We start from the raw sequence: 121,291 nt of genomic DNA on the forward strand, positions 1-121,291 counted from the left end.
CAGTGTGAGCTGTGTTAAGGGAACGCAGGGCAGTGTGAACTGTGTTATAAGGACACAGGGCAGTCAGTGCTGTGTTATGGGGACACAGGACAGAGTGGGCTGTGTAATGGGGATGCCGGGCAGTGTGAGCTGTATTATGGAGACACAGGGCAGTGTGAGCTGTGTTATGGGGACGCAGGGCAGTGTGAGCTGTGTTGTTGGGACACAGGGCATTGTGTGCTGTGTTATGGAGATGCAGGGCCATGTGAGCTGTGTGATGGAGACACAGGGCAGTGTGAGCTGTGTTATGGAGAAAAAGGGCAGTGTGAGCTGTGTTATAGGAACACAGGGCAGTGTGAGCTGTGTTATGGGAATGCAGTGCAATGTGAGCTGTGTTATGTGGACACAGGGCAGTGTGAGCTGTGTTATGGGAATGCAGTGCAATGTGAGCTGTGTTATGTGGACACAGGGCAGTGTGAGCTGTGTTATGGGAATGCAGTGCAATGTGAGCTGTGTTATGTGGACACAGGGCAGTGTGAGCTGTGTTATGGGGTCGCAGGGCAATGTGAGCTGTGTTATGGTGACACAGGTCATGTGAGCTGTGTTATGGGGACACAGGGCATGTGAGCTGTGTTATGGAGACACAGACAGTGTGAGCTGTGTTATGGGGACGCAGGGCAATGTGAGCTGTGTTATGGAGACACGGGACAGTGTGAGCTGTGCTACGGGGACGCAGGGCCGTATGAGCTGTGTTAGGGGGACACAGGGCAGTATGTGCTGTGTTATGGAGACGCAGGGCCGTGTGAGCTGTGTTATGGGGACACAGGGCAGTGAGTGCTGTGTTATGGGGACACAGGGCAGTGAGTGCTGTGTTATGGGGACACCGGGCAGTGTGAGCTGTGTTTTGGGAACGCAAGGGAGTGTGAGCTGTGTTATGTGAACTCAGGGCAGTGTGAGCTGTGATATGAGAATGCAGGGCAGTGTGAGATGTGTGATGGGGACACAGGGCAGTGTGAGCTATATTATGCGGACGCAGGGCACTGTGAGCTGTGTGATGGGGACACAGGGCAGTCAGTGCTGTGTTATGGGGACACAGGGCAGTATAAGCTGTGTGATGGGGACACAGGGCAGTATGAGCTGTGTTATGGAGATGCAGGGCAGTGTGAGCTGTTTTATGAGGACACAGGGCAGTATGAGCTGAGTTATGGGGACACAGGGCATGTGAGCTGTGTTATGGAGACACAGGGCAGTGTGAGCTGTGTTATGGGGACACAGGGCAGTGTGAGCTGTGTTATGGGGACATAGGGCAGTGTGAGCTGTGTTATGGGGACACAGGGCAGTGTGAGCTGTGTTATGGGGACACAGGGCAGTGTGAGCTGTGTTATGGGGATGCAGGACAGTGTGTGCTGTGTTGTGGAGATGCAGGGCAGTGTGAGCTGTGTTATGGGAACGCAGGTCAGTGTGAGCTGTGCGATGGGAACATAGGGCAGTGTATGCTGTGTCATGGAGACCCAGGGCAGTGTGTGCTGTGTTATGGAGATGCAGGGCAGTGTATGCTGTGTTATGGGGACACAGGGCAGTATAAGCTGTGTTATGGGGACACAGGGCATGTGAGCTGTGTTATGGAGACACAGGGCAGTGTGTGCTGTGTTGTGGGGACACAGGGCAGTATAAGCTGTGTTATGGGGACACACGGCATGTGAGCTGTGTTATGGAGACATAGGGCCGTGTGAGCTGTGTTATGGTGACGCAGGGCATTGTGAGTTATGTTATGGGGACACAGAGCAGTGTGAGCTGTGTTATGGGGATGCAGGGCAGTGTGTGATGTGTTGTGGAGATGCAGGACAGTGTGAGCTGTGTTATGGGAACGCAGGTCTGTGTGAGCTGTGTGATGGGAACATAGGGCAGTGTATGCTGTGTCATGGAGATACGAGGCACTGTGTGCTGTGTTATGGAGATGTAGGGCAGTTTGAGCTATGTTATGGGGACACAGGGCAGTGTGAGCATTGGTATGGGGTCACAGGGCATGTGAGCTGTGTTATGGAGACACAGGACAGTCTGAGCTGTGTTGTGGGGACACTGGGCAGTATAAGCTGTGTTATGGGGACACAGGGCATGTGAGCTGTGTTATGGAGATGCAGGGCAGTGTGAGCTATGTTATTGGGACAGAAGGCAGTGTGAGCTGTGTTGTGGGGGCGCAGGGAAGTGTGAGCTGTGTTACAGGAATGAAAGGCAGTGTGAGCTGTGTTTTGGGGACACAGGGCAGTGTGAGCTGTGTTATGGAGATGCAGGGCCATGTGAGCTGTGTTATGGGGACACAGGGCAGTGTGAGCTGTGTTATGGGGACACAGGGCAGTGTGAGCTGTGTTATGGGGACACAGGGCAGTGTGAGCTGTGTTATGTGGACACAGGGCAGAGTGAGCTGTGTTATGGGGACACAGGGCCGTATGAGCTGTGTTATGGAGACACAGGTCAGTGGGAGCTGTGCTATAGGGACGCAGGACAGTGTGACCTGTGTTATGGGGACGCAGGACAGTGTGAGCTGTGTTATGGGGACGCAGGACAGTGTGAGCTGTGTTATTGGCACACAGGGCAGTGTGTACTGTGTGATGGAGTACACAGGGCAGTGTGAGCTGTGTTATGGGGACACAGGGCAGAGTGGGCTGTGTAATGGGGAGGCCGGGCCTGTGAGCCGTGATATGGGGACATAGGGCCGTGTGAGCTGTGTTATGGGGACGCAGGGCAGTTTGAGCTGTATTATGGAGACACAGGGCAGTGTGAGCTGTGTTATGTGGATGCAGGGCAGTGTGAGCTGTATTATGGAGACACAGGGCAGTGTGAGCTGTGTTATGGGGACGCAGGGCAGTGTGAGCTGTATTATGGAGACACAGGGCAGTGTGAGCTGTGTTATGGGAACACAGATCAGTTTGAGCTGTGTGATTGGGACACAGGGCAGTGTGAGCTCTGTTATGGGAACACAGGGCAGTGTGAGCTGTGTTATGGAGATGCAGGACAGTGTGTGCTGTGTTATGGAGATGCAGGGCAGTGCGAGCTGTATTATGGGAACGCAGGTCAGTGTGAGCTGTGTTATGGAGACATAGGGCAGTGTCTGCTGTGTTATGGAGATGCTGGGCAGTGTGAGCCATGTTATCGGGACATAGGGCCGTGTGAGCTGTGTTATGGGGGCACAGGGCAGTGAGAGCTGTGTTATGGAGGCACTGGGCAGTATGAGCTGTATTATGGGGACGCAGGGCAGTGTGAGCTGGGTTATTGGGATACAGGGCTGTGTGAGCTGTGTTATGGGGATGCCGGGCAGTGTATGCTGTGTGATGGGAACACAGGGCAGTGTGTGCTGTGCTATGGAGATGCAGGGCCATGTGAGCTGTGTCAAGGAGACACTGGGCAGTGTGAGCTGTGTTATGGGGACACAGGACAGTGTGATCGGTGTTATGGGGACACAGGGCAGTGTGAGCTGTATTATGGGGACACAGGGCAGACTGGGCTGTGTAATGGGGACACGGGATAGTGTGAGCTGTGTTATGGGGACACAGGGCAGTGTGAGCTGTGTTATGGGGACATAGGGCAGTGTGAGCTGTGTTATGGGGACACAGGGCAGTGTGAGCTGTGTTATGGGGACACAGGGCAGTGTGAGCTGTGTTATGGGGATGCAGGACAGTGTGTGCTGTGTTGTGGAGATGCAGGGCAGTGTGAGCTGTGTTATGGGAACGCAGGTCAGTGTGAGCTGTGCGATGGGAACATAGGGCAGTGTATGCTGTGTCATGGAGACCCAGGGCAGTGTGTGCTGTGTTATGGAGATGCAGGGCAGTGTATGCTGTGTTATGGGGACACAGGGCAGTATAAGCTGTGTTATGGGGACACAGGGCATGTGAGCTGTGTTATGGAGACACATGGCAGTGTGTGCTGTGTTGTGGGGACACAGGGCAGTATAAGCTGTGTTATGGGGACACACGGCATGTGAGCTCTGTTATGGAGACATAGGGCCGTGTGAGCTGTGTTATGGAGACGCAGGGCATTGTGAGTTATGTTATGGGGACACAGAGCAGTGTGAGCTGTGTTATGGGGACACAGAGCAGTGTGAGCTGTGTTATGGGGATGCAGGGCAGTGTGTGATGTGTTGTGGAGATGCAGGACAGTGTGAGCTGTGTTATGGGAACGCAGGTCTGTGTGAGCTGTGTGATGGGAACATAGGGCAGTGTATGCTGTGTCATGGAGATACGAGGCACTGTGTGCTGTGTTATGGAGATGTAGGGCAGTTTGAGCTATATTATGGGGACACAGGGCAGTGTGAGCATTGGTATGGGGTCACAGGGCATGTGAGCTGTGTTATGGAGACACAGGACAGTCTGAGCTGTGTTGTGGGGACACTGGGCAGTATAAGCTGTGTTATGGGGACACAGGGCATGTGAGCTGTGTTATGGAGATGCAGGGCAGTGTGAGCTATGTTATTGGGACAGAAGGCAGTGTGAGCTGTGTTGTGGGGGCGCAGGGAAGTGTGAGCTGTGTTACAGTAATGAAAGGCAGTGTGAGCTGTGCGATGGGAACATAGGGCAGTGTGAGCTGTGTTATGGGGATGCAGGACAGTGTGTGCTGTGTTGTGGAGATGCAGGGCAGTGTGAGCTGTGTTATGGGGACACAGGGCAGTGTGAGCTGTGTTATGGGGACATAGGGCAGTGTGAGCTGTGTTATGGGGACGCAGGGCAGTGTGAGCTGTGTTATGGGGACATAGGGCAGTGTGAGCTGTGTTATGGGGACGCAGGGCAGTGTGAGCTGTGTTATAGGGACACAGGGCAGTGTGAGCTGTGTTATGGGGATGCAGGACAGTGTGTGCTGTGTTGTGGAGATGCAGGGCAGTGTGAGCTGTGTTATGGGAACGCAGGTCAGTGTGAGCTGTGCGATGGGAACATAGGGCAGTGTATGCTGTGTCATGGAGACCCAGGGCAGTGTGTGCTGTGTTATGGAGATGCAGGGCAGTGTATGCTGTGTTATGGGGACACAGGGCAGTATAAGCTGTGTTATGGGGACACAGGGCATGTGAGCTGTGTTATGGAGACACATGGCAGTGTGTGCTGTGTTGTGGGGACACAGGGCAGTATAAGCTGTGTTATGGGGACACACGGCATGTGAGCTGTGTTATGGAGATGCAGGGCAGTGTGAGCTGTGTTATGAGGACACTGGGCAGTATGAGCTGTGTTATGGGGACACAGGGCATGTGAGCTGTGTTATGGAGATACAGGACAGTGTGAGCTGTGTTGTGGGGACACAGGGCAGTGTGAGCTGTGTAATGGGAATGCAAGGCAGTGTGAGCTGTGTTGTGTAGACATAGGGCCGTGTGAGCTGTGTTATGGAGACGCAGGGCATTGTGACTTATCTTATGGGGACACAGGGCAGTGTGAGCTGTGTTATGGGGATGCAGGGCAGTGTGTGATGTGTTGTGGAGATGCAGGACAGTGTGAGCTGTGTTATGGGAATGCAGGTCTGTGTGAGCTGTGTGATGGGAACATAGGGCAGTGTATGCTGTGTCATGGAGATACGAGGCACTGTGTGCTGTGTTATGGAAATGTAGGGCAGTTTGAGCTATGTTATGGGGACACAGGGCAGTGTGAGCATTGGTATGGGGTCACAGGGCATGTGAGCTGTGTTATGGAGACACAGGACAGTGTGAGCTGTGTTGTGGGGACACTGGGCAGTATAAGCTGTGTTATGGGGACACAGGGCATGTGAGCTGTGTTATGGTGACGCAGGGCAATGTGAGCTGTGGTATGGAGACACAGGGCAGTGTGAGCTGTGTTATGGGGTCGCAGGGCAGTGTGAGCTGTGTTATGGTGACACAGGTCATGTGAGCTATGTTATGGGGACACAGGGCATGTGAGCTGTGTTGTGGAGACACAGACAGTGTGAGCTGTGTTATGGGGACGCAGGGCAATGTGAGCTGTGGTATTGAGACACAGGACAGTGTGAGCTGTGCTATGGGGACGCAGGGCCGTATGAGCTGTGTTAGGGGGACACAGGGCAGTATGTGCTGTGTTATGGAGACGCAGGGCCGTGTGAGCTGTGTTATGGGGACACAGGGCAGTGAGTGCTGTGTTATGGGGACACAGGGCAGTGAGTGCTGTGTTATGGGGACACCGGGCAGTGTGAGCTGTGTTATGGGGACATAGGGCAGTGTGAGCTGTGTTATGGGGACAGACGGCAGTGTGAGCTGTGTTATGGGGACATAGGGCAGTGTGAGCTGTGTTATGCGCACGCAGGGCAGTGTGAGATGTGTGATGGGGACACAGGGCAGTGTGAGCTATGTTATGCGGACGCAGGGTACTGTGAGCTGTGTGATGGGAACACAGGGCAGTCAGTGCTGTGTTATGGGGACACAGGGCAGTGTGAGCTGTGTTATGGGGACACAGGGCAGTGTGAGCTGTGTTATGGGGACACAGGGCTGTGTGAGCTGTGTTATGGGGACACAGGGCAGTGTGAGCTGTGTTACGGGAACGAAGGGCAGTGGGAGCTGTGTTATGATAAAGCAGGGCAGTGTGAGCTGTGTTATGGGGACACAGGGCAGTGTGAGCTATGTGATGGGGACACAGGGCAGTGTGAGCTGTGTTATGGAGGCACAGGTCAGTGGGAGCTGTGTTATCGGGACAAAGGGCCGTGTGAGCTGTGTTATGGGGACGCAGGGCAGTGTGAGCTGCGTTATTGAGATACAGGGCCGTGTGAGCTGTGTTATGGGAACACACGGCAGTGTGAGCTGTGTTATGGGGACGCAGGGCAGTGTGAGCTGTGTTATGGAGATGCAGGGCAGTGTGAGCTGTGTTATGGGGACACAGGGCAGTGTGAGCTGTGTTATGGGGACACAGGGCAGTGTGAGCTGTGTTGTTGGGACACAGGGCATTGTGTGCTGTGTTATGGAGATGCAGGGCCATGTGAGCTGTGTGATGGAGACACAGGGCACTGTGGGCTGTGTTATGGAGAAAAAGGGCAGTGTGAGCTGTGTGATGGGGACACAGGGCAGTGTGAGCTGTGTTATGGAGATGCAGGGCCATGTGAGCTGTGTTATGTGGACACAGGGCAGTGTGAGCTGTGTTATGGGGTCGCAGGGCAGTGTGAGCTGTGTTATGGTGACACAGGTCATGTGAGCTGTGTTATGGGGACACAGGGCATGTGAGCTGTGTTGTGGAGACACAGACAGTGTGAGCTGTGTTATGGGGACGCAGGGCAATGTGAGCTGTGTTATGGAGACACAGGACAGTGTGAGCTGTGCTATGGGGACGCAGGGCCGTATGAGCTGTGTTAGGGGGACACAGGGCAGTATGTGCTGTGTTATGGAGACGCAGGGCCGTGTGAGCTGTGTTATGGGGACACAGGGCAGTGAGTGCTGTGTATGGGGACACAGGGCAGTGAGTGCTGTGTTATGGGGACACTGGGCAGTGTGAGCTGTGTTATGGGGACATAGGGCAGTGTGAGCTGTGTTATGGGGACATAGGGCAGTGTGAGCTGTGTTATGGGGACATAGGGCAGTGTGAGCTGTGTTATGGGGTCATAGGGCAGTGTGAGCTGTGTTATGGGGACACAGGGCAGTGTGAGCTGTGTTATGGGGACACAGGGCAGTGTGAGCTGTGTTATGGGGACACAGGGCAGTGTGAGCTGTGTTATGGGGTCATAGGGCAGTGTGAGCTGTGTTATGGGGACACAGGGCAGTGTGAGCTATATTATGCGGACGCAGGGCACTGTGAGCTGTGTGATGGGGACACAGGGCAGTCAGTGCTGTATTATGGGGACACAGGGCAGTATAAGCTGTGTGATGGGGACACAGGGCAGTATGAGCTGTGTTATGGAGATGCAGGGCAGTGTGAGCTGTTTTATGAGGACACAGGGCAGTATGAGCTGAGTTATGGGGACACAGGGCATGTGAGCTGTGTTATGGAGACACAGGGCAGTGTGAGCTGTGTTATGGGGACACAGGGCAGTGTGAGCTGTGTTATGGGGACATAGGGCAGTGTGAGCTGTGTTATGGGGACACAGGGCAGTGTGAGCTGTGTAATGGTGACACAGGGCAGTGTGAGCTGTGCGATGGGAACATAGGGCAGTGTATGCTGTGTCATGGAGACCCAGGGCAGTGTGTGCTGTGTTATGGAGATGCAGGGCAGTGTATGCTGTGTTATGGGGACACAGGGCAGTATAAGCTGTGTTATGGGGACACAGGGCATGTGAGCTGTGTTATGGAGACACAGGGCAGTGTGTGCTGTGTTGTGGGGACACAGGGCAGTATAAGCTGTGTTATGGGGACACACGGCATGTGAGCTGTGTTATGGAGACATAGGGCCGTGTGAGCTGTGTTATGGAGACGCAGGGCATTGTGAGTTATGTTATGGGGACACAGAGCAGTGTGAGCTGTGTTATGGGGATGCAGGGCAGTGTGTGATGTGTTGTGGAGATGCAGGACAGTGTGAGCTGTGTTATGGGAACGCAGGTCTGTGTGAGCTGTGTGATGGGAACATAGGGCAGTGTATGCTGTGTCATGGAGATACGAGGCACTGTGTGCTGTGTTATGGAGATGTAGGGCAGTTTGAGCTATATTATGGGGACACAGGGCAGTGTGAGCATTGGTATGGGGTCACAGGGCATGTGAGCTGTGTTATGGAGACACAGGACAGTCTGAGCTGTGTTGTGGGGACACTGGGCAGTATAAGCTGTGTTATGGGGACACAGGGCATGTGAGCTGTGTTATGGAGATGCAGGGCAGTGTGAGCTATGTTATTGGGACAGAAGGCGGTGTGAGCTGTGTTGTGGGGGCGCAGGGAAGTGTGAGCTGTGTTACAGGAATGAAAGGCAGTGTGAGCTGTGTTTTGGGGACACAGGGCAGTGTGAGCAGTGTTATGGGGACACAGGGCAGTGTGAGCAGTGTTATGGGGACACAGGGCAGTGTGAGCTGTGTTGTTGGGACACAGGGCATTGTGTGCTGTGTTATGGAGATGCAGGGCCATGTGAGCTGTGTTATGGGGACACAGGGCAGTGTGAGCTGTGTTATGTGGACACAGGGCAGTGTGAGCTGTGTTATGGTGACACAGGTCATGTGAGCTGTGTTATGGAGACACAGGACAGTGTGAGCTGTGCTATGGGGACACAGGGCCGTATGAGCTGTGTTATGGAGACACAGGTCAGTGGGAGCTGTGTTATAGGGACGCAGGACAGTGTGACCTGTGTTATGGGGACGCAGGACAGTGTGAGCTGTGTTATGGGGACGCAGGACAGTGTGAGCTGTGTTATTGGCACACAGGGCAGTGTGTACTGTGTGATGGAGACACAGGGCAGTGTGAGCTGTGTTATGGGGACACAGGGCAGAGTGGGCTGTGTAATGGGGAGGCCGGGCCTGTGAGCCGTGATATGGGGACATAGGGCCGTGTGAGCTGTGTTATGGGGACGCAGGGCAGTTTGAGCTGTATTATGGAGACACAGGGCAGTGTGAGCTGTGTTATGGAGATGCAGGGCAGTGTATGCTGTGTTATGGGGACACAGGGCAGTATAAGCTGTGTTATGGGGACACAGGGCATGTGAGCTGTGTTATGGAGACACATGGCAGTGTGTGCTGTGTTGTGGGGACACAGGGCAGTATAAGCTGTGTTATGGGGACACACGGCATGTGAGCTGTGTTATGGAGATGCAGGGCAGTGTGAGCTGTGTTATGAGGACACTGGGCAGTATGAGCTGTGTTATGGGGACACAGGGCATGTGAGCTGTGTTATGGAGATACAGGACAGTGTGAGCTGTGTTGTGGGGACACAGGGCAGTGTGAGCTGTGTAATGGGAATGCAAGGCAGTGTGAGCTGTGTTGTGTAGACATAGGGCCGTGTGAGCTGTGTTATGGAGACGCAGGGCATTGTGACTTATCTTATGGGGACACAGGGCAGTGTGAGCTGTGTTATGGGGATGCAGGGCAGTGTGTGATGTGTTGTGGAGATGCAGGACAGTGTGAGCTGTGTTATGGGAATGCAGGTCTGTGTGAGCTGTGTGATGGGAACATAGGGCAGTGTATGCTGTGTCATGGAGATACGAGGCACTGTGTGCTGTGTTATGGAAATGTAGGGCAGTTTGAGCTATGTTATGGGGACACAGGGCAGTGTGAGCATTGGTATGGGGTCACAGGGCATGTGAGCTGTGTTATGGAGACACAGGACAGTGTGAGCTGTGTTGTGGGGACACTGGGCAGTATAAGCTGTGTTATGGGGACACAGGGCATGTGAGCTGTGTTATGGTGACGCAGGGCAATGTGAGCTGTGGTATGGAGACACAGGGCAGTGTGAGCTGTGTTATGGGGTCGCAGGGCAGTGTGAGCTGTGTTATGGTGACACAGGTCATGTGAGCTATGTTATGGGGACACAGGGCATGTGAGCTGTGTTGTGGAGACACAGACAGTGTGAGCTGTGTTATGGGGACGCAGGGCAATGTGAGCTGTGGTATTGAGACACAGGACAGTGTGAGCTGTGCTATGGGGACGCAGGGCCGTATGAGCTGTGTTAGGGGGACACAGGGCAGTATGTGCTGTGTTATGGAGACGCAGGGCCGTGTGAGCTGTGTTATGGGGACACAGGGCAGTGAGTGCTGTGTTATGGGGACACAGGGCAGTGAGTGCTGTGTTATGGGGACACCGGGCAGTGTGAGCTGTGTTATGGGGACATAGGGCAGTGTGAGCTGTGTTATGGGGACAGACGGCAGTGTGAGCTGTGTTATGGGGACATAGGGCAGTGTGAGCTGTGTTATGCGCACGCAGGGCAGTGTGAGATGTGTGATGGGGACACAGGGCAGTGTGAGCTATGTTATGCGGACGCAGGGTACTGTGAGCTGTGTGATGGGAACACAGGGCAGTCAGTGCTGTGTTATGGGGACACAGGGCAGTGTGAGCTGTGTTATGGGGACACAGGGCAGTGTGAGCTGTGTTATGGGGACACAGGGCTGTGTGAGCTGTGTTATGGGGACACAGGGCAGTGTGAGCTGTGTTACGGGAACGAAGGGCAGTGGGAGCTGTGTTATGATAAAGCAGGGCAGTGTGAGCTGTGTTATGGGGACACAGGGCAGTGTGAGCTATGTGATGGGGACACAGGGCAGTGTGAGCTGTGTTATGGAGACACAGGTCAGTGGGAGCTGTGTTATCGGGACAAAGGGCCGTGTGAGCTGTGTTATGGGGACGCAGGGCAGTGTGAGCTGCGTTATTGAGATACAGGGCCGTGTGAGCTGTGTTATGGGAACACACGGCAGTGTGAGCTGTGTTATGGGGACGCAGGGCAGTGTGAGCTGTGTTATGGAGATGCAGGGCAGTGTGAGCTGTGTTATGGGGACACAGGGCAGTGTGAGCTGTGTTATGGGGACACAGGGCAGTGTGAGCTGTGTTGTTGGGACACAGGGCATTGTGTGCTGTGTTATGGAGATGCAGGGCCATGTGAGCTGTGTGATGGAGACACAGGGCACTGTGGGCTGTGTTATGGAGAAAAAGGGCAGTGTGAGCTGTGTGATGGGGACACAGGGCAGTGTGAGCTGTGTTATGGAGATGCAGGGCCATGTGAGCTGTGTTATGTGGACACAGGGCAGTGTGAGCTGTGTTATGGGGTCGCAGGGCAGTGTGAGCTGTGTTATGGTGACACAGGTCATGTGAGCTGTGTTATGGGGACACAGGGCATGTGAGCTGTGTTGTGGAGACACAGACAGTGTGAGCTGTGTTATGGGGACGCAGGGCAATGTGAGCTGTGTTATGGAGACACAGGACAGTGTGAGCTGTGCTATGGGGACGCAGGGCCGTATGAGCTGTGTTAGGGGGACACAGGGCAGTATGTGCTGTGTTATGGAGACGCAGGGCCGTGTGAGCTGTGTTATGGGGACACAGGGCAGTGAGTGCTGTGTTATGGGGACACAGGGCAGTGAGTGCTGTGTTATGGGGACACTGGGCAGTGTGAGCTGTGTTATGGGGACATAGGGCAGTGTGAGCTGTGCTATGGGGACACTGGGCAGTGTGAGCTGTGTTATGGGGACATAGGGCAGTGAGTGCTGTGTTATGGGGACATAGGGCAGTGTGAGCTGTGTTATGGGGACACAGGGCAGTGTGAGCTGTGTTATGGGGTCATAGGGCAGTGTGAGCTGTGTTATGGGGACACAGGGCAGTGTGAGCTATATTATGCGGACGCAGGGCACTGTGAGCTGTGTGATGGGGACACAGGGCAGTCAGTGCTGTGTTATGGGGACACAGGGCAGTATAAGCTGTGTGATGGGGACACAGGGCAGTATGAGCTGTGTTATGGAGATGCAGGGCAGTGTGAGCTGTTTTATGAGGACACAGGGCAGTATGAGCTGAGTTATGGGGACACAGGGCATGTGAGCTGTGTTATGGAGACACAGGGCAGTGTGAGCTGTGTTATGGGGACACAGGGCAGTGTGAGCTGTGTTATGGGGACATAGGGCAGTGTGAGCTGTGTTATGGGGACACAGGGCAGTGTGAGCTGTGTTATGGGGACGCAGGGCAGTGTGAGCTGTGTAATGGTGACACAGGGCAGTGTGAGCTGTGCGATGGGAACATAGGGCAGTGTATGCTGTGTCATGGAGACCCAGGGCAGTGTGTGCTGTGTTATGGAGATGCAGGGCAGTGTATGCTGTGTTATGGGGACACAGGGCAGTATAAGCTGTGTTATGGGGACACAGGGCATGTGAGCTGTGTTATGGAGACACAGGGCAGTGTGTGCTGTGTTGTGGGGACACAGGGCAGTATAAGCTGTGTTATGGGGACACACGGCATGTGAGCTGTGTTATGGAGACATAGGGCCGTGTGAGCTGTGTTATGAGGACACTGGGCAGTATGAGCTGTGTTATGGGGACACAGGGCATGTGAGCTGTGTTATGGAGATACAGGACAGTGTGAGCTGTGTAATGGGGACACAGGGCACTGTGAGCTGTGTTATGTAGACATAGGGCCGTGTGAGCTGTGTTCTGGAGACGCAGGGCATTGTGAGTTATGTTATGGGGACACAGAGCAGTGTGAGCTGTGTTATGGGGATGCAGGGCAGTGTGTGATGTGTTGTGGAGATGCAGGACAGTGTGAGCTGTGTTATGGGAACGCAGGTCTGTGTGAGCTGTGTGATGGGAACATAGGGCAGTGTATGCTGTGTCATGGAGATACGAGGCACTGTGTGCTGTGTTATGGAGATGTAGGGCAGTTTGAGCTATGTTATGGGGACACAGGGCAGTGTGAGCATTGGTATGGGGTCACAGGGCATGTGAGCTGTGTTATGGAGACACAGGACAGTCTGAGCTGTGTTGTGGGGACACTGGGCAGTATAAGCTGTGTTATGGGGACACAGGGCATGTGAGCTGTGTTATGGAGATGCAGGGCAGTGTGAGCTATGTTATTGGGACAGAAGGCAGTGTGAGCTGTGTTGTGGGGGCGCAGGGAAGTGTGAGCTGTGTTACAGGAATGAAAGGCAGTGTGAGCTGTGTTTTGGGGACACAGGGCAGTGTGAGCAGTGTTATGGGGACACAGGGCAGTGTGAGCAGAGTTATGGGGACACAGGGCAGTGTGAGCTGTGTTGTTGGGACACAGGGCATTGTGTGCTGTGTTATGGAGATGCAGGGCCATGTGAGCTGTGTTATGGGGACACAGGGCAGTGTGAGCTGTGTTATGTGGACACAGGGCAGTGTGAGCTGTGTTATGGTGACACAGGTCATGTGAGCTGTGTTATGGAGACACAGGAGAGTGTGAGCTGTGCTATGGGGACACAGGGCCGTATGAGCTGTGTTATGGAGACACAGGTCAGTGGGAGCTGTGTTATAGGGACGCAGGACAGTGTGACCTGTGTTATGGGGACGCAGGACAGTGTGAGCTGTGTTATGGGGACGCAGGACAGTGTGAGCTGTGTTATTGGCACACAGGGCAGTGTGTACTGTGTGATGGAGACACAGGGCAGTGTGAGCTGTGTTATGGGGACACAGGGCAGAGTGGGCTGTGTAATGGGGAGGCCGGGCCTGTGAGCCGTGATATGGGGACATAGGGCCGTGTGAGCTGTGTTATGGGGACGCAGGGCAGTTTGAGCTGTATTATGGAGACACAGGGCAGTTTGAGCTGTGTTATGTGGATGCAGGGCAGTGTGAGCTGTATTATGGAGACACAGGGCAGTGTGAGCTGTGTTATGGGGACGCAGGGCAGTGTGAGCTGTATTATGGAGACACAGGGCAGTGTGAGCTGTGTTATGGGAACACAGATCAGTTTGAGCTGTGTGATTGGGACACAGGGCAGTGTGAGCTCTGTTATGGGAACACAGGGCAGTGTGAGCTGTGTTATGGAGATGCAGGACAGTGTGTGCTGTGTTATGGAGATGCAGGGCAGTGCGAGCTGTATTATGGGAACGCAGGTCAGTGTGAGCTGTGTTATGGAGACATAGGGCAGTGTCTGCTGTGTTATGGAGATGCTGGGCAGTGTGAGCCATGTTATCGGGACATAGGGCCGTGTGAGCTGTGTTATGGGGGCACAGGGCAGTGAGAGCTGTGTTATGGAGGCACTGGGCAGTATGAGCTGTATTATGGGGACGCAGGGCAGTGTGAGCTGGGTTATTGGGATACAGGGCTGTGTGAGCTGTGTTATGGGGATGCCGGGCAGTGTATGCTGTGTGATGGGAACACAGGGCAGTGTGTGCTGTGCTATGGAGATGCAGGGCCATGTGAGCTGTGTCAAGGAGACACTGGGCAGTGTGAGCTGTGTTATGGGGACACAGGACAGTGTGATCGGTGTTATGGGGACACAGGGCAGTGTGAGCTGTATTATGGGGACACAGGGCAGACTGGGCTGTGTAATGGGGACACGGGATAGTGAGAGCTGTGTTATGGGGACACAGGGCAGTGTGAGCTGTGTTATGGGGACATAGGGCAGTGTGAGCTGTGTTATGGGGACACAGGGTAGTGTGAGCTGTGTTATGGGGACACAGGGCAGTGTGAGCTGTGTTATGGGGATGCAGGACAGTGTGTGCTGTGTTGTGGAGATGCAGGGCAGTGTGAGCTGTGTTATGGGAACACAGGTCAGTGTGAGCTGTGCGATGGGAACATAGGGCAGTGTGAGCTGTGTTATGGGGATGCAGGACAGTGTGTGCTGTGTTGTGGAGATGCAGGGCAGTGTGAGCTGTGTTATGGGGACACAGGGCAGTGTGAGCTGTGTTATGGGGACATAGGGCAGTGTGAGCTGTGTTATGGGGACGCAGGGCAGTGTGAGCTGTGTTATGGGGACATAGGGCAGTGTGAGCTGTGTTATGGGGATGCAGGACAGTGTGTGCTGTGTTGTGGAGATGCAGGGCAGTGTGAGCTGTGTTATGGGAACGCAGGTCAGTGTGAGCTGTGCGATGGGAACATAGGGCAGTGTATGCTGTGTCATGGAGACCCAGGGCAGTGTGTGCTGTGTTATGGAGATGCAGGGCAGTGTATGCTGTGTTATGGGGACACAGGGCAGTATAAGCTGTGTTATGGGGACACAGGGCATGTGAGCTGTGTTATGGAGACACATGGCAGTGTGTGCTGTGTTGTGGGGACACAGGGCAGTATAAGCTGTGTTATGGGGACACACGGCATGTGAGCTGTGTTATGGAGATGCAGGGCAGTGTGAGCTGTGTTATGAGGACACTGGGCAGTATGAGCTGTGTTATGGGGACACAGGGCATGTGAGCTGTGTTATGGAGATACAGGACAGTGTGAGCTGTGTTGTGGGGACACAGGGCAGTGTGAGCTGTGTAATGGGAATGCAAGGCAGTGTGAGCTGTGTTGTGTAGACATAGGGCCGTGTGAGCTGTGTTATGGAGACGCAGGGCATTGTGACTTATCTTATGGGGACACAGGGCAGTGTGAGCTGTGTTATGGGGATGCAGGGCAGTGTGTGATGTGTTGTGGAGATGCAGGACAGTGTGAGCTGTGTGATGGGAACATAGGGCAGTGTATGCTGTGTCATGGAGATACGAGGCACTGTGTGCTGTGTTATGGAAATGTAGGGCAGTTTGAGCTATGTTATGGGGACACAGGGCAGTGTGAGCATTGGTATGGGGTCACAGGGCATGTGAGCTGTGTTATGGAGACACAGGACAGTGTGAGCTGTGTTGTGGGGACACTGGGCAGTATAAGCTGTGTTATGGGGACACAGGGCATGTGAGCTGTGTTATGGTGACGCAGGGCAATGTGAGCTGTGGTATGGAGACACAGGGCAGTGTGAGCTGTGTTATGGGGTCGCAGGGCAGTGTGAGCTGTGTTATGGTGACACAGGTCATGTGAGCTATGTTATGGGGACACAGGGCATGTGAGCTGTGTTGTGGAGACACAGACAGTGTGAGCTGTGTTATGGGGACGCAGGGCAATGTGAGCTGTGGTATTGAGACACAGGACAGTGTGAGCTGTGCTATGGGGACGCAGGGCCGTATGAGCTGTGTTAGGGGGACACAGGGCAGTATGTGCTGTGTTATGGAGACGCAGGGCCGTGTGAGCTGTGTTATGGGGACACAGGGCAGTGAGTGCTGTGTTATGGGGACACAGGGCAGTGAGTGCTGTGTTATGGGGACACCGGGCAGTGTGAGCTGTGTTATGGGGACATAGGGCAGTGTGAGCTGTGTTATGGGGACAGACGGCAGTGTGAGCTGTGTTATGGGGACATAGGGCAGTGTGAGCTGTGTTATGCGCACGCAGGGCAGTGTGAGATGTGTGATGGGGACACAGGGCAGTGTGAGCTATGTTATGCGGACGCAGGGTACTGTGAGCTGTGTGATGGGAACACAGGGCAGTCAGTGCTGTGTTATGGGGACACAGGGCAGTGTGAGCTGTGTTATGGGGACACAGGGCAGTGTGAGCTGTGTTATGGGGACACAGGGCTGTGTGAGCTGTGTTATGGGGACACAGGGCAGTGTGAGCTGTGTTACGGGAACGAAGGGCAGTGGGAGCTGTGTTATGATAAAGCAGGGCAGTGTGAGCTGTGTTATGGGGACACAGGGCAGTGTGAGCTATGTGATGGGGACACAGGGCAGTGTGAGCTGTGTTATGGAGGCACAGGTCAGTGGGAGCTGTGTTATCGGGACAAAGGGCCGTGTGAGCTGTGTTATGGGGACGCAGGGCAGTGTGAGCTGCGTTATTGAGATACAGGGCCGTGTGAGCTGTGTTATGGGAACACACGGCAGTGTGAGCTGTGTTATGGGGACGCAGGGCAGTGTGAGCTGTGTTATGGAGATGCAGGGCAGTGTGAGCTGTGTTATGGGGACACAGGGCAGTGTGAGCTGTGTTATGGGGACACAGGGCAGTGTGAGCTGTGTTGTTGGGACACAGGGCATTGTGTGCTGTGTTATGGAGATGCAGGGCCATGTGAGCTGTGTGATGGAGACACATGGCACTGTGGGCTGTGTTATGGAGAAAAAGGGCAGTGTGAGCTGTGTGATGGGAACACAGGGCAGTGTGAGCTGTGTTATGGAGATGCAGGGCCATGTGAGCTGTGTTATGTGGACACAGGGCAGTGTGAGCTGTGTTATGGGGTCGCAGGGCAGTGTGAGCTGTGTTATGGTGACACAGGTCATGTGAGCTGTGTTATGGGGACACAGGGCATGTGAGCTGTGTTGTGGAGACACAGACAGTGTGAGCTGTGTTATGGGGACGCAGGGCAATGTGAGCTGTGTTATGGAGACACAGGACAGTGTGAGCTGTGCTATGGGGACGCAGGGCCGTATGAGCTGTGTTAGGGGGACACAGGGCAGTATGTGCTGTGTTATGGAGACGCAGGGCCGTGTGAGCTGTGTTATGGGGACACAGGGCAGTGAGTGCTGTGTTATGGGGACACAGGGCAGTGAGTGCTGTGTTATGGGGACACTGGGCAGTGTGAGCTGTGTTATGGGGACATAGGGCAGTGTGAGCTGTGCTATGGGGACATAGGGCAGTGTGAGCTGTGTTATGGGCCAGAGGGCAGTGTGAGCTGTGTTATGGGGTCATAGGGCAGTGTGAGCTGTGTTATGGGGACACAGGGCAGTGTGAGCTGTGTTATGGGGACACAGGGCAGTGTGAGCTGTGTTATGGGGACACAGGGCAGTGTGAGCTGTGTTATGGGGTCATAGGGCAGTGTGAGCTGTGTTATGGGGACATAGGGCAGTGTGAGCTGTGTTATGGGGACACAGGGCAGTGTGAGCTGTGTTATGCGCACGCAGGGCAGTGTGAGATGTGTGATGGGGACACAGGGCAGTGTGAGCTATGTTATGCGGACGCAGGGCACTGTGAGCTGTGTGATGGGAACACAGGGCAGTCTGTGCTGTGTTATGGGGACACAGGGCAGTGTGAACTGTGTTTTGGGGACACAGGGCCGTGTGAGCTGTGTTACGGGGACACAGGGCTGTGTGAGCTGTGTTATGGGGACACAGGGCAGTGTGAGCTGTGTTACGGGAACGAAGTGCAGTGGGAGCTGTGTTATGATAAAGCAGGGCAGTGTGAGCTGTGTTATGGGGACACAGGCCAGTGTGAGCTATGTGATGGGGACACAGGGCAGTGTGAGCTGTGTTATGGAGACACAGGTCAGTGGGAGCTGTGTTATCGGGACAAAGGGCCGTGTGAGCTGTGTTATGGGGACGCAGGGCAGTGTGAGCTGGGTTATTGAGATACAGGGCCGTGTGAGCTGTGTTATGGGAACACACGGCAGTGTGAGCTGTGTTATGGGGACACAGGGCAGTGTGAGCTGTGTTATGGGAACACACGGCAGTGTGAGCTGTGTTATGGGGACGCAGGGCAGTGTGAGCTGTGTTATGGAGACGCAGGGCAGTGTGAGCTGTGTTATCGGGACATAGGGCCGTGTGAGCTGTGTTATGGGGACGCAGGGCAGTGTGAGTTGGTTTATTGAGATACAGGGCCGTGTGAGCTGTGTTATGGGGATGCCGGGCAGTGTATGCTGTGTGATGGGAACACAGGGAAGTGTGAGCTGCGTTATAGGAACGTAGGGCAGTGTGAGCTCTGTTATGGGGACTCAGGGCAGTGTGAGCTGTGTTGTTGGGACACAGGGCAGTGTGTGCTGTGCTATGGAGATGCAGTGCCATGTGAGCTGTGTCAAGGAGACACAGGGCAGTGTGAGCTGTGTTATGGGGACACAGGACAGTGTGATCGGTGTTATGGGGACGCAGGGCAGTGTGAGCTGTATTATGGGGACACAGGGCAGACTGGGCTGTGTAATGGGGACACGGGGTAGTGAGAGCTGTGTTATGGGGACACAGGGCAGTGTGAGCTTTGTGATGGGAACGCAAGACAGTGTGAGCTGTGTTATGGGGACACAGGGCATTGTGAGCTGTGTTATGGGAACGCAGGGCAGTGTGAGCTTTGTTATGGAGGCACAGGGCAGTATGAGCTGTGGTATGGGGACACAGGGCAGTGTGAGCTGTGTTATGGAGTCACAGGGCAGTGTGAGCTGTGTTATGGGGACACAGGGCAGTGTGAGCTGTGTTATGGAGGCACAGGGCAGTGTGAGCTGTGTTATGGAGATGCAGGGCAGTGTGAGCTGTGTTATGGGGACACAGGGCAATGTGAGCTGTGTTATGGGGACGCAGGGCAGTGTGTGCTGTGTTGTTGGGACCCAGCGAAGTGTGTGCTGTGTTATGGAGAAAAAGGGCAGTGTGTGCTGTGTTATGGAGACGCAGGGCAGTGTGAGCTGTATTATGGAGATGCAGGGCAGTGTGAGCTGTGTTATGGGGACACAGGGCAATGTGAGCTGTGTTATGGGGACGCAGGGCAGTGCGTGCTGTGTTGTTGGGACCCAGCGAAGTGTGTGCTGTGTTATGGAGAAAAAGGGCAGTGTGTGCTGTGTTATGGAGACGCAGGGCATTGTGAGCTGTGTTATGGGAACGCAGGACAGTGTCAGCTGTGTTAAGGAGATGCTGGGCATTTTGAGCTGTGTCATGAGGACAGAGGGCAGTGTGAGATGTGTTATGGAGATGCAGGGCAGTGTGAGCTGTGTTATGGGGACGCAGGGAAGTGTGAGCTGTGTTACAGGAATGAAGGGCAGTGTGAGCTGTGTTATGGGGACACAGGGCAGTGTGAGCTGTGTTGTGGAGATGCAGGGCAGTGTGAGCTGTGTTACAGGAATGAAGGGCAGTGTGAGCTGTGTTATGGGGACACAGGGCAGTGTGAGCTGTGTTATGGGGACATAGGGCAGTGTGAGCTGTGTTATGGGGACACAGGGCAGTGAGAGCTGTGTTATGGGGATGCAGGACAGTGTGTGCTGTGTTGTGGAGATGCAGGGCAGTGTGAGCTGTGTTATGGGAACGCAGGTCAGTGTGAGCTGTGCGATGGGAACATAGGGCAGTGTATGCTGTGTCATGGAGATGCAGGGCAGTGTATGCTGTATTATGGGGACACAGGGCAGTATAAGCTGTGTTATGGGGACACAGGGCATGTGAGCTGTGTTATGGAGATGCAGGGCAGTGTGAGCTGTGTTATGAGGACACTGGGCAGTATGAGCTGTGTTATGGGGACACAGGGCATGTGAGCTGTGTTATGGAGATACAGGACAGTGTGAGCTGTGTAATGGGGACACAGGGCACTGTGAGCTGTGTTATGTAGACATAGGGCCGTGTGAGCTGTGTTCTGGAGACGCAGGGCATTGTGAGTTATGTTATGGGGACACAGGGCAGTGTAAGCTGTGTTATGGGGATGCAGGGCAGTGTGTGCTGTGTTGTGGAGATGCAGGACAGTGTGAGCTGTGTTTTGGGAACGCAGGTCTGTGTGAGCTGTGTGATGGGAACATAGGGCAGTGTATGCTGTGTCATGGAGATACGAGGCACTGTGTGCTGTGTTATGGAGATGTAGGGCAGTTTGAGCTATGTTATGGGGACACAGGGCAGTGTGAGCTGTGGTATGGGGACACAGCGCACTGTGAGCTGTGGTATGGGGTCACAGGGCATGTGAGCTGTGTTATGGAGACACAGGACAGTGTGAGCTGTGTTGTGGGGACACTGGGCAGTATAAGCTGTGTTATGGGGACACAGGGCATGTGAGGTGTGTTATGGAGATGCTGGGCAGTGTGAGCTGTGTTATGGGGACACAGGGCAGTGTGAGCTGTGTTATGGTGACGCAGGGCAGTGTGAGCTGTGTTATCGGGACATAGGGCCGTGTGAGCTGTGTTATGGGGGCACAGGGCAGTGAGAGCTGTGTTATGGGGACGCAGGGCAGTGTGAGCTGTGTTATGGAGACGCAGGGCAGTGTGAGCTGTGTTATCGGGACATAGGGCCGTGTGAGCTGTGTTATGGGGGCACAGGACAGTGAGAGCTGTGTTATGGGGACACAGGGCAATGTGAGCTGTGTGATGGGGACATAGGGCAGTGTGAGCTGTGTTATGGGGACACTGTGCAGTGTGAGTTGTGTTATGGGGACACAGGGCAGTGTGAGCTGTGTTATGGGGATGCAGGGCAGTGTATGCTTTGTCATAGAGACACAGGGCCGTGTTAGCTGTGTTATGGGGACACAGGGCAGTGGGAGCTGTGTTTTGGGGACACAGGGCAGTGTGTGCCGTATGATGGTGACGCAGGGCAGTGTCAGCTGTGTTATGCGAACGCAGATCAGTGTGTCTGTGTGATGGGGACACAGTGCAGTGTGAGCTGTGTTATGGGGACACAGGGCAGAGTGGGCTGTGTAATGGGATTGCAGGGCAGTGTGAGCTGTGTTATGGAGATGCAGTGCAGTGTGAGCTGTGCTATGGGAACGCAGGGCAGTGTGAGCTGTGTTAAGGGGACACAAGGCACTGTGTGCTGTGTTATGGAGACACAGGGCAGTGTGAGCTGTGTCATGGAGACACACAGCCGTGTATGCTGTGTTATGGGGAACAGGACAGTGTATGCTGTATTATGGGGACACAGGGCAGTGTGTGCTGTGTTATGGAGACACAGGGCAGTGTGAGCTCTGCTATTGGAACGCAGGGCAGTGTGAGCTGTGTGATGGAGACACAGGGCAGTGTGAGCTGTGTTATGGAGACACAGGGCAGTGTGAGCTGTGTGATGGAGACACAGGGCAGTGTGAGCTGTGTTAAGGGGACACAAGGCACTGTGTGCTGTGTTATGGAGACACAGGGCAGTGTGAGCTGTGTCATGGAGACACACAGCCGTGTATGCTGTGTTATGGGGAACAGGACAGTGTATGCTGTATTATGGGGACACAGGGCAGTGTGTGCTGTGTTATGGGGAACAGGACAGTGTATGCTGTGTTATGGAGACACAGGGCAGTGTGAGCTCTGCTATTGGAACGCAGGGCAGTGTGAGCTGTCTGATGCAGACACAGGGCAGTGTGAGCTTTCTAATGGAGACACAGGGCAGTGTGAGCTGTGTTATGGAGACACAGGTCAGTGTGAGCTGTGTGATGGAGACACAGGGCAGTGTGAGCTGTGTTATGGGAATGCAGGGCAGTGTGAGCTGTGGTATGGGGACACAGGGCAGACTGGGCTGTGTAATGGAGACGCCAGGCATATGAGCTGTGTTATGGGGACATAGGGCCATGTGAGCTGTGTTATGGAGACCTAGTGCAGTGTGAGTTGTGTTATGGGGACACAGGGCAGTGCGAGCTGTGTTATGGGGATGCAGGGCAGTGTGTGATGTGTTGTGGAGATGCAGGACAGTGTGAGCTGTATTATGGAGACATAGTGCAGTGTGTGCTGTGTTATGGGAACGCAGGTCTGTGTGAGCTGTGTTATGGGAACGCAGATCAGTGTGAGCTGTATTATGGAGACATAGTGCAGTGTGTGCTGTGTTATGGAGACACAGGGCATTGCGAGCTGTGTTATGGGAACGCAGATCAGTGTGAGCTGTGTGATGGGGACACAGGGCAGTGTGAGCTCCGTGATGGTGACACAGGGCAGAGTGGGCTGTTTAATGGGAATGCAGGGCAGTGTGAGCTGTGTTATGGGGACACAGGGCAGTGTGAGCTGTGTTATGGGAATGCAGGGCAGTGTGAGCTGTGTTATGGGGACACAGGGCAGTGTGAGCTCTGTGATGGTGACACAGGGCAGAGTGGGCTGTTTCATGGGAACGCAGGGCAGTGTGAGCTGTGTTATGGGGACACAGGGCAGTGTGAGCTGTGCTATGGGAATGCAGGGCAGTGTGAGCTGTGTTATGCGGACGCAGGGCAGCGTGAGCTGTATGATGGGGACACAGGGCAGTGTGAGTTGTGTTATGGGAATGCAGTGTAGTATGAGCTGTGTTATGTGGACACAGGGCAGTGTGAGCTGTGTAATGCGGACGCCGGGCATTTGAGCTGTGTTCTGGAGATGCAGGGCAGTGTGAGCTGTGTTATGAGAATGCAGGGCAGTGTTAGCTGTGTTATGGAGACACAGGGCAGTGTGAGCTGTGTTATGGGGATGCAGAGCAGTCTGAGATGTGTTATGGAGACACAGGCAGTGTGAGCTGTGTTATGGGGATGCAGGGCATTGTGAGCTGTTTTTTTTGGACACATGGCAGTGTGAGCTGTGTGATTGGGACACAGGGCAGTGTGAGCTGTGTTATGGAGATGCAGGGCAGTGTGAGCTGTGTTATGGAGACACAGGGCAGTGTGAGCTGTGTGATTGGGACACAGGGCAGTGTGAGCTGTGTTATGGAGATGCAGGGCAGTGTCAGCTGTGTTATGCGAACGCAGATCAGTGTGAGCTGTGTTGTGGGGATGCAGGGCAGTATGAGATGTGTTATGGAGACACAGGCAGTTTGAGCTGTGTTATGGGGCTGCAGGGCAGTGTGAGCTGTGTTATGGGGATGCAGGGCAGTGTGAGCTGTTTTTTGGGGACACATGGCAGTGTGAGCTATGTTATGGAGACATAGGGCCGTGTGAGCTGTGTTATGGAGACGCAGGGTAGTGTGAGTTGTAGTATGGAGATACAGGGCAGTGTGAGCTGTGTTATGGAGATGCAGGGCAGTGTGAGCTATGTTATGGAGACATAGAGCCGTGTGAGCTGTGTTATGGAGACGCAGGGCAGTGTGAGCTGTGTTATAGGAACTCAGGTCAGTGTGAGCTGTGTTATGGAGACATAGGGCAGTGTGTGCTGTGCTACGGAGATGCAGTGTAGTGTGAGCTGTGTTATGGGAACGCAGATCAGTGTGATCTGTGTGATGGGGACACAAGGGCAGTGTGAGCTGTGTTATGTGGACACAGTGCAGAGTGGGCTGTGTAATGGGGACGCTGGGTATGTGAGCTGTGTTATGGGAACGCAGGGCAGTGTATGCTGTGTTATGGGGACACAGGGCAGTGGGAGCTGTGTTATGGGGACACAGGGCAGTGTGTGCCGTATGATGGTGACGCAGGGCAGTGTGAGCTGTGTTATGGTGATGTTGGGCAGTGTGTGCTGTGTTACGGAGATGCAGTGCAGTGTGAGCTGTGTTATGGGAACGCAGGTCCGTGTGAGCTGATTTATGGAGACATAGGGCAGTGTGAGCTGTGTTATGGAGATGCAGGGCAGTGTCAGCTGTGTTATGCGAACGCAGATCAGTGTGAGCTGTGTGATGGGGACACAGTGCAGTGTGAGCTGTGTGATGGGGACACAGGGCAGTGTGAGCTGTGTTATGGGGACACAGGACAGAGTGAGCTGTGTAATGGGGATGCAGGGCAGTGTGTGCAGTGTTATGGAGATGCAGTGCAGTGTGAGCTGTGTTATGGGAACGCAGGTCAGTGTGAGCTGTGTGATGGGGACATAGGACAGTGTATGCAGTGTCATGGAGATACAGGGCAGTGTGTGCTGTGTTATGGAGATGCGGGGCAGTGTGAGCTGTGTTATGGGAATGCAGGGCAGTGTGAGCTGTGTTAAGGGGACACAAGGCTGTGTATGCTGTGTTATGGGGAACAGGACAGTGTATGCTGTATTATGGGGACCCAGGGCAGTGCGTGCTGTGTTATGGAGACACAGGGCAGTGTGAGCTGTGTTATGGAGACACACGGCAGTGTATGCTGTGTTATGGGGAACAGGACAGTGTATGCTGTATTATGGGGACCCAGGGCAGTGTGAGCTGTCAGATGCAGACACAGGGCAGTGTGAGCTGTGTAAAGGAGACATAGGGCAGTGTGAGCTGTGTTATGCGGACACGGCAGTGTGAGCTGTGTTATGTGAATGCAGGGTTGTGTGAGCTGTGTGATGGGAACGTGGGGCAGTGCGAGCTGTGATATGGGGACGCAGGGCAGTGTGAGCTGTGCTATGGTGACACGGCAGTGTGAGCTGTGTTGTTGTGACACAGGGAAGTGTGAGCTGTGTTATGCGAACGCAGGGCAGTGTGAGCTGTGTTTTGAGGACACAGGGCAGTGTGTGCTGTATTATGGAGACACAGGGCAGTGTGAGCTGTGTTATGGCGACACAGGGCAGTGAGAGCTGTGTGATGCCAATGCAGGGCAGTGTGAGCTGTGTTTTGCAGATACAGGTCAGTGTGAGCTGTGTGATGGAGAAAAAGTGCAGTGTGAGCTGTGTTAAGGGGACACAGGGCACTGTGTGCTGTGTTATGGGGACACAGGGCAGTGTGAGCTGTGTTATGGAGGCAGAGGGCAGTGTCTGCTGTGTTATGGAGATGCAGGTCAGTGTGAGCTGTGGTATGGGTACGCAGATCAGTGTGAGCTGTATGATGGGGACACAGGGCAGTGTTAGCTGTGTTATGGAGGCAGAGGGCAGTGTCTGCTGTGTTATGGAGATGCAGGTCAGTGTGAGCTGTGGTATGGGTACGCAGATCAGTGTGAGCTGTATGATGGGGACACAGGGCAGTGTGAGCTGTGTTATAGGGACACAGGGCAGAGTGGGGTGTATTATGGAGACACAGGGCAGTGTGAGCTGTATTATGGGGACACAGGGCAGAGTGGGCTGTATTATGGCGACACAGGGCAGTGAGAGCTGTGTGATGCCAATGCAGGGCAGTGTGAGCTGTGTTTTGCAGATACAGGTCAGTGTGAGCTGTGTGATGGAGAAAAAATGCAGTGTGAGCTGTGTTAAGGGGACACAGGGCACTGTGTGCTGTGTTATGGGGACACAGGGCAGTGTTAGCTGTGTTATGGAGGCAGAGGGCAGTGTCTGCTGTGTTATGGAGATGCAGGTCAGTGTGAGCTGTGTTATAGGAACTCAGGTCAGTGTGAGCTGTGTTATGGAGACATAGGGCAGTGTGTGCTGTGCTACGGAGATGCAGTGTAGTGTGAGCTGTGTTATGGGAACGCAGATCAGTGTGATCTGTGTGATGGGGACACAAGGGCAGTGTGAGCTGTGTTATGTGGACACAGTGCAGAGTGGGCTGTGTAATGGGGACGCTGGGTATGTGAGCTGTGTTATGGGAACGCAGGGCAGTGTATGCTGTGTTATGGGGACACAGGGCAGTGGGAGCTGTGTTATGGGGACACAGGGCAGTGTGTGCCGTATGATGGTGACGCAGGGCAGTGTGAGCTGTGTTATGGTGATGTTGGGCAGTGTGTGCTGTGTTACGGAGATGCAGTGCAGTGTGAGCTGTGTTATGGGAACGCAGGTCCGTGTGAGCTGATTTATGGAGACATAGGGCAGTGTGTGCTGTGTTATGGAGATGCAGGGCAGTGTCAGCTGTGTTATGCGAACGCAGATCAGTGTGAGCTGTGTGATGGGGACACAGTGCAGTGTGAGCTGTGTGATGGGGACACAGGGCAGTGTGAGCTGTGTTATGGGGACACAGGACAGAGTGAGCTGTGTAATGGGGATGCAGGGCAGTGTGTGCAGTGTTATGGAGATGCAGTGCAGTGTGAGCTGTGTTATGGGAATGCAGGTCAGTGTGAGCTGTGTGATGGGGACATAGGACAGTGTATGCAGTGTCATGGAGATACAGGGCAGTGTGTGCTGTGTTATGGAGATGCGGGGCAGTGTGAGCTGTGTTATGGGAATGCAGGGCAGTGTGAGCTGTGTTAAGGGGACACAAGGCAGTGTATGCTGTGTTATGGGGAACAGGACAGTGTATGCTGTATTATGGGGACCCAGGGCAGTGCGTGCTGTGTTATGGAGACACAGGGCAGTGTGAGCTGTGTTATGGAGACACACGGCAGTGTATGCTGTGTTATGGGGAACAGGACAGTGTATGCTGTATTATGGGGACCCAGGGCAGTGTGAGCTGTCAGATGCAGACACAGGGCAGTGTGAGCTGTGTAAAGGAGACATAGGGCAGTGTGAGCTGTGTTATGCGGACACGGCAGTGTGAGCTGTGTTATGTGAATGCAGGGTTGTGTGAGCTGTGTGATGGGAACGTGGGGCAGTGCGAGCTGTGATATGGGGACGCAGGGCAGTGTGAGCTGTGCTATGGTGACACGGCAGTGTGAGCTGTGTTGTTGTGACACAGGGAAGTGTGAGCTGTGTTATGCGAACGCAGGGCAGTGTGAGCTGTGTTTTGAGGACACAGGGCAGTGTGTGCTGTATTATGGAGACACAGGGCAGTGTGAGCTGTGTTATGGCGACACAGGGCAGTGAGAGCTGTGTGATGCCAATGCAGGGCAGTGTGAGCTGTGTTTTGCAGATACAGGTCAGTGTGAGCTGTGTGATGGAGAAAAAGTGCAGTGTGAGCTGTGTTAAGGGGACACAGGGCACTGTGTGCTGTGTTATGGGGACACAGGGCAGTGTGAGCTGTGTTATGGAGGCAGAGGGCAGTGTCTGCTGTGTTATGGAGATGCAGGTCAGTGTGAGCTGTGGTATGGGTACGCAGATCAGTGTGAGCTGTATGATGGGGACACAGGGCAGTGTTAGCTGTGTTATGGAGGCAGAGGGCAGTGTCTGCTGTGTTATGGAGATGCAGGTCAGTGTGAGCTGTGGTATGGGTACGCAGATCAGTGTGAGCTGTATGATGGGGACACAGGGCAGTGTGAGCTGTGTTATAGGGACACAGGGCAGAGTGGGGTGTATTATGGAGACACAGGGCAGTGTGAGCTGTATTATGGGGACACAGGGCAGAGTGGGCTGTATTATGGCGACACAGGGCAGTGAGAGCTGTGTGATGCCAATGCAGGGCAGTGTGAGCTGTGTTTTGCAGATACAGGTCAGTGTGAGCTGTGTGATGGAGAAAAAATGCAGTGTGAGCTGTGTTAAGGGGACACAGGGCACTGTGTGCTGTGTTATGGGGACACAGGGCAGTGTTAGCTGTGTTATGGAGGCAGAGGGCAGTGTCTGCTGTGTTATGGAGATGCAGGTCAGTGTGAGCTGTGTTATGGGGACACAGGGCAGAGTGGGCTGTGAAATGGGGATGCAGGGCAGTGTGAGCTGTGTTATGGGGACACAGGGCAGTGTGAGCTGTGTTATGGGGACACAGGGCAGAGTGGGCTGTGAAATGGGGATGCAGGGCAGTGTGAGCTGTGTTATGGGGACACAGGGCAGTGTGAGCTGTGTTTTGCAGATACAGGTCAGTGTGAGCTGTGTGATGGAGAAAAAGTGCAGTGTGAGCTGTGTTATGGGGACACAGGGCAGAGTGAGCTGTGTGATGGGGATGCTGGGCAGTGTGTGCAGTGTTATGGGTACACAGGGCAGTGTGAGCTGTGTTATGGGGACACAGGGCAGAGTGGGCTGTGTGATGGGGACACAGGGCAGTGTGATCTGTGTTATGGAGGCAGAGGGCAGTGTGAGCTGTGTTATGGGGACACAGGGCAGAGTGGGCTGTGTGATGGGGATGCTGGGCAGTGTGAGCTGTGTTATGGGAATGCAGGGCAGTGTGAGCTGTGTTATGGAGACATAGGGCAGTGTCTGCTGTGTTATGGAGATGCAGGGCAGTGTGAGCTGTGTTATGGGAACGCAGATCAGTGTGAGCTGTATGATGGGGACACAGCGCAGTGTGAGCTGTGTTATGGGGACACAGGGCTGTGTGAGCTGTGTTATGGAGGCAGAGGGCAGTGTGAGCTGTGTTATGGGGACACAGGGCAGAGTGAGCTGTGTTATGGGAATGCAGGGCAGTGTGAGCTGTGTTATGGGGATGCAGGGCAGTGAGAGCTGTTTTTTGGGGACACAGTGCAGTGTGAGCTGTGTTATGGAGACATAGGGCTGTGTGAGCTGTGTTATGGGGACACAGGACAGAGTGAGCTGTGTAATGGGGATGCAGGGCAGTGTGTGCAGTGTTATGGAGATGCAGTGCAGTGTGAGCTGTGTTATGGGAACGCAGGTCAGTGTGAGCTGTGTGATGGGGACATAGGACAGTGTATGCAGTGTCATGGAGATACAGGGCAGTGTGTGCTGTGTTATGGAGATGCGGGGCAGTGTGAGCTGTGTTATGGGAATGCAGGGCAGTGTGAGCTGTGTTAAGGGGACACAAGGCAGTGTATGCTGTGTTATGGGGAACAGGACAGTGTATGCTGTATTATGGGGACCCAGGGCAGTGCGTGCTGTGTTATGGAGACACAGGGCAGTGTGAGCTGTGTTATGGAGACACACGGCAGTGTATGCTGTGTTATGGGGAACAGGACAGTGTATGCTGTATTATGGGGACCCAGGGCAGTGTGAGCTGTCAGATGCAGACACAGGGCAGTGTGAGCTGTGTAAAGGAGACATAGGGCAGTGTGAGCTGTGTTATGCGGACACGGCAGTGTGAGCTGTGTTATGTGAATGCAGGGTTGTGTGAGCTGTGTGATGGGAACGTGGGGCAGTGCGAGCTGTGATATGGGGACGCAGGGCAGTGTGAGCTGTGCTATGGTGACACGGCAGTGTGAGCTGTGTTGTTGTGACACAGGGAAGTGTGAGCTGTGTTATGCGAACGCAGGGCAGTGTGAGCTGTGTTTTGAGGACACAGGGCAGTGTGTGCTGTATTATGGAGACACAGGGCAGTGTGAGCTGTGTTATGGCGACACAGGGCAGTGAGAGCTGTGTGATGCCAATGCAGGGCAGTGTGAGCTGTGTTTTGCAGATACAGGTCAGTGTGAGCTGTGTGATGGAGAAAAAGTGCAGTGTGAGCTGTGTTAAGGGGACACAGGGCACTGTGTGCTGTGTTATGGGGACACAGGGCAGTGTGAGCTGTGTTATGGAGGCAGAGGGCAGTGTCTGCTGTGTTATGGAGATGCAGGTCAGTGTGAGCTGTGGTATGGGTACGCAGATCAGTGTGAGCTGTATGATGGGGACACAGGGCAGTGTTAGCTGTGTTATGGAGGCAGAGGGCAGTGTCTGCTGTGTTATGGAGATGCAGGTCAGTGTGAGCTGTGGTATGGGTACGCAGATCAGTGTGAGCTGTATGATGGGGACACAGGGCAGTGTGAGCTGTGTTATAGGGACACAGGGCAGAGTGGGGTGTATTATGGAGACACAGGGCAGTGTGAGCTGTATTATGGGGACACAGGGCAGAGTGGGCTGTATTATGGCGACACAGGGCAGTGAGAGCTGTGTGATGCCAATGCAGGGCAGTGTGAGCTGTGTTTTGCAGATACAGGTCAGTGTGAGCTGTGTGATGGAGAAAAAATGCAGTGTGAGCTGTGTTAAGGGGACACAGGGCACTGTGTGCTGTGTTATGGGGACACAGGGCAGTGTTAGCTGTGTTATGGAGGCAGAGGGCAGTGTCTGCTGTGTTATGGAGATGCAGGTCAGTGTGAGCTGTGTTATGGGGACACAGGGCAGAGTGGGCTGTGAAATGGGGATGCAGGGCAGTGTGAGCTGTGTTATGGGGACACAGGGCAGTGTGAGCTGTGTTATGGGGACACAGGGCAGAGTGGGCTGTGAAATGGGGATGCAGGGCAGTGTGAGCTGTGTTATGGGGACACAGGGCAGTGTGAGCTGTGTTTTGCAGATACAGGTCAGTGTGAGCTGTGTGATGGAGAAAAAGTGCAGTGTGAGCTGTGTTATGGGGACACAGGGCAGAGTGAGCTGTGTGATGGGGATGCTGGGCAGTGTGTGCAGTGTTATGGGTACACAGGGCAGTGTGAGCTGTGTTATGGGGACACAGGGCAGAGTGGGCTGTGTGATGGGGACACAGGGCAGTGTGATCTGTGTTATGGAGGCAGAGGGCAGTGTGAGCTGTGTTATGGGGACACAGGGCAGAGTGGGCTGTGTGATGGGGATGCTGGGCAGTGTGAGCTGTGTTATGGGAATGCAGGGCAGTGTGAGCTGTGTTATGGAGACATAGGGCAGTGTCTGCTGTGTTATGGAGATGCAGGGCAGTGTGAGCTGTGTTATGGGAACGCAGATCAGTGTGAGCTGTATGATGGGGACACAGCGCAGTGTGAGCTGTGTTATGGGGACACAGGGCTGTGTGAGCTGTGTTATGGAGGCAGAGGGCAGTGTGAGCTGTGTTATGGGGACACAGGGCAGAGTGAGCTGTGTTATGGGAATGCAGGGCAGTGTGAGCTGTGTTATGGGGATGCAGGGCAGTGAGAGCTGTTTTTTGGGGACACAGTGCAGTGTGAGCTGTGTTATGGAGACATAGGGCTGTGTGAGCTGTGCTATGGAGATGCAGGTTCAGTGTGAGCTGTGTAATGGGGATGCAGGGCAGTGTGTGCAGTGTTATGGAGATGCAGTGCAGTGTGAGCTGTGTTATGGGAACGCAGGTCAGTGTGAGCTGTGTGATGGGGACATACGGCAGTGTATGCTGTGTCATGGAGATACAGGGCAGTGTGTGCTGTGTTATGGAGATGCAGGGCAGTGTGAGCTGTGTTATGGGAATGCAGGGCAGTGTGAGCTGTGTTAAGGGGACACAAGGCAGTGTATGCTGTGTTATGGGGAACAGGACAGTGTATGCTGTATTATGGGGACCCAGGGCAGTGCGTGCTGTGTTATGGAGACACAGGGCAGTGTGAGCTGTGTTATGGAGACACACGGCAGTGTATGCTGTGTTATGGGGAACAGGACAGTGTATGCTGTATTATGGGGACCCAGGGCAGTGTGAGCTGTCAGATGCAGACACAGGGCAGTGTGAGCTGCGTAATGGAGACATAGGGCAGTGTGAGCTGTGTTATGCGGACACGGCAGTGTGAGCTGTGTTATGTGAATGCAGGGTTGTGTGAGCTGTGTGATGGGAACGTGGGGCAGTGTGAGCTGTGATATGGTGACGCAGGGCAGTGTGAGCTGTGTTATGGGGACACAGGGCAGTGTGAGCTGTGTTATGGGGACGCAGGGCAGTGCGAGCTGTGTTATGGGGACACAGGGCAGTGTGAGCTGTGCTATGGTGACACGGCAGTGTGAGCTGTGTTGTTGTGACACAGGGAAGTGTGAGCTGTGTTATGGGGACACAGGGCAGTGTGAGCTGTGTTATGCGAACGCAGGGCAGTGTGAGCTGTGTTTTGAGGACACAGGGCAGTGTGAGCTGTGTTATGGGGACGCAGGGCAGTGTGAGCTGTGCTATGGTGACACGGCAGTGTGAGCTGTGTTGTTGTGACACAGGGAAGTGTGAGCTGTGTTATGGGGACGCAGGGCAGTGTGAGCTGTGCTATGGTGACACGGCAGTGTGAGCTGTGTTGTTGTGACACATGGCAGTGTAAGCTGTGTTGTGGGGACACAGGGCAGTGTGAGCTGTGTTATGGGGACACAGGGCAGTGTGAGCTGTGTTATGGGAACGTGGGGCAGTGCGAGCTGTGTTGTGGGGACACAGGGCATTGTAAGCTGTGTTATGGGGACACAGGGCAGTGTGAGCTGTGTTATGCGAACGCAGGGCAGTGTGAGCTGTGTTTTGAGGACACAGGGCAGTGTGAGCTGTGTTATGGCGACACAGGGCAGTGAGAGCTGTGTGATGCCAATGCAGGGCAGTGTGAGCTGTGTTTTGCAGATACAGGTCAGTGTGAGCTGTGTGATGGAGAAAACGTGCAGTGTGAGCTGTGTTAAGGGGACACAGGGCACTGTGTGCTGTGTTATGGGGACACAGGGCAGAGTGGGCTGTGTAATGGGGATGCTGGGCAGTGTGTGCAGTGTTATGGGTACGCAGGGCATTGTGAGCTGTGTTATGGGGACACAGGGCAGTGTGAGCTGTGTTATGGAGGCAGAGGGCAGTGTGAGCTGTGTTATGGGGACACAGGGCAGAGTGGGCTGTGTGATGGGGATGCTGGGCAGTGTGAGCTGTGTTATGGGAATGCAGGGCAGTGTGAGCTGTGTTATGGAGACATAGGGCAGTGTCTGCTGTGTTATGGAGATGCAGGGCAGTGTGAGCTGTGTTATGGGAACGCAGATCAGTGTGAGCTGTATGATGGGGACACAGCGCAGTGTGAGCTGTGTTATGGGGACAGGGCAGAGTGGGCTGTGAAATGGGGATGCAGGGCAGTGTGAGCTGTGTTATGGAGGCAGAGGGCAGTGTGAGCTGTGTTATGGGGACACAGGGCAGAGTGAGCTGTGTTATGGGAATGCAGGGCAGTGTGAGCTGTGTTATGGAGACACAGTGCAGTGTGAGCTGTGTTATGTGGTTGCAGGGCAGTGTGAGCTGTGTTATGGGGATGCAGGGCAGTGAGAGCTGTTTTTTGGGGACACATGGCAGTGTGAGCTGTGTTATGGAGACATAGGGCTGTGTGAGCTGTGTTATGGAGATGCAGGTTCAGTGTGAGCTGTGTAATGGGGATGCAGGTCAGTGTGAGCTGTGTTATGGAGACATAGGGCAGTGTGTGCTGTATTATGGAGATGCAGTGTAGTGTGAGCTGTGTTATGGGAACGCAGATCAGCGTGAGCTGTGTTATGTGGACATAGGTCAGAGTGGGCTGTGTCATGGGGATGCAGGGCAGTGTGTGCAGTGTTCTGGGAACGCAGGTCAGTGTGAGCTGTGTGATGGGGACATAGGGCAGTGTATGCTGTGTCATGGAGGTACAGGGCAGTGTGTGCTGTGTTTGGAGACACACGGCAGTGTATGCTGTGTTATGGGGAACAGGACAGTGTATGCTGTATTATGGGTACCCAGGGCAGTGTGTGCTGTGTTATGGAGACACAGGGCAGTGTGAGCTCTGCTATTGGAACGCAGGGCAGTGTGAGCTGTCTGATGCAGACACAGGGCAGTGTGAGCTGTGTAATGGAGACACAGGACAGTGTGAGCTGTGTTATGGGGATGCAGGGCAGTGTATGCAGTGCCATGGAGACACAGGGTAGTGTGAGCTGTGTTATGGGGAGACAGGGCAGAGTGGGCTGTGTAATGGGGACGACAGGCATGTGAGGTGTGTTATGGGGACACGGCAGTGTGAGCTGTGTTATGTGAATGCAGGGCAGTGTGAGCTGTGTGATGGGAACGTGGGGCAGTGCGAACTGTGTTGTGGGGACACAGGGCAGTGTAAGCTGTGTTGTGGGGACACAGGACAGTGTGAGCTGTGTTGTGGGGACACAGGGCAGTGTGAGCTGTGTTATGGGGACACAGGGCAGTGTGAGCTGTGTTATGGGAACGTGGGGCAGTGCGAGCTGTGTTGTGGGGACACATGGCAGTGTAAGCTGTGTTGTGGGGACACAGGGCAGTGTGAGCTGTGTTATGGGGACACAGGGCAGTGTGAGCTGTGTTATGGGAACGTGGGGCAGTGCGAGCTGTGTTGTGGGGACACAGGGCATTGTAAGCTGTGTTGTGGGGACACAGGGCAGTGTGAGCTGTGTTATGGGGACACAGGGCAGTGTGAGCTGTGTTATGGGAACGTGGGGCAGTGCGAGCTGTGTTGTGGGGACACAGGGCAGTGTAAGCTGTGTTGTGGGGACACAGGGCAGTGTGAGCTGTGTTGTGGGGACACAGGGCAGTGTGAGCTGTGTTATGGGGACACAGGGCAGTGTGAGCTGTGTTATGGGAACGTGGGGCAGTGCGAGCTGTGTTGTGGGGACACAGGGCAGTGTAAGCTGTGTTGTGGGGACACAGGGCAGTGTGAGCTGTGTTATGGGGACACAGGGCAGTGTGAGCTGTGTTATGGGAACGTGGGGCAGTGCGAGCTGTGTTGTGGGGACACAGGGCAGTGTAAGCTTTGTTGTGGGGACACAGGGCAGTGTGAGCTGTGTTGTGGGGACACAGGGCAGTGTGAGCTGTGTTGTGGGGACACAGGGCAGTGTGAGCTGTGTTATGGGGACACAGGGCAGTGTAAGCTGTGTTATGGGGACACAGGTCACAATTGCTGATAACGTGTATTAGCTCTCTTCGGATAACGGGAGCGTCCATAACAGCTGCAGGCTGCGCCCACCTCCCTGCTAGCGGTGGGAAACCCCACCTCAGACCTCCCTCGGACCTGGGTGAATGTCCGGGGATCTTGTGGGCGGGGGGATGTGGGGAATCGCAGAGAATCTGTGCGACCAATCGCTGGTGAAAGCAGCCGCTCAGTGGATCCCTGGAGCTTTCCAAACTGTCAGCAGTCACTCAGGGCTCCCGGAAACCTCGGTCCTGATGTGTTCACCAGCTGCTAGTGCCTTCTGCCTTTAACCATTCAGAAACCACACATCGCTCCAAGCAGTCACCGCCCCTCTGACTCTCGACAGTTTGGAGGTGGGAAGCGCGCTGTCTTGTTCGCTCTCTGATCTCGATGCTTTTCAAACATCATTCCTTTCTGTGTGTGTGTGTTTTTTTGGTTTCTGCAGAAACAGCTGAAAAGGCCATTCTCTGAGCGGAGCCTCCCCCTTCCCTTTTGCTTGTTCCAGTGTTTCCCAGCGCCAGCAGCTATGGAGAGCTCAGTGTGGAGCTGGAGCTGCAGCCGGCAGCAGCAGCAGTGAGCTAGCAGGGGCTGAATGAGTGAACGGCCTCAGCATGTGGGGCTGGGAGCGGCGGGCACTGCAGAGTGCACCGAGCAGCCAATGCAGTAAGTGGCAAGCCGGGTTTTAACTGAGTTACTGAAAGCGGGTAGATCCACCAGGGGAGGAGTTACACCCTTGTCACTGCTGTCCTTCTGCTGCCTGTGACTTGGAAATGAATGAGGCAGTTTCTGCAAATAAAGAACTGATCTTTTCAATTACAGGGAAACTTTCCCCAGACGGGTCAGCCGCTTTTTGTTTTAAATCTGTAGATGTTGTCTTTAGTTAGTTGGGACAGATTGTTTGGAGATGGAATCCGGGTTGTAGGAACGATGAACATTTAGGATGTGCATCAGCAAAGTGTCCTGCTGTATTTGGAGCTACCGCAGTCATTAGTTTCTGGGTAGAAACACTGACTTGTTCTCCAGTTTGAAAGTTGTCTGGTAAGTCTGGATTTTCAGCTCTGAATCCGCCGCTCTCTGCTTCAAGTTAAATATTTTTTTTGTAAGAACTGGTGGTGGATCTTGTTTGGAATTTCGCCATGTGTCCGTGTGTCTGAGTGTGTGTCTGTATGTCTTAGCGTGAATGTGTGTCTCCATGTGTGTCTTCTGTATGCTACTGTGCGTCTGTTTCTGAATATGTATATGTGAGTCTGAATGTGTCTCTGTGTGTATATCTATCTGTGTGTGTATGTCTGTGTATCTGTGTCGCTGTATTTATGTGATATATATCTGTATATCTTTCTGTGTATGTGTATATATCTGTGTGTGTGCCTGTATGTGTGTATGTGGTTCTATGTGAGTGTCTCTGTATGTGCATATCTATCTATGTGTCTCTGTCTGGTATATCTGTGTCTGTGTGTATAAATATGTGTGTGTATGTCTCTCTGAGTGTTTGTGTGTATATCTGTGTATGCATCTCTGTGTATCTGTATCAGTGTATATCTGTGTATGTCTCCCTGTGTCTGTGTGTATGAATCTGTCTGTATATGTCTCTCTGTGTATCTGTGTGTGCATCTGTCTAGGTTTGTGTATATCTGTGTATGTTTCGCTGTGTGTCTGTGTGTATATCTGTCTGTGTGTATCTATGTCTGTGTGTGTGTATATCTGTGTGTATGTATGTATATATGTCAGTGTATGTTTCTGTGTGTGTAGATCTTGTGTATGTCTGTGTGTGTGCCTGTATGTGAGTGTCTGTGTGTGTGTAACTGTCTGTCTGTGTATCTGTGTACCGCCTGCTCCTCAGTCTGCTGGATCCTAAGAATGAAACAGACCAAGCCGATATGCGTCATTTGGCAAACAATTGGAAAGGAGTTCGGTTCTAAGTTTGGACCTTCTGCAAGCTGAAACGTCTCAGCGTCTTGGAGGATTGATTTTTGTTATAAAATCCTGTTGCTGTCCCAGATCAGGGTGAGGGTTTGTGGGGACATAGAGATATGAATAGATGTGAATCCTATTACCCCCAAATCGCTGATTCCCTCAGGACACACTCGGGACACAAGCTCACTATGGTCTCAACATCGATTTCAATTTTGTCGAGGGTTAGAGGGCCACTGGCCCATAAACAGTTAATGGGGACATATTTATTAAGTGGCCGCTTGGTGGATGTTGTAGTTTATAAAATGCACTTCGGGGGGGGGGGGGGGAATCAAACGAAGCGCTAACCACAGATTTTAGACTTTGTTCTCCTTTGTGTTAACGCACAGCTCATCAGAGACCTTCACACATATGACAAACAGTATGTTTCTTTCAGTTTAATCAATATCAAATGTGCATTCATTTCTGATTGGAAAATGGAAATTGAGGGATTATTTAAAGTGGTGAGGCTTTCACAGAATCATGTTTTGTCTAAATACTTAGTCACTGCTGTAAAAGAGGTGTCTTGCGCTGGGAAGTCCCTAGCCCAAGGTACTGGTCCTGTTTGAAGCTCCTAAAAGCCACTTCTTGCTTCCTGAAAGTGTCGTGGCAGCCTCAGTCTGTCTCCGAGTTAAGTGGGCAATGGTGGGCAGGTCCTGCCTGAAACCATACTCCCTCTGCCAGCCGAGGTGGGATTATTGCCAGGGAGGTGGGAATTGAAGGTCTTTCCTGAAGGCTGGAAATATTGTCAAGTGCCTGAGGTCTGTCACAACGTTTCAAGATGGTGGCTCACCATCACCACCATTTAGTTGGATAAAAGTCCTGTTTTGGTTCTTCTCATAGAATTGCAGGAAAATACAGCATGAAAGTAGGCCATTTGGTCCCTTGAGTCTTTTTTGATTCCTTATCCATTTGTTGATCCATCTATCTACATTGGAAAGTCAATGGATGGACATGGAGTGAGAAGCAGGATCATTGATCTGTGGAATTATCTTCAACAGTAAGCAGTGATGGCTCAGCATTGGATTTATTCAAAACGGACTTTTTGATGGACAAAGGGTTGTGGGAACAGGCAAATCAGACATGATCATGCTGGTTTGCAGAGCAGGCCTCTGGGGTCAAAAGACCCTGCTCCTATGTCCTGGATTCAGTTGTCCTTCCATTTTCAGGACTATCAGACTAGTGGATTAAAACTGTTCCATCAGCCAAGATAGATCTGATAAAAAGTGTGCTTAAAGGTTTAAAACTTCAACAGAGCGTTGTCAAAAGACGATTAGTTTCTCAATGATCTGTTGCAGCACTCTGGTTGTGACATTGAAAGAACGTGACAGATTATGCAGAAACAGATGGGCTAATTTGGGCTGTAAACCTGGTAAGTATAAAATGACATTCTCTGATGTATATTGATTAGCCCAACTGCAACTATCAGACTACCTGAGCAACTGCACCTACCTGAGCACACCATTGCTGTTCAATCCCCAATCTCACTGACATCTCCATTCTTACATCCTTCACTGTTCAAGTACAGCTTCTCATGTACCTGACACACGAAATGCTAAATGGTCTGTTCTCTCTCCAAGTTAGATATTAGTTTTACTTTTAAATTTTAAAAACACAAGTCTTCAACTTGAGTGCTGGGAATGTCAGTAAAGGTGGGGCTGGGGGTGAGGGGTTTTGGACTTCAGCTGATTATGTCTTCCTGCAATCTGCTGCTATCCTGCTATCCTCTGTTGTAAAATTTTGTAGCATTTGTAAGCTTCAAAACTGTACATTCTGAAATGCAAATCCATGTTATCAATCACACAAAAAGCAATGCTCCCTGGGTAACTCTGCTGCAGGCCCCCATTCATTCAAAGAAATATTTGTTCAGCCTCCTAACTCTAAGACAGTTTTATATGTAGTTATTACTGTTCCTTTTCTCCCATGTGCTTAAATGATTCTGATATATGACAATCTACTAAACATCTTTTCCTATCTGCCACATCCACACTTCTACCTTTGTTAGCATTGAATCATGGAATCTCTACAGTGTGGAAATAGGCAGTTCGGCCCATCAACTCTCTGAAGAGTATCCCAGTCTGGCACAGACTCCACCACCCTATCCCCATAGCCACACATTTCCCATGGCAAATCCACCTAACTTGCACATCCCTAGACACCACAGAGCAATTTAGCAATCCACCTAAGCTGCACGTCTTTGGAATGTGGAAGGAACTCAGAGCATCTGGAGGAAACCTAGACAGACACAGGGAGAATGTGCAAACCCCACACTGACAGTTGCCCAAGGAATCAAACCCAAGTCTCTGACACTGTTAAGGCAGTAATGCTAACCACTGAGCCACCACACCACCTGTTAAATAGACTGTGTTCTTTCAACAAAGTCCAGCACTAACTCAGCCATTTACACCTACTCAATGTCTCTTAAATGCTGTAACTTCTTGCATGATATTTCTTTTATTGTAATATCATTTAATCATCTCCTGCTTTACATTTAAAATCTTTACAAGCCATTCTGCTTCAATTTCTTCTGTTCCTGTTTAAGTGCTGTTCTTCTCTAATCTCCTCCCATCCTGAGGAAAGATCCATAGCTAAAACCTCGCTTTTTTTTTTCCTCTTTAAATGTTGAATGATCTGCTGAGTGTTTGTGTAAGTATCTGTTTTGTGATAGCCTCACTGTAATAATTTGTCGATGTCGTGGCCAAGAACGCTGGCTGAAACTGAAGGATATTTAGGGATTGTCAACGTGAGTTGATGAATGTAGTTTTGTAGCCACTGTTTCAACACTTTGAGAACAAAATATAAATTAAGATAAATTTCCCATACTAGCATTGGTTCAACTGTTGGAAATTTGGGAGCAATTAGTTTGCATTGATGGTGAAGCATTGGATGTACATTTGTATTAGAAAGGAGCTACATTTATACAGTGCTATCTACATTCTACAGATGTGCCTTTGTACTTTATAATTATACTGCAGAGTCAGTGTTGTAATTGTAGATGATACAGCAGCTATATGTGCACAAGAAGATCTCACCAGTAGCAAGTTAAATACATGACTGATTAACTAGCTTTAGATATTGGTTCAGCCACTTTTGGAATATTGTCTGCAATTCTGGTCCTCCTCCTGTTGGAAGGATGTTGTAAAACTTTAAAGGGTTCAGGAAAGATTTACAAGGATATTGCTAGGGTTTGAGGGTTTGAGCTATAGGGAGAAGTTGAATACGCTTGGACTGTTTTCCCTGGAGCATCAGAGGCTGAAGGGGGACCTTTCAGAGGTTTATAAAATCATGAGGAGCAAGGATGGGGTAAATAGACAAGGTCTTTTCCCTGGGCGGAGCAAAAGTTGCCCCTTAAGTCCCTTTTAAATTTTTTCCCTCTCACTCCAAACCTATGCCCTCTATTTCTGGAGGGCATAAGTTTGGAGTGAAAGGGAAAAAAATTTAAAAAGGTCCTAAGGGACAACATTTTCACACAGAGGGTGGTGCATATATGGAATGAGCTGCCAGAGGAAGTGGAGGAGGCTAGTACAATGCTGTCTGTCAGACGTTTGTGCGTTCAAGTCCCATCCTAGAGCCATCACTGTATAATCCAAATTATTATGCAGTGCAGCACTAAGAAAGTGCTGCATAACTACAGGTGCTATCTTTCTGATGATGAAATGGCCTATCTACATGTTCAGTTTGATATAAAAAGGCATGCAGCTATCCCTCAACCAACATCACTAGAGTCATCAAGATGGACAGCACAGAAACAGACCCTTTGGTCCAACTCATCCATGCCAACCAGATATCCTAACCTAATCTATGCCCATATCCCTCAAAACCCTTCCTATTCATATATCCATCCAGATGCCTTTTAAATATCGCAACTGTACCAGCCTCCACCACTTCCTCTGGCAGCTCATTCCATGCACGAATCGCCCGCTGCGTGAAAAAGTTGCCCCTTAGATCCCTTTTATTTCTTTTTTCTCTCACACTAAACCTATGCCCTCTAGTTCTGAACTCCCCCATCTTCTTCTGAAGATGGCAAACCATTTGAGAATTTCAACATGTATTGAAGAGCACTTGGCTGTTGATAAAGGTAATTTTGTGACTGAGGAGTGAAATCAATATTTATTGCAATAGTTCTGATCTAAGAACATTTCTAATAAAAACATTCAGGGTGATGGGCTATTGTTAATGGATACTACTGGCTGAGAGAAACTCTGAGAGTTAACAGATTATTCTCTGCAATGTCTGGTCAACACAATGCCTGCAGTTCATTTGGGAAGATTTTCAAAGTTCCAGCTGAGGCTACAACCCAATAAAGGCCTGAAAAACAAGTAGGTGCAATCTCAGTGTTGGAGATAAGCAGCTATTATTCATGCACTGAAGCAAATCTGTGAACGGGCGAATTGTCACAATTTCAATTAATGCTTAGACAGGCTGAGGGCAGAGCCAGTGTAACATTCCAGAAAGTACGATGCTGCCACTATTCAAAAAGCTCTAACTCAGCATCGCGTTTGACAGCCTATAAAGGACATGTCCTGTAATGAAGGAGACACCACAACCTTCAAATCTAATCTAACTCCACTCGCTGAGCACAGTTCCTTCAAAACGCCTTCCCATCCAGGAATTTCATTTCACTTTGTTCCAACAGAGTGTATAAGGAGAAATTGTTCCATCTGGTAGAAGGCTTGGCAGCCACTGGCACAGAATTTACATCATTGGTAAAATAAACCAAGAAAGAAAATAAGATTTGGTTTTGCACAGTGAATTATTATGATCTGGAATGTGCAGATTAAAAAGATTAATTTATAACTTTTAAAAGGAAATTGAATGTCTCCACGAAAATGAAAAATTCTCAGGCTGGTGGAAATGAGCAGAGGGGCTGAGCTTCGATAGCTCATTCAAAGAATTAGAAGAGGCTTAAAGGTCAAGTTGTCTCCTTCTACTCTGTGAGACTCAGCAAATCCATGATTAAGTGATTTTGTTTTTGTTTCACAGTTTATTTGCTTGTTTTTTGCCTTTCCTGAAAATACTGACTCTGTAATCTGGCTGTACATTCCTTTGCGACCTTACCCAGGTATTGATATGTCATATAAACAACACGTTGAAGAAAGGGAGCCAATTTACACAATCCCGTCCTGAATCTCAGACTCATAGCTATTGGTAGTTAATGAGCAAGTGTAAGTACATGCTGGCTTTCTTTTCCTCCAGTCAGTCAGGGCGAGTATACACATGTTACTGCCCTCAGTGAGATCAGCTCAATCAAGAGGTGGACCTGGGCCTTTCTTCTCTAAATTGGCTCATAAAGCCATTTTGGGAGACTATAAAAGTTTTGAAAAATTACCATTACATTATTCATTTCTTATCTTTCTTTTGGATTCCTCTGTTCCTTTCTTTCAACACACATTACTACATTACAACTGTGACTACTCTTCATGAGTACTTCATTGGCTATAAAGTGTTTTGGCATGTCAGGGAGTCACCAAAGGTGTTGTATAAAGGCAAGATTTTCTCTCATCCTCAATGCTATACAGATCTAAAATTTCTGTAGCTAAGGCCTAAAAAAGTTTGTTCTACAGTTATGAGTGCATTGTCAGGACAAGTCCAACTCAGTGCAAGCTCCACACAGACTATTGCCGAAGAGTGGAATCGATCTCTGGTGCCTGTAAGGCAATAGTGCTAACTACTGAGCCACTAGAAACAAATCAGAAATGGTACCTTATCAGTGAACCCATCTGCCAAATCTGAATGACCAGGAGTATAAACTTCATTATTTGTGATTTTGTATGGATGAAATAAATTAATGGGTTAGGAGATGAGGGGTCCTGGTAAAATTCCAGGGAGACTGCTCCCTGATGCAGCCCACTGCTGGGAAAGTTTCCCTGTGGCTGGAATGACAGTGGCTCAGCGACACACTGCATAGAGGCAGGCAGCCATTTTGAGAAGTGAAAGGCCCAAATAGGGCCATGTTTCTCTTCTGCAGCCATTTTGCTGCTACCACCAGCCCCACCGCATCAGTGGGCTATTTGATGCAAGGATGATGCTTCCTTGCTGCTTCCCGGAATTGGGGCTGTGGTGACGGTAGAGACCATCAGAGTCAAATGTACTGTAGCCCAAGGAGGCCTCTGCAGCCACAGTTCCACCATTTCTCTCCAATTGCCACACCCTTCCTGATTAGCTGCACTTGCTGGTATTGTGGGAAGGTCCTGCCAGCCACCACCCGCCCCCCTCACCCACAGCATACCTCTCCCTCTCCCCAATGAGCTGAGGTGCCAGCCTCCCAAATTACTCCCGAATATCAGAATTTTCCAATCCTCACTTCTCGGAAGATCCTTCTCAATGTTTCTTGAGCATTTCAATATTATTTTCTAGGCATTTTATTTGTACCTATAGCTAGCGTTTTGCTGTGAAATATATTTCACTGTGTGGACCTCTGGTCACCTCTGATTCCTCATACCTGAGATGAACAATGACAAGAATTGCATAAAGTTTAAGCAAATATCCAATTGAAATGGCCAATGAAGCAGCTTTGCACAAAATGTGAAGCAAGTCCAACAAAAGCAATTCCAGCCTCAGGCGACTGACTGTGTGGAGTTTGCACATTCTCCCCGTGTCTGCGTGGGTTTCCTCTGGGTGCTCCGGTTTCCTCCCACAGTCCAAAAATGTGCAGGTTAGGTGAAATGGCCATGCTAAATTGCCCATAGTGTTAGGTGAAAGGGTAAATGTCGGGGAATGGGTCAGGGTGGGTTGCGCTTCGGCGGGTCAATGTGGACTTGTTGGGCCGAAGGGCCTGTTTCCACACTGTAAGTAATCGAATCCAGTCTTAAAAAAAAACAGAAATATCTGGAGAAATGTGAATTTGGAAATATTTGCAAGTCATCTTGAAGTATTTTGTGCCAAAGTCCATGTAATAAAGAAACTCACGCAAGGGTCGGAGAGATGATGTAATTTACAAAACAGTAAGAGTTAGGCCTAGGCTGTTGATCTTGTCTCTATTGAATGGACAAATAGTGCAGGATACCTCTGATTGTAACTTGTACGGGATATTGATAGAAATGTAACTTCCATTGCAAATGTAGTCTTCAGGGTGTGCTGCATAGCAGGAGGCACAGTCATTTGCATGGCTGAATCTGGAATCACTTTGCTGTTTGTGGGCTCTTGCGGTGCGCATGCTGACTGTTGTGTTTCCCTCTGTTACGGCAGTGACTACATGTCAAAGATGCTTCACTTGACTGTGAAGTGATTTGAAATGCTCCAAAATCATGAGAGTCTCTTCTCTTAGATCGTCAATAATATGGAACATCAATCAAATTCAAATTATACAGGGAGCTATTTAATGGAAGCTTAAATTTGAAAAAAATTATTTCAACATTTTGGGTTATGAAATATAATAAAGTTTCCTGAATTTCTTGGCCAGAGATTCTCATTCCTATTGCCTGTGAGTCAGAGGGAGAGACATAGTGAATCAGGTTATTTCTGATTCTAATTTAATTTCTTTTTATAAATAAAACAAATTGAACTTTGAAAGGTAACAAGGTGCCTTTAAGGAAGCAAGAAAAAAATTGAATTGAAAATACTGGGGCTCTGGTCTTTCATCCCCTTGCTATTGGGAATTGTGAATGGGGGATTGACCGCAGGATTCGAGGTGAAGTAATAGGGGAGTAGATGGGAGTAGATTGGAAAAGAGTTTAGCAGGTAGTTAGTAGGGGCATCTGAACAGTGGTGATAGTTACGAGGGTACAGAGCAATGATTAGTTAGAAAATTTGAAAAAATAAAGCTGGCAAGTCAAAAAAGAGTGATTGGGGAGGGTATAAGACGTAAGGCCATAGTTTTAGTGAAATCTGTATTAAAACTGCAGCCATTAGGGATCTCCCCCATTTGCCACATTTTGCCTCACTTCAGGCCTGACAAAGGAAAAATTTTTCTTATAATTCTTCGCATGTATGTTTAATTATTAATTGATTAATTCTTCTGCAATAAATGTAAATAAGATAAAGGTTCTGAAAAGGTTAACGTTGGAGACTGCATTAAGCGAAATCCCAGTCTGATGATGCCATAATATCTTGGGTGGTAATAATGCAAAATTGCTTAGAATAATGCAGAGTGAAGACCTACATCCTAGGTCTACAAAGTTAAAAATCACACAATACCAGATTATAGTCCAAAAGGTTTAATAGGAAGCACACTAGCTTTCAGAGCGACGCTCCTTCATCAGGTGATAATCCTAGGTCTTGTGATAGTCTCAGTAACAATATCAATCTGAGCTATACAACTTGTAGCTGATTGCTTATGTGCAAAATAAACTGCATTGTGCTGAATACAAAAGCCTCTTCTCATTAAGACTCATTTAGTGACAGCAAACTACCCCAACCATAATCTGCCAGTGGTTGACATTTGAGGATCAGACTTCGATTCAGTTGTATCATACAAGTTAACAACAGTGAAAATTTCAGTCAACTCAAGAGCACTGAGTTCCAGTAGACCCAGGAGCAGTACTGGACATTTACAACTTAAAATACTTTATGCCTTTCAGAACTACTTGCAGTTGGTAGATGCTGGGTGTTACTAAAAAGTGAAAAAGCCTACAGAGCACCTCATGAAAAGATCAGCAAGGAGGAGAAACAGCACTTAATACTAAAAACCCTTTACTTCAGAGCTGGTAAGGAGCTCTGAGGTAAATAAAAGCTAAAACCTAGTCCCACCTGACGATTACAGATTTCATCGGGAAGTTGGAGCAGTAGGAGCAGTACCATATAGAGGTTTCAGGTGGGAAGTGAACTGGTTTTGGAGCTCTGTGAGTCAAGTTAAAAATTCCCTGGTCAGCAAAGCGAAGCTTTAGGTTAATAGCATATAATAGTCTTAATGCATATAAGTTAAAAAGGAGTACTTACAGCTCACAACAAGCACTGCACCATTGTCTGGAGAGACTATGAGACATGGCTACAGGAGGCAAATTATTTAAATCAAGGTTGCAACACAAATAATGTTCAGAGCTTAAAAATGTGTTGCTGGAAAAGCGCAGCAGGTCAGGCAGCATCAAAGGAACAGGAGAATCGATGTTCCGGGCATAAGCCCTTCATCAGGAAAGAAGGCTTATGCCCGAAACGTCGATTCTCCTGTTCCTTTGATGCTGCCTGACCTGCTGCACTTTTCCAGCAACACATTTTCAGCTCTGATCTCCAGCATCTGCAGTCCTCACTTTCTCCTAAATAATGTTCATAGCCAAAATAAAGGTGACAAACAGGTAATTTAGAAGCAGAAGTAGATTGAGTCTAATAGAAAAATGGTAATAAGAATATGTTTGAGGCTACAAGGAGAGTGGGAGATCCATGATTTAAACTTCTGTTCCAATGAGAAGAAATTATTAAAGCCAAAGAATCGGCTTTTATGTGTGAAAATTGTGGAAAGGAATATGTAGTGTTTATTAGACTATGAAAGGCAGGAGATAGTGTATTTTACCCATGAAAATGTGGGTAACCTCCATCTTGGCTATGCATGATGGGAGAAGTACAAAATTATGTCACAGAATGAAATTGCCTTTAAAACTAGGAACATTAAACAATATGAAATGAAGGAAGAATCTTTTTGGGAAAGAGAGTAATGCTGCATTTAGATATTTTAGAATTAAAAGCCTTCAGAGTAAGAAAAATACATATCACAATAGAAAATTGGCAGGAGAAATAATACGGCCTATCAGATATAGTTTCCAAGAAGGGCCAAATAGAACAAAAGATTGGACATCTTATAGAAAACAGTTGTTAAGGTACGGAATTACTTCCAAGCCGCACACTAAATTATGAGCTGAACAAATAAATACAATGTTATATTTTGTCAAGGCATAAAAGAAGACTTAGATATTGTGACAATCGTATACTTGAAGAGCTTTGTAAACAGAAGAACTTTAAAAAGAAACATTGCTGTTTGAACTACTGATGCAGTTCCATCAGATTTATTGTAGTCTAAAGACAATTTGACTTTGAAGAAAGCTATAGAAGAATCACAGCCAAATCCTAGCTTAGTGAATAATTCGGCTAGACTTTATAATTCAGAACCCCAGGCCCTAATGTACTGGGGAACATGGGTTCAACTCCCACCATGGAAAAATATGGGATTTGTGGGCGGCACAGTGGCACAGTGGTTAGCACTGCTGCCTCACAGCGCCAGAGACCCGGGTTCAATTCCTGCCTCAGGCGACTGACTGTGTGGAGTTTGCACATTCTCCCCGTTTCTGCGTGGGTTTCCTCCGGGTGCTCCAGTTTCCTCCCACAGTCCAAAGATGTGCAGGTCAGGTGAATTGGCCATGCTAAATTGTCCGTAGCGTTAGGTAAGGGGTAGATGTAGGGGTATTGGTGGGTTGTGCTTCGGCGGGGCAGTGTGTACTTGTTGGGCCGAAGGGCATGTTTCCACACTGTAAGTAATCTAATCTGAACTCAATAAACATCTGGGAATTAAAAAGGCTGCTAATGGTAACCAGGTAACCACTGTTGACTGTCAAAAAAAGGCTGGTTCACTAATGTCCTTTAGGGAAGAAAATCAGCTAACCTTACCTGCTCAGCCCTTCATGTGATTCCAGATATAGACCAACATGGTTGACTCTGAACAGCCTTGAAATGACCCAGAAAGCCACTCACATCCAGTGCAATTAGGAAAAGGCAAAATATGCTGGTCTGACCAACAATATCTACATAGATGAGTTGATGTTTCCAATTTTGTCTTTCTTTCTAACTGCAAGGAATGTAACTGAACAGCATTTATAACAAGGGTGGAAGGAGCGGGATGCAGGTGGAGTCAGGACAGTGAAGGAGATTATCCAATACCTGACTTCTCTGTAGAAGGACAACTTTCTTATCATGCCAGTTCCAGGGTAGCTTCCTGTTGAGTGTTTGATATATTTGCTGTTATTCTCCTGCTGTACTCGGACCCAATGAGCCTACTTCACCTCAGGACCTGGCTGCCCACGCCTCCAGGAACCCCTCCCCACCCCTACTGGACCTGATATCTCAGTCTGACTCCAACTAATCCTAAACAATGTATAATTTAGCTGGCTCTCTCATGATATTGCCCACTTGGCACCATACCCATTCGGTACCTTCCCCTTCTAGCACCCTCACACTTATGTACTTGCTAATGCGTAGTAGCTTTCAAAGTGGCTGTCAGTGATGCTGGCTCTTTAACTTTCAGAACTTGGCAACTGACTGCTGTGAAAAAGGGGCATGGTTTGCCTTCCTCTGCCTGTTCTACATTGTGAATGATCTGTCAGAATGGAAGTACGGCTTCTTACTTCTGAGGAACCCTGATCCCCAGGATCTCCTGTCCGAAAAATGCGGTTCTTTAGTTGTGGAAACATAAAGCATAGTGACAGTCTGCATGAGAATGTCACAGCTCAGAACATTAAGAGTTGCAAATTTGATATTTCTACCAGAAAATATAAGTATAACTGAGTCATGTAACACTCATCATATCAGCTTTCAGCCCCCAGAATACATTCTTCAAGTTTCAATGAAGACATTAACAATCTGAGTTTGTAGTGATATTTTCCAGGAGACCTGTACCATCAGACTGGTGTATGTGCATCATGCAGCGTGACCATAAAAGCCCCAGGAAACAATAGTCAATGAGGTCATGGTCTGATAAAATCTCCCCAGTCTTCATTCCACTTATTGGCACAATCAATATTTTGATCTTTTAAACACTTAAACCCGATGAGATAAGGAGATTAAAAAGGTAGTTTGGGAGTTTATTCATGACAACATCAAATCTTTGCATAAAATGCTTCAGTTAAAAGAAGGAATGGTCTGGAGTTTATTTTTAATTTGTTTTTAGGGAGTTAGGAAATGAGTTATTCACTACAGAATTCCCTACTCTCTAACTTGCTTTTATTACCACAGTATTTATATTAGTTGTTCATTTGACTTTCTGGTCAATGGTAAACCTAGGATTTCGATAGTGGAGGATTCGGCGTGAAATTGCCATTAAATGTCAGATAGGTGGCTAGATTCTGTCTAATTGGAGATGGTTATTGCCTGGCACTTGTGCAGCATGAATGTTAACAGTCACCTAGCAGCCCAAGCCTTGCTGTGCAATGACACAGACTGCTTTAGTACCCAAGAAGTCTTGTAAGGAACTTAACACTATAATCATCAGCAAACATCTGATCTTTTGTTTCATGATAAAGCAGCTGAAGATAGTTGAGCCTGTGTTTGAGGAACTCCTGTTGTGTTGTCCTGGGACTGAAATGATTGACTGCTAACAATCACAACATCTTTTTTTGAATTGGGTATGACTCCAACCAGCGGAGAGCTGCCCCCCCCCCCGCCCGGTTCTTACTGACTCCAGTTTTGCGAGGGCTTCTTGATACTACTTTTGGTCAAATGTAGCCTTAATATCAAGGCTCACTCTCACCTCACTTCGGGAATTCAGCTCTTCTGTCCATGTTAGGACCAAGTCTCCAATGAGATCAGGAGCTGAACCTGGCAGAACTCACACTGAATGCCAATAAGCAGATTTTACTGAGCAAATTCAACTTGATAGCATGGCTGGAGGCACTTTCCATCTCTCTGCTGATGATTGAGAGAGTGGTCTGATAGGGCAGTAATTAACCAGGTTGGATTTGTCTTGCTTTTTATAAATTGAACATGTCTGGCAATATTCCACATTGTCAGATAGATTGTTGTGTTGTAGCTGAGGCAGCTTGACCAGTTCAGAGATACAAGCCTTCAGCAATAGAATCAAGATGCTCTCAGGACTCATGATCTTTAATGTATTCAGGATCTTCAGCCATTTCTTGATATCACATGGTAAATCAAATTGGTTAAAGTCTGAAACAAACTGAGAAAATGCTGGAGAAACATAGAGGTCTGGCATCATCTGTGGAGAGAGAAAAACAGAGATAATGTTTTCAGTCTGAAAAAACTCTTATCCAGAACTCAGAAATTCTTCTGAACTACAATTCTAAGAAAAGTCAAATTGGATTTGAAACATTGACTCTGTTTCTCTTTCCACTAATGCTGGCACTGAGTTTTTACAGCACTTTCTGTATTTTTTTTCAGATCTCCAATATCTGCATTATTTTGATTTGGTTAAAGTCAAACATGCTGTAGATCTCAGGAAAAGGCTGAGACAGATATTCCACTTGGTATTTCTGGCCGAAGACAATTGCAGATGCATTCGGCTTATCTTTGGCATTGGATGTGCTGAGCTTTCTCATCATTCAGGAAGGGGATATGTGTGGAACTCCCTTCTCTCATTAGTTATTCTTCCCTGCTGCTATTAGACTTTTGAACGAACATCTCAAATGTTAATGTTGATCCCGCTCTCTCTCTCCCTCTCTCTCTCTCTCTCTCTCTGTTCCTTCTCTGCAGCTGGAAAGCTGTATTCCACACTCTGTTCTGCGACCATGATGCACTTTGTATGGTACGATCTGCCTGTAGAACATGCAAAACAACATTTTCACTGGTTCTCAGTACATGTGATCACAATGAATAAAATCAGATTGAATAATTGTTCACCACCATTGTGGATGGACTGCACAGCTTTGATCTGATCCATCAATTGTGAGATCCTTATTGCTGTCGTGCTGCTTCTCTGCTAAGTATTCAGATGTTGAAACTTCACCAGGTTGGCATGGCACTATTATATACATAGGGCAGGAGTTGGAAATAATATGCTTGCCTACACTTTTCATTAAACTAGGACTCGTCCCCTACCTTGATGATAATGAAAGAGTGACAGTTATGATATGTAGTTGTGGACAATTGTGCTGCTTCTGCTGACCCTCAGCATCCCTCAGAAGCCCAGTTTAAATCTGGTAGCTGTCTTCTGATTCTATCCCATTTTGTGTTAGTGTCAAATAACACAGTGGAAGGTGTGCTCAGCCTAAAAACGGTATTTCGTTTCCACAAAGACTTCGCTCCTATCAACACTGTCGTGGACAGGCATACTGGTGACAGATGAGGACTGGGACAAGTGAGTTTTATCCCCCTTGCTACCTCTCACCACCTGCAGATAATGTACTTTAAGTTTCTGTCAGCTCTGTCAGCACCTGGTCTTGGTGCTTGACAATGAAATCCCACAGTGAGAGCACATTCTGTGCTTTTAGTGCTTCTTCCAATGTGCAATATGGAGAAGCACTGATTCATCAGCTGCATGAGCCTGGTATGTAGTGATGAGCAGGGGTTCTCCTCTATTTTGACTGGATGCCATGAGATATCATGGTGTTCACAGTCAAGGTTGAGGACTCCCAGGGTAATTCCCTCCTGTCTCTACATCACTCTCAATCACTGCAGATACTTTGTGCTACTATTTCGAGGCGAAAGGACCTTTTTAATAATGGTGAATTATGTTGTTGTAATGCCACTTTATCTGAAAGCCCAGAAAGCAAGCAACTGGAATTGAATTTTAAAATATTGTTCTTACTTTTCCTTTGTCTCCTTTCTGGATCCAACTGTCCTTTTCTCTCTCCCTTAGTTCTGTTTCTGTACTTGCTAATTGACCTTTCCCCCTCGGTTATGTAAGTGTGAGGCGCTGCACTTTGGGAGCTCAAATGTTAAGGAAAAGTGAATGGTTAATGACAGGACCCTGAACAGCATTGATGTGCAGACGCATCTTGGGGTTCAGGTCCTTGGCTCCCTGATACGGTGGTAAAGAAGGTGTATGGCATGCTAACCTTTATTGGTCAGGTTATTGAGTACAAAAGTCAGGATGCCATGTTGCAATTTTAAAAGACATTGGTTTGGCCACAATTAGAGGATTGCATTCAATTCTGGTCACCATATTACAGGAAGAATGTGAAGGCTTTGGAGAGGGTGCAGAAGACATTTACCAGGAAGCTGACTGGATTAGAAGGTATGAGCTATAAGGGGAGAGTAGAAAAACTCAGGTTGTTTTCTCTGGAGAGGTGGAGGCTGAGGGGAGACTTGACAGAGGTCTATAAAATTATAAAATGCATAGAATCGTTTTGCAGAGTTGAAATCTCTAAAACTAGGGGGCATGCATTTAAGGTGGGGGGGGGGGGAGTTCAAAGGATATGTGAGGAGCAAGTTTTTTACACAGAGAGTGGTAGGGGTTTGGAACGTGTAGCCAGGGTTGGTGGTGAAGTCAGATACGATGGTGGGGGGGGGTGGAGGGGAGGTAGTTAATGGGACTTTTAGATAAGCACATGAATATGCAAGGAATGGACAGATATAGATCAAAAGCAGGCAGAAGGGATTAGTTTAATTTGGCATTTTGTTTGGCACAACACCATGGGCTGTGCTGTACAATTCTATGTTCTATCTTCTATCCTCTATTTATTTCGCGATGCTAAATCTCATTAAACAGTTGGATGATTAGTCCCACCATACCCCAGATTTAGGATGTCTTATTGTCCATTCCACATCATTATTTACAAGTGTTTCCAGAAGTTTAATAGAGAAAAAGTTGTTCACAGTGAAGTTTGCAGGAAAATACCAAATAGGTACATTATAGAATGGACCGCTGTGTCAAATTCTGAGGCAATTTTTCTGAAGTAGTGACTGGCCTTGACACCTAAGTCCATGTGATAGGGCGTCTCTCTGATAATTGGTTTGGTCTTTCCAATCCTCCAGTGCAGTGTGTTTTAATTAGAAACACAGGAAAATGTGAAATCAGTTTTGAAAGATGGAATCCGAAAAAATTTGGGTGTGCTTCGTAGGTCTTTCTGTTACAGGAAAATCTGGGACACTATCCTAACTGTAAACTTAACTTAAACTTCAGAACTATGACCTTAGATCTGCAACAGATTGGGGAGAGTAAGATTACAGGTCATTGCAATTTAAATGATTTTCCGCTTAATTTAGCATCTTCAAAAAATAAATGAGCTTTCATTTTACCAAATCATCATCAAAATATTAACTTGAGGTCTGTGCATATTCATGACACAGTGACACAGAGCTTCAGAAGCATTTTATCTGATCATGGCTAATATGTGTCAAATATAATTTTCCATTAAAATGCTAATGAGGTTGCCGTGACTACAGTCTCTAAGAGACCATAATAGCATTCCAGTGATTAGTGCAGCTGTAAACTAACAGTCAGGGATGTCACAGACTTAAAGAAGAAAAGAATTCAGGAGAAAGTGCTGAATGGTTTTATAAAATCATAGAATTTTGCAGCTCAAAAGGAGGCCATTGTGTCTGTAGCGAGTCCTGAAAGAGCTACCTATCTAGTCCCACTCTCCAGCCTTATCACTGTAGCCCTTTAAATTCTTCTCTTTCAAATATACATCCAGCTCTCCTTTAAAACCTCCTATGGAATCTGCTTCCACGACTCTCCTAGGCTGTGGATTCCAAATCCTAATAACTCTCTGCGTAAAGAAGTTTCTCCTCATCTCATCTTGTTGACAATCTGGAAATCATGACCCCTAGTTACTGACATACCAACAAGTGGAAACGGAATAGCCTTCTTTATCCTTCCAACATTGTTCATAATTCTGAACATCCTTAACAAGGTCATCTCTAATCTTCTCTGCTCCAAGGGGAACATGCCCGACCTCTTTAATCTTTCCTTGTATTTAAAATCCTTCATTCCTGGTATCATTCTAGTAAATCTCCTTTGAACTCTCTTGAAGGGCTTAAACTTCTTTTCTTAAATAAGACTGAACACAATACTTCAAATGTAGTCTGACCAATGATTTGGAAAGGTGTAGCATCACTTCCTTGTTTTTGTACAAAGTCAGAAGTCACAGGACACCAGTTATAGTTCAACAGGTTTATTTGAAATCACAAGCTTTCAGAGTGCTGCTCCTTCTTTGGCTGAACTTCATCCGACAAAGGAGCAGCACTCCGAAAGTGTGTGATTTCAAATAAACCTGTTGAACTATAACTGGTGTCCTAGTTAGACTATAACTTGATGTCATGTGACTTCTGACTTTAAACAAAGGGATCACATTTGCAATCCTCCAGTCCCCTGGTCTAAGCCTGGATTCAGAGAGGCCTGGAAATTTTCTGTCAATAGCTCCATAGTTGGCTCCCTTAACTCTCCCAGCAATCTAGGACGCATCCCATATGGGCATGGCAACTTCTTTGTTTGATCAGCTTGAAGTTTTAATAAACTGTTGATATAAACAAAGTTTTCGAGGAGAAAGTGAGGACTGCAGATGCTAGAGATCAGAGCTGAAAATGTGTTGCTGGAAAAGCGCAGCAGGTCAGGCAGCATCCAAGGAACAGGAGAATCGACGTTTCGGGCATAAGCCCTTCTTCAGGAACCATTCCTGAAGAAGGGCTTATGCCCAAAACGTCGATTCTCCTGTTCCTTGGATGCTGCCTGAACTGCTGCGCTTTTCCAGCAACACATTTTCAGATATAAACAAAGTTGTCAGGAATGGTTTCATGGAGTCTTGATTCGCTGATCAGAACAGCAGTGCAGAAATCCAACAAGAGGAACATTCTAGCAAACATTTGTAAATCCCTCTCTGCATTGCTCATTAAGACAGTACCTTCAAAACCTACAACCAGTACCTTTTAGAAGGACAAGAGCAGCACATATATGGGAACACCACAATCTGCAAGTTCCACAACAAGCCACTCATCATCCTGACTTGGAAATATATTGCTGATGCTTCAGTGTTGCTTCGTTAAAATCCGGGAATTCCCTACCTAAAGGCATTGTGGGTTTACATGTGGAAAAGTAACAGCAGCAGTGAAAGGAAGCTGCTCAACACCATCTTCTCAAGGGCAACCAGCAATGGGCAGTAAACAGTAGCCCAGCCAGTGATGCCCATATCCCATAAATAAATTACAAACTATTGTATCTTCTATTTCACGTGGAGCATCTTCCTATAAAGAGATGATCTAATTTTAGTTATATTGCTAGCCTGGTGTCAAGGTGTAATGTGTTTGACCCAATTCTGGAGGTAATCTGAGACTCGCCCTCAGCCTGAAAGATGCTTCTCAAACTGCTTGACTCTTACATAGCATGGAGCACAACTTATGGATCAGCTTTAATATGGTAGCATTTCATAATGTCACACGAGCTCTTTCAAATACATTCAGAAAATAAGTAGTGTACTACACATCCTTAAACAATAAGCTGTTTTGAAGTATGGGTGTAAACCTCTCCTGATTGGAAGAGTTTAATATGAAGGTAGGGCAGATCAGGGATAGCAGAGGGAACTTGTGCGTGGAGTCTGAGCAGATAGAGGAAGCCCTAAATGAGTTTTTTGCTTCGGTTTTCACCAAGGAAAGGGAACTTGTTGTAGAAAACTTAGAGGAGCTGGGATACAGTCTTGACCAGATCAAGATTGATGAAGATGATGTGCTAGAAATTTTGGAGAACATTAAGATTGTTAAGTCTCCAGGGCCAGACCAGATTTATCCCAGGCTGCTCCGGGAAGTGAGAAAGGAGGTTGCTAAGTCGCTGGCGAGAATATTTGCCTCCTCACTCTCCAGGGGAGTCGTACCGGAGGATTGGAAGGAGGCGAATGTTGTTCCTCTTTTCAAGAAGGGTAATAGGGAAATCCCTGGCAATTACAGACCAGTCAGTCTTACGACTGTGGTCAGCAAAGTTGTGGAAAGAATTCTGAGGGATAGGATTTATGACTATTTGGCAAAGCATAGTGTGATTAAAGGCAGTCAGCATGGCTTTGTGAGGGGCAGGTCATGCCTCACAAATCTTATTGAGTTCTTTGAGGAGGTGTCAAGACAGGTCGACGACAGTCGAGCAGTCGATGTGGTGTATATGGATTTCAGCAAGGCATATGGTTCCCAATGGTAGGCTCATTCATAAAGTCAGGAAGTATGGGATACAGGGAGATTTGGCTATCTGGATTCAGAATTGGCTGGCTGACAGAAGGCAGAGAGTGATTGTAGATGGAAAGTATTCTGCCTGGAGGTCAGTCTGAAGTGGGGTCTCACAGGGCTCTGTTCTTGGGCCTCTGCTCTTTGTAGTTTTTATAAATGACTTGGATGAGGAGGTTGAGGGATGGGTTAGTAAATTTGCAGATGACACAAAGGTTGGAGGTATCGTCGATAGGATAGAGGGCTAATACAGGCTGCAGTGCAACATCGACAGGATGCAGAGCTGGGCTGAGAAATGGCACATGGAGTTCAACCTGGATAAATGTGAAGTGATGCATTTTGGAAGGTGGAACTCGAATACTGAATATAGGTTTAAAAGACAGGATTCTTGGCAGTGTGGAGGAACAGAGGGATCTGGGTGTGCAAGTATATAGATCCCTCAAAGTTGCCACCCAATTGGGTTGTTGAGAAAGCATATGGGGTATTGGCTTTCATTAACAGTGGTATCGAATTTAAGAGCCGTGAGGTTTTGCTGCAGCTCTACAAGTCCCTGGTGAGACTTGGAATATTGTGTCCAGTTCTGGTCGCCCTACTATAGGAAAGATACAGAGGTTTTGGAGAGGGTGCAAAGAAGGTTTACCCTTATGAAGAAGGGTTGAATAAGCTCGGACTTTTCTCTCTGGAAAGAAGGAGGAAGAGAGGAGACCTGATCGAGGTGTACAAAATAATAAGAGGAATAGATAGCATCAATAGCCAGAGACTTTTCCCCAGGGCAGGATTGACTGGTACGAGAAGTCATAGTTTGAAGATATTAGGAGAAAGGTATAAAGGAGACGTCAGAGGTAGGTTCTTTACGCAGAGAGTTGTGAATGTATGGAATGCGTTGCCAGCTGTGGTGGTGGAAGCGAAGTCATTGGGGACATTTAAGCAACTGCTGGACATGCACATGGATAGCAGTCAGTTGAGGGGTGTGTAGGTTAAGTTACTATATTTTACATTAGGATTAAGTCTCGGCACAACATCGTGGGCCTCAGGGCCTGTTCTGTGCTGTACTGTTCTATGTTCTATGTTCTAAGTAGGAAAGACCAATACATTTCTAAGCTGGCCAACCTCCGTGGCTCCCCACCCAGCATCCTTAAATCTTCTCTCCGCCCACACTGTGCTGCATCTATAAGATGCCATGAAGGAATCTGGAGAAGCTCATTCACCAGCACCTTTAACTGTCACCAGCTAAAAGGACAAGGCCAGTAGGTGCATGAGAACACCACCATCTCTCAGTCACATACTGCCCCATATTAGACTCATACCACTGTATTTTTATTGTCATTGGGTCAAAACTCTGGAATTTTCCAAACAGCATTATAGGAGTACTTTCACTGCGCGGACTGCAGTGGTTAAAGGAATCAGCTCACCATCACCTTGTCAAGTGCAATGTGGTTGGCTCCAACTTGCCCTCGAGTATGGGTAATAAATACCAGAGCAGCCAGCCACACCCTCATCCCATGAATGAACAAAAAAAGGACGGGCAATAATTGTCAATCTTATGAGTGACACCACCTTCAAGAATCAATCTTAAACATAAGATGCTCAGAGTAAAACCTATATGTACCTCTAATTTAAAGTAGAAAATGTAATTGCCCACTCCACATTTTCCTGAGATTTAAGTCATAACATCACAACAGCTGGTAGATTTCAGTGATTGCTACAGTTCTGTCATTGTTTCAAATACCCTTAATTCATCCAGTTTGGTGAATTTCACATTTGAATTCTGTGTAATTTCTAAATGGAAACTACTGTTGAAGTAAACTCAATAATTTGGAATTTCAAGAAAAGTGATTATTTTAAGACCAGATGTCTGTTCATCAAGATTTAAATAATCAGATGACTTTAGTTATAAAACAGGGAAGGAACATTCACCATCTCCTTTGCCAAACACTGCTACTTAAAGGCACTGAACCTTAGTCCCTATATGATTCTTCGTTCCTGCCTATGACTGATCAATGCATTAATTTATTAGTTATCACTTCATTGCTACCCCTCTACATAGCTTACAGGCTTTCCAAAGTTTAGCTTTAAACTACTGGGCAGCTGTTTCTGACAGGAGGACGTATTGGGAATTCAGACAGAGATCAGTCATTCTGATTTTCTTGATGTTCTGTCTACCCAGTTGTTAGAAATTGGAGTCACTCATCTTCATTTCAAAGTTCAGCAAGTTTACATCTAAAATTTAAAAATAAAATAATATCTGGACGTGGAAATTGTCAACAAGACCAACAACGATGGTATATTCTTACGGCTGAATCTTAGTTATTTTTTACTAAATGCAAGTTGTATCAAGATTTTTTTAGAGATTCCCACTGTGAGACTTGAAGGATTTTCTTGCCGTATTTTACTGAATGTGCCTCACAACCTCCCCCACCCCTAAGGCATCCCTAGCATCCAATTCTGTCTTCAACTTACAATGCAATGTTCCCGGAACTACTTGCCATTCAGCAGATAACTGCCAAAGTTTACACTCCTTGTAGGCATGTCATCTTTTAAGTGGCCACTGTAAATCTGGATGAGCACTGGCTTCTGCAGCTGCTCAATTACGGGCATTTAGTGAAATGACTAAGCTGGTGCTGCAACTCTCTGACAGGAACCTGGAAGTCCTGGTCAAGGGGGTGATGAAAAGGAGAGGAGTCCTCTTCCCAAAGGACCAACAGAGGAGGCCGTGCCCCCAGACTTTAACAGTCTGGTCTAAGATTGCAGCCCAGGTCAATACCACCTCCACAATCTGGAGAAACAATTAGCAGTGCTTTAAGATGTTAATGAACCTCCCCACTGTGCCAGGGTAAGTGCCACCTTCTTCTGTTACCTTACATCTCTGGTACTGTACTCTCCTGGCACGAATACTAATGCTCTCTGACTCACGGTTGACTGCAAGAACTTGCCTCACTCGCACTCTCCCTCTCTTAACCTCCCACGACACTAACCCTGCCTCTATACTGACTCCTCATTACCACAGAATATCTCACTAACTTTCACTCACCTGTACTAACAAGTATGCACCCACTTCCATCTCACTCAGTCTTTCCTTTCCTCTCATTACAGGAGAAACAGTCCACAGAGAGAGACCACATATTAGGTTCCTCACCCAAAAAAGAACAGAATCTAGGAACAGCTCCTGCAGGGACGCTGAGATATAAATGGCACTATTTCCATTTTACATCTAGGTATTTGTATCTCTGTGGAGTCCTAAAGGCAACCACTCTAGCATGAGGCTAACCACACAGCCTTACAATCTGCCCCATGGCTCAGTGTCTGTGTTGAGAGCTTATTGCACCATGCTCCAAGAGGAACAAAGCGTTTACAGGGTGAGGATTCCAGCTGACACTTCTGACCCCCTCCCGCAACATCCCTATTTTTTCACTAGCTTCTGTATCCAAACATATTGGAATGAATGAGTTGGTTCATGATGTCTGTGGCAGGGAGATGCACAGGCAGCCAATACATTAGGGTGGCCAGGCGTTAGGAACCTGGCAGGTCTGTGTCCTGTACAGAGCATGTCTCTGTGTGTATAATGTTGTTTCTCTTTAAAAGTACTCATATTGTTGGGTCCTGCAACTCCCATCACTCACAGGTTGTCATTAACCTCACCCATTCTGACTATTGTTGCTGTGATCTTCTTTTCCAGTGGCTCCTCTCTAATGTCTTCAAGTTTCTGCCCCTAAATATCAGTGAGTACCCAGCAATTTAAATCCCTTCCTGTAAAGCCCACCTGATTCACACATCTCTGGGTCCCCAACCCATCTACGTGAGCTGCCCACCTATCCCCCTTTCCCAGATGCCAACTCCAGGTGATCAAATCATGTTGGACATTCACTGATGTCCCCATTTGGAACCTCACCATGAACCCTCCAGCCCTGCATGATACCCCTTCCTACCCATGGTTTACTGTAGCTTTGCACCCCCTTCATAATTGTATTCCCTCGTTCCCCTACAAGAATAGCTTGCTGAGTTTCCTTCCTGCGACATGACCTCTTACTCCCCCTCTTTCTCCTTAGACAGACCCAACGGACTGTCCATTGCCCACCCCTTGAGTGGCATAGCTTGAGAGCCCCAGATGAGAAGTGCTTGGACCCCTGACTACCGTCCTGGCTGTATACTTTCCTGGCCCCATTAGTTCCACGCCCTGGACACAAGGCTGACTGTGACACTCTGCCTGGTTTGTAAAGGCATGGACCCTCCTGACCAACAGCACTCAGAATGTTGGCTGACTGGAGTGATATGGGACACTTCTCTTGACTTAGTGTGACAGGATTCCCTGACTAATGGACTCTGGTGTAAACTATTCCCTAAGACTTGAAATTCTAGTTGCCTGCTTGCTGCCCATGCTGTGTGTTTACTGTGTAAGCTGTTGGGATATGGTGCTGGTGTGAGATTGACATTATACATTTCTGTCCAGCAAGAGATGTGGCCCCTTGACTACAAGCTGCTGAGCAGCTGCCTGGTTGTGTGACTGTGCCAGTTGGTAAGCCAGGGTAGAGCATGCATGTTGTGAGCAAGCAAGTGGCACTAAATGAGGGAATGTTGGGAGATCAAGCAAGTACCCCCGAGATGTAGCGTGGTCCATTCCATGAGCTGTGTGCAAAGTGTCCCGATTGTAGCCTTTCAATGCTTGTAGCTGATACTCTCTGCAAAGTGAGTCTGTGGTTCCTGTCCTGCCAGTCGACTGGAGAGGTGCCATTTGGATTGTGAAGAGTTGGCCAATTCTGGTTGCCAATGTCCATGGATGAGACATGTGTGCAGCTGGTGCCTGTGGATCCTGTCTGGTCCTGAGCAACATAGAGATCCGTCAGAGCTAGCAACAAGCTGATACACACACAGATATCCATGTCGGGTTTTTCGATCTCTACCGCATTTGCTAAGATGTGTGGTTCAATATCAATGAAGCAAGTTGGGCCGTTAAATTTAACAAGCAATAATCCTCCTAAATTAACAACCTGCGATTGCCCAGCAAGAAACATGCCTTGAAATTCATGGAAAACATAAAAGGTGCACTGAGATGGACTGAGGTATCCTCCCAACACCATGGGCGGCCTTGGCAGACCTCTCACCTGATTTACCCAGCTCATGTTGTTCAGTCCCCTGTAGCATTTCACCCATGGTGATGGTGAAATGGAGCAGACTCTGTGGTGAAGGTCCACCCACAGTGCCATTTAGGGAAGGAAATCTTGGATTTTGGCCCAGCAATGATGAGGATACAGTGACTTAGAATAGTGTGCACATACTGCCCCTGTCTTCCTGGGTGGTAGAGGATGTAAGTTTAAGAAGGATTGTGGAACAATGCATCTGTGAAATTCTGTACTGACAGCACAGTATACACCTTGTATATGTAAAAAAAAGTTAACACTAAATCATTTTAAAGGCAATATCTTCTCCTTAATAGTCCAAGAACATTAATTCTTCGACATTATACAATGTAATTAATGAGAAGTGGAAGTATTTATCACAGGAAATTTGTTACAGAAACGTATATAAAATACAAAGATGCACTTGATATTTGTTCCCAGCAGGAGCATATGTTCATAAGTGTAGCTGTGATTCTACTTTTGTTATGAGGCACAGTGAGCTAAGGAGGATTATTAAAACTTTAGACTTTTAGATACACAACACTTGTTGATATTGTACTTAATTCCATTTGTACACAATTTTCAATTAAACAAGTCAGCAACTGCATAAAAATAGTATACAGGAACATTTCATGTTGTTCTTGACTAGATGAAACTAAAACTTTATAGTATTAATTAGCTTTCCTCCACTAGCTTGACTCTGGACCCTTAGCTGAAACATTCTATAAATCTCAAACGAAGGATTCCTGATGAAGGGCTTATGCCTGAAACATCGATTCTCCTGCTCCTCGGATGCTGCAGCACCACACTCTCGACTATAAATCTCAAATACCAAGTGTTCCCTCTGTTGTGGTTCTGTTCGCCAAGCTGGGAATATGTCTTGCAAACGTTTCGTCCCCTGTCTAGGTGACATCCTCAGTGCTTGGGAGCCTCCTGTGAAGTGCTTCTGTGCTGTTTCCTCCTGCATTTATAGTGGCCTGTCTCTGCCGCTTCCGGTTGTCAGTTCGAGCTGTCCGCTGTAGTGGCCGGTATATTGGGTCCAGGTCGATGTGTTTATTGATTGAATCGGTGGATGAGTGCCATGCCTCTAGGAATTCCCTGGCTGTTCTCTGTTTGGCTTGCCCTATAATGGTAGTGTTGTCCCACTGGGGCAGGGAATTCTTCGACATTATACAGCCAGGGAATTCCTAGAGGCATGGCACTCATCCACAGACTCTATCAACAAACACATCGACCTGGACCCAATATATCGGCCAATGCAGCGGACAGCTCGAACTGACAACCGGAAGCGGCAGAGACAGGCCACTATAAATGCCGGAGGAAACATCACAGAAGCGCTTCACAGGAGGCTCCCAAGCACTGAGGATGTCACCTAGACAGGGGATGAAACGTTTGCAAGACAAATTCCAAGCTCGGCGAACAGAACCACAACAACGAGCACCCGAGCTACAAATCTTCTCCCAAACTTTGAAGTGTACCCTTTAACTGAATAAATATATTTCTATTATCACGATACTTGTTTGTGCATTTCTATCAATGTACAGCATTGAAAATTGCCTTGTAAACATTCCCCATTCTGTTTTCCTGTATCAGATTGGCTTTGGCTTCAGATTGGTTTCATGGGTCAGCGCAACACTGAGGGCCAAAAGGCCTGTACTGTGCTGTAATGTTCTATGTTTTATGTTCAGCAGTCACATTGTAGCTGTATCCTTCAGCACAAGATTACTTCTGAAGTGACTTTCTCGAGTCTGTCTCCAACTTCTATCTTGAGACAAAAATTGTTGTTCATTAAGTGACCATGTTGGAAGCAAATCACTTGTAACTTGTATCTGTGAAGATTCGGCAAATAAATAGTCAGTTGTTGCTCAGCTTTTCATTCAAAGCTCAATCAGTTTCCAATTCCTCAAAGAGATCCAGTCTGCCCCCACCTATCAACCTATCACTCGATGCTACTTTTTCTGTCAGGATGCTTCGTGTTATTTGAACAGTCCATTACAAAAAGGACATTAAAATCATAGAATGTTCAACCTAGTTTCACAAGGATGATGTGAGAGATTGGAGATTGGAATTACTAGGGGCAATGACTTCCACCGAAGCACAGAAGGCTAAGAGGAGATTAAATTGAGGTTTTAAAAGACAATTGATAATGTCAATAGACTATTTCCTCTGGCTGATTAAGTGGAGGGAAGTGGTCATCAATTCAGAGTTGTCACTGAAAAGAATGAGAAAATTATTTCTTTACGGAGAGATTTATTAGAGCAAGGAATGCTTTGCCAAAGGAATTAGATGTGACATTGTGCTTTAGGATCAAAAGTTGGGTAGAATTATGGCTAGTGACCCTGTAGACAATATATGTACTTGCTGAGCACTGTTAGAGAGACTCAGGGTGAAGCTGAAATAAGTTAAAGAATAGATTTGAGGCTAAACATGTCAAACCTATACAGAACAGCAATCAACAAAAGAACCACAAATTGCTAAATTACAATTCTAAGACGTTGCATTTAAATAGCAGTCTTAATGTCATAAAATGTTCAAAGGCTTTTCAGAATTCAACACCAAACCATTCAAAACATGAGAAAAAGCTCCACCAAAGAGGTAGATCTTTAGAACTGTCTTAAGGATCAAAGTGAGGTAGACAAGTAACAAATTTGATAGAGGGAATTACAGAATTTATGGTACGACTGTTGAGGGCACAGCTGTTAGTGATTGAGCAATTAATTTCAAGTCAGGAGGGACGTGGTGGTGAAGTGGTAATGTCACTGGCCTGGTAATCTAGTCATAAAGTGGGAACATAATTGATAGATTAATCAAATTTGGAGACAAAAGCATTAGTCTGGATGGTCATCTGCTCACCATACTAAAATTTAGGGTAGAGATAGCACAGGCACTAGTTTAGTTATGCAATTACACCAAGTCCATACAATTCTGTGCATATCACTGGTGAGATAGACAATGAGAAGCTGTATTTATAAAATCACCAATGGATTAGTGAAAGTTGGACAGTAAATTGTGAATGTTTGTGTTTAAATATGCATCTCTCACTTCTGAGTTGCTGTATTCTTTATAGGTTATTAACTGTGAGCACCATTATTCTGGATTAGTGGTGCTGGAAGAGCACAGCAGTTCAGACAGCATCCAAGGAGCAGCAAAATCGACATTTCGGGCAAAAGCCCTTCATCAGGAATAAAGGCAGTGAGCCTGAAGCGTGGAGAGATAAGCTAGAGGAGGGTAGGGGTGGTGAGAAAGTAGCATAGAGTACAATGGGTGAGTGGGGGAGGGGATGAAGGTGATAGGTCAGGGAGGAGAGGGTGGAGTGGATAGGTGGAAAAGGAGATAGGCAGGTAGGACAAGTCCAGACAAGTCATGGGGACAGTGCTGAGCTGGAAGTTTGGAACTAGGGTGAGGTGGGGGAAGGGGAAATGAGGAAACTGTTGTAGTCCACATTGTAGCCCTGAGGTTGAAGTGTTCCGAGGCGGAAGATGAGGCGTTCTTCCTCCAGGCGTCTGGTGGTGAGGGAGCAACGGTGAAGGAGGCCCAGGACCTCCATGTCCTCGGCAGAGTGGGAGGGGGAGTTGAAATGTTGGCCCACGGGGCGGTGTGGTTGATTGGTGCGGGTGTCCCGGAGATGTTCCCTAAAGCGCTCTGCTAGGAGGCGCCCAGTCTCCCCAATGCGGCTGATGCAGCTACCACCCCCACGCTGATTGATGATGTCACTTCCGCCCCCATCATGGCCACTCCCACAACCACTTCCACCCCTCACAATTCCTCACACGTGACGTCACTTCCGTCCCTCACATCATCGCTGATGCCACATGCTCAGTGACTTCCGCCACCCCTACTGCCGTGGTCACCAACACTTCCGCCCCCACCAGCGCCACTCACCTGCATTCTGCTGACACGCCCCCCACAGACCCCACTGTCACTATCCCCACCCCCCAGAACCCCAAGGGGAACACTACCCCTGCTCATGACTCCACCCCCATTCCCCCCACCATCACACCCACTCCAGTTCCAGGTTCCGACCCCACTCCCAGCTCCACACCCACACCAGATCCCAGCTCCCGGCCCTGCCGAGTTTTCACCATCCCCCCAGACCTCCCCCTCACTGAGGACGAACGATCAGTCCTCAGCAAAGGACTCACCTTCATCACCCTCCATCCACGCATCAATGAATTTAATACACGCCGTGACATCGAACACTTCTACCGTCACCTCCGTCTCTGAGCTTACTTTCACAATCAGGACTCCCGCCCACCTTCCGAGGACCCCTTCGCCCACCTCCAACACACTGCATCCACCTGGACACCCCGCGCTGGCCTATTACCTGCCCTCGACCTCTTCATTTCCAACTGCCGCCGGGACATTAACTGCCTCGACCTGTCTACCCCCCTCACCCACTCCAACCTCTCACCCTCACAATGCGCAGCCCTCCATTCCCTCTGCTCCAATCCCAACCTCACCATTAAGCCAGCGGATAAAGGGGGTGCAGTGGTAGTCTGGCGCACTGACCTCTACACCGCTGAAGCCAAACGCCAACTCGAGGACACCTCTTCCTACTGCCCCCTCGACCATGACCCCACCCCCCATCACCAAACCATCATCTCCCAGACCATACAGAACCTCAACACCTCAGGAGATCTCCCACCCACAGCTTCCAACCTCATAGTCCGGGAACCCCGCATTGCCCGGTTCTACCTCCTTCCCAAGATCCACAAGCCTGACCACCCTGGCCGACCCATTGTCTCAGCATGCTCCTGCCCCACTGAACTCATCTCTATCTACCTCGACACTGTCCTTAGATTAGATAGATAGATAGATTACTTACAGTGTGGAAACAAGCCCTTCGGCCCAACAAGTCCACACCGACCCACCAAAGCGTAACCCACCCGTTCCCCTACATTTACCCCTTTACCTAACACTACGGGCAATTTAGCATGGCCAATTCACCTAACCTGCACATCTTTGGACTGTGGGAGGAAACCGGAGCACCCAGAGGAAACCCCCGCAGACACGGGGAGAATTTGCAAACTCCACACATTCAGTCGCCTGAGTAACCCCTAAATATCCCCCCTAGATCAGGAACTCCCCACATACGTTCGAGACACCACCCACGCCCTCCACCTCCTCCAAGACTTCCGTTTCCCCGGCCTCCAATGCCTCATCTCCAATCCCTCTACACCTCCATCCGCCATGACCAGGGCCTCCTAGCCCTCCGTTTTTTCCTCTCCAGACGTCCCCAACAGTACCCTTCCACCGACACTCTCATTCATTTGGCCGAACTGGTCCTCACCCTTAACAATTTCTCCTTTGAATCCTCCCACTTCCTCCAAACCAAAGGGGTAGCCATGGGCACACGTATGGGCCCCAGCTATGCCTTTCTTTTTGTTGGCTATGTAGAGCAGTTGATCCTCCGTAATTACACCGACACCACTCCACATCTCTTCCTCCGCTACATTGATGACTGCATTGGCGCCACCTCGTGCTCCCACGAGGAGGTTGAGCAATTCATCATCTTCACCAACACATTCCACCCTGACCTTAAATTTACCTGGACCATCTCTGACACCTCCCTCCCCTTCCTGGACCTCTCCATCTCCATTAATGACGACCGACTTGACACTGACATTTTTTAGAAACCCACTGACTCCCACAGCTACCTGGATTACACCTCTTCCCACCCTACTTCATGCAAAAATGCCATCCAGTATTCCCAATTTCTCCGCCTCCGCCGTATCTGCTCCCAGGAGGACCAGTTCCACCACAGAACACACCAGATGGCCTACTTCTTTCGAGACCGCAATTTCCCTTCCCACGTGGTTAAAGATGCCCTCCCACGCATCTCATCCATATCCCGCACCTCTGCCCTCAGACCCCACCCCTCCAACCGTAACAAGGACAGAACGTCCCTGGTACTCACCTTCCACCCTACCAACCTTCGCATAAACCAAATCATGCGCCGACATTTCCGCCACCTTCAAAAAGACCCCACAACCAGGGATATATTTCTCTCCCCACCCCTTTCCGCCTTCCGCAAAGACCGTTCCCTCCATGACTACCTGGTGAGGTCCACGCCCCCCTACAATCCACCCTCACATCCCGGCACTTTCCCCTGCCATCGCAGGAACTGTAAAACCTGCGCCCACATCTCCTCCCTCACCTCTATCCAAGGCCCTAAAGGAGCCTTCCACATCCATCAAAGTTTTACTTGCACATCCACTAATATCATTTATTGTATCCTTTGTTCCCGATGCGGTCTCCTCTACATTGGTGAGACTGGGCGCCTCCTAACAGAGCGCTTTAGGGAACATCTCCAGGACACCCGCACCAATCAACCACACCGCCCCGTGGGCCAACATTTCAACTCCCCCTCCCACTCTGCCGAGGACATGGAGGTCCTGGGCCTCCTTCACCGCCGCTCCCTCACCACCAGACGCCTGAAAGCCTCATCTTCCACCTGGGAACACTTCAACCCCAGGGCATCAATGTGGACTTCAACAGTTTCCTCATTTCCCCTTCTCCCACCTCACCCTAGTTCCAAACTTCCAGCTCAGCACTGTCCCCATGACTTGTACAGACTTGTCCGACCTGCCTGTCTCCTTTTCCACCTATCCACTCCACCCTCTCCTCCCTGACCTATCACCTTCATCCCCTCCCCCACTCACCCATTGTACTCTATGCTACTTTCTCACCACCCCTACCCTCCTCTAGCTTATCTCTCCACGCTTCAGGCTCACTGCCTTTATTCCTGATGAAGGGCTTTTGCCCGAAACGTCGATTTCGCTGCTCCTTGGATGCTGCCTGAACTGCTATGCTCTTCCAGCACCACTAATCCAGAATCTGGTTTCCCGCATCTGCAGTCATTGTTTTTACCTCTGTGAGCACCATTAGCCTTGCAGACAACAAAACCTTCCTGTAATTTTGACATGTAGCAAAATCCAAAACTCAATGCCTTAAATAAAAATAGCCATTCCTAAATCCTATATTCAGGTGAAACCTCTCACAAAGAAGTTGAATATGGAACCTGTTACCACATAAAGTAACTGAAGTGACTAGCACAGATGCTCTTAAGGGGAGAGTAGGTGAGTGGATAAGGGAGAAAGGAAGAACAGAATATGCTGTTTCAGTTCGTAAAATATATTAAAGAGATTATTGTGGCTTATAACACCACCATGTTGTTCTGTTTTTGTGATGTAAAGACTCTAGAATGAAGTTTGAACCTACAAGCCTCTGAGTCAAAAAGTGTGGTGCTAGAAAAGCACAGTGGGGCAGGCAGCATCTGGTCAGGCAACATAGGGCGGCGCGGTGGCACAGTGGTTAGCACTGCTGCCTCACAGCGCCAGAGACCTGGGTTCAATTCCTGCCTCAGGCGACTGACTGTATGGAGTTTGCACATTCTCCCCGTGTCTGCGTGGGTTTCCTCCAGGTGCTCCGGTTTCCTCCCACAGTCCAAAAATGTGCAGGTTAGGTGAATTGGCCATGCTAAATTGCCCGTAGTGTTAGGTAAGGGGTAGATGTAGGGGTATGGGTGGGTTGCGCTTCTGCGGGGCGGTATGGACTTGTTGGGCTGAAGGGCCTGTTTCCACACTGTAAGTAATCTAATTTAATCTAATAATGCTTGAAACATTAACCCACCTGCTCCTCGGATGCTGCCTGATCAGCTGTGCTTTCCCAGCACCACACGTTTTGACTCTGATCTCCAGCATCTGCTGTCCTCACTTTCTCCTACAAGGTAAGAGTGACAGAAGATGTCTTCCAGTGACATAAGATTAAGTAAGCATCTAATAGAACTTTTATAGACCATTGTATAGACAGTTTGAAACAGAAGTGGATAATTGCTTGAAAAGTGAGAACATGAAAGGATATGGGATAGGAAAGGAGAATGAGGCTGGAATGGTAAGTGTTAATTGAGCCAGCATAGGCAGAGGCAAGATGGAGGGCAGGGCTTCCTATGACAGTGTAAGTTTTATAATTTATCTTCAGTTTTGAATGCTTGGGTTTGCTGCCAAACAACTGCTCTGGGAAAAAAATCCTGACTATCCATTCTATCCATGCCTCTCATAATTTTGCCAACTTTTATGAGGTTGCCCCTCAGCTTTCGATGTTCAAGTGAAAACAAATTAAATTTTTCTAATCTCTCCTTATAGCTAATACCCTCCAAAACAGGCAACATCCTGGTAAAGTGTTTCTGTATCCTCTCCAAGATCTCCATGTCTTTCTGAGCTACATGCAATGTTCCAAATATAGCCTAATTAAAGTTCTATGTCTGCAATCAGCCCACCATATCATTTATATATATATATATATATTATAAATAACAAGGGGGTCCCAGCACTGATCCCTGTGAAACACCATTGGTCACAGATCTCCTATCAAAAAACACTATACCACCACTACTTTCTGTCTTCTATGACTAACCCAGATCTGTATCCAACATACCAGCTCACTGCGTGTGAATTCATCTTTTCTTTCAACCTGACACGAGGGACCTTTTCAAAGGTCTTTCTAACAGCTGTGTAGACAATATCTACTGCCTTGCCCTCATCAATCATCTTTGTCACTTCTTCAAAACATCAATCAAGTTTTTGAGACATGATCTCCCCTGCACAAAGCCGTGCTGCCTATTGCTAACAAGTTTATTTTCTTCCAAATGTGAGTCAATCCTATCCCTAAGAATCTTCTCCAATAATTTCCCTACCACTGGCATTTGCTTCACTGGCCTATAATTTCCTGGATTATCCCTGTTGCCCTTCTGAAGCAAAGGAACATTATTGGTTATTGCTCAGATCTCTGGGACTTCTCCTGTGACTAAAGAGACGTTCCCTTTCTTCTTTACAATGAAACTGGTTAACATTTTGCATCAACTCCAATTTAAAGCCTTGTCCTCTCGCATAAAGTCTTGGGTTTTCTATTCCTTTGAGTTTAGTAGAACTAATCTTCAAGTTGATTTAATAAACCTGGAGGTTCATTGAGCCAAACCTGTCTTGTTGGCCATCTCAATGTACCATTCCCAACTATTGACCCATCATTGGGCAGTGATCAAAGCAGCAATGAGGAGTGGAGGATTGTGGAGGGCCAGTGAGTGAGGGGAGTATACCACCAACCTCCTGTTCCAGTATGTTCCAGAAGAACAGTGGCTAATGTGGGATTAAATTGTTAAATAATTCAGGGTTATTGCCAATGGTTGATGTATCATTCTCCAAATGACGTCAATTTAATATTGCTATTGAATGCGTATCTTTTTGCAAATCATTGCTGCAATGTTTAATGTTTCACCACTGGAGACAATTAACATAAATCAATTACAGGTACATAATCCTTTATCCAAAATTTGAAAAGCTCCAAAATCCTGAGCTTTCTTTGTGAAGTTTTTATCTCATTAACACGGTTGTTTGACTTGCAAACAGTTAACCCAACTCCGTACCCACTCAATACATGTCACTCAGATGAGAAGTGGGAGGCGGGGGGGGGGGAGCGTGGCCCAGCACTGGCAAGTCTCATGGCCCGTAATACTCACTGTGAGTCTGCTGTCCAGTAAGATTTTTTAAAATTTCACCGTCAAACTGTCACTTATTCCAAAATTCGAAACATTTTGAGTTCCAAAAGCTGAGTGTTTCGGATAAAGGATTGTGGACTTGTACAACATTTAAAAGGAAATTTCTTTAAAAAATTGAAGGAAAATATTAATGCACAGATAGAAGAGCTGTATTTTGACATATGTTGTAGACCACAAAGGCACGACATATGATATTCCAATATATACCTTCAGACACTCTGTCATGGAGTAAGTATAGTGTTGTCATTCAGTCAGCTATGTGTACATGATGTATAGTAACATCAATAAGCACAGAACCCAGACAGTGTGTACATCTGTGATATTGTAGCTCTGTAAGTAATTAATGTTGTTAATAAACTCATAGACATCTGACTCAACAAGAATTGATTCTGCGTTATATGCTTCTGTGGGTTAACATATGGAAAAGCCATGAAGTGCATCAGAAAGAGCCAGTGAATAGGATTAATGTAGTCTCTCACAATGGCACTGTTTTAGTAGACCAAAAGACTCCAAGACAGAGAGTGGTCAAATCAATTTTTTAAAGTACTTGAGGGGGCCTAGGTAAGCATGGAGCAAGTAAGGGATAAAGGGTTCTGATGATAGGTTTATATGCACAATGATTGGAGGAGGCTTGGGAGGAGTAGAATGCATGTTTCTTTGCTGTATATCCAAAGCAATCCTCATTCGTGTGTTGATATTTCTGTGATACTGAATTGTAATCATCACTGGTTGTTTGCTTCTTGACCTGCACAGATGACCCTGAATTATAATTGCTGTTTTGAGAGGTGTGTGTAGCTTTAGGCCTTGTTTGACCTGTGCCTGTTTTATTATTTTAAGACCATAAGACCATTCATCATAAGAGCAGAATTAGGCCATTTGGGCCATCAGGTCTGCTCTGCCATTCAGTCATGGCTGATATGTTTCTCAATCCCATTCTCCTGCCTTGTCTCTGTAACCTTTGATCCCCTTACTAATCAAGGACCTATCTGTCTCTGTCTTAAATATACTCAATGTCTTGACCTCTGCAGCCTTCCACGGCAATAGGTTCCACAGATTCACCACCCCCTGAAGAAATCTCTGCTCATCTCAGCTCTAAAGGGTTGTCCCTTCACGCTGAGGCTATACCCTCAAGTTTTAATCTCTTCTACTAGTTGGGAACATTTTCTCCACTCTGTCCAGGCCTCTCACTGTTCTGTAAGTTTCAATAAGCTCCCCCTTCATCTTCCTAAATTCCTTTGATTACAGACCCAGAGTTCCCAAACCGCTCCTCCTTTAACAAGCTCTTAATTCCTGGGATCATTTTTATGAACCTCCTCTGGACACCCTCTAAGGCCAGCATATCCTTCCTTAGATACGGGCAAAAAGCAGCTCACAATATTTCAGCTGCGATCTGACCCGAGCCTTATACAGCCTCAGCAGTATATCTCAGCTGTTGTATTCTAACATAGAATTATGTAGATATTTTTATGTAGTTAGCCAATCCATTTCCATAAAAACAGAAAATGTTGGAAACACTCAGCAAGGCAGACAGCTTCTAGCGACAGATACAGTTAATATTACAAGCCAGTTTGACCTATGTTTATGGTCTCCTGGGGTTCTTTCACTCAAAGGTTCTTTCCTTCAGTTGTTGTTGAAGACCAGCCATTGGGATGGGCGATATTGGAAACCATCCCTCTGCCTTTGCAAGTAAATGTCCTAAACACCCCTCCCTTTAATGTGCAAAAATCTTGCGAGCATTACTTTAGATTGTTCTGCAATCCCAGGCCTGTGTTGGATGCAATTCAAGGAGCAGCCAGTGCCTCCCTGTGGGCGCTCCTGAGCAATCGAGTTACTGGCCTTTGATTGGCTTGTATCTTTCAGTGGGTAGGGCCTGTCACCCCTTCACCTTCACATGCTCCAGTCCATTGTGACTGTACTCTGAGGTAACTCATGGGCCTCTTGCCCTTCTTTAAAGAACAATTGCTGCTTAATCATCTCTATTCACTGTTTTAAAGGTCTGCTGATTTCAGGCAAACTGACATGTTAATTAAGCATCTTTCATGCTGACTGTTCATGGTTTTAGGATCTGTGTTTCCTCAGTATTGCAGCAATGGGATCCACTCATTGTAGTTTACTGTTCTGATTCTCTACTGCAGGATCTTGATGACTGTGGATGTTGCTGATGACCTTTTGGGACAGCCAGTCGAGCGTGACTGACACTGCTTTCATTCTGCACTCTTCTTCATGTCATTGCTGCAGATGGACCACACAAGCAGTTTTCACTTCCAATGCAGGGTCAGGAACCGAGCTCAGGGATTTCACCAGGCTGCATCTCATCGGGCTGCTCACTCTCTAAACACTAAATCACTTTTCACATATCTGGATGCTCTTTGCTTTTTGGTATTTTACCCCCTCAGCCACACCATTATAGCTCACAGTATTCTGCCTTGAGGGGTCGCTTAGGTCAGACACAAAGCCCAGCAGCTCGGCATGTTTGTCAGCAGCAATCAGTCAAAGGGTGGACATGTTGCTGTATGACACTATGCAACAACATTGTTACCCCATACCATGTGCCAGTTCTGTACATCAAGCAAATAGCGAAGTCTCAGACTCTTAAGTCCCCAAAACACACTCAGGGAGCTACATTATCAGGAAAGGGACTGGTAACTCTTCACTCGGTACTGTTAACTAAATCCAGGTCTGGACGGTGGTCAATCCAGTAAAAGACAAACGATGGGGGTTATTAGGAGCCGCTGCTGTGGGTGGGAAGCAGGGGAATTCAATTGTGGGTTGCAGAAGGTTTTTTTCTTTATATACTGTCGCTGGGAAAAAGTGAGGACTGCAGATGCTGGAGAGTTGGTTGATGAAGCGTGGCGCTGGAAAGGCACAGCAGGTCAGGCTGCATCTGAGAAGCAGGAGAGTCAACATTTTGGATATAACCCTTCTTCAGGACTGCGGAGGGGGAAGGGGGCTGAGAAATAAATGGGGGGACAGGGTTATGGGAAAGGAAAGTGGGATGGTGATAGATGGGGTAAGCTAGGAGGTGATGGTGATCGGTGGGGTAAGCTAGGAGGTGATGGTGATAGGTTGGTGGGAAGTGTGGAGCGGATAGGTGGAAGGAAGATGGGTCAGGTCAAGGGGGCAGATCTGAATTGGGGGGGTTGGATCTGGGATGGGGAGGGGAGATTTGGAAATTGGTGAATTCAATGCTCATGCCGTGTGGTGGTAGGCTCCTGAGGCAGAAGATGAAGTGTTTCTCCTCCAGTTTGAGGGTGACCTTGTGCCTAATTGAACCACTGCAAACTGCCTTCTCAGGGGCGGCTAAAGATGGACAATAAATGCTGGGCCAGTCAGCAATGCCTACATCCGGGAATGAATAAAAAAATGGGGAAGGGGCAGCTCAATATACATATAAAGTGGGGAGACAATAATTCATTAAAGGGAAAATGGTAAGGTGTGTGGGAGGGGAGGCTACTGACTGTAAGCAGCTCCCAGCTTCAATGGAGGACAGTGCACCACAGAAGCTGGTATGTTTACTCAAGGTATCTCGGGCTGAGGGGGAAAGGGGACAGATAAAGATTTAGATAGACTGGTGGGGTGGGAACTTGGGGAGGTTCACAGCCAGTTGTGTTGACAGGAATTACTACCGAGAAGGGAGCATGTACCTTTGTGGGTTGACCCCAGGATGGAAGGGCTGAGCCTGAGACTCACTGTTTGAGGAATGATCACTGTCACCTTCCATCATGCTGTAAATAAGAAGTGTCCAATGGAAATGGCTGTGACCACACCCAGAGTGAACGGGATGAGGGTTTCATTCAGCAACAATGCACAGATCCCCATTCACTGAAACTGAAACCCACCCAGAAGCACCTCATGCTGAATGTGAACCGACTGTGCGCAGGACAAATCCTCAGGCTCTCTCAGCCACAGCATGTCACATGATCAATCAATCAATCCCACTAATGGCTCAGACACATTAGTAATGATTTGCTTCCTAGAAAGATTGGTGCTGGTTGTAAAAGTAGCAAAATCACCTGCCGTTTCCCCAGAGGCAGCACATGGTGCAGGAGCTGCTCACTTCATACCTTGGGGCATGAAACATGCTCAGGATGGCTGGGCTCGTTGGAACTGGTTGGACATCGCACACTCACAGTTGGTGCAGAATGGGACATTTTGCCAAATATGATAATGTATTTACAGTGCCCTGTCATTGTGCCACCTCTGTGCCCTCAGTAAGTTTTCTCCTTTCTGTCCTACCCCCCACGTCTTGGTGCATTTCCAGCTCTGCCTCTGAAGTGGACAGATCCAGCTCGACAGTGGAGCCCGTTGGCCTTGGAGGGTTCACTGGGTGACCCCGGGAGGGCACTGGTCTCTCGAGGGTGCAGACATGGTGTGTGTGTCCTATCCAGAGACAGGTACAACCTCTTCAGCTTGAACTTTGACAGGACAGAGGTGGGTGTGGGCAGGGTAGAGATGGAGAGCTCAGCCACCTCTGGAGTGTCCGGGAAGCCTGGGTGTGGTTCCTCCTCTGACTGGTGCCCACAGATACTATCCTGCCTCCTTGTGAGGACGGGGGGGGGGCACCTGGAGTGAGGTGAAAGCCCCATGTCTTCCTGTCATCTCACCATCGGTAATGGCTAGGTCAATGAAGTGCAGGCCTGAAGCGTGTGTATTGATATCCAGCAGACTCTGAGACTACTGGACCTAGGTCTCCATGGCCGGTGACAAACTGTCCATAGAGGCAGCCAGACACTCGCATGCCCGAGGCAGCAGCGTCCCAACTGTTTTGCTGCATTCCTGCTATCTCTGTACCCAGTGTCACTGATAGACCCGTCTGGTGCTCCTGTGTCTGTTTGTGCACGTCAGTGGGCTCTCTGAGCAGGTGCATGGTCTCTAGCAATCCCATGAGTGTCAGTGACCTGGGGTGATTCTTCCTCAGCCAGCTGTGGAGATGTGGCCTAGCTGTTCCTGACTCGGAGCTAAAAAAAACATACCCTTCGAGGTGTCAGTATGAGGCCTGCTGGAGGCTGCTGGGGAACAGCCTCTTCCTTAGAGCTGGACAAGGGTACATGTTACAGTGTCGGTCCTTCGACCAGGAGATTGCAGACATCCTGATGGTACCTGCAGGAGACAAGCAAGAGAATATGTCATGTTCAGTGGGTAGAGGCAGCGTTGTGTTAAATGTACAGTGGGGGTAGTAGGACAACAGCAAGACAATGAGCAATGCTTCTTCCTTGGTTACAGGGTGATGGAGGTTTTGACATCTTCACAGGAATGGTGTTGGTTTTCAATGACCAGTACTAAGATCCTCACCTCATAGAGGGTAAGGAACTGAATGTCTGGCCCTGTTAGGATCTGTTTTTTTCCTGAAATGAGAGAAAGGTAGGGATTAAGTGAGATGTTGGTGCTGATTGGAGAAAAGAGGTGAGGTGTCCTGGATGACTGAATAGGCAGCATACAGGCCAGGCAGGGTTAGTCATGTGGAGTTTTAGTGGAGGGTTAGAATAAGTGAGGGGAGGTATTACAGGCAAGAATGGTAGAAGATAGAACATTGAACATTACAGCCCAGTACAGGCCCTTCGGCCCTCAATGTTGCGCCAACCTGTGGAACTGAAGCCTATCTAACCTACACTATTCCATTCTCGTCCATGTGCCTATCCAATGAGTTGGTGAATCTGCCACTGTTGCAGGCAGAGCATTCCACACCCCTACTGTACAGTTCTGGTCACCACATTATAGGAAGAATGTGGAAGCTTTCGAAATGGTTCAGAGGAGATTTACCAGGATGTTGCCTGGTATGGAGCTTATGAAGAAAGGCTGAGGGACTTAAGGCTTTTTTCATTAAAGAGAAGGTCGAGAGGTGACTTATTTGAGACATATAACATAATCAGAGGGTTAGATAGGGTGGACAGTGAGAACCCTATCTCACTGTCCCTACTGTTGCCTGGCCTGCTGCACTTTTCCAGCACCACACTTTTCAACTCTGGTCTCCAGCATCTGCAGTCCTCACTTACACCCCTACTACTCTCTGAGTAAAGAAACTACCGCTGACATCTGTTCTATATCTATCACCCCTCAATTTAAAGCTATGTCCTCTCATGTTAGCCACCACCATCCAGGAAAAAGGTTCTCACTGTCCACTCTATCTAACCCTCTGATTATGTTATATGTCTCAAATAAGTCACCTCTCGACCTTCTCTTTAATGAAAAAAGCCTTAAGTCCCTCAGCCTTTCTTCATAAGCTCCATACCAGGCAACATCCTGGTAAATTGCCTCTGAACCATTTCGAAAGCTTCCACATTCTTCCTATAATGTGGTGACCAGAACTGTACACAATACTCCAGGTGCGGCTGCATGGCCTCGTGGCTCCAAAATTCAATTCCCTCTACCAATAAAAGCTAACACACCCGTATGCCTTCTTAACAACCCTCTCAACCTGGTGGCAACTTTCAGGGATCTATGTACATGGACAAGGAAATCTCGCTGCTCATCCACTCTACCATGAATCTTACCATTAGCCCAACACTCTTTATTGCTGTTGCTCCTTCTACACACTCATCTAGGTCATTTATGAAAATGATAAACAACAGTGGAACTGAGCTCCAGGGTGAACATTTCCCATCAACAATCACCCTCTGTCTATTTTCAGCTAGCCAATTTCTGATGCAAACCACTAAATCACCCTCAATCCCATGCCTCCGTATTTTGTGCAATAGCCTACCGTGGGGAACCTTATCAAACGCCTTACTGAAATCCATATACACCACATCAACCACTTTACCCTCATCCACCTATTTGGTCATCTTCTCAAAGAACTCAATAAGGCTACCAAGGTATGACCTACCCTTCACCAAACCGTGTTGACTATCTCTAATCAACTTATTCCTCTTTAAATTATTATAACTCCCATCTCTTATAATCTCTTCCAACACTTTGCCCACAACCGAAGTAAGGCTCACTGGTCTATAAATACAGGGTTGTCTCTACTCCCCTTCTTGAAAAAGGGGACAACATTTGCTATCCTCCAGTCTTCTGGCACTATTCCTGTGGACAATGACGACATAAAGATTAAAGCCAAAGGCTCAGCAATCTCCTCCCTGGCTTCCCAGAGAATCCAAGGCAAAATCCCATCCAGCCCAGGGGACTTATCTGTTTTTACACTTTCCAGAATTGCTAAAACTTCCTCCTTGTGAACCTCAATCCTGTCTAGTCTAGTAGCCTGTATCTCAGTATTCTCCTCAACAACATTGTCTATTTCCAGTGTGAATGCTGATGATAAGTATTCATTTAGCGCTCCTCCTATCTTCTCAGACTCCACACAAAACCTCCCACTATTGTCCTTGACTGGCCCTAATCCTACTCTAGTCATTCCTTTATTCCTGATATACCTGTAGAAAGCTTTAGGATTTTCCTTGATCCTATCTGCCAATGACTTCTCATGTCCCCTCTTGGATCTTCTTAGTTCTCTCTTTAAGTCTTTCCTGGCTAACTTGTAACTCTCAAGCATCCTAACTGAGCCTTCGTGTCTCATTCAAACGTAAGCCTTCTTCTTCCCCGTGACAAGAGATTCAACTCCTTTAGTAACCATGGCTTCCTGGCTCAACAACTTCCTCCCTGCCTGGCAGGTACATACTTATCAAGAATCCGCAGTAGCTGTTCCTTGAATAAGCTTCACATTTCAATTGTTCCCATCCCTTCGAGTTTCCTTCCCCATCCTATACATCCTATTTCTTGCCCAATCACATCATGATTTCCTTTCCCCCAGCTCTAACTCTAGCCCTGCAGTACATACCTATTCCTTTCCATCGCTAAAGTAAGCATAACCGAATTGTGGTCACTATCACCAAAGTGCTCACCTACCTCCAATCTAACACCGGGCTGGATTCATTACCCAGTACCACATCCAATGTGGCCTCGCACCTTTTTGGCCTGTCTACATGCTGTGTCAGGAAACCCTCCTGCACACATTGGACAAAAGCTGACCCATCGAAAGTACTCAAACTATAGTATTTCCAATCAATATTTGGAAAGTCAAAGTCCCCCATAACAACTTCCCGGTTATTTTTGTTCCTGTCCTGAATCATTTTTGCTATACTTTCCTCTACATCTCTGGAACTATTTGGAGGCCTTTAGAAAGCTCCCAGCAGAGTTACCTCTCTTTTCCTGATTCTAACCTCAGCCCATACTATCTCAGTAGATGGGTCCTCAAATATCCTTTCTGCCACCCTAATACTGTCCTTGACTATTAATGCCACACCTCCTCCTCTTTTACCATCTTCCCTATTCTTACTGAAACATCTAAATCCCAGAATCTACAACAACCATTCCTGTCCCTGCTGTATCCATGTCTCAACATTGAAGTCCCAGGTACCAACCCATGCTGCAAGTTCACTCACCTTATTCCGGATGCTCCTGGTGTTGAGATAGACACACTTCAAACCACCTTGTGACCTTGAAACCATATTTCTGACCTCACTACTCTCAACATCCTGGACACTGGAACTACAACTTGGGTTCCCATCCCCTGCTGAATTAGTTTAAACTCTCCCAAAGAACATTAGCAAGTCTCCCCCCTCCAGGATATTGGTATTTCTCTGGTTCAGGTGATGACCATCTTGTTTGTAGAGAATCCACCTACCCCAGAATGAGCCTCAATTATCCAGGTATCCGAAACCCTCCCTCCTGCACCATCCCTGTAGCCATGTGTTCAACTCCTCTCTCCCCCTATTCGTTGTCTCGCTAGCACGTGGATGTTTCTTGGTGGGAGGTGTTTGCAATGCTGGAGATAGTGAATGTGTAAGGTTGCAGTGAAGATTGTGGTACTTACCTGGCAAAGTGGAGTATGTCACTGACCTTTTTGTGGCAATGCTGAACACTTCTGCAATATTTGAGGTCATAGTGCCCTGGGCAGCAACCTTGACCGGGACTGGGAGGGTCTGGTGTTACGACCTCCTCTCTGATCCTGGGGGATGGGCATGTACCACCTTGTCCAGCAGGACACCCCTGCAAAGTGGGCACCAGTTTCCCCTTGTCTGTCATGTCCAGGCAAATGTTCCCAACTATGCAGGCAACTCTGGGTGCTAATGATTGACTGGGTGCACAATGGACTTTGACACATGGCGTCAGTGCCAGTGATCCCAGAATTTCTCAATAGTGGTGAGTACTTCCACCTCCTGCAAGTGGGAGAATCGAGCTAGCATTGGACAAGTGGGCTGCCATTAGGCGTGGACCTAGTAAATGAGGCAAGCTTGGGACAACTACATGAGAAGGCTCACAAAGGATGCACAATGGCTCAGTGGTTAGCACTGCTGCCTCACAGATCCAGGGACCCAGGTTTGATTCCACCCTTGAACAACTGTCTGTGTGAAGTTTGCACATTCTCCCCATGTCCGTGTGGGTTTCCTCTGGGTGCTCTGGTTTCCTTACACAGTCCAAAGATGTGCAAGTTAGGTGAATTGGCTGTGCTAAACTGACCAGGGATGTGGAGGTCAGGAGAATTAGCTGTGGTAAATGAGGGGATACAGTAGTGGGTTGGATCAAGTGATTGCTCTTCAGAAGGTTGAGGGCTGACTGGCCTCTTTCCACATTGTAGAGATTCTATGAAGTCTCCGCAGAGAGAAACCCTCTATGAAACTCATTAGTTAACTGATTGTTGGTAAGATTCAGCCCTTAGAAATTAGTATACTAAAGCTCCATTTTGAAGTTTGTAAGAGGAATTGGACAAGTATGTTACATTTGCCAGTTTCATTGTTTACTTTCCATTTGGGAAGTGGAATTCAAACCCATGACCCCAGAGATTTATTAATCCAGTAACATTACTACTGCACCATCACCTCCCTTGGCCAAGCGTAGAGAAGAGAGCTGGACAAAAAAAAACAATCACACACACATTATGGACACTCAAGAGTTTCAACTTGAATTCCTGCTTTGAGTTCAGCTGAAGCCTGAAATATGTTTCCCATGCAGATATACCATGTGCAGTATTTTCAGATTCAGGAGGAAAACTTGTAAATGAAATAGTGTAGTGGATCTGGATGAAAAGAAGAAGTCAGGGAAGCAATGCAGCTGGAAGATGTGACAATGGTTTGATTCCCACCTTGGGTGACTGTCTGGGTGGAGTTTGTACAATCTCCCCGTGTCTGTGTGGGTTTTCTCCCGGTGCTCCGGTTTCCTCCCACAATCAAAAGAATGTGCAGGTTAGATGAATTGGCCATGCTAAATTGCCCACAGTGATCAGGGATGTGTAAGTTAGGTGCATTAGTCAGGGATAAATGTAGGGGAATGGGCCTGGGTGGGCTAATGTTCAGAGGGTCGGTGTGGACTTGTTGGGCCAAATGGCCTATTCTCACACTGTAGGGATTCCATGAAATAGAAGATTAATATTTCAAATCAGGATCCATCAGTGGGCATTGGAGAGTTTTTAAAAATGATTATGAATCCATTAAAGTTTCTGAATGTACCAAAATATATTTAATTCAGATTGTTTTCCTTTACAATGGAAGGTCAAGAAGCTATGATTCATTGGATTCAACTTGGCTTGGTTCACAAGGTCTTTGTGCCAGTAATGATCCAGTGAGGTTGAGATGATGACGCTGTAACAGGCTGGAACTTGGCACAGTCCATCCTTTAATGTAATGTTGTCATGTCGTGGAGAATTTAATGGGTTTTACTGTTAATTATTCTGACACTGTTTGGCTCTGACTCCTCCATAACTTGCAGAAAACCATCATGCTCTTTAGCACTAGAGAGCACTTATGTTTTGGCTGCGTGGTATACATAGACAGCCTCCCCACTAGTAACAATGCAACTCCTGCCCAGGGATGAGGCTAGGATTCTTCACTACTCCACATAGCTCTAACAGAAACACTGATGTGGGTCCAAGGCTTTAAATGCTGAAATGGATGTAAACTTGAGAGTTTGATATGGGAGAGGGTGGGAGTGAGGTGCTCCTTTTTCTAATGTTGTTGACACACAGAGTGTGGGAGTTAAAAACAAGAGGGTACAGAAAACCAGCAGGAGATCAGTTCCATAAACATCCAAACTGAACTCGGTTGAAAATGAAAGATGACATCACAGGGAAATAGGAAATTGCTTGTTTGGTATGTATTTTCCTCATTTGCCTTATCTTTTAAACCTCAGGAAATTTATTGGTAATTGTCAGGTTTCATTAGTATTAATAAAGTTTATGAACAGTAGTGAATATTATTGGTAGTAGTGTGCTTTATTAATTATAAATTAGTTAATAAACATTAAATTGATTGAAACATAATACAGATGGTAGGGTAGGTGATGTGTAGCAACTGCAAAGTACAGGTAATCATACCCCTGCAGATAGGCTGTTCTACTTTGATCAGTGGTTAGGTTCAGAAAAGTGTGACTGTGAGTGAGGAACCTGAAATTCTGACTGTATCTAGTCCTGGTAGCTCTGACTTGATGGAGTAGACAGTGAGGGATGTAAATCTAGGACACATGGACACAGCATCAGGACAAGGTGGCAGCACAGTGGCATGGTAATTAACAATGCTGTCTCTGCGCCAGGGACTATTTCGATTCCAGCATTGGGTGACTCTCTGCGAGGAGTTTGCATCTTCTCCCTATGTGGGTTTCTGCCGGGTGCTCCAGTTTCCTCCCACAATCCAAAGAAGTGCCGGTTAGGTGGATTGGCCATGCTGAACTGTCCCATAGTGTGCAGGCTCGGTGGGTTCCCCATGGGAAATGTAGGGTTACAGGGATAGAACTGGGTCTGGGTTGGATGCTCTTTGGAAGATGGGTTCAGATTCAGTGGGGCAAAAGGCCTGTTTCTGCACTGTGGGGATTCTATTTACCATGAAGATAAGGAGAATTTTCTTCACTCAGAGAGTTGTGAATCTTGGGAATTCTGGCCCCCAGAGGGTGATAAATGCTTTATTACTGAATATACTGACTTGGCAAATGTGCTCTTTCAAAGAATTAAGGGATATGGGGAGTGTGTGGGTGTATTAAGGCAGAAGATCAATAATGAGGGGCATAATTTTAAGGTGAAAGGCAGGAGGCTTAGAGGGGACTTGAGGAAAATTATGTTCACCCAGAGTGTGGTAGGAATCTAGAATGCACTGCCTGGGAGGGTAGTTGAGGCAGGAAACCTCGCAACCTTTAAAAGGTATTTGGATGAGCATTTGAAATGTCATGACATTCAAGGCTATGGGTTCAATTCCAGCCTTGGCTGACTGTTTGTGCGGAGTTTGCACATTCTCTATGTCAGTGTGGGTTTCCTCCAGGTGCTTTGGTTTCCTCCCACAAACTAAAGATGAGCAGATTAGGTGAATTGGCCATGCTGAATTGCCGATAGTGTTCATGGATATGTAGGCTAGGTGCGTTGGTCAGGGGTAAACGTAGAGTAATAGGGTAGGGGATTGGGTCTGGGTGGGTTACTCTTTGGAGGGTCAGTGTGGACTTGTTGGACCAAATGGTGTCTTTCCACAGTGTAGGGATTCTATTATTCAAATACTGGGAAGTGAGATTAGCGTAGATTTCAAGTAGTTTAGTCAGTGCAAACTCAATGGACCAAAGGCCCTTTTTCTGTACTGTATAATTTGATGATCAGTGATAAATGTTTTGAGTGGTGGGACAGGATCAAAGTGAGGTTTCCTGTTCTTATTTCTTGTATTCTTAAGGATACAGCTACTTTATGAATGCTTCTGTTTTTAATATTGACTAAAGCATTCAAGAGGGATGATTATTTAAATAGAAACAATATTCAAGTTTATAGAGAAAGCACAAAGGTTTGGCACATGCTTAAAATGCCAGAGAGCTGGTGCAGACACAAAGGGCTGAGTGGAGAAAGTGAGGACTGCAGATGCTGGAGATCAGAGCTGAAAATGTGTTGCTGGAAAAGCGCAGCAGGTCAGGCAGCAACCAAGGAGCAGGAGAATCAACATTTCAGGCATTTCAGCCCTTCTTCCTGTGTATTCTAATACAAAGGGATGAGTGGCATCTTCTGCCCTATGACAAATTGTGTGATTCTGTGAAATTTACCTCCTTCTGGAACTACAGTCTAATTGATTTACCTCTGAGATTATGTGGTTAAGAATATTCAAATTAGTTTTGACCTGGTTGATTTCTAATATTTTTTAAAATTCCATTTAAGCTAACCTTTAATAACCTCATCCCATGCGAGGTAACAACTCGAATATTAAGAGCAGCTGTAACAACAAATATTTCAAATTTTTAAGGTGAGAGGAGAATAATTTAAAAGGGACATGAGAGCAAGTGTTTTTGCACAGAGAGTGGTTAGTGTGTGGAATGAGCTGCCAGAGAAAGTGGTGGATGCAGATATAGTTACAATATTTAAAAGACATTTGGATAAGTTCATATATAGAGAAAGCTTGTAGGGATATGGGCAAAATGCAGCCAAGTGGGACTAGTTTAGTTTGGGTACATGGTTGGTGTGACTAGTTGGACCAAAGGGCTGTTTTCAGGCAGTGTGACTCTAATACACAGTTGTGGCCTTCAGTTCCTTTCTCTTTTTCCATCCTTTCTTGAATTCCATCCTTTTTAGGAATTTGTCATTTTAATCCCTTAAGTTTCTTCAATACATTTTCTCTGTAGATATTAATTACTTTAATTTCTTCAGTTTTATTAGCCCCTTGTGTTCCTTCTACTGTGAAACACATGCAAAATATTACATAGAATCCATAAAACCCTTAAGCCATACTGACCCTCTGAAGAACGTCCCACCCAGACCCACCCATAACCCTGCATTTCCCATGACTAGCCCGCCTAACATACACATTTCTGGATGCTATGGGGCAATTTAGCATGGCCAATCCACCTAACCTGCACAGGTTTGAACAGTGGGAGGAGACCAGAACATCCAGAGTAAACCCATGTAGACATGGGGAGAATGTGCAAACCCCACACAGACTTAAGGCTGGAATCAAACCCGGGTCACTGGTGCTGTGAGTCTGCAGTGCTAACCATTGAGTCACCATGCCACCCTTTTGTCCAACTTTTTTACCATTTCCTAATTTGTCATAATAATTTCTCCTGTCTTTACCCTGATAAGCAATAACTCCTTCAGCTACTCTCTTCCTTTTCTTATAAAAGCTTTTAATATTATTTTTTATATTCCTGGCTCATGTATTCTCTTCTTCTACGTTTTCCTTTTCGCAACATTTTGAATCACCCTTTGCTGATTCCTAAAGCTCTCTGTCTTTAGGCTTACTACGGTTCTTCACAACATGATTAACTTCTATTTCTTTCCCAATAAGGAACTGATGCACTTTTCTCATTGATTATTTTTCTTATTTTTAATGGTACATATTTTTGATAAACATATTTTGAATAATTTCTTTAAATGTTTTGCATTGATTATTTATGGCCATCCTTTTAGTGTTTTTTAATCAATCAACCTTAGCTAGCTTTCGCATCACACCTATATAATTAGCATTGTGTACGTTGAAGAATCTGGTTTGGGTAAAGACTGTGTTACTTTCAAAATTGATATAGTATTTAGTTCCAATATGATATTACTTTTTCCAGCACAGCTGTACTATACAATACTAGATCTAAAAGAACTTTGAGCTTAGTTGGTTCCACAACACATCTGTATTCTTCCGGAGAGTTGTTGCAAAAGCATTCTACAAGTTCACCATTCTGTCTATCTTTGCCAAACTAATTTTTCTATTCTATAAAAAGATTAGAAACACCATGATCATAATGTTGCATTTGTTACAAGCTCTGATTATTTCATACTTAATGCTCTGTTCAGTGGGATAATGACTACCTTATAAACTGCATATGCCAGCAATTTCTGACCCTTGTTATTCCCCCACCCTCTGAACCAAGATGCTATTTTATTCTTGTCTTTTTGTCTTGCTGTATTATCAGGTTTCCCCCCCTTCCTTTTCCATTCCATATGTTCATTTAAATAGCTGTGCATCTTGGCATATTTTTCACTCTTGGTCACCTGTAACCAACTGGTTTAGTAATAGTTGTTCAGGATGAATATTTATTCTCTAGCTGTTCTTCAAATAGTAGCAACAGATATTTCTCATCCACTGAGAAACAAAAGCAGTTCTTTGATTTAGTAACTCATCCAAAAGATGACATTTTTGACACTGCAGTTTCCCCTCAAGTACCACGATATACAAGTGACAGGAGTGGAGTATATATACGTGACAATTTGTATCAGAGGTAGACTAATTTTCAACAGTTTCTAGAATACTATGAACTTTTCTTAATTCTCCACAGAAGAGTACCATAATAAATGCTGTGATGATCATATGTGATGTGTCGGTTTGAAGCATCTTCTAATCCATTTAAAGTTAAACTCCTTTTAGAGTAGAAGATAGCTTATCTTTATGAATAGAATTTAATCAGTGAGGAATCCAGGTGACCAGCATCAACCAACCATAGGCAACAAATGCTAGATATAGATTTCAATCCAAAGCTTTAAGTAATGATGCCTGCAGTCTTTGTAAAATATAATTCACTTGGCTCTTTCGACAGACACCAGATATGATTGATTAAATTGGTTTGAGATCACAACAAATGTGCTTTGAAGAATGCAATGAATCATATCCCAAACCTTTTCCCTAGAAGTTCAGTGCTTCATTAAAATGTAATTATAAAGTTATCTTCAGCTCAAAGTGTTTGAATAAATCCCTTTGAGCATTGTCTTCTGAAATTTTGTTTGGAGTAGAAAGGATTACTGAAGTACTGATAACTAATTGATTTTGACTGCTTGCCAAATGATAAAGAAAACTCAATCTTCTCTGGATAAACCAACTAATGCAACAGGGGAAATATGAATGTGAACTGCTCTTGTGTAAAACTCTGTAGATTTTGCTGCTGTGAGTCATCGATAGCTGCATACATTCATTACCACTACCCAGTCCTGAACTGGGGGGAATGCACAGTCAATAGTGGAAAAAGATAATTCCTTTATTTCTAATAATTGGTTAAATGTGGGATAGCAGAACACAATACGTGAACATGCCTATCTTTCTCTTTCTCTCATCTCTGAGTACAACCAGCAAGATGTCATAATTTGGAAATCAGTATGGTCTCCATCTTGATCCCTGATTGAATGGAGAAATGAACATTTAAGGACATGTTTCCAGATGTTGGCCTTCCATGTTGTGAGAAGTCTAGACTTCCTGCAGCGAAAGGAAGAAGCCAGCCAGGTTCCAAACTCAATGGGAGGTGTTGTCTCACCCTGTGGTGCAATCTGCACACTAGTTTAAGGCCAGCTTCCTTCCACTGGCAATTGGAGCTGGGGAAATTACATTAATGACTGCGAGAAATACTCAGCATTTACAGATGGTACTAGGACTTGCTGTTAGTAAGACCCACCCACTGTTCCTTTTTCTGTGATTAGTAGTATGAACTATGAACCTCAAGCAATGTAAACTAGGTTCAATTAATAACAAGTTTTTGGCACAGAATCATATATTGATTTTTAGGGGATCTGTGATCACAGTTAGGCAGTCAATGCTTCGTGGCAATGTTTTGATAATTTATTGAGTTTGTTAAGAAGCAGCAGTTTAGATATGATACGTTTATTAAGTAGACAAAGGACTAATATGATATGACTATGATAATTGCAGATGGTCTACTGATACCAGAGGGCAAACAGACTGTTGGTACAGAGATTGTTGTTCTCACTAAACTTGTAGGGACAACATTCTGTTCTCTAACTACAGTGTTAGGGAACTCTTCCATGGATCTTGCTCCTCTTCTTCTGGTCTCTCACCATCTGGAGACAACAGCTCTCTGAAGATTGTCTGATGAGGCTCTACTCAATGAAGAGTGACCTCTTTCCCTGAGCACTTGCTGATATCCCATATTTCTAGGGGCACATAACTGCCACTGTCAGTCAATTGTCTGAATCCTCTTGACCAATGGCCATAAGACAACTAGTCATGACATCAGTCATTTTACCCACCTCCATTTGAAGGTTCATTTTCATTTCTTCTCAGAACAAGACCCTTCATATTTCAAAAATATTGCACTCATAATTGGGTAGTGTAACGCCTGATAAATCATTTGTTTATGCTGGCAGGAGGCTTGTCACTACTGTAACACATACTGGATTAGTGGTGCTGGAAGAGCACAGCAGTTCAGGCAGCATCCAACGAGCAGCGAAATCAACGTTTCGGGCAAAAGCCCTTCATCAGGAATAACGTTGATTTCGCTGCTCGTTGGATGCTGCCTGAACTGCTGTGCTCTTCCAGCACCACTAATCCAGTATTTGATTTTCAGCATCTGCAGTCATTGTTTTTACTACTGTAACACAGTTAAGTGAGGTTTCATGCAACATAGGAAGTACTAAATATTGAATACTAAGAGCACAGCAATTTCCAATACATCAAAACAAAGTTAGAACATTATTTGAAGTAACAGGTTTGTGCACAATCAGTTCCAAGAAACAGCAGTTAGATAATGACAAGATAATTGTAGAGGAATATCAGAGCAGAATGAGACCATTCACCCCTTCTAGTCTGCACTGCCACTTGAGATTGTGGCTGGTCATCTACCTCAATATTCCCACACTGACCTTGGACCTCTTAATGTCATTAGAAGCTGGGAAATGATCAATCTTTGTCCTGGACTTTATGACTGAGCCTCCACAATCCTCTGAGGCAGAGAATTGCAAAGATTCACCAAGTTGGCTTCTGTGTTTACTACATTGCAAAAGTATAAAAAGGTATTATTAAGCTGGAGAGGGTTCAGATGACATTTACCAGGATGTTGCCAAGAATGGTTAGGCTGGTACATTTTTCACTGGAGTGTAGGAGGTTGAGGGTTGACCTGATAGAGGTTTATAAAATTATGAGGGGCATAGATAAGGTGAATGGCGTTTTTCCCCTAGGGAGGAAGATTTCAAGACTAGAGGACATATTTTTAAGATGAGAGGAGAAAGATTTAAATAAGACATGAGGAGCAACTTTTTTACTCAGGGCATAGTTCCTGTGTGGAATGAACTTCCAGAGGAAGTGTTGGATGAGGGTCCAGTTACAACGTTTAGAAGACATTTGAATAAGTACGTGAATAGGAAAGGTTTGGAGGGATATGGGCCAATCGCAGACAGGTGGGACTAGTTTAATTTGGGATTATGATCAGCATAGACCGTTTGGCTGAAGGGTCTGTTTTCATGCTGCATGACTCTCTGACTCTACAGTTCAAAAGAGAATCACTTCATTAGCTTTGGGAATTCCCAAGGTCATGAAATATGCAAAACAAAAACACACCTTTATTTTTATTCAAGATTATGTCAATTTTTTTGCAATTTTTTATCAGGACTTTCAGGATGGTAGCAGTGATGAGAGAGGCTGATGAAGAAAGTCCAAAGCAATGGAGAATGCCACACCTGAACCAATGTACGTTGATGTGGACAAAGGATTGACATTGGCCTGCTTTGTTCTCCTGTGCCTCTTCCTGATTATGATGATTATCCGCTGTGCCAAAGTGATCATGGATCCATACAGTGCCATCCCCACATCAACCTGGGAGGAGCAGCATCTGGATGACTGAACGAAATGCAAGCACAGGGGCGTGTTTAAAAGATTCCTCATGCTGCCACGAGATAAAGATGCCCAACTGACATGTCTGTTTGTGCAAACAGCACTCATTACAAATACTGAACTTAGTTGTCAAATCTCGTGAATGTCTTTACTGGAAGTTGCATGTGTATAAGTGCCTCAGCAAAGATTATGTTTGTCTTAAATGACCTTTTATGTTTATATCATACAGTTGCACTGGTTCAATAGAACTGTATATCTTACACATATCAACAGTAGTCTTAGGGTAGCATAGGATAATTATGAATCAATTATCTGCTATTAGATATAAAGGCATATGACAATGTCTCAGCCTTTGCCTGCTAAATCCTATGTCATAAAATCCCTAATTCTCTCTAAGCAATATATAAATGGTATCAGTTTGAAAGGCATTGTGAAAATATCTGTTTTCTGAAAATTGTTTACAATTGCTGGTGCTTTCCTTGACCTGTAACCTTGCGATCTCTCATTACAGCTTCAGTCGCTAATGTCCTTTAAAAACAACTTATGGTTTGTGTTTACACCAGACGAGTTTTTGATTGACCCATTCCACAGAGTGGCACCCAATGTTTTCTCACAGTTTGGCTCCGTTAAATCAACCAGTGATGGTACGATTATCATTTGTTTGCACCCTGGACCAAAACACATCATCTGAGAGTAATACACTGTGTATCAATTGTCAGTTATGCATTCTCAGTCTTAATGTCATGTCTGCAAGGTTTCTGCCCCCTGACCCCAATAGCAGCTTATAGCCAGTGGTGAAACTGTAAGGAGGAGGAGCTAATGGCCATATCCATATAGAACAAACTTAAAAATAAAGTTCCATTTTTAAAAACCTCAGCATGATTCACTCATTTTATGGGATAATAGGTCAGGAATACTGACTGCATTTCTCTAGGTGTCCAAGGATTCCTCTGGACTTGTCCTTTGCATTTTTTCATTGCTTTTTAATGGGCTTCTTCTCCAGGATGAATATAAAGAATCCATGATCTAATTCTCAGTTCCCCCCCCGAAGAGGAAGTATCCTCTCTGAATCCATCCAGTCAATTCCCCTCAGGATCATATATGTTTCAATAAGCTCACCTCTCATTCTTCCAAACCATGCAACGGGCAAATACCAAACGCCCATCATAAGATGACACCCTCTGTTAGAGACCTCTCCCAAAATATTTTATGGAGATAGCCTAGATCCTAACTTTTATTTTGTTTTGAAGGCAAATGTAAGGCGCTGTGTTCCAGATATGATTCAATCGGTCTACAAATAAGCTTTAAACAAATATAACTTTATTCACATACATAAGAAAACAATATATTATTTAACCACTAATCATCAACTGTTCTAATAAAGGGCAGCTTTTGTAATGCAGAAATATAGTTACGATTCTCATGTCCTGTCTCTCTGCAATCCAGTAGAGAAAAGCATTAAAACAAACAATGTGCTTCTTCTGATTTCTAAAAAGAAAATTCTCTGTCTGAGTCCTCGGTCTAGCAGCAAACAGAACTGTAGCTATCTGCTCTAGCAGATAACAAAAGTATCCACTAAAACAAAACCAAAATCCTCAGGGTCTGTCTGAGCCTGACCCGACTCACTCATGATTCTTTGTCTCATTCTGAACAAAAAACCCAGGGAGAAACCCAAAGCTATTTGCAAACTGCCTGCCTAGTGCCACCGTGACAAAACCCCTCTGTAAGAGAAACAGGATAGAACACGTCCCTTAAAGGTACAGTATTGTCACATCTCAATATCCCACATTTCTATCGGCAGCTTCCTGAGCCAAATGTGCACAAGTGATCAGACCCATAAAACTGCTAGATGTTGTTTTCAGCTCCTCAGCCATTTTCACATTGAGGGAGATGCTTTCTATCATTGGAAAAACCAGCACTAATATTTTATAAATATATAATGAATAAGAGAAAAGCATAATGCCAATTAGAAAACAAAATGGCAGAAGACACAAGGATAGTTCTGAATGAACATTTTAAATGTTTTTCACAAAACGGTGGGACAACACAGGTTAAGGAGGAGAAGTCTCTAAGGCTGCACCCACAATACTGATAGGAAGGGAGTTGCAGATTTCTCACCCACTGATAGTGAAAGAACACTGATATAATTCAAAATCAAAACGAGAAGTGACTTAAATACAGGCAATATATTGTGGATGCTGAAAATCTGAAGCATACACAGAAAATGCTGGAGGAATTTAGCAGGTCTGGCAGCACCTGAAGAAGTCAGACTAGATTTGACTGTTTAGTCCAATTTGACCATGACAACCAGGTGTCCTAAATTAATCTGGTCCAACTTGCCGTCACTTGGCCCATATCCCTGTTTATACATTCCTATTAATATACCCATCCAGATGCATTTTAAATGTAATTGTACCAACCTCCACCACTTCCTTTGGCTGCTCATTTTATATGCTCACCACCCTCTGCATGAAAAGGTTTCCCATTAGATCCCTATTATATCTTTCCCGTCTCACCTTAAACCTATGCCCTGTACTTTTGGACTTCCCTACCCTGTGAAAAAGACCTTGATTTTTCATCCTATCCGTTCCCCTCATGACTTTATAAACCTCTATAAGGTCATTCCTTGGCCTCCGATGCTCCAGGGAAAATAGCCTTGGAAGCAATCATCCCAACACCCACAAACAAAGCTGCATCAGAACATTATTTCAATGAGCCGACACACACTGCAGCACAGAGGAAATATGATGAGCAGAGGAAAATCACCTAAACCATATATTCAAAAAGAACAGGTACCAAATGAACACAGTCTGCCAATTTCCCAGTAACAAACCCAAACAAGCAGACAAAACACGTCCAGAAACCCTAGCCACTCTCCCCTACATCAAAGACATCTCGGAAATGACTGCCAGACTACTCAAGCCCCTTGGAATCATGGTAGCCCACAAACCCACCAACACACTAAAACAGCAGCTAATGAACTTGAAAGATCCTATACAGACAACAAGCAAATCTAGCATCATTTACAAAATACCGTGCAAGAACTGTAACAAACACTACATTGGACAAACAGGTGGAAAACTAGCCCCCAGGATACATGAATGTCAACTAACCACAAAACGACATGACCCTCTCTCACTAGTATCCTCAGATACAGATAAGGAAGGACACCAATCGACTGGGACAACACATCCATCCTAGGACAAACCAAACAAAGACGCACGAGAATTCCTAGAAGCATGGCATTCCAACCGGAACTCTCTCAACAAACACATTGAGTTAGACCCCATCTACCACCCCCTGAGAAAAGGAACAGGAAGTGATTTCACCAGAGGAAATAACATCACCACAGGGAATAACATCACCAACCCAAAGAAACCCAAACATATAAATAGAAAGCAGGAATTTTCAGCATCGCTTTGCCTGAGGCCCACTGAAGATGTTACCTAGTAGGGTAACAAAACGTCTGGAAATGAACCTTCCAGCTCAGCGAGCAAACCTACATCCAAAACCTCAACCTGAGCTACAATTCTTCTCAAAACTCACTGAAAATAGTCTCAGCCTATTCAGCCTCTCCGTATGGCTCAAACCCTCCAGCCCCAACAACATCCTTGTAAATCTTTTCTGAACTCTTTCAAGTTCAACAAATGTTTCCTATAGCAAGGAGACGAGAATTACAAACAGAATTCCTAAAGTGGCCTAACTAATGTCCTGTACAGTTGCAATATGACGTCCCAACCTCTATACTCAATGCATTGACCAATAAAGGCAAGCATACCAAACACCATCTTCACCACCTTGTCTACTTGTGACTCCACTTTCAAGGGACTATGGACCTGCACCACAAGGTCTCTTTGCTTGACAACAGGCCCCAGGACCCTACCATTGTAAGTCCTGCCCTGATTAGTCTTCGCAAAATGTAACACCACACATTTACTTAAATTAAATTCCTTCTGCCATGCCTTAGCCCATCATCCCATCTGATCAAAGTCCCATTGTACTCTGAAATGAACTTCTTCACTGTCCACTATACCACCAACCAGGAAACACACTACCCACCTCTAGTGGAAATCTTTTGTCCCACAAATATGTATTATTCATAAAATACATAGACATGCATTTCAGAACATTAAATAAAGTACAAACCAAATCAATTTATTTCAAAGCTGTTATTTACTGCATTTACAATTACAGTTAATATTTATAATGTTCACCCTCAATGGAAGAGGATGTGTGAAGTTCACAAATACAGTTTTACAAAGCCATTTGTTCCATTGTGGTTATTGTATCTACTTTACATGCAGAAGGTCCTGTTTAGGCAGGTTTAGACCAGTGGATCCAATGTTCGAGGCTCTCTTGGCACATCCTGACATCTAGGCTAGGAAGTCCCGGTTAAAGTGTTACTTGCCATGCAGATGTGCCATAACATGTCTGAACATAATGATCTAAAATATTATTCCACAAGCAATAAGCTATTTTGTGCTTTCAGCCGAGGTCAGGTTATGGTAATCAGCAATGAACCCCACCCACCACCACCCCTTTCCCAAATTACTATTAAAACCATACCTTCAAATAGGATGAGAAAAGCAGAATATTGCAGAACTTGAAAGTCTGAATAAAACAAAGCTGGAAATGGTCCATGGATTATGGCAACAAAAATATCTTATTAGGACAACACCTGTTTATAATACTTTCATCAAAGCAAAAATTGCAGTTACTCCAGGGAATGTAGGTTTAAAATGAGATTTCATTCCTTTCATTTATTCTTTTGAATGAATTTGAAAGCATCCTAGCTCTCTTCAATTGTCACCAGGATACTACACATAATACTTACATTTTCATAAAGAAATACAAATTAAACTCCTGCATCTTGTTCCCATGGGAGATAGAATTCATCCATTATTCATCATTTGTAAATTGCATTTTTGTTGTTGAACATAATGCATAGTCCCGAGAAACAGCAAAGGATTCATTCTGAATTCCATGAGCACTCCCATTTATAGTTTCCCCCAGCATCAATCACTTTAACATCTTGCAAATATGACGCTGGTGTAAGAATGCAGCAGTTATATTAGCAGAGTGCTACTTCAAGAACTGAACTGAAATTGCATCAGAGTTCTTGAATAGTGAAACCAACGATAATTTCGCCATGGGTTGTGAAGGTGTCACATAGACCACCTGGATATAAGTGTATCTCGTCCATCAGAGCCTGTTTAGTCAACCCATCACCTCAGATTTCCCGTCTAATCAGTGAAAGTGAACGTGATGTGGATCCTCAAGATGTGGTCAGGGGTCACCCCAAAGATGCGAGTTGGAGAGTTTTGGAGGAGCAAAATAGAGTCAATGGAAAGGCAAAGACTGCCCCTTGTTCCAGTGATGCTGCCTTAGCATTTTTGCTTCTGGCAAGACCAGCATTCATTACCTTTGAGAAGGAGGTGATTATCTGCCTCTTTGAATGGTTCCAGTCCTTGGGGTATATGGACATCCTCAGTGCTGTGAGGGAGGGAGGTCCAGGATTCAGCAGCACACTTGTACTCCTGCAATGTCATGGCCTGACATCTCCCCCACTCAACCATTACCATCAAGACAGGGGATCAACTCTGCTCCAATGGAGAGTGTAGGAGGGCATGTCAGGGACTGCACCAAGCATATCTAAAAAAACAGGCTTCAACCGGATATAACAAACAGGATTACTTCATGCCAAACAGCATAAGCAGTCAGTGATGGACAGAGCTAAGTGATCCCACAACCAACAGCTTAGATATAAGCTCTGTAGTCCTGCTACATCCAGTCGTGAATGGTAGTGGACAATTAAACAACTCACTGGAAGAGGAGGCTCAACAAATATTCCCATCCTCAATGATGAAAGAGCTCAACACATCACTGCAAATGACAAGGCTAAAGCATTTGCAGCAATCTTCAGCCAGAAGTGCCGAGTTGATAATCTATCTCAGCCTCCTCCAATGTTTTCCAGAGTTACAGATATCAGTCTTCAGTCACTTTGATTCATTCCACATGATATCAAGAACCTTTTGGAGGTATTCAATACTGTGAAGGCTATGAACCCTGACAATATTCTGGCAATAGTACTGAAGACTTGTACTCCAGAATTTGCCGGTCCCCTAGCCAAGCTCTTCCTGTACAGTTACAACACTGATATCTTACCTGATAATATGGCACATTGCCCAGGTGTGTCCTGTACAGCAAAAGCAGGACAAATCTAACTCAACCAGTTATTGTCCCATCAGTCTACTGTCAATCATCAGTTAAGTGATGGAAGGTGTCATCAATACTGCCATTAAGCAGCTGCTCTCAGCAACAACTTGTTCAGGGATGCCAATGTTAGGTTTCACCAGGGCCTCTCAGTTGTAGCCTTGGTTCAAACATAGACAAAAAAAACTGAATTCCGGAGGTGAGGTGAGAGTGACAGCACTTGACATCAAAGTTACATTCAACTGAGTGTGACATCAAAGAGCCCTAGCCAAACTGGAATCAATAGGTGTCAGGGGTCAAACCTCTGATGGTTGGAGTCATACCTGGCACATAGGAAGATGGTATTAGTTATTAAAGGTCAGTCAACAGGAGTTCCTCAGGGTAACATCCTAGGCTCAACTATCTCCAGCTGTTTCATCAATGACCTTCCCTCTAACATAAGGTTAGAAATGGGGATGTTTGCACAATGTTCAGCATCATTTGTGACTCCTCAGATACTGAAGCAGCCCATGTTCAAATGCAACAAGATCTGGCTTGGGCTGATATGTGGCAAGTAACACTTGGCCACACAAATGCCAGAGTATGACTATCATCAATAATCTAACCACTACCATCTCACATTCAATGGTGTTACCATCACTAAATCCCCTACTATCAACATCCTCAGGGTTACCATTGACTAAAAATTTAACTGGACGAACCACATAAAGACAGTGCTGTAAAAGCAGGTCAGGGGCTAGGCATACTGCAGCGACTAACTCTCCTCCTGACTCCCCAAAGTCTGACCACCATCTACAAGACACAAGTCAAGAGTGTGATGGAATACTCCCCACTTGTCTAAATGGGTGCAGCTTCGACAACACTTTTGAATCGTGACACCTTCCAATACAAAGCAGTCCTCTTGATTGACATCACATCCACAAGCATCCAATCCTGCTACCACCAATGCTCAGTTGTGGCAGTGTGAACTATCTACAAGATGCACTGCAGAAATTCACCAAAGATCCTTAGGCAGCACCGTCCAAACCCACAACCACTTCCATCCAGAAGGAAATGGACAGCAGATACATGGGAAAATCAGACCCTGCAACTTACTCTTCAAACTGTTCACCAAGTTGACCTGGAAATATAAAACAAATGAAAATGGTGAAAACAATTTGATTGCCACATATATCTAGGGAGATACAAGAAAAAGTGTTTTGTCATCACAATTTAACTCCATTGCTGTTCCTTCACTCTTGCTCGGTCAAAATCCTGGACCTCCCTCCTGAACAGCATAATAATGGGTCTAACTACAGCACATGGACTGCAGTGGTTCAAAAAGGCAGTTCACCACCACCTTCTCAAGGGCAACTAGAGACAGACAATAAATGCTAGCCAGCCAGGGACACACACCTCCCATGAGTGAATAAAATAAAAAATTTGGACCTAGTGATATTGACGTAATGGTGATAAGCATCCTAGGCACAATAGTGAGGGATTGTGAGGTGACCTGGAGGGAAACTTGCAGGGATTGGTGTTCCTGTGCATCTGTTGTCCTTGCTCTTCCAGATGTTTGAGGCCATGGGTTTAGAAGGTGCTGTTGCAGGAGCTGGATGTGTTAGCATCATACCCAGTGCTAAGAAAGATGGTTATAGTTGTTAAAAACTGATCAGGTCAGTCTAGGATATTGAGACTGAGTGTATAAGATTATGAGGGGCACGGACAGGGTGAATAGAATGCAGCTGCTCCCTTTAACTCGGAGGGTTTTGAAGTGACAGGCAGGAAGTGTAGTGCTGATTTGAGGAAAAATCTTTAACATTCAAGGTTATGGGTCTAGTATCAGAGTGTGGGACTAGTGTAGATTTAGTGTGGCTTGGTAGTTCAGTTTGGCACCTCTAACGTGCATTTTGTCAAAGCGCTTTGGCTGTAACACGATTGGCGAATTGGGGTATGATTTTTTAAAAAATGTGAACTTTCATTAGCTCTGACATGGTTCCATCCCTGGTTACCTTGAGTAACTCTAGGCGTTTACTTCAGGTCAAGCAAAAGTGGTTGGATTACATGGCAAATTGTTTTCTGACCTTATTGTTTTCGAGGATATTTTTTAGGAATTATTGCAGGTAAAAACATTTGGATTTCAAAATTCTCCTCATTCTGGACAATGCACTAAGTCATCCCCCAGCATTGGGGAGCTTTCTGAAAACATCAAAGTGCTATTTCTACTTCTGTACCCAACCTCTCTCATTCAACCCCTGGACCAGGGTGCAATAGCAGATTTTAAAGCTTCTTATTTAAGGCACATTCAGGAAGCTGATTGCAGCTGCTGAGGGGAATAATGAGGACAGTGTTCTTCAATTTTGGAAGAGCTTTAACATTAGGAATACTATTGGCATCATTGTGGAGGCCTGAGGTGATGTCAGTAAGGACTGCTTGCATGGTGTTTGGCAGAAACTGTTCCCAGATTTTTCTTCATGATTTTAAAGGCATTGAACCATCAAAGGAGCTTCCAGCAATCAAAGAACATTGGGTTGTTCTTGCAAAGCCAGTGGATTTGAAGAAGTGGAGACTGATCTACAACAACTTGTTGCTGGGGATGGGGGAGTCAAAGCTTGAGATGAAGATGATGGAGTCCAGGATGCAGCACCACGAGAGCTTTCCTCTTGTCTTTTTGCCTTCTATCCCGAGGGAAGTTGAGAAGCCATTGTAGCTCTTAGAAGGCAATGGCTACAATGCAGAACACAGCAGGATAGCAGCTGATGGCGTACAGTCTTATCTGGCCCCCTGTGAACAGGTTCTTCATGAAAGAAGAAAGATGGTGAAGCTACAAAAACGAGATGCCAACCCCCGAGAAACAGTCTGAGGACAATGAACCACAGCCATCGATTTCTGAATTGAATATTTTCTTTTGTTGTAAACCTACACCCAGAACTGTACCTGAAAGTAACGATGGTGCTGATGATGACCCTCAGCCCCTGTCTTAATACAGTGCAGTCACTCAGCCTCTCTGTATTGTATGATTCTATGGTATTATTGCAGGAGTTCCTCAGGGTAGTGTCCTTGGTCAGGCCATCATCAATGACCTTCCCTCCATCATAAGATCAGAAATGAGGACTTTTGCTGATGATTACACAATGTTCATCATCATTCACAACTCCTCTGAGAGTTACTGAAGCAGTCTATATCCATATGCAGCAGAACCTGGAAAACATTTAGATTTGGTCTGATAAATGCAATGATTATTTTATCCATCTGCAACACACAGCAAATGGATTCTGTTTACTTGCTGATCTCTAGAGGATTTATTTACAGTTAAAGCTGGTATAGAAAGTACACATCCTTGGTCTCAGTGCCTCAGTGTAGACTGACCATAGTTCCTGGTCATATGATGACATCTGGGTACTTGGCTCACCTGCACGTTAAATTTCTTAAAGGGATGTTAATCTTAAATTGATAACTCAGCAATAGTGGCAAGTAATGTTCACACCACAGAAGGACTAGGCAATGCCTCCTCCAAAAAACAGAGAATCTAGCCATTTCCCGGAATATTCTATTACTTAAAATCCCCAAAACAACAGCTGATGGAGGCTGAGATGATTTGGAAGGAGATAAGGTCCCTGTTGACAGGAGGTAGATGACTTTGGGGGTAACCATGGAGATTAGATTGGAGGTAATGAAGGAAATCAGCAGCAGGAGCACATGGCCACACACCTGGGTTCAGTGCCAAAAGGAAGTTTAAAGAGTGAGCAGGTTAGATAGTTAAACGACACATTCACATACATCCTGCATAACATCCTATTCCTTCAGAGTGCTTTCTCAAGCCCACTCCTCTACATCATTCCCTATACTCTGGATGCCTCCTTAATTAAAATGGCAGATACCTGAATTTTCTCATAGAATATAGAACATAGAAAAGTACAGCACAGAACAGGCTCTTTGGCCTATGATGTTGTGTTGAGGATCAATCCTAATGTAAAATAAAATAACTTAACTTACGCACCCTTCAACTCACTGCTATCCATGTGCATGGCCAGCAGTCGCTTAAATGTCCCCAATGACTCTGCTTCCACCATCACCACTGGCAATGCATTCCATGCATTCACAACTCTCTGTGTAAAAAACCTATCTCTGACGTTCCCTCTATACCTTTCTCCTAATATCTTAAAACTATGACCCCTCATGCCAGTCAATCCTGGCCTGGAGAAAAATCTCTGACTATTGACTCTATCCATTCCTGTCATTATCTTGTATACGTCAATCAGGTCACCTCTCTTCCTCATTCTCTCCAGACAGATAAGTCGAGCTTAGTCAACCTCTCTTCATAAGGCAAGCCCCCTCTATCCCCCAGTCCAGACAGCATCCTGATAAACCCTCTTTGCACTCTCTCCAAAGCCTCTGTATCTTTCCTATAGTAGATCAACCAGAACTGGACACAATATTCCAAGTGTGGTCTCACCAGGGACTTGTAGAGTTGTAGCAAAACCTCATGGCTCTTAAACTCCATCCCCCTGTTAATGAAAGCCAAAACACCATATGCTTTCTCTACAATTGTATCCACTTGGGTGGCAACTTTGAGGGATCTATGCACTTGAACACCAAGATCCTTCTGTTCCTCCACACTGCCAAGAATCCTGTCTTTAATCCTATCTTCAGCATTCAAATTCGACCTTCCAAAATGCATCACTTTGCATTTATCCAGGTTGAACTCCATCTGCCATTTCCTAGCCCAGCTCTGCATCCTGTCTATGTTGCACTGCTGCTTGCAATAGCCCTCTATATTATCGGCGACACCTCCAACCTTTGTGCCATCTACAAATTTACTAACCCATCCCTCAACCTCCTCATCCAAGTCATTTATAAAAACTACAAAGAGCAGAGGCCCAAGAACAGAGCCCCGCGGGACACCACTCAACACTGACCTCCAGGCAGAATACCTTCCATCTACAACCACTCTCTGCCTTCTGTCAGCCAGCCAATTCTGAATCCAGATAGCCAAATCTCCCTGTATCCTATACCTCCTGACTTTATGAATGAGCCTTTCATGAGGAACCTTATCAAATACCTTGCTGAAGTCCATATATGCCACATCCACTGCTCAACCTTCATCAACCTGTCTTGTCACCTCCTGAAAGAACTCAATAAGATTTGTGAGCATGACCTGCCCCTCACAAAGCCATGCTGACTGCTTTTAATCACGCTATGCTTTTCCAAATAGTCATAAATCCTTTCCCTCAGAATTCTTTCTAAAACTTTGCTGACCACAGACCACTGACTGGTCTGTAATTGCCAGGGATTTCCCTATTACCCTTCTTGAAAAGTGGAACAACATCCGCATCCTTCCAATCCTCTGGTACGACTCCAGTGGAGAGTGAGAAGGCAAAGATCTTCACCAGGGGCTTAGCAACCTCCTTTCTCACTTCCTGGAGCAGCCTGGGATAAATCTGGTCTGGCCCTGGGGACTTATCAATCTTGATGTTTGCCAAATTTCCAGTACATCAACTTAATCAATCTTGATCTGTTCAATCCTGTATCCCAGCTCCTCAAAGTTCTCATTCACAACCAGGTCCCTTTCCTTAGTGAAAACCGAAGCAAAAAAACTCATTTAGGGCTTCCTCTATCTGCTCAGACTCCACGCACAAGTTCCCTATGCTATCCCTGATCGGCTCTACCTTCTCCCTGATCTATCTCTTACTCCTCACGTATGAGTAAAATGCTTTTGGTCTCTCCCTAATCCTTCTTGCCAAGCCTTTTTCGTTCCCCTTCTTGGCTCTCCTCAATCCATTTCTGAGCTCCTTTCTAGCAAGCCTGTAATCCTGGAAAGCTGTGCTAGGTCCTGGCTTTCTCCACCTTACGTAAATGGCCTTCTTCCTTGTGCCGAGAAGCTCCTCCATTCTCATCATCCAAGGTTCCTGAATCTTACCCCTTCTTACCGGTCTCAGAGGAACAAATTTGTGCATCACTCACAACAACTGCTCCTTAAACAGTCTCCACATGTCTGCTGTCCCCTTTCTGTGGAACAATTGCTCCCAGTCTGTACTTCCCAACTCCTGTCTGATAGTGTCATAATTTCCTTTTCCCCAATTAAATATCTTCTTTCAGCAACTGCTCCTTTCACTCCCCAAGGCTATGGTAAATGTAAGGCAGTTGTGGTCAGTGTCACCAAAGTGTTCTCCCACCACAAGATCTGACACCTGTCCTGGTTCATTGCCGAGCACAAAATCCAAAATGACCTCTCCCCTCGTCAGTCTGTCTACATACTGAGTAAGGAAACCCTCCTGAACACATCTGACAAAAATGGCTCCATCTAAACCATCTGCACTAAGGAGGTTCCAGTGGATATTGGAAAAGTTTAAATCCCCCATAACAACAACCCTGCTACATCTGCATTTTTGCAAAATCTGCCCGCCTATGAGCTCTTCATTAATCTTCATTCACTTCTCTTTAGTAAAATGTTCTCCAGTCTAGCAGTGCCAGTGAAGTGCATTTGGACAGTGAGAGGAACAATGATGACAGTTAATGGGGTCTTCAATCAAAGTCTTTGCAGTTGTCCCCTACAGCCTCACCTCTTCGCCAGTACCTAACATGCTCCCTCACCTCTGTCCCAATTATCAGCTTAATTGTTGCACAGGTTCTATTTTATCACAATTAGTTGGGAATGTGGATCTCAAAATCCAACACAGCAGTGAATATTGCAATTTATTTTTCTTCTTTGGAGCAGCAGAAGGTCACTTGGCCTCTGAAGTGTGCTTTTCTATTCAGTCAGAGTTCATCTCACCTTAATCTCATTTACCTGCTTTTGCACCATACCCCAAAAATCTATCCATTCTAATCCTCAAAGCTACAACTGGCCCTTGGAAACCACTTGGGATGAAAGTGCTCTCTGTGGCCGTGACTGTGTTACATGAAGATCTTTCTGCAGGCACCACTGAGAGATTTTGAACTCATAGAATCCCTAGAATGCAACAAGTCTACATCGACCCTCCGAAGAGTAACCCACCCAGACCCATTCCCCCCAACTAATGCGCCTAACCTACACATCCCTGAACACTATGGGCAATTCACCTAACATGCATATCTTTGGACTGTGGGAGAAAGACACAGGGAGAATGTACAAACTCCACACAGACAGTCGCCCGAGGCTGGAATCGAACCCAGATCCCTGGCGCTGTGCGGCAGCAGTGCTAACCACTGAGCCACCATGCTTTGTCTAATGTTCAGGTTCTGCCCCTTCTTCTAAACTGTCTCTAAGAAGTGAAATTTTGTTTTCTCTCTTTCTACGCTTCCAAATCCTAGATCACCTCTTAATTGTCTGTACTCTAAGGCAGACAAACCAGATTTATGCAACATAGTTTTTTGATTTAACCCTTTCAGCCCCAGCACCAATCTGGTGAGTCTAAGCTGTATTCCCCCTGAAGTCAACACATTCTTCTTGAGCTGTTGTGCCCAGAATTGCAGTTTAAGCTAGACCTGCAGGGGGTGCAATTGCTCCTTCTGTTTCCAAGCACAGGCTGAACCTTATTCAAATCACGTGGAGGTAGCTAAGGCCTCAAACTACCCCCTCCCCCAAACAAATAAATCAAAGAGGATTGCAATGTCCAATTTACACAAACTCCACACAGACAGTTACCCAAGGCTGGAATCAAACTGGGATCCTTGGCACTGTCAGGCAGCAGTGCTAACTATTGAGCATCCATACCACCCAGTTACTGGCAGTGATAGAATTTAAAATTGAACATCAGTTTCATGACACTTAGTTTTGCAAATTGGTTGAAGTTCTGTTCTGATTCCTTTTTTTAAAATGAGCTTGCAGGACTCAGAAAGACAGGGGCTCTTTCCTTTGTCTGATTGCTAAGTGGCTGACCCCTATCACTCAGAAAAAGAGTTAGTGTTTACTTGTAAAACTGGGATAATTAGAGAACAATTCTTCAGTTGTGGCCTTTATGACATGCTAATACTTAAACGAAGGCTGGTACACGAGAGTGTTCAGTCCCACTTGTAACCTTCAGTAGAGTTGAGAGTGGCTTTTAGCTTCTATTCTTGTCTATTCTTCAAAGGGAAAAAACATAAAATATGTCTGCGGTTTCAGTCATAGAGCCAGATTTTGTGATTGTCATGTGGATTGCTACTTTAGCCTTTCTTTAATGTGGAAGAAGGGAGCTCCACATTTCTGAAATGGAGAGCTGCACTTCCATTCTGATAGTTCTCTCATAGCATAAACCTGTTGAAAGAAGACTCCCTTTTCACTACAATCAGCTGCCACATTCTGAAATGTAAAGGTCCTGAGAGATACTTTGACAACTGCTATCAAACAATAGATTCAGAAGTTAAGTGTGAGGTTAAGGAAAGAGTAGGGTATTGTGTACTAACATACAAATAAGGAACAAGAGTAGGATGCTCAGCCCTTCAAGCATGTTCTACCATGTCAAGAATATCAGGCCTGATCTGCATTTAACCTTAATCCCTTCAATACTGCATGTCTCTGATAATCTTTCATTCCCTCGGTAACTATTTTTGCCTTAACAGTATTCAAAGCTTCTGCATCTGCTGACAGGAAGGTAAGGACATCAGCTGCAGAGGGGTGAAGATGCCATATGTGGATGGTTTATGGTGCCAGGTGTGGAAGGAGGAAAGGCCACTGGTGGGGAGGGGTTAGAGTGCCAGGTGGGGAGAGGATAGGGTGCCAGGTGTGGAAGGGGGTAGAGTGCCATGTAGCAAGGTAGGGGTCAGGTAACTGTTTAGGGCTGAAGAAATTGGCTCTGACGAGGGTGGGCAGGGTGGGTATTGGGTCTGGGAAGTGAAGAGATCAGGTCAGGTCCAGCAGAGGCAGGAGGCAGGGTGGGTGTGCGCAGGTTGGGACAAGGGTGGAAGCTCCTGGTGACTAGTGTCTGCTTACAATGGGGAGGAGTGTGGGGGAATGGAGCAGGAAGTGGCTTTCTTCTTCTACACTAACACTAAACCAAGTAACTCATTGGATCACTCCACCTTCAGTGGTTCATTCTTCTAAGATTGATCAGTCACTGCTTTTTCTGTTTGCTCAGTGGGACCCGGGCTGGTTTATCGATGGTATGACAATGTGAGCTGACACACATTAAGTCATTCGCAGAGTGGTCTCCATTACAACAAAAGACTTAATTTGTTTCAAAGGCAGATCAAAATAAAGAATCTCCATGACTATATGAAGCAATGATTAATCAAGATTACACTATCAGATTTTGTCAAGATCTTTACCTAATTTATTACTCAATCAAATCCCAGAGTTGAGATGCTTTCGTTTTCTACAGCACTCTGTACCCATCAGATGAAACCAACCAGCAATGCTGTTAAAAAATAAGCCTCTTTTGTTTTGTTTGAGTGGAGCTGTCATTTGAGGCTCAGGACTCTAGATGTTAACATTGGCTCATGGCTATGGGGCTCAAGTGATGTGAGAGTCTGAGCTTTGGTGAAAAGGTAAAGTCCATGTGAGCTCTGTTCTCAGTGTACCCCAAGGCTTCTGGGCCGACAATATGTGCAAAATATGAATCCTCATTCATTTTACTGACCGAAACATAATATCCCTGTTTCCTAAGATGAGTTGAGTTTATTGAGTTAGGGAAAATAAATTCATAATAATTAGCGAAACAGACTTGAATGATAGGAATCACAATGCCTGTTCAATCAGTGGATGTAATATCCCAATCCCTCTGCTTTGAATCCTGCTCTTGCAAAAATCTAACCCAAATCTAGCTCCAACCAGAGAGTCCCGGCTGGCCAAAGATTAATCGGATGATATGGCATACTGCCAGAAAAATGTCCGTTTGTGAAAGGAGACAAATTGCTCCTGGAAACTCTGGAGAATAAATCACAGAAAGTTGAATATTTAAGTGATGATTAGATTTATTCTGCACCGTGGCAATTATCCAAACAAAGCATCAAAAGCATGTACATTTGTTCCACTAAAGATCAATGAATGAAGATGCATGACACGTGCCATCTGGCTCTGAATTTGTGTTATTTTTTTAAAAAGTGATAATGTTTACAAGATGTTGCACAGCGCAAATATTTACAGCCACATTGTTTTCCAAACTACCAGTCATAAGGAATCTATGTCAATGAAATCCATTAGTCTTACATCTTTTAATGAATTCATTTCCTTAGAAACAACATGAGAGACTTAGAGTCATAGAGATGTACAGCATGGAAACAGACCCTTTGGTCCAATTTGTCCATGCCAACCAGATATCCCAACCCAATCTAATCCCACCTGGCCCAAATCCCTCCAAACCCTTCCTATTCAGATACCCATCCAGATGCCTTTTAAATTCTGCAATTGTACCAGCCTCCACCACTTCCTCTGGCAGCTCATTCCTTACACATACCACCCTCTGCATGAAAAAGTTGCCTCTTTGGTCTCTCTTATATCTTGCCCCTCTCACCCTAAACCTATGCCCTCTAGTTCTGGACTCCCTGACCCTAAGGAAAAGATTTTGTCTATTTATCCTATCCATATCCCACATGATTTTATAAACCTCTATAAGGTCACCCATCAGCCTCCCATGCTCCAGGCAAAACAGCCCCAGCCTATTCAATCTCTCCCTAAAGCTCACATCCTTCAACCTTGGCAACATCCTTGTAAATCTTTTCTGAACCCTTTCAATTTTCATAACATCTTTCCGGTAGGAAGGAGGCCAGAATTGGGCGCAATATTCCAACTTCCCTTTGTATCTGGGAGTAAGCAGTCTGGATGCTTCACTAAGATGGACATGAAATTGTCTGTTGATAAAGGCAACAAAACACATTTGAGGGAGGTAACTGGTTCTGGTTTACTCTGAGGGGCACCACAGTTCAGGTGAGGGGAGAGGTTGTGTAGGAGAGTCCTTAGGATAGCCTGACTTGTGCAGGAATTGAACCCATGCTGTTAGCATCACTTTGCATTATAAATGAGATCTCTATCCAGATGAGCTAACTAGCCCTCTTCAAAACTGTCTTCAATTGTCCATCAGTTAAAGATACATCTCTAAACACTACGTGAACATCCTGGGCACTGTCAATTATAAAATATTTAGAATGAAAGCTATTAGAATGGAAATGCTCGACAGGTTTGAGATGGTTTCAATTTGGTGTTCACCGCCCAGCTGTGTCAGAAGTCACAGTGGAACTCTTTGGTGAAGGCACAAGCCGGGTAGCAGGAAGATGCCAGTGTGAACAGAGTCTCAGGACTGGCAAGGGTGGGTCAGTGGTGAGGGGAGTTTGTGGATTGGAGTTAGTGGCAAGGGAGTAGGATCAGGAGGAGCACATAGGGTGGGGTTAGGGGGCTGGAGGAGCAAAGTGAGAAGGGTCTGGTGCCTGGGTTTCATGGTTGGGGAGGGGGAGGGAGGGCTTGGTGGGATCAGTGATGAGAAGAAAATAAGCAACTTATGTGTCAGTTCAGTCGACACATGGGTCTATCTCAGGATGTTGGCTAACATTGTCATTTCAGGGAGTGGATATTTCCACAATATTTTAATTACTACAATACCCATTATTTCAATACCCACAATATTTCAATTGCTCCTGGTGAGACAGCATTTGGACAGTGTCCTTTATGATGCTCTAAAGTGTTGAACACAACACTGGACACTACCGTGAACATTCAAGAAAAAGTGACCAAAGGAGTTTCTCTCATGAGCTGCCTGGAGGTGCAGCAATGTCAGCTGACGGCTGGTTTCACCAAGGAGCAGCTTCCCCCCACCTCGCACTCACATTTTACCAGCCCCACGATGCAGGCAATTTGAATTTGAAACATAATCAGCAGGGAAAGATGGGAAGAGGGTAAGTGGAAGAGATACACAATTCCAATTCAGACAAAGGGCTAACACAATGTCCTGGCCAGAGTTGATTTTTCGACACAGAACTCCCTCAGGACTAAGAGCAGCAGCAGGACAAATTACTATAGAGTCTAACAAAATCAAACTGGCATTATGAAATGGAATAACAACAGTAATTGCTGGAAAATCTCAGCAGGTCTGGCAGCATCTATGGAGAGAAAGCAGAGTTAACATTGTGTTTGACAAATTTATCTGAGGATGTAAGAAGAAAAGTAAATCAAAGAGGTCTTGTTTTTATTTTAAAAAAATAGGATTTCCAAAAGGCACATGAGTGGTTCTTATACCAGAGAAATTGTGCTGGGGATAATTGTTTTGGTATGAAAGGAGCATTGGTTAATGAGCAAGAGAAACAGAGAATCCAGATGAACAGGCCATTTTGAGGTTGGAAAATGGTAAAGAAGGCAGTGGGACACGGAGCAGAGATGGGGTCCTTCTGTTTCTAACCTACATTAATGGTGTGGTTGAAGGGACTAGTTGAAGGGCTCTTGTGACACATGGTAGTGGGTTAGGGGATCAGGGTTCAGGTCCTACCCACTCCAGAGGAGTTTAATGTCAATATGAAAAATTCACATCTCTGAACAGGTTGGTTGGGAAACTGTCGAGATGAAGGGGCTGATTGTATTTTTGATGATTAAAGGAAAAGCAAAGAGTCTGCAAATGCATTATGAGAAGATAAGTAAATGGCAAAACCTGGCAGATGCAACATAATGTTGGAAAATTGTGAACTATCCACTTTGGCAAGAAAATAAGAGAACCAAAATATTATTTAAATAGACAAAAATAACACAATATGTTGTAGGGATCAGTCCTTTTACATAAAACAGAAAAGGTTAGCTTGCAGAAAGCAATGAGGAAAGCAAATTCAATATTGGCTTTTGATGCAAGGAGGAATGCAGAATAAAAATAAGCAAATCTCACTCTAACTGCTCCAGGACACGTTTGTGATCAATCTGGGTGCATACCATTTGTTCTCCTTATTTAACAAGGGTCATACTTAGATTGGATACAGTTTAGAGAAGTTTCCTGTAACAAGGGGTGGTCTTATGAGGAAAGTTTAAGCAGATTGGGCTATATTCACTGGAATGCAGAAGAATGAAAGTTAATCTTATTGAAATATTTAAGACTCTGAGGACGTTTTGATGCAATGGATGCTGAGTGGGCTTTGTTCCTCAGGGTTCAATGGAAGGAGAAATCAAGAACAGGGGAGTGGGTATACTTTAAAACAAGCATTTAAGATGGAGGAATTTCTTATCTCAAAGGTCAAAAATCACACGGCAACAGGTTATAGTCCAACGGGTTTATTTGAAAACACTAGCTATCGGTGCGCTACTACTTCATCAGATTTAGTGAGGCAGGAAGACCTTTGACATTCTCTCAGAGGGTGGTCAGTGTTCAGAATTCTCTACCCCAGAATCAGTGGAGGCTGCAACATTGAATTAGATTAATTTTCGATCATCATGGCTAATGGAGAACAGACAGAAAAGTGAGATTGAGAGTGCAATCAGATCAGTTATGATTTTATTGAAAGACAGAATGGGCTCCAGGAAGTGGGTAGAAACAAGCAGTAGCAATTTCTTGCAGCAATTTCTTATGTTGCAATTGGAGCTCAAAATGCTTTCTTTTTTGAGGACTCTTTGTGAGATATTATCGACTTATTGATTGTCCAAGGGCTACTTTTTCATTTGTAATAGTCCCTATCTCATGCTCATTAATTCCTTTCTTAGATTAACATCTAAGTAGCAAGAACATTTACTTCTGTGTTAGTGCTGAAATAATTTGTGAGTTTTCTTCTTCAGATAAAAAATGCAAACATAATCATTAAACATTACTAAGCCTTTGAACTGAATCTCAAATTAATAAAAGCATCATATTTAATGGTAAATAAAGCTTCCAAATTCTACTTCTATACTGGGATTATGGAAGACTGATTCAGTTGACATTGAATGGATCAATTGAGTAAATAATGAACTGTGCTAGGAGTTTCCGATTGAAAATCTGACAACTAAATAAGAATGGCATCAATTTCAAACCATTTCTCAAGTTCAAATAAATGTTATTCATTAGTTTTCATGCAGAGACACAAAACTCAGCCCTTCATCCCCACAAGTCCCTCTTCTAATCCTCGCTATCTCTCTCATTCTGCAGAGACAGGATCCATTGTCGCCCCCTTCAATGGCCAACTGTTGCTAAACAAAGATAATCAAGATTTTATTGGACATTGGACTCCACCACATATTGATTCTGCTATGGAATGTCATTGAAGCACAGTGCTCTGAATGGGTTAAGTATTGTGAAATCACAGTCACCTAGCCATAATTGCAGCACAGTGTTCTGAAAGGATTAGATATTCTGAAATCACAGTCACTTAGCTACAAGTTCCACTCTTGGTACAACAGAGAATCAATCCTTTTTGATCTCACCGCTGGTCACAGAACTGGTGAATATTTCTATTCATTAAAGTAAAAATCAGGTCTTCAGTTTGTGTTTTAGGTCTCCAGTGTTTTCTTTCTTTTCTCAGAAGTAACTACTTAAGGATTAAATTGATACCTGTGAGTTTTTATTTTCTACAAATGAAATATCACTATAGTAAAGTGTAAAGGGCAAGGAATTGAGAGTAATTAATATATAAATGGCAGGACAGGTGATGTGTTGCTGCTACAACATGTAGAAGCTCCTGGACACCAATGTGATCTGGTATAAAAACACCTGTCGTAAGTTTCTCAATCTCAAGGAACTTCTACTCCAAGTTATGGAGCTGCAGTCTGAGCTTCAGACATTGCGCCATATGAGGGAGGGTGAAAGATATCAGCACACTTGTTCCAGAGTGGGTCACACCCCCTTCAGATTGGGTTATTCAAACCTGGTCTGTGGTCAGGGACAGGAGAGTATGACTGTGGGTGAAGCGGGTATGGAGACCCAACAGATTTAATTGGAGGAGTCTTGGCCACTAATACAGGTTTTTCTTTAGATTACTTACAGTGTGGAAACAGGCCCTTCTGCCCAACAAGCCCACACCAACTCTTCGAAGAGCAACCCACCCAGACCCTACATTTACCCCTTCACCTAACACTACAGGCAATTTAGCATGGCCAATTCACCTAACCTGCACATTTTTGGACAGTGGGAGGAAACTGGAGCACCCAGACGAAACCCACGCAGACAGGGGGAGAATGTGTAAACTCCACACAGACAGTTGCCTGAGGCAGGAATTGAACCCAGGTCTGTGGCGCTGTGAGGCAGCATTGCTAACCACTGTGCCACCTGGGGGTCAAAAACTGTTCTCTGCATCATGTGGGTGAGTCCCAGAGGATGTGCTGGCTTCCTGATGCCAGGGTTAAGGACATCTCCTCAGTGCTGGAGCAGAGCGTAGAGAGGGAGGAGATGGGCCCAGTTGTCCGCACTGATACCAGTGATATTGGTCAGTCTGGAAAAGGTGGTTTTGCTGAAAGGTTTTGAATAGTCAGGAGAGAAATTAAAAATCAGAACCTCCAAGTTAATAATCTCAGGAATACTAGCTGAGCCATGGGCAAACTGGTAAAAGATAAATAAAGTCAAGGAGCGAAAAGTTAAAGATTGATGTGGGGGGATCTAAGATGGCGGCAATCTGAGAAGATCACACTGCAGAGCTTCGCATCGCAGCAGGAGTAGGACAGTCCTTTAACCCACCCAACCCAGGTCATCAGGATTTCTTGGGGCATTGGAAAGATTGTGGAGCCTCACGAAACATTTAAAAATTCAGCTGTCCAGAAATGCCTAAAAAGGGAGGAGGAGCATCTGAGGCCGGGCCTGCAGCTCAGCCTGCAGCAGCCTCGGAGCCGATTACTCTCCAGGACGTGGTGAACCAGCTCCCGAAATCTCGCGAGATGTTGGGGAAACAGATTGAAGAGAAGCTGGCTCCAGTCTCTCTCATGCTGCAGAACCATGAGCAGCAGCTGGGAGACCTGGAGAAGAGGACTGATGAGGTGGCGCACAGGGTCACAGTGGTGGAAGCTGATGCCAGTTCATTCAAGGATGAGATCCAAGCCCTGATGACGCAGGTTCGAAATTTGCGTGACCAAGTGGATGATCTTGAAAACAGGGGCAGGAGAAAAAACATTTGGATCATCGGTCTGCCTGAGGGTAAGGAAGGTGAGTGGCCTGCGGAATTTGTTGAAGATTGGCTTCCGAAATTCCTTGATTTGGAGATTGGCATGAGAGGATTGAAGATAGAGAGGGCTCACCGGGTCATGGCTTGGAGGTTGGGTCTGGGTCAACGCCCTTGTCCTTTCCTGGTGGGGTTCCATCATTACGGGGATAAGGAGAGAGTCATGGAGGCTTTCAGACTCCAGGGGAAGGATCCAAAGGCCCTAATTTATGAGGGCTCTAAGATCATGTTTTTTCAGGACTTTCCTCTTAATTGGTGATGTGACTTCCCTTGATATTCCAGGTACACCATTTAATCAAATCATTAGCTATAATCTTCTGCAATTACATTTAGATTCCAGAGAGGAGGAACCCGAACCACAAATTGTTGAGCCTTAGTGTCGCTTGGTCCACCAAATATAAAGACTACATAAAGTAAAACCACTACATTTAACAAACATACAAAATTATTGGTGATCCAGAAACGAAAATCGTATGATGGTATTAAGAGAAGACTGAAGGAGCTTGGGATTCAGTACTCCCTGAGATATCCGGCAGTGCTTCGGATCACCTTAGATGGATCCGTGCATCTCTTTGACACATCGGAGAAGGCAAGAGACTTTGTGGACAAACTAACCTAATTTAAACAATTGTAGTATGTATAAATATTGTTGCTTGGGTATGCGTTTATCATTCTGTAAAAGAAATGGAGGAAATCCGGTTGGAGCTTTGTTTTTCCCCTTTTTTTCCCTCTATTGATAATAATTTGGTTCAAACTATGTCTGGTGGTGGCTAAGATGTACATTTTAAATTTCTAAGTTAGGGCATACCAAAGGATAGATGGGGTATTTATTCCCCTTTTTTTAATAAAAGAATTTTTTTTATTCACATTGATATTCTATGGGGTGTTTATTCTTGTTAGCTTGCGCTTGCAATGCGGCTCTAGCTGGGAGAAGTGAAGGTGGTTGAGATGGTTAGATGCCTATTTATGGGCAGTTCAGGACGGGTAGTTTCCCCCTCCGGGCAGGGGGTGAGTTCCCCTACTCAGCGCTATTGGCACTTTATATGTTGGTTTGTTTTCTGGTTTTTGTTGTTTTTTATTCTTAATAATTTTGTATGTTTGTTAAATGTAGTGGTTTTACTTTATGTAGTCTTTATATTTGGTGGACCAAGCGACACTAAGGCTCAACAATTTGTGGTTCGGGTTCCTCCTCTCTGGAATCTAAATGTAATTGCAGAAGATTATAGCTAATGATTTGATTAAATGGTGTACCTGGAATATCAAGGGAAGTCACATCACCAATTAAGAGGAAGAAAGTACTCTTGAGTCTTCGAAAGGTGAAGGTGGATATTGCTTTGTTACAGGAGACGCATTTGGATGACAAGAAGCATCTGAAATTACAGCAGAATGGCTTTGACCGAGTTTATTTTTCATCATTTAATACCAGAGGTAGGGGAGTGGCTATGTTGGTTAGGAAAAATCTCTCATTTAAATTGTTAGAATGTGTTAAAGACACATATGGGAGGTTTGTAATTCTTAAAGCCTTGATAAATGGGCAAGAATATGGTATTTTAAATGTTTATTGTCCCCCAGCTCATCCTCTGAAATTCTTGGTAGATGCTTTTTCTAAACTGATAAGTCTCAAGTCTCGGCACATCATTATAGGGGGAGATTTTAACTGCCTCATGGACCCCACAGTAGACAGGTTGCCTAAAGGCCCCTCGATACCCTCTGCACAAACTAAACAGTTATTGGGTTTGTGTGGGGAATTAGGGTTGGTGGATGTCTGGAGGTGTCTCCACCCTACAGGTAGGGATTGCACGTTTTTCGCCAGTCCACATAGATGTCACGAGGATTGATTTTTTTCTGACCCCTGCAGTAACCCTGGATCTGGTGGCATCCTGTACGATTGGTAATATTGCCATGTCTGATCATGCTCCAGTGTACCTCATGGTTAAGATTAAGGATATTACAGTGGATTCAAGGCACTGGCGAATGGACCCCTTTATTCTCATGGACAGTAAGTTTGTGAAGTATTTCCCTTGGGAATTTCAGGCATTCCTAGACATCAACATAGGCTCGGTTGATAGCTGATCCGTTCTCTGGAAAACTGGCAAAGTTTATGCCAGGAGGTTAGTTATTTCATATTCCACCAGTAGGAAGCGGCAGAAGGGTGAGCAGCAACGTCTCCTTGCAGCACGGTTGAAGGCAGCCAAGAAGACCTATTATGACAGACCCTTGTTGGTCAAACTACAGAGGATTACGGCACTGCGGTCTGCACTAAATTCCGTGCTCACGCAGACGGCAAAAAAGGAGCTGGCTTTTGCAAAGCAAAGGTTATACGAGCATGGTGACAAGCCAGGCAAATACTTAGCATACCTTGCCAGAAAGAGAAGTGCCCCACAAACCATTACAGTGATTAGGGAAGGGTCTGGGAACCTAACATGTGATTCTAAAAAGACTAATGTGGCGTTCCAGAGATTCTACTCTAAGTTATATCAGTCTGAGAACTGTGAGGAGGGGCAGGCAAAAATGGAATCCTTTTTTAGAGATCTGAAGCTTCGGGTGTGACTCCCGAACAACAGTCCTTTCTCAATGCCCCATTATCAGAGCAGCAAGTGCAGGAAGCTGTGAGGCAGCTTCAGACTGGAAAGGCGCCCGGTCCTGATGGACTTCCCAGTGAATTCTATAAGGAGTTTATAAGTATATTGTCAGGCCCGATGCTGAATATGTTTAATGATTCATACAGTCATGATTGTCTCCCACCATCTCTGAGAGAGGCCAATATTTCACTTATTCTTAAAAAAAAGGAAGGATCCGGAAGATTGTGCTTCATACGGGCCGATCTCGCTCTTAAATGTGGACTTTAAGATCCTCTCTAAGGCTCTCGTGTTAAGGCTAGAGACTGTGTTACCCTCTATTATTAAAGAGGATCAGACGGGCTTCATAAAGGGTTGCAGATCCTCCAATAATGTTAGGAGGCTGCTTAACGTAACTCAAGCATGCCAACAGCAGTCAATACAGGGATTGGTGATTTCTTTAGATGCAGAGAAGGCATTTGACCGAGTTGAGTGGCCGTACCTTTTCTATACTCTAGACTGGTTTGGTCTGGGCGAAGTTTTCATAAGATGGGTAAAGGTACAGTGTACCTCTCACTGCGGTCATTACCAACGGGGTACGATCAAGCAATTTTAATATTTCTAGGGGCAGCCGGCAGAGCTGTCCTCTTTCACCATTACTTTTTACGTTGGTGATTGAACCGTTGGCAGAGACCATTCATGGGGATCTCAATATATCAGCTCCAGAAGTGGGGTCAAAATTACATAAGATCTCGCTGTATGCAGACGATGTTCTAATTTTCTTGACAAATCCGCCTTGTCTGATACAATGCATTCACGCATTTAGCACTTTTTCAGGGTATAAGATTAATTTTGCTAAATCAGAGGCTATGCCTATGGGTGGTCTTACGAAAGAGTTGGCTCTTGAGAGTGACTATAGATTCGCATTCAGGTGGTCACAGGGGGGTTTTGTGTATTTGGGCGTATTCATTACTTCCAGTTCTGGATTGGCTGTTCAAAGCCAATTTTACTCAATTATTTGAAAAAATTAAACAAGATCTCCAAAGATGGGAGGCACTTCCTGTCTCATGGTTGGGTCGGATAGTGCTTATTAAGATGAATATTCTCCCTTGTTTGCTATACCCTATACGGATGCTCCCCCTGATTTTCAATAAACAAACACTCAGGAGGCTGAACAGTTGGTTCAGCTCCTTTATCTGGCACCGTAAACGGCCCCTCATTAAATTAGCCAAACTGCAGTTGCCTCACAGATTGGGGGGGGGGGTGGGAGTAGACCTTCCAGACATTAAAAATTACCAAATAAGCTCGCTTTTGACCTATGTAAGTGATTGGGCCTGTGGAGACTCTCTTTCAATATGGCTAGATATCGAAGTCTCCCAGGCAAGGTGCTCCCTTACCAGTTTGCTGTTTTTGGACTAGGTGAGGACAGTTAGGGAATATTGCCATAACCCAATAGTCATCAATACTGTTAAAGAATGGAGGGCAATTCGGCAGAGGGAAGGTAATATTGGCAAAACACCTTTGTTTACGCCTTTAGTGGACATGCCGGTTTTTGACCAGGTATGATAGATTCAGGATTTAAACGTTGGGCAGCTAGGGGTATATCTTGTATGGGTGATTTATTTGAGGGAGATGTAATGATGTCCTTCGATCAGTTAGTACCGAAGTACGAGTTACCTAATAGAGACCTCTTTCATTTTCTTTCAAGTTAGGGATTTTATTCAAAAAAAGGCCACACTTTTGACTGATCCCTACAAATCTGACATAGGAAGAGGGGTACTAAGGGCTAAGAGTACACTCTCTGTCAGTACTTTATATCACCAATTGGGGGTGCCACCTCAAATGAGTCTGATCAACTCTGCAAGATGTGGGAAAGAGAGCTGGGTGTTGAAGTTTCTTCAGAGGCATGGGAGGATATTTGGGAGAATGCAAGGAAGATATCAATTTGCAATAGGACCCATGCTTTACAGTTGAAGATTCTCCACAGGGTCCACTTAGCCCCAGACCGTTTGTCAAAATTTAAACCAGGGGTATCTTCAGCATGTTCCAAGTGCAAGGTCTGTACGGGTACTCTTACCCATTGTCTTTGGTCTTGTGACAGGCTTCAAACATATTAGAACACTGTGATGGGTGTAATGGAGAGGATTTTAGGTGTAGGGGTGGAGAACGACCCTATTTTTCTCCTTTTGGGCCTACCCATTGTAGTTCCTGCAGACGCGCGTAAGAAAAAACTTTTCAATATTCTTATGTTCTGTGCAAGGAAGAATATCTTGCTAGGTTGGATATCCGAAAACCCCCCAGGTCTGTTGGGTTGCTGGAAGATTGTTCTGGAGCATATTCCCCTGAATTTTCTCACAAATATGGTACACCACAAAACTGAGAATTTTTACAAGACATGGCAACCCTTTTTGAAATACCTGGACACAGATTTATCTGCCACACTAACAAAAGCTTTTATATTGCCGTAACGATTGTGTTGCATGAGTCCAATATCCAGGGAGGAGGAACTGTGAATATATGAGTGTTTTGTTTGGCTGGGCTGAGTTATTATTATTTATTTGTTTGTTGTTAGACATTAATTTATTTCGTTAAATAGCTAGTTTAGGTTTTTTTTGTAATTTTATACTTCTCTATATATGTTTACACATTCGTACAGGAGGGTGGGTTGGGGCATTTTTTTCATTATTTGGGTTTAATTTTGTACTATTTTTGTACTGTTTTGAATTGCATTGTTTTTTATCTATTGTAATATTTAAAAATCTATTTTTTCTGAATAAAAATATATTAAATAAAAAGATTGATGTGGGCTAATGGATTACAGTTCATGGGGACTGGCACTGGTACTGGGGAAGAAGGGAGCTGTTCCAATGGGATGGGATGACAGAGATTCATATTGTTGGGGGGGGGGGAGGAGGGTAATCATACTGAGCGATCAGAACCCTAATTACTTATGAACATATTAAAATTTTAATTCCAATATGTTTTCTTTTCTTAACAGAGTGCAGCTGCAGCCAAAATAAAACATTGGGGGATGTAAATGCACTGACTATCTGTCAGAGTCTTCTGTGCACCCATGGTATGTCAGGCCAGTACTGACTCAGGACTATTTCAAAGACAGACACTAAAGTGGAATAATGAGAGGCTGATTACCCATCTCCCTCTCAGCAGGAAGTCCTCTCCTGCAGACAACTACAGTAGTTTAACTTTAACTTTTGTGTGGGCTAGCTGTGATACAGTTCAATTCCAGTCTTGGGTGACTGTCTGTGTGGAGTTTGCACATGCTCTCTGAGTCTGCAGGGGTTTCCTCCTGGTGCTCCGGTTTCTTCCCACAGTCCAAAGGTGGGCAGGTTAAGTGGATTCTCCTACGGAAATGCAGGGTTACAGGGATATTGTAGTGCGTCTGAGCCTGGGTGGGATGGTGTTTGGAGGGTCAGTGCAGAGTCAATGGGCTGAATGGTCTCTTTCTGCACTGTAGAGATTCTATGATTCTTGAAAACGGAACACTGTCAATTACTCTGTGGCTAATTGACAAAAGTGATTCTCGGTGTAGATCATATAACCAATGAAATTTCAACAACATTTGAACTTACTTACATCTTTTGGAAGCAATGTGATGCAAAAACTCAACTGCCCACTCACTCATGTGTAAAAATATTCCCAGCACTATATCGATGAAGAGCAGGGAATCTGTGTCCTGTCCCAGCGAACCTCACTCAAACAGGTTGTCATTACTATTTGTGGGAGATTCCTGTGTGCAAAATTAAATGACACTGTTCCTACATTGTGATAGTGACTGCACTGCATAAGTACTCACAGATTTGGCATCTCTGAACAGGTTGGTTCAAAAATCTCTTGAACACAAACAATCCACATACAGATTGGGAACTGATTTGGGTTGTCTGTTTCTAAATGCAATTCCTTATCATTATTTTTCCCTGGTGTGACATCCAAGCAAATGAACAGGTGACTGACTTGTCTGAAATAACTCCACTGAGGCCCATCACCAAGTTACCCTTTATTGACACATGCTTAGTACATGACACTGACCCAGTTAGCTCAGAGCCAGCTCCCAAAGGGAGCAGAACCCTTAACACTCCTGTTTACTTCTTTTTCCTCTGACATTCCTGCTTTTTTTTATTCCCCCCACACTACCGCCTAACTGCGGTAGTGCTTATTTTTTCCCCCAGCACCCATGGTGTGTGTGTGCAGGTGTGAGACACAGTGAAAGACACAAGGTGAACAAATCTTTATTCAATTTCCCCGACCAGGAAGATAGGAAAACACCCGAGTGGCCAGTGAAACACTCCTTTTTTTTTCTTTTCTTTTATATTTTTCCTTTAACCCCCACACTACCGCCTAACTGAGGTAGCGTTTATTTTTTCCCCAGCACCCATGGTGTGTGTGTGTGCAGGTGTGAGACACAGTGAAAAGACACAAAGTGCACGAATCTTTATTCAATTTCCACCACCAGGAAGATAGGAAAAACACCCGAGTGGCCAGTGAAACACTCCTCTTTTTTTTCTTTCTTCTTTTTCTTTTTTAACAGCTGAGTGGCCAGTGACAAGCAGTGCCCTTCACATCAAAGGGCAATGCTGAGCAGTGCAACACTCCTTTTTATATGTCAGCCAGGACACCCTGATTGGACCAGATCAACAGCTCCAATCAGGGAACTCATAGCAGGGCTCCCCCCCTCCTCTACCTGGCTGACCTCGTTCCAATCACCCCTTTAAATCCTGAGATATGGGCCCATTCTTTTTGCTGTAACTTCTCCTGGGGTGTTTTCACAACAGGTCTGCTTCCTCCAACTTTGCCTCAGATACTGCTGACGTGTACCGGATGTGTAGCCCACCTCTTGTGTCCGGAACATCTAGGCCGATTTTCATCTGATGGTAACGTCATTGAGACTGTAACATTTGTCAGGTCCATCTTGTCCTCAGAGGTTTCTTCAATGCAAGGTGGAGGGGGAGAACCCACAAGTTCTGACAACCTTGCCCAATGTTCTGAGGGTTTGGGTATGTTTTGCTCCTGCCCTGTTTGTGAGGTTTCAGCTTTCTTGTGGTCCACTTGCTTGTTGAGGCCCACCTCTCCGACCTGAACTTTGTTCGTCATGGGACCTGACTTCACATCGACCATGCCTCTGCTCAGGCAGGGCTGTTCCCGTGGTTTTAGCATCAAACTTCCTGAAGTAAACTGCTTCTCTCATTTGAAGGAGTCTTGTATCTGGTATTGGTGTTCCTGATGCCGTTTCACCCTCCCCTCCAAGGCCTGGGAAGATCAGGTTTAATTTGGTGTGGAGTCTTCTCCCCATTAGAACTCTGCTAGAGCTGAACCCATAGTTGGGTGAGGGCTGGTCCTGTAATCAAACAGGAATCGCGACAGTTTGGTACTGAATGATGCTCTCAGCTATTTCTTTAAGGTTGCCTTCTACATTTGTGCTGCTCTTTCTGCCAGATCATTGGATGATGGATGGAATGGACCTGATCTTACATGCCAGATGCCATTCGACTTTAGGAAATACTTGAATTCCTTGCTGGTAAATGAGGGCCTGTTGTCTGTGACCAACGACTCTGAGGGTGTGTGTATTGCAAAAGATGCTCACCACTTTTCAATCATCATCTCCGTGTTTGATGAATGAACTCTATGTACTCCAACCACTTTGAATGGATATTCACAATGACTAAAAACATTAAGCCCATGAAAGGACCTGCACAGTCGATGTGTAACTGACTGTTCCATGAATGTGGGGGAGCCGCTTGTGGTAATTTTTGTCCTTATTGGTACTCTGGGCACTGACCCATCAAGCTGCTATCTCAGCTTCTAAGCCTGGCTAACAGGCATAACTTCTTACCCACATCATCATTTTGGAAACATTGGATGACTCTGGTTGAGTACTGCAGTGAGCTTTGCTCAGAACAATCCCCCTTGTTCCCATAATAATATGCCTCTGGTGATCTGGTCTCACCAGGTCCAGAAAGGTTTCAGTTCTGGATGTGATGGCAAATTAGTTTCAGTTTTGCCAGGACAGGATCTTTTTGAATCCATGGTCCGATATTGGCAGCCATGACTGGAAGAGAGGAGAAGGGATGTGGTGGTCTCCTAGTGGTAGCACCACCGGTGGTGTATCCACCAGTAGGAGGTGGATTAAGGTAGTTGCATTTGCCACTTGGCCTCCCTGCACTGACAATAAGAGCCCACTGCTGTATTTGACCTGAAGCTATGAGTGGCACGGCCCTGTCCTCTTTAAGTAGCCCTAGCAGGGGATCTGCAGTCCATGACTATTCCAAATTTACATCAATAAAGGTATTGGTGGAACTTTCTTACACCTTAGATGACCACCAAACATCCCTCCTTTATCTGGGCGTATCTCCGTCTGACATCAGCCAAAGTCTGGGAAGCCTACGCAATCCAACGTTCCTCTCCACTGGGCCACTGGTGAGCCAACACCACCCTGATACCATAGGGGAGGCTTCGAATGTCAGCACCACATTTCGCTTGGGATTGTAGTGTGCCAACACCTTAGACAATGATAGCTCCTTCTCCACTTCCCTAAAGGTTACATCTTGGCAACGAGACAATTTCCAAGGCTGATCCTTTTTCAGTAGCAGATGTCAGGGTGCCAGGATGGAGGCTACGTAATGAATAATTTGCCAACCCAAGGACAGACCTAAGCTCTGGTACAGACTTGGGAGCCAGGGCACCTGTGATCACGTCCTCACCTTTTCTTCCAACAAGTCTAACCAGGTCTTGCTGATTCTGCAGCCCAAGTAAGTCACTTGGTGTGCCTGGAACACAAAGTTTTCTCTCCCGCCTTGGAGAAACACTTAAGCACTATGTCCAAGTTCTCTAAATGCTCTTTATTGGTCTTCCCAGTTATTTGCACGTCCTCCCAATAAATGGTGATCTGGAGCAGACTTGGTAAAACGTTCTCCATCATCTGCTGGAAAATGGCACAGGCTGATAATACCTCAAAAGGCAGTGATGTATATTGGTACAAACCCTTATGGGTATTAATTGTAGCATACTTCTGGGAATTCTCATCTAACCGCAATTGCAGGTGTACAAGGCTCATGGCCAGCTTCATGAAGGACTGCTCCCCTGGCCAGTCTGATATATATGTACTTTGTGAGAGGGACTGGGTATTTATCCAGCTGCGAGAGGTGATTTACTGTTGGTTAGAAATCCCCACAAAAGCAAACCAACCTGTTGGGCCTCACAATGGTACAAATAGTGCTGCCCATTCCGCAAACTGGACTGATTTGGTGATTCCTTCACTTTCCAGCCTTCTGATTTCTGCCTCTACTTTCGCATGTCAAGCAAATAGCACAGGGCGGGCCATACAGAATCATGGGATTGCTTCCTGGTCAACATGCAAGGTGGCTTTGGCCCCCTGGAAAGTCCATAGACCTTCCTAAAAAAATGTGCAGCTTTTTAATTAGGACCTCGCTCAGGCAACCATTTTCTAATCAAAAAATGTTAAGCCAATCAAATTGAATCTTTCTCAACCAATTTCACCCCATCAGGCTTGGGCCCAAGCCTTTAACTACAATCAATGTTAACTAAACCAGCTGCTCTTCATACAACACCAGAACCAACATTGTACCCTTAATCTGTAAAGGTTCCCCAGTATAGATTCTCAACCTGGTTGAGGGCTTACACAAATCTAAGAGTTGAAGTACAGAGCAAATTTTCGTAAAGACTGGTTATACAATCACTGTCTGGAATCGACCTCCA

At 46.4% G+C, this 121,291-nt stretch overlaps 1 protein-coding gene across 6 annotated transcripts; it reads left to right on the plus strand.

The window, feature by feature from the left end:
- Window positions 1–35,147: 35,147 nt before the first annotated feature.
- Window positions 35,148–90,916, plus strand: LOC140468829 (cortexin domain-containing 1 protein). 6 transcript variants are annotated; one of them, XM_072564852.1, is made up of 4 exons: window positions 35,148–35,646; window positions 38,232–38,305; window positions 72,474–72,612; window positions 88,600–90,916. In XM_072564852.1, the coding sequence occupies exon 4, from the start codon at window positions 88,654–88,656 to the stop codon at window positions 88,831–88,833; it is 180 nt and encodes a 59-aa protein (XP_072420953.1). In that variant the 5' UTR covers window positions 35,148–35,646; window positions 38,232–38,305; window positions 72,474–72,612; window positions 88,600–88,653; the 3' UTR covers window positions 88,834–90,916. The 6 variants fall into 6 exon arrangements, with proteins under 6 accessions (XP_072420953.1, XP_072420952.1, XP_072420951.1 ...); XM_072564851.1 differs by lacking the exon at window positions 72,474–72,612; XM_072564854.1 differs by lacking the exons at window positions 35,148–35,646; window positions 72,474–72,612 and adding an exon at window positions 35,658–36,021.
- Window positions 90,917–121,291: the final 30,375 nt, after the last annotated feature.

Source organism: Chiloscyllium punctatum, chromosome 48, assembly GCF_047496795.1.
Source record: "Chiloscyllium punctatum isolate Juve2018m chromosome 48, sChiPun1.3, whole genome shotgun sequence".
Lineage (NCBI taxonomy): Eukaryota > Metazoa > Chordata > Chondrichthyes > Orectolobiformes > Hemiscylliidae > Chiloscyllium > Chiloscyllium punctatum.

What these genes read in the sequence shown, in the direction of transcription:
- LOC140468829 (XM_072564852.1), top strand. Translation starts at nt 88,654, where the DNA reads ATGGAGAATGCCACACCTGAACCAATGTACGTTGATGTGGACAAAGGA.